The 144,179-nt window shown below is 43.4% G+C and overlaps 1 protein-coding gene across 1 annotated transcript; it reads right to left on the bottom strand.

Annotated features, from left to right (window-relative positions):
- Positions 1 to 23,957: 23,957 nt before the first annotated feature.
- Positions 23,958 to 141,722, bottom strand: CCDC92B (coiled-coil domain containing 92B). The gene is made up of 3 exons (XM_044287962.1): positions 141,593 to 141,722; positions 56,734 to 56,781; positions 23,958 to 24,700 (listed from the first exon to the last, which is right to left on the bottom strand). Exons 1-3 carry the CDS (start codon positions 141,720 to 141,722, stop codon positions 23,958 to 23,960), a joined length of 921 nt encoding a protein of 306 aa, XP_044143897.1.
- Between the last annotated feature and the right edge of the window lie 2,457 nt (positions 141,723 to 144,179).

Raw genomic sequence — 144,179 nt, 5'->3', positions numbered from 1 at the left:
ATAAATAAACTGCTTTCAATCAGCTCATATGTCAGTGAGCGCCCAGCTGTAACATTTTGTATAACGACAAACTTATATGTATTTTATTGGGACTTTAAATCATAGACCAACACAAAGTGATACATGGTTTTCAAAATCATTTATATTTATATTCAGTCCCCTGTACTCTAATACCCCTAAATAAAATTCAGTGTGGCTAATTGCCTTTAGAAGTCACCTAACTAGTAAATAGTGTCCTCAAATTAAAGCTGCCAGTCTGCAGTTAAAGCACATCTTGTAGGTTTCATTTCAAATCCATTGAGGTGGTGTATAGAGCCAAAAATGTTAGAATTGTGTCGATGTCCCAATATTTATGGACCTGACTGTACTTTCCACTTTGTGTTGGTCTATCATATAAAATCCCAATAAAATACAATTTAGTTTCTAGGCGTAATGTGACAAAATGTGGAAATATTTAAGGGGTATGAATACTTTTTCAAGACACTGTAGTAAGCCTCATACACTGCTTTGGAGTTAACCACAAATATTTTTCCTGTGAAGCATACTTTAAATATACAACATATATTGCAAGTAGTGAATTCAGCACATTACTAGATCTAACACAGCTATTGACTATAATGGGGTCTGCTCAAGATACTGCTTCTTTACTAGTCAAAAATGTCCTGCACGCTGGACTTTTTTGCCCGGTGTTTTTGACAGGCTCTGTGACAGAGGCCCTGACAACACAGATGTGAATGGATAGTGATCAGATCAAGCCTAGCATCAGATGCACATGTAACACTCAAATGCGATGCTAGAATTACATAATTACAACTCTGGAACTAAGCATAGCACATAAATGCAGCACCAGAACCATGCTCATAACACTAATACAGCACCACAACCATGTTCACTACATAAATACAGCTCCAGAACCAAGCTCATAACACTAATACAGCACCACAACCATGTTCACTACATAAATGCAGCACCAAAACCAAGCTCATAACACTAATACAGCACCACAACCATGTTCACTACATACATGCAGCACCAGAACCAAGCTCATAACACTAATACAGCACCACAACCATGTTCACTACATAAATGCAGCACCAGAACCAAGCTCATAACACTAATACAGCACCACAACCATGTTCACTACATAAATGCAGCACCAGAACCAAGCTCATAACACTAATACAGCACCACAGCCATGTTCACTACATAAATGCAGCACCAGAACCAAGCTCATAACACTAATACAGCACCACAACCATGTTCACTACATAAATGCAGCACCAGAACCAAGCTCATAACACTAATACAGCACCACAGCCATGTTCACTACATAAATGCAGCACCAGAACCAAGCTCATAACACTAATACAGCACCACAACCATGTTCACTACATACATGCAGCACCAGAACCAAGCTCATAACACTAATACAGCACCACAACCATGTTCACTACATAAATGCAGCACCAGAACCAAGCTCATAACACTAATACAGCACCACAGCCATGTTCACTACATAAATGCAGCACCAGAACCAAGCTCATAACACTAATACAGCACCACAACCATGTTCACTACATAAATACAGCACCAGAACCAAGCTCATAACACTAATACAGCACCACAACCATGTTCACTACATAAATGCAGCACCAGAACCAAGCTCATAACACTAATACAGCACCACAACCATGTTCACTACATAAATGCAGCACCAGAACCAAGCCCAAAGTCAAATACAGCACCAGAACCAAGCTCATAACACTAATACAGCACCAGAACCATGTTCACTACATAAATGCAGCACCAGAACCAAGCTCATAACACTAATACAGCACCACAACCATGTTCACTACATACATGCAGCACCAGAACCAAGCTCATAACACTAATACAGCACCACAACCATGTTCACTACATAAATGCAGCACCAGAACCAAGCTCATAACACTAATACAGCACCACAACCATGTTCACTACATACATGCAGCACCAGAACCAAGCCCAAAAGTCAAATACAGCACCAGAACCAAGCTCATAACACTAATACAGCACCACAACTATGTTCACTACATAAATACAGCACCAGAACCAAGCTCATAACACTAATAAAGCACCACAACCATGTTCACTACATAAATGCAGCACCAGAACCAAGCCCAAAAGTCAAATACAGCACCAGAACCAAGCTCATAACACTAATACAGCACCACAACCATGTTCACTACATAAATGCAGCACCAGAACCAAGCCCAAAAGTCAAATACAGCACCAGAACCAAGCTCATAACACTAATACAGCACCAGAACCATGTTCACTACATAAATGCAGCACCAGAACCAAGCTCATAACACTAATACAGCACCACAACCATGTTCACTACATACATGCAGCACCAGAACCAAGCCCAAAAGTCAAATACAGCACCAGAACCAAGCTCATAACACTAATACAGCACCACAACCATGTTCACTACATAAATGCAGCACCAGAACCAAGCCCAAAAGTCAAATACAGTGCCAGAACCAAGTTTACTACATAAATACAGCACCAGAATTAACATCTGTACATAAGAACAGCATCAGAACAAAGTTCATCACAGATAACATTTGAACAGTCAGGTCAGCACTTGTCATATAAGCTTGTACAGTGTGAAACTACAGCTCCCAGTATGGTCTGAACAGTAGTAAAGGGATGCTGGGAGTTGTTATTTCACAAAACAGCATGCTACCACCCATCATCAGCTATAGATCATCCAGGTGACTACAGCACTCATCATACACAGTCAGTGGCAGAGTAAACATTTAAACTTAGTGACTTACAGGTGACGTCTCCTCCAAAGTTTTTCTCCATCCATTTCAGACCACCATGATGCAACTTCGACTCAACTTCTTGAAGATTTTGCCAAGAAGATCTTTTCAGCTTCTCGGTTTACCGACACATCAACATCCTGTATTATACCAACACAAAATCCTCTTGGTGCCATGGGCATAGCCATAAATATGATAGCAGCATACTCTGTGCCTCTGAATACACTCATGTCTACTACTATGCCCCCTGAAAATAAAGGGCCACATTCAGTGTCCCTAATGTATAGTGCCACAAACTCTGCATATAGTGCCAAACACATTGTGCCCTCTTTATATAGTTTGACACACAGTGCTCCCTGTTTATAGAGCCACATGTTTGCCCACCCTTATAAATAGATTTACACACTCTGCGAAACCATATATAGTGCCTCATGCTCTGTATCTTCTTCTCGGTGCATCCTGTATATAGTGCCTCTTATACAGGGGATATATAAAGTCTACACACCCCTGTTAAAATGTCAGATTTCTGTGAAAATTAGACAAAGATAAATCATTTCAGAACTTTTTCCACCTTTAATATGACATTTAAACTGTACAACTCAATTGAAATCAAACTGAAATCTTTTAGGTAGAGGGAAGAAAAAATATAAAAATAAAATAATATGGTTGCATAAGTGTGCACATCCTTAAACTAATACTTTGTTGAAGCACCTTTTGATTTTATTACAGCACTCAGACTTTTTGGGTATGAGTCTATCAGCATGGCACATTTTGACTTGGCAAGATTTGCCCACTCTTTTTTGCAAAAAACACTCCAAATCTGTCGGATTGCGAGGGCATCTCCTGTGCACAGCCCTCTTCAGATCACCCCACAGATTTTTAATCAGATTCAGGTCTGGGCTCTGGCTGTTGTCTTGCTGAAAGATGAAGTTCCTCTTCATGTTCAGCTTTCTAGCAGAAGCCTGAAGGTTTTGTGTAAATATTGACTGGTATTTGGAAATGTTCATAATTCCCTCTAGCTTAACTAAGGCCCCAGTTCCAGCTGAAGAAAAACAGCCCCTTGGCATGATGCTGCCACCACCATGCTTCACTGTGGGTATGGTGTTCTTTTGGTTATGTGCAGTGTTGTTTTTGCACCAAAAATATCTTTTGGAATTATGGCCAAAAGTTCAACCTTAGTTTCATCAGACCATAACACGCACATGCTTTTGGGAGATGTATTTTTGCAAAATGTAGCCTGGCTTGGATGTTTTTCTTTGTAAGAAAAGGCTTTTGTCTTGCCACTCTACCCCATAGCCCAGACATATGAAGAATACGGGAGATTGTTGTCACATGTACCACACAGCCAGTACTTGCCAGATATTCCTGCAGCTCCTTTAATGTTGCTGTAGGCCTCTTGGTAGCCTCCCAGATCTTCTCCTGACTGATAACTTTTAACAATGAGATCCCTCTTATATATGTCCCTTAATGTATAGTGCCTTTTATATGTGCCACTTTATATAGAGCAACTCATATGTGCCCCCTTTTTGCATATGTAACATCCCAGAGTTATGTTACTACACTCTTTTACCCCGCTACAACCTGTTAAGTGTATTTGTACTGTCATCTTGTGTAATTTAATATCATATCCTCAATAATGTGAATTTTCTAAACCTGTTACATGTAATTGCTGTAATTTCCATGTGGCAACAATGTTACCAGGGCCTTAGTGTCAGTTTAGTGTTTATTCCAGTTTAGTTTCCCCCTTTTTGAGGAGGTGTGGAATGTTCCCACATCCTGCCTCATAGAGAGGAAAGGAAGTTAGTGTGAGTGTGCCAGCTACCCCTGCTTGGGAAAGGCTGTGCTGGTAGGAGCTCCCAGAAATAGGGATCCCAAGCCAGGACCTTGTCTCGGTTGAGACCAGAGAGCATTCCCAGTCTGAGCCCTTCAGCCTCAGCTGGTTGACAAGCAAGCAGCCACCTCCAGATCTCCAGGAAGAGCCATTCCCTGTGAGCTAACTGTGAGTAACTATCCAGAGACCAAGAGAAGCCAAATTCCTCCCCAGCTAGTCAGTCCCATACACAGCAGAAGATAGACAGAGCAGAATATAGATTCCTGCCATATTCTCCAGGCATATGATATAAGCAGAAGAGATATTGATCCCTGCCATACATTGCCAATACCTGCTGGGACCCAAGACTATTGCTGTATCTCATATGGATTAATGCTGCCTCCAGTAAAGACAAGTTGCATTATAGTCCAAGTCTGGATCTCATTCATTACTATCAAGTTCCTCAATTACTCCTACTAGCAACACACTCATTTATTGCAAGTGAGCCAGGATCCACGGTTGACACTATACCTACTACTACACAGAGACATTATACCACTCTGGCATTCCTCACCTGGTACGTGAGTTGCAACACCTTAAAGGGCCCTGAGACTGTACCCTGCGCACGCTGCAATTGGCGTCACGAACAAAAACTATTAACTATCATTTACACCTGACCCAGTCAGTACATATTATTGCGCCAGTGTGCATTAGTCCAATCCGGCTTACTGCACATAGCACCTTATATTTTCCCCATTTATGTATAGTGCCTCTTATATGTTCACTCTTTATGTGTAGTCCCTCTTATAAGCATCCTTTCTGTATAGCGCCTCTTATATGTGCCCCCTTTATATATCATGGCAGTTATATTTTTCCCCTTTATGTATAATGCCTGTTATTTTTTCTCCCTTTCTGTATAGTGCCTCTTATATGTAACCCCATTATGTATATTGCCTCTTAAACTGTACACCTGAATTGGATTGGGCTGCTGGGAGCTGCAGTACCAGGCACAGCCACATCCAAATGTATGGAGCTGTGCTTGTTAAACAATGAAGGGGTTCCACCAGTGCCATAGACCCTTCATTCACCTGATCTGTGTATTGATGGATTTTCTAAAAGAAAGTTATCAACATTTTTTGTCATGGAAAACCTTATGTTGATGTAGCCTAAATCTGGTTGTACATATTAGAAAAATGGTGGACAAACCTGATTATCTTGTTTGGAATGGTTGAGCAAAGTCTCAGGACACCTCCAGGGACATTTTTTAAAATTATTCATATACATGTCTTCGGGGCCAAAACATATTTCTAGTTTGCTTTTATTAAAAAATATTGCACAATTTGGCTGCTGCAGCATCTGGGTTTTACACTACATGGCAGCTGCAGAAAGCAGTTCAGTAGCAAAATAGTCAGACTGGCTGTCTGATGGTTTGTTAATCTTTCCTTTTCTGTCCTCTCCTGAATAATCTTGTCTGAGATGATTAATGACCAAATCAAAGTTGATCAAATTTGAAGATTGTTCAGGAGTGGTCAAAGTGGATCTAGGGAACTATTTGCCAGGGGTGTTGGGGGCTGGACCCGACGGCCATTTTATCTCTGACCAGACAACCATCTTTTTATAGAAAACCCTTGTAAAAATAATAATGATCAACTCATTTAACTTACACAGTTTAAGTAAGACTCAGAGGCATATCCAGTCATTCAAAGGTGTCAAGGCGTAAGTTTATTTAGCAGAAAAATAGCAAAAGGAGCAAAACACATCTTCTAAAAAAAGTCCATCTACTAACAATATACAGTATATTTACTGAAATGTACATGTCCATTTACATTAATGACTAGTCCATATACATTAATATTTAGATCGTTTTGACAGCGGTTCACGTCCATTGAATGGATAGGTGACAATGAGAACGAGAATCCTCTGGATTTCATGTAGCATATATGAGCAGCAGATAGGCATCACCACTTGTTGGTTTCTATGTACGTTTGCTAGCTATGTACAGCACTTCCAACAAACACTAAGGCACTCATGATGACATCATTATTACACATGTAGCAGTGAAAAACTTTCAGGGGCTCATTTACCAGTAGTAAACTCACTCATATGGTAATGGTTTTGTGTTGTGCCATGAACGATTGTGATTCAGTTTACAAATGTGATCACAAATTCCATACAGAACTTCCCTTTTATACTTTTCCATAAAAGACCTCAGAAATCTTGGCAAATCTAATCCTGGATATGTTTTAATTCTAAGACAGAAACTTTAAATAGCCAATCCAGTCACTATTGCTCTCATAGTACGTTAAACCAGTCAAAGGGATATTCCCAGTATGACCATTGATGGCATATTACTGGCTTATGCCATCAATGTGTGAATGGTGGGAGTGGATAGCTGTGACTTCTGCCAAATGCTAGGACGAAGTAGCAGTGCTGCAAGGAAAGCGTCTCATCAGTTCAACTTCTGTCAGCGCAGCTTGGGTTTTCTAGAGGCTGCAGATGTAGTAAACATGAACTTGACACTTAGGGCGGATTCGCATTTGCGTTATGGAATTTCGTTATAGGTTCTGTTATAAAAGAGTTATAACAGAATATAACTGAATTCTAGGACGGAGTTCAAAATGGAAGCCTTTAAAAAAGAGTCCCGCAAGAAATGTCAACAGGACTATTTTTTCCATCATGCATAACGGAACCCATTAGACATGTATTAGGACTGAGCAAAACAGCTCCCTGTTTTTACAAAAAAATGGGCAGGGTTGGCTATAGCCGGACAGGTACATTTATTATACTGTACGCCAGGAACCTAGTGTAGATTATAGCAGAAATCTACAGCAGTTTCCTTGCTGGTGTTCATTTCTGTTTTGGCGCACAGAACTGCACATAATGTGCCATAACTATTAAGAGTTTGTGTCTATTAATAATCATGTGGTACATCTGACACCAGTGAGGGACAGATTAAGAGTAGACCCATGTATAATACACCACTCTTAATAGATGTCCCCCTCAATGTGTTGAATACATACTTCTAGCACACTTTTGCAATGGATTTTATTGCCTTAAACGGGTTATGCCTAACTGATGTGAAAACGAAAATCAGACCTATATAGAACACGACAAACTCTTTCTAATCAAGTTAGAACCAGCGCTGTACTTCTCATGGATTGAGAGCTCCCCCCATTCATTGATTCTTCTTAGACTGGAAGCTGAGGGGTGTGTTCTTTCTCAGAGGACATGTCCTTTCTGCTGCAGCTCTCTCCCTGTCAACGATCGGAGCTTCTAACCACTTGTAATCAGTCGGCACTCTGGAAGAAGGTGGTGCTCATATCCTGGGTTACAGGGCCATACATCCAAGTAGAAGAAGTGGATCAGCACTTACTTTTTGATGCTAATAAATCTTCACTTTATTGCCATAAGCAGAATACAGGCGGTTGTGACACGTTTCGGCAAAATAGCCTTTTTCAAAGAAGCAAAAGAGGCTGTTTAGCCGAAACGTGTCAAATCTGCCTGTATTTTGTTTATGGCAATAACGTGAAGATTCATTAGCATCAAAAAGTGAGTGCTGATCCATTTCTTCTACTTCGAGCTTCTAACAGTAAATTCTGCTGATGGCGGTTGAAGGATGGGACTGAGCATGTGCGTCCACCTTAGTAGGTGGATCTGCACACTACTATACAGATTAAACACCAGGAGGCGCCATTATAATCAAGTAAAGAGAATCTCTCACAACTGGAGCAGAAAGTGAAATACAAAGCGAAGTTTTTCATGCTGAATTATATTAAAATAACATTTAATGTTGGCACAACCCTTTTAGGTGTTAAAGTTTGCTACAACTGAATATTTAAACACATTGTCTGTACCTTGTTGCCCATTGACTCCCGCTGATCAGACATTGCTAGCATGTCCTAGGGATATGCCATTAATATATGTGCTGAGAAAACCCCCTTTAAAAGATAAAACAGGGATCAGCAACGTTCGACATTCCAGCTGTTGTGAAACTACAACTCCCAGAATGCTCCTTTCACTTCTGTGAGAGTTCAGAGAACAGCCAAGCAAGTGTGCATGATGGGAGATGTAGTTTCACAACACCTGGAGTGCCGGAGGTTGCTGACCCTTGTGATAAAACATAAAATGACATAGTCTATCATACACCAGGATGGACTGCAGATTTATAATCATCTTTTTCCTTTGCGGTACATTTCCCTGTCGCCCCCTATGAGAAATGCATTTCATATGATCTGTGCACGTCATCTGCTCTGAATATATATCTGGTTTAGAAAATTGGATCTTTTAATAGGAATATAATGAACATAAATGAAAAGAGTTTCTTTTTCTGGTCAAAATAAATAGATTGAAAAACTTTGAATTTTTGACATAGCCACTTGCAGTTAAAGAACAAATGCAAGGACCACAAAAGGTACAACCTGCCATTATATCAGCTAAGCAATGTATTCTTATCTGTGCAGTGAACATGGATATGTGTTCTCTTTACAATGACACTTTATGATCTTGTAAAACAAAGCAGAAAAAGCAGTTGGCTGAAAATGGCCATTGGAATATACTCATACCATCTATAGCACGTTGCTGCTGATATAATAAAATCTAGTTTTTGCAACAGCCCATTGATTTAAATGTATATCAAGGGACACAATATACGATAAATCAAATCTAGAAACCTGAAATTACAATCAGACCAGTGCACCACTGACCTAGGTGCCGCATTGTTTTATTGCCATCAATCACAAACATGGAAAACAATGGAAAATGACAAGGATAATTGATTTATTGAATTGGATGAATTGAAATGTGAAGATATTATACCCAGCACTGTATACAGTTGATATCCAAGGTCAAATGATATGTATGGTAGACATGTGGAACTCTTTTATACAAGTGGTCTCTAAAATGCAATGTTTTAAACATTCAGTGGTTTTTCCTAAGGTATCCTAACGTGAAATAATATTCAACATACAATGTCACCCGTAAGTCGGGATCTGGGGCACATGTGATCGGCTGGAAGATCCAATCAATCAGCATGGGTATTTCACCGATTGACTGTCTAGTAGTGTCTCTCTGCTATACAGTGCGGTATTACATTCTCTGTACTGCTTTTTACCAGTGCCAGGGTGAGCAGCTCTAGTGGACCCCAGGTGATGTGGGTTCCATTTTATTTTTCTGGTGTGGACCCGAAGAATCTCTCGTCCTCAACATGCAAATTGATTGACTTAAATGTAAGACCTTGCTTTATTTTTTTCTTCTTTTTTTATAATCTTTATAATTTCCTTGTTTAGGAAGACTTTGGGGAAGTTACTAGTTTTTCATAGAGTTATGGTCAAAAGTTACAACAGTTTTAGCTTACAATGGTCATTCCAAAACAATATTGCAACTTGAGGGACCCCTTGTATAGCAAAAACTTGCCCTTTCTGGTGCTTTGTCATGCTAGCCAGTGTTGGACTGGAGTTCCTTGGGCCCACCAGAGGAGATTATTTTTGGGGTCCAACCCCTCTATCATCAATAAAGTCTAACAGGTTTCGATTCAAGTAAATAGACCCTAGTAGAAAGTGATTGGTTCCATTGGTCCGCTATAAGATCCTCTGGAACCCTATTGGCCCAGTTTAATGCTGATGCCAGTACGTTCTTTCATCACAGGATGTGTATAGGGCAACCCACACTTGTTCAACCCATGTTCGGTGCTTGTTTAACTTTGCCCTTGTGGAGAATATTGGTGGTAACAGCAGTCTGCTGCCTGTAATAATTTACTAGAAATCAGTAGGTAAGTACTCAGCGTCTTTGTGAATGAATGTGCTCTTTTATACGACAAACAAATTAGGCCATTATGTTAATTTAAAGGAGCTTTAATGTACAACTGAGCTGGACAGCTGTACCCTGGCAAACAGCCCAGAAAGAGTTCTAGGTCATTATATCAGTCTAAATGTCTAACAAGACGGTGGGACAGCCGGAATGTCTTAAAATACCTTACAATTATCTGTCAGAATGTTACTGTACCCAAGCATCTCAACTGACAATAATTCAGCGACTACAAATTGCATAGATATTCTTGTAACTACCAGACAAAACACTATTATATACAATGTTTTGGAAGAATAAATACAGGATTCTGGGGAATAAAGGGTTTTTCCTGGGGTACAATATTGATGACTATCCTCACGATAGGTAATCAATATCAGATCGATGAGGTCCGGCTATCAGCACCGATATTGTATAGTACCTGTGCTTGGTATTGCTACGCAGGCTCATTTGTCCAATGAATGTGACATCACCAGCCTATCCAAAGCACACAGCAGCCTCTTTAGACAGCTCAATAGTGGGAGTGCCAGGAGTTGGACCTTCACTGATCTGATATTGTAGACCTATCCTGGATAGGACATGAATATTTGACTTACAGGAAACCGCTTTAATCTCCATTAGGTTTAGAAACTATTTTTGTTCCCTTGAACGCTCTACAGACATCCCATTTCATATTCTCTGGTAAATGAGATATGCATATTAGAAATTCATTGAATGGCCAGCTCTTCCCAGATTGAAGGTCTTGATAGTATCAATAAAAAACTCCAGGATATATTGGGAGTGGTCAACGCTACTAGCACTTCGGTGGCAGAGTTGACTTCTTCCCTGTCAGTAGTTCAAGGCGATGTTACTATAATAAGAGACGAAATGTCAAAGCTGAGATTAAAGGTGAAGGAATTGGAGTCTGCAGTCAACTCTGCCACCGTTGAGAATGGTCTATTAAAGAACAGACTAGAGGAGGTAGACGAAGATCGCTCTTGGTTAAGAAGAAAAGTGGTAGAGTTGGAGGATAGGTCTCGTAGATATAACCTGCGATTAGTAGGGTTTCCAGAAGGGGTAGAGCACGATAACCCGTCGATTTTCATACAGAAGTGGATGGTAGAAAGTCTGGGACCTGATTATGATGTATCTACCTTTTGTGTGGAGAGAGCCCACAGAATCCCTTTTAAAAAACCACCTCCAGGGGCCCCTCCCAGGGCAATCCTGGCAAAATTTGTCTGTTCAAAGGATCGGGATTGGGTCCTTAGACGTAAAAGAGAAGTAGAAAATATACAATTTAATGGTAATCTGATATCAATTTTCCCCGATTTCTCGCGTGAGACACAAAATAAGAGAAGATCTTTTTCTGAAGTGAAAAAAAGATTGATTGCAGCAAAGATTACCTATTCAATGCTATATCCCGCTAAATTGAGAGTGGTACACAATGATTCTGTGCGTTTTTTTTTCCACACAGTCGGAAGTGGTGCAATGGTTGGACCTAAAGGGTCTATGAAAAATATAGAAGGTGGGTGAGGAGGGAGGCTATTGAGGGGAGGTGGCAGGGGGGAGGTTTGGTGGTAGGAGTGAGAGGTTGATGGGTATTGTAAAATGCTCTGTCAACCATGTAGGGGGTCGGTTGGGGGTGGGTTTTAGGGAGGGATTGGCTGCTGTTCTCTGGTACCTGGCCTCGCGTGCTTTACGTGCCTCTTCGGTGGGATTAGCGATACCCCTACTCATATGATATGCCGTGTAATATCTTATGCTGGAATGTGAGAGGGCTGGGAGACAGAGTAAAGAGGACAGTGGTCTTTGACCGTGTGGTCCGCCATTTGCCCGCAATTGTGGCACTAATAGAGACCCATGTAACAGTTGATAGGATTTATACATTGAAAAGGAAATGGGCCTCTTTGGAGTACCATGCTTGTTATTCCTCTTATGCAAGAGGTGTTAGTGTGTATATTCATCGAGGGATGGAATTCCAGCCATTAGATAGCTCCATTGATAAAGAAGGTCGATATGTATTTTTACATGGGTATTTGAAAAGACAGGAGGTGATATTGGCGTTTATTTATATCCCCCCCCCCATTTAAAGCAACGGTCCTTTCCCATTTAGGCCAATATATCTCTACCAAAAATCATTGTTCTTTACTGGTGATGGGGGATTTTAATGCAGTTCTGGACCCGGAGTTGGATCGGTTTTCTGCATTCTCTGGGCACGGTCGCAGTGGGTCCCCGTTAATTGCTGTGTGCCAGGAGTTGGCGCTGGTAGATATCTGGCGCTACCTATATGGTAATAAGAAAATTTTCTCATGTTTTAGCCAGTCATACGGATCTATGTCCCGTATTGATTTGGCTTTTGCAAGTTGGGACCTGTGTGGTCGGATCCAGAGGATGAGGTATGAACCCCATGGAATTTCGGATCATTCCCCAGTCTTGATTGTGTTTGTGGAGGCTACATCCGTAGGAAGAACTTTTAAATTGAATTCGCATTGGCTTGAGGTGATTGGAGAGCAGTCCCGAATAGACCAGGATATTCAGGAATTTTGGGGCTTCAACGTAGGCTCTACGCATATTCATTATGTATGGGATGCGTTGAAGGCCCATATTAGAGGTTTATATTTTAATAAAATCCATAGGTTTAGAAAGGAATCACGACAGAGGGAAAATCAATTGACAGATTCAATAAGGAGGTTACGGGGCGCACTGATTGACACTCACAATGAACATTCCATCACTCAATTAAAGGAAGCTAATTCTCAGCTTAAGACACTTTTATATAAGAAAGCACACCATAAGCTCTTATTTCAGGGCCAGAATCGTTTTTGCGAGGCCGGTAAAACGGGTAGATTTTTGGCCCGTTTGGTGGCTAACCAGAGAGAGGATGGTAGTATAAAAGAAATCAGGAACCTACAGGGAGTTGGAGTGAGATCTGTAGAAGAGATTAGAGAAGTATTTGTGAAATACTATTCTACCCTTTATGAATCTGAGTCTTCTCTTAGTCGTACCGATATGGATCAATATCTTCAACAACTAGCGCTCCCCCAATTAACTATTCAGGATAGAGAAATACTGGACTCCCCCATCCTTTTGGAAGAACTTCAAGCGGTTATTCCAACTTTAAAGTATAGTTCCTCTCCCGGACTAGATGGATTGCCCTTCGAAATATATAGGTACCACGCCAGGTCTCTCCTTCCAATTCTCCTTCGGGTCTTTAATGAATCTTGCGCACTTGGCTCTCTACCGTCATCATTCAGAGAGGCAGTGATGGTATTGGTCCTAAAGAAGGATAAGGATCCATGCGATGTAGGCTCATATAGACCTATATCACTTTTAAATACGGACTATAAGATCTTTGCTAAAATTCTGGCTTGTCGATTAAAGAGGGTTATAGCTGATCTGGTCCACCCTGATCAGACGGGCTTTATCCCGGGCCGCCATATCCAGTCCAGTATATATAGGGTGTTTTTGAATTTGTCGGTGGGGGGTAGTGTGGACCACTCCGTCCTGTCATTAGACGCCGCAAAGGCGTTTGACAGGATGGAGTGGTCCTTTTTGTGGGCTACAATGTCTCATTTTGGTCTTGGGAAATTATTTTTGGGAATGACTCAAATGTTATATGAACAGCCGGTTGCATATATTAATATCAACGGTACTATTACCTCTCCTGTCATGATGCGGAGAGGGATGAGACAGGGTTGTCCCCTGTCTCCTCTCCTCTTCGCTCTCTTTATAGAACCGTTGGCTTGTCAGATCCGTTTAGAGAGGGGGATAGACGGCTTTGGGGTGGCGGGAGTCAGCGATAAAATAAGCCTTTATGCAGATGACGTGATCCTGTTTTTAGATCAGGGTTGGAAAATCCTTCCGTATGTCATAGAGGTAATAGAATATTATGGTAAATTATCAGGATATATGATTAACTGGGCAAAGTCATCGCTCCTCCCGCTGAATCGGAAAGCCGTAGATGTAGGGAGCCGAGTTCGTGTTTTAGCTCCTAATGATACCTTAGATTATTTGGGGATTAAGATAGGGGCCCCTATAAGTAGATACTCTGAGCTTAATCTGACCCCAGTGTTGGATAAGGTGAGGACTAAGGTTGGTGCCTGGCGGAAATTGACATTGGCACAGATAGATCGAATCGCATTGATCAGGATGGTTATCTTGCCTATGGTTTTGTTTCCGATGTGTGCTTCCCCCATTTGGATAGAGGATATTTTCTTTTATAAACTGGAGACACTGATTAATGACCTAATTTGGGGCAGGAAGAGGGTGCGTATAAAGCAGAGATATCTATGGTTGTCGGAGGCAGATGGTGGGCTGTCACTCCCTTTTTTTCGTGGTTATTATTTTTGTGCACAGATTCAGCGGTGTTGTAACTGGAAACAGAGTTTACTTTCACGGTATTTGAATAAAGTCATAGATAAACCAATAGAAAATATTTTTTCATGTTTAGAAACGGGGGTTATGGGACTGAGAAAAACCTTGTTGATCCCTTTCTCAATACAGAGGGTGTGGAATGGGCTGAAGGAGCTTCTTAAAGTTCCCGGCCCATTTGTTTTCACCCCTCTGTGGGGGAATGGGGAGCTGGAGGAATTTGCTAAAATTACAGAGTTTGGTTACTGGACACGTAATGGCATCAATAGGGTGTCTCATTTATTTTATTTAGGTCGATTTAAATCACCTTTGGAATTTGGGTTAACTGATACTTCACCACTAGATTTATTCATGTATGCACGTTTAAAGCATGTATTTGAAGCCTCTAGGAATAGGGGCCGTATATTTCCACAAGAGAATATTTTTTTTGATTATTGTGACGCTCAGAAGGACCAGAAGGTGAAACTATCCCGATTATATGCTAAACTCCGAATGGCACTGGCTATTGTAACACCTTTTAAGGCCCCAGGTAAATGGGAGCAAGAGTTAAATTGCCCCCCTTTACAGTGGCCTATTATTTATAGGAACGTGAGAAAGGTGTCGGTTTCCAGGGCTCATAGATTGATCCAATTTAAGATTCTCCATAGACTGTATTATACGCCCAAAATCCAGGGAAAGTTCCCTCAAAATAGGGATCGGGATTGCTGTTGCCCTAAATGTGGATATGTGAACGCTGATTTTCTACATATGCTTTGGAGTTGTAGTAAAATAAGAAAATATTGGGAAGAGGTTTTTTTTGCTTTACAAAAGGAATCCTCTATGAACTATAATCCGGGGATCCCGATAGTGATTTTTGGAGACTACACTTCGGAAACTGAAGTTCCCCCTCAGGTTAGGCGGATCTGGATGAGGGGATTGATGGTAGCGAAAGCTATAGTGGTCAGATATTGGGGCTCTGCTTCCCAGCCCTCGTCAAGGGAGTGGGGCTCATACCTCCAACAAATTAAAATTTACGAGGATAGTGATAGGAACCGGAGAGTTGCACGCAGAGCCACGTAGGAATATATAATGTAAGTGTTGTACGCTGTATTTTACGGAACTGAGGGGAACAGCAGCCAAGGGGGGGGGGGGGGGGGGAGGATATTTATGATTCATAGATTATATACATAGATGCGATGGATATGATGTTTATTGTTATAACTTATATACTAGTGTGATGGATATTTGTCTATGTATTAACTTTATGTTTTTTGTAAAATAAAATAAAGATTTAAATAAAAAAAAGAAATTCATTGAATGCCTTTAGGTAAGAATGTAAAAATGTACATTTCCAGGTACCATATTGCTGAAGGCTTCATCTTCTTCTGGAGTGAATGGCCACTAACAAGCATGATGATGACACAACCAGTTTTTGGATGGTTTTATTTAAAATATGGAAATTGAATTGGTGAGACTTATTTATCTAGACCTTGGTGGTCTTTCTCTAAACCCAGATCTAAACATTACATAAAATAAAAAATAAAATAAAAGTTAAGTGAAGGTGAGGATTAAAAGAAAGAAACGGAACACCCCTTATAACTTAATTATTATATTGCTCTATACTGTACATCATGGAGGACTGCTGTTTGGCCAGCATCCAATGACCATGTCATGAAGATAAACCTTTTGCATATATCCTGCTAGGGTGTGTGGAAGTCCCCAGCTTAATCCCTCCTTTAACAAAAAGTCTTGTTTCTTTGGTAAACCCTTCCTGGCCATGTTTTATCATGGTTGGCATATAATACTATATTTTAGGGACTGCTCCATCTAAAATGTATAGCCAGCGAAACCTTCCACTGGCTATATCTGCTGTACTAAAAGCCCATGGTAGTCACTTAATTGATGTTTGTCTTGATGAGAAGCCAACAAGCTGTCTAATCTGAAGCATTACAGGAACAATTTATGAAAGTTCAACGATTATTGATATTATGTATAAAATGCAATGGCTTTTCCCTTTCTTATATGGCTTTACCCTTTCTATCAATACGTTTATTGCTTTAACGGTTGTGTATCTTTCGCTTAAGGAAACATGAGAACATAAAGGTCAACATGTTCCAGGATTTCCTCGACAAGTTCTCGTCGAAGTCCTGAGTTTAATCAGTTACGAGTTGATAAGCATTGTGGACCCACATAATCTTTTTTAATGTCTGGACCGTAAAAAGGGCTACTTTTTTAAAGATCCTATTCCATATTTTTAAATGGAGGCTTATTGCAGCTGTAACTATATATTGTTGGGATGCTACACCGTTTATTAGATTCTTGGGTCCAGTTTGGAATTTTTAATTGCTCTTTAATACCGCCTGTTGTTTGCCATCTTCCACTGCACAGAACAATTGTGTTCTTTACTATATTAACCAATGAAAAGTGTGCTTCCATTTTTTCTGATTAATGTCAACAATTAAATTGGTGACATTACAGATTTTCTATCGCTCTAAAACAAATAACTGTACTCAAAACTCCATGCCAAAAACACCAACGCCACCTAGGAGTCTAAATGTAATGCTAACCAAAACATAAACTTAAATGGGGCCTTTCACTTCTCCTGATATATCTATTTTAATAACTACTTGAATTTCCCATGTAATAATTCTGGAACATTAATTTGTATGACTCTATGCTGTGTTATTTCTTTTTTATTCTCGCTAGAACTTTATGAATGAATTGCGAGCAGTCTGCAAGAAAGGTCCACAAGGTATTACCAGTTAGGTGTAGGTCCCTGCGCAATTTCACACCATGCAATGTGTTGCCAGTAGCAGGCTGTTCAGGGACATCCCCTTCCCTAACTGGTAACACCCAGTTGGACCTGTATTGCTGACTTTATTCATAAACATTTAGTGGGAATAATAGAATAATGGAACAACATAGAGTCATAAGAATAGATGCTCCAGAGTTGTCTCTACATGGGGAATGCATTAGTTACTAAAACAGACTTGTCAGGAGGCATAACACGTTCCGTCACATTGAACATGGTGTCTGGTCTGCAGGCAGCATGTTATAGAGCAGGATGAGCTAAGCAGATTGATATGTAGTTGTTATACTTAGTTATTGATACATATCACTTGTATTTCATCCACTTAAATATTGCTTTTAGTGTGCACTATTGAATTTCTTGTGGACGAGAGATATTACTCAAATTCTCACCTATTGCATGGACACACTGACTGCAGGGACCTAAAGAACTGATTATACAGTTTTTTCATCTTTGTTAACACAACATACCACCACAGACCACATCTGCTCCAGGTATCAGAAGATTTATCCATCATTTTACAAGTGCATTTTTGAGTGGTTGCTACCTGGACATGTTTTCTCTGAGACTGATTTTATATAATAGGGATATCATGTCTCATTCTTTTAGAATATCATAGCTATTGGTGTTTTTACTACAGTATATCTAAAGACAAGTCCAAAAACTTGCGTATACTTATGAGTATGATATGTAGATTTTGGAAACTGATTTCCTTTTTACTGTATACTAATTTAGTGTTTTACCTGCTAGCGATTAATAATTTATTATCAGTTTTTGCATAGTTTCATTAAAAATATACAAAATTATGTCTTGTGTTATCTCTTCTGTGCTTTTTTAGGGAAAATAAATTTAAATGGGTTGTGTAGCCTTTTCTAAGTGATAGTCTTTCCTTAGGACTGACACCTAGGATAGTCAGCGGGCGTCCGACAACCCGCACCCTTGCCAATCATCTGTTCTGTGTAGCTCCAGTGCCAGAACTACCCTACAGCGTCTACATTAAAGGGAACATTACTTGTTACTACAACACTGCTCCAATTGAAGTCGATGGGAACAGTGCTACAGTGACGAGCGCTGTCCACTACAAAGATGACAGTGCTCTGTAGCTCTGGTGCTGACTTCTGGTGACTGAAATACCTAGAATAGCTGATAGGCTGGTGTTTATTGATGATCTACCCATTGGAATAGGTCATCAGTATTAGATCTGTAGGGGTTTGACAACTAGCAACCCAACCAGTAAATGGTACATGGAGCTGGATCACCACAGCTCCATAGCTCCGTACACTGTGTAGTGGCCATTCGTGGGTACTGCAGCTGATGGTCCTATTCATATAAACTCCAATTCATTATGGAGAAATACAGATGTCCATGCTAACCGATAACACGAATATGGTTTATAATAAAACTATTTCCCAAAAACTGGTAACCAAAACGATATGCACTTCTGACCTGAATCCATATTTGTAACAGACTTTAATGAATGTAAGTTATAAAAATAATTGGTGAATCATTTCGGCTACTAAGGATGGCTAAAATAACAGTAGACAAACTCGATGGGTCCATTCACTCCAACATTCTGTGCTGATTCATTTTCTAATATATCATTATTGCAGTTAAAGAACTTCAAACCCTCAGTATAGATACACATTTAAATGATAAAATTAGGGCTGACTGCAGCCCCTCTAGGTGGAGCTTTGGAGCTTACTGCGTACTGTTTATACATTAAACTTAATATTAAATTATACACTATACATCAAGCTCCTAAGCACCCCTGGTAATTTAAAGAGGCCCTGTCAACACATCTAATGCCTGTTTTTAGTAAATGCATGTTCCCCATGAAATAACAATCAGCATCTTTTCTCATACCTCTGCATTGCGTGTTCCATCTGTTATTTCTAGAGATGAGCGAATTATTTAAAAAATTCAATTCGGCTGCTTTGCCGAATTTTAAAAAACAAATTCGCTTTGTGACGAGTGTAAAACTATAACAAATAAACATACTTACCTGATCCATTTGCTCACGTCGGGCCGGCCACCGCCATCGCCATCTTGCTTGAAGATCGGGTATAAAATCTCACGTGGCCTGTGGTGACGTCATACGTCACTGCGCACTGGATTTCGTGAGAGATCTTCCAGCAAGATGTCAGCGGCCGGCCCGTCACAAGCAAATTGATCAGGTAAGTATGATTTTAGTTTTTTACACTATTGCAGGTTAAATTGATTTGCTACCAGGAAGCATGAGGAAATTCTGCTTCGTAGCGAATCGAATTTATCCTCGAATTCGCTCAAGACTAGTTATTTCTCCTGCAAAATTATGAATACATTAACAACTGAGCTTTACTATTCTCTTAGTACAGGGGCACATCCCTACATTGGACAGTGTCAGACTGTGTAGGGACACATTCCCAACTGGTTACACCCAGTTGTAAATTTACTATTGGAAATCTACGAGGAGTAACAGAGGAAAGGCGCAATAGAAAGCTATAAGAATAGTGCTCCAGAATTTTTATTTGTTGGGGAATACAATTATGTGTGGACAGATCCTCTTTTGCAGTCACGGCTATGTAGGGAGTTTGACGCTCTTTATGAGTAAAAATCTAAATATTCACATTATAAAAAAAAAAAAACACTGTAAAGTCACTGTAACAAACAAGAAAAAGGTAAAAATCTGTAAATACAAATACTTCAAGGCAAGCGGTGCAGTTACGTTATCATGGTACGTACATTGTATCATCAATATACAATATAAAAGCTCATGTGACTGCACAAAGACTTAAAGGGGTTGTCCCACAAATAATATTCTACAGTTTTCAAACCAGCACCTGGATCTAAATAATTTTGTAATTGCATGTAATTAAAAATGTATTATAGCTACTAAGTTATTCAATGTAAACTATCGGCATAACGCCACCTGCTGTTTGTACTTTTTCTAATTTCTATGTCCTGCTTATTGAGATGGAAGCACATGCTCAGTTCCATCCTACAACTGCCACTAGGTGCAGCAGAACAGACACACCCCTGAGAAAGGACATGCCCTCTAAGCTGACAACTTGAAATAAATCTAGCTGAACAATTGGAGCAATGAATGGGGAGACCTCTGGATCCATGTGACGTAGAGGGCTGGTTTTCGCTTTAGTTGTCATGCACTAGATGATGTATGATATTCATGTTTTACATTATTCATGGGATAGCCCCTTTAAATATCGGCAGCAAGAAATAGTTAGGATCTCACGGAAAACTGTATATTGTGAAATATTAACTCACAGGGTCACAGCTTCATGATTAATGATTAGATGGAAGTGTGCAACAGCGTGACCGCTTCAGTGATTGTGTATGCGGGTAAAGGAGGCAAGCTTAATTATTCATACCCCTGGCAAATTTTGACTTAAAGTTACTTTTATTCAACAGCAAAAAAAATTCTGACGGGAAATGACATAGGTGTCTCCCAAAAGATAATAAGACGATGTACAAGAGGCGTTATTGTGGAAAAAAAAACATTTCTCAGCTTTTATTTACATTTGAGCAAAAAATACAAGATGTTCCGCACTGTGGAAAATCTCAGAGGACGTGGTCGGAAGCCAAAAGTAATACCTGTGCTGGCCAGGAGGATGGTTAGAGAGGTGAAAAAGAATCCAAGGATCACCACCAAGGCCATCCTGGTGAATCTGGGCTCTGCTGGTGGCAATGTCTCAAGGCAGACAATCCAACGGACACTGCACAATGCAAACCAAGGAGGACGCCACTTCTCCAGATAAGGCACACAAAAGCTCGCTTGGCCTTTGCAAAAGCTCATCTGGACAAAGAAGAAGACTTCTGGTCTTCTGTGTTATGGTCAGATGAAACAAAAATTTAATTGTTTGGTCACAATGATGTTTCCTTCATTTGGCGTAAAAAAGGAGAAGCCTTCAACCCAAAGAACACCATCTCCACTGTCAAACATTGTGGTGGGAACCTAATGCTTTGGGGGTGTTTTTCAGCCAATGGACCAGGGAACCTAATCACAGTAAATGACACCATGAAAAAAGAGCAATACATGAGGATTCTCAACGACAACATCAGGCAGTCTGCAGAGAAACTTGGCCTTGGGCACCAGTGGACATTTCCGCATGACAATGACCCAAAACACACAGCAAAAGTGGTGAAGAAATGGTTAGCAGACAACAACATTAACGTTTTGGAGTGGCCCAGCCAGAGACCAGACTTGAATTCAATTGAGAATCTGTGGAGGGAGCTAAAGATCAGGGTGATGGCAAGAAGACCCTCCAACCTGAAAGATTTGGAGCTCATTGCTAAAGATGAATGGGCAAAAATACCTGTGGAGACATGCAAAAAGCTGGTCTGCAATTATCGGAAGCGTTTGATTGCTGTAAAAGCCAATAAAGGCTTTTCTATTGATTATTGAGAAGGATATGAATAATTTTGGACTGGACACTTTTTGCTCAAATGTAAATAAAAGCTGAGAAATGTTTTTTTTTTTTTCCACAATAATGCCTCTTGTACATCGTCTTATTATCTTTTGGGAGACAACTATGTCATTTCCTGTCAAAAAATTACTTGCTGGTTGAATAAAAGTAACTTTAAGTCAAAATTTGTATGAATAATTATGGGCAGCACTATATAACCCGTCTGTAATTGTGCTAAACTAGGTCCATGTGTGGATGATGATTGCAAGGAAATCTCTTTCTCTTGGCTCACTCCCAACATTCCCATAGCATTCATGGACATATTAACCCTTCTTGCTCCCACCATTCCTGCCCTCTATCCAGTATACAGTTGACTTCCAATGACAACCTCCAATTGAAGCATGGTCCAGCAATGTGGCTTCTGGCCATGCATATTAAATGACAAGAGTATCTTTTTAAATGCAGATATTTATGCTGGCGGGTAGAAATTGGCATGTAAATGCGGGTAGAAATTGGCATGTAAATGCATAATTCCCTTATGTTTTTACAATCCTTCATTGAAAACATCTCAAAGGATATATCAGAATCTAAAGTATCAAGTAGAACATTTTCCTATGCAAAAACCCATCATTGATTTCTTTTATATATATATATATATATATATATATATATATATATATATGCAAATTGCAGAGCTATAAAAATCATATATTCATAAAGCAGCTCTAAATGTAATAGCTTAATGCATCCATATTGCCTGGGGATAAATCAGTGGATGAGAAAAATCACTTTAAAAACTATTTAGAGAGAGGCCATGTCTTATCATGTGCATTTTGGGCATTTCCTCTAAGAATTTCATGAGTAAGGTAAAAGCAAGGACTGGATAAAAATTTAATGAAGATTGAAAGGGAAGGATGGAGGAAGGAAAGTCATTATATTCCTCAGATTAGATTAAGTCTTTACACACCACACTGATGAATAAGTAAAGTGTCTTCTCGTCTAGCCATCGTGACATCATCATGTAAATCTACACATAATAATACTGTCTATACGGCATAAAGCTCTACCGGAAATATTACTTTAGCTTGTTGTGATGTAATTATTACTTTGGTATGTACTAAAAAATGTAATTAATGCAAATCAGATTTTGAGAAACCAGCTCATTCTTGTTCAGTTGTGCAAACCGGAGGCCGATGGCCGATGCAAAAATAAATAGGACTTCTTTTTTCCTTGTAGAAAAATCATGCTGTAGTTCATTCACCTGATTCCTGAATTCCTTGAGCACATATTACGACTTTGAAGTGACATCGGTTCTAATAAAAATTAGAAATTTTGTACGTGAAATTCCTTAAATGGAAAAGAACATTCAGTACTTATATATGTATTTACTATGTTCAGGTTATTCTGAACCAGCGGTCCGTGAAACCTTTGTCTCCTATGGTCGATAGCAAGGCCAAGCAGCAAAGAGACCTACTGGATGTGAGTCCTAGGAATAAGCAAATACTGTATTGGGAAAAGCAGTAATCTCCTCCTAGGGTAGCGCATAGTCTTTCTTTTGCTTTTGTGAGGTTAAGAATTTGTAGGATTTATGAACTCTTCTTTTTGGAGAATTATGGTTATTGTTGCTTGCAGTATATGTTATAATTCAACAGTTCCTTCAGAACAGAAATGAATGATATAAAAATAGAATTATAAAAAAAAAAGAAGGTCACGAGAACTATTAAAAGAAGGGCATTGTGACAAAAATGTTGTCCAATATACACGAGCAGCAGGGAATTCTCTGCAATTAGGCATTGGGAGAGAACTGCAGCCAAACACAGGAAGACAATAACAAAAACAGTATGATCCATTAAATCCAAAATGTCAGTGGACAGACACATAACTACAGCACCCGCTATTTCCCTTTTTAAACCCGCTATTTCCCTTTTTAAACCAATTAGGTTCTGCTACAGATCTTTCCAATAGGGTGCATGGGAGTTCAGAATATGCGTACTTCTTTATTCTAAATCCCTTGAGTCTTGCCTGGCCAATGCCCGCCTTTTTCCTCTCTCACTTTTTGGATGTTTTGCTTTGACAACAGGAATAGAAGGAGGTATGTCCTCATTATCTGATGAGAGTTTCTCTGACCATTGAGGACCAATTGGCAGACCCCCACCACCAGCAGGCCCTGAAGCACTTTTATCAAAGTGGGATTTTGTCTCTGATCTCTGCCGACGAGGCTGAGCAGACTTCTGAGGGTATAAAAATAGAGCAGGGTCTGGCATAGCTTCCAACTCATCGTAGTTGATCATTTCCTCTCTCTGAAAATAGTCTTTTGACATATCTATACCCAAGGAACAGTCAGGTCGCCAGACACTGTGGTTTTTTTGTACTCTCCTTTTTACTCTTCCTTCATGGTGAGGTTGCTTGACTCCAACAATATCCAGTGGCCGCGATGTCTTCTGGCAGCTGTTTTGCAAGCTTTGCTTCTTTTGCTTGGAGGCATGTAACTGGAAAGATAAGTACGCTGCTGCTTCAGTTTGTTTGTGCAGCTCCGTATTCAATATGGTTACTCTGTGACTTCTTCTCTTTAGCTCCTCTAGGAACCGTCTCTCTTTGTCTCTTAGCTTAGATCTCAAGGCTGCAACTCGATTCTCCCGAAGATAGAGATCTTTTTTCAACTGGAGGGTCAAATGTTCTTTTTCAGTGTACCTGGCTTCCAGAATTCTGCACTTTTCCTCCATTTCAAACTCAAGCTGATCTGGAAAAGCAAATAGAGTTGTTAGGAGCGCATAAACGATCATGCCTTTCCTACTTAATTGAATTTACATAACCTTCAACTGACTTGGGTTGGAATGGTAATTTTTCTGTCATGAAGTGACCAGTTGGTCACATTTTTTAAAACCTTGTCTCAAGAATGAAGTGTTAGTTGCCAAAACCTCTAACTACATTAAAAAAAGTATGTCATATTATTTTTGTGTTGATAAAAGACTTGGATTGGAAACCTATCCAAAGGTGATCTGTTGATAGATCAAAGAAACAAATGAAAAGATCTCAGCGGTGAAGCTTGGACCTTACAAACTAAATGAGTTGTCCAGGAATACATAGGGGCACATATATTAAGACCAGCGTGTTAGACGCCGATCTTAATAAAGCCCTACATTGGCGGTAGACCCACCAAAGTTATGAAGAAGTGACGGCTTCTACATAACTTTGGCGGATCCACCGCTGCTTCTAAATGTAAGACAGCTTCCTAGCTGCCCTCTACCTGGCCACCAAGGTGTTATCATGCTTGGGTCTCTCCTGACTGTCACTGCTGCCTGCCTGCTAGTACCAGTTCCTTAGGGCATGGGCAACATTGTGCTGTAGTGTAGCATTAAAAATCCTAATGCTGGCTAGACAACACAGATACTTTTCCTACTCCCCATGCATACTCCGTTTTTAAATATCTCCAAACTCAAATTTCCCTAATCCATAAAAATAAACAATTGGTATCAGCGTATGTAAAAGTCTGAACTATTAAAATATTGTGATTTATTACCCATGGTAAAATAAAACACAATGACCTAAGAAAAGGAATAAAAATTGATCAAAAACAAAATGCACCCCAAAGTGATAACATTAGAAACTACAGTTTGCGGCTAGAAAACAAGCCCTAACACAGCTCTATCAACAGGAAAATAAGATTTATGAGTGTCAGGGTATGGCAACACAAAGCAATTTTTGTACTTTAAACGTGAAACTATAAATATAAATTTGGCATCAACATAATCATACCCACAGAATAAGGCCCCATTCACATGCCCGTGTTTTTGGTCCGCTTCTGATCCACACTTTTTGCGGATCGGATGCGGACCCATTCGTTTCTATCCGCATCCGTATGTCAGTTCTGCCATCCCGCTAAAAAGATAGAACATGTCCTATTCTTGTCCATTACATGGACAAGTATAAGCATTATTAACATAGGGTAAGACGTGAGGAACGGGAAAATGTGGGATGCACACAGCTGGTATCCCTGTTTTGTGAATCTGCTATTTGCAGTCCGCAAGACGGATACGATCTTGTGCATGAGGCCTAAATGAGGCCATATTTACCACAGAGAGGATACAAAAAAACTAACAAATGAACCCCAAAACAATAGTATTTGAGATATATTTTTTTTTCAACCCCATAAAAACCTGAAAATTATTTAGGACATTTGATGGGAATTATATGGTGCCATTAAAAAAAATACAACTCTTCCTTTTAAACAAATTAGTCCTCGGATCCCCCTTTTGGTGATTATATACAAGACATACAGTCAACAGCACATCTGCTGCAGCAATTCACTGTCCTCAGCGGTCCTGTGCAACCAGCCAGGTGTAGGATCCCTGTGAGTCCAGTAAGCACATAGAGAAGCAGATGAGCTTTTAATATAAATTAAAACTTATCAAACTTTTTGTACTTTTGTTATCAACAAGAGAGACTTGAATATGCGATGACTTAAAACTTGGCTTGCCTGCAGTATCATTCTATTAACCCTGTGAGATGCAGAGTAAACTTAGATTTTGAGCCCTTGGGGGCAAGAAATGATGGGAGTGGTTGCATACTGTTAACAATACTATAGCAACATGTGGATATTGAATCAACTTTTGTGTGTCTTAAGATTGCTCAGTAAGAGCTTCCAGGATTCAAAGGGATTGTTTCACTTCAGCAAGTGGCATTCATCATGTAGAGAAAGTTAGTACAAGGGACTTACTAATGTATTGTGATTCTCCATATTTTAAAACGTAACTTTTATATAGCGATATTAGTAAAATTATTCCCACAAAAACAAATGTTATTTTAGATAGCTGCAAATAAATCTAGCGAAGTATAGATAGGGTATACAGTACTCCGGATACACATATACTACACGTTAGGTCATATGTGGCCACTTATGATTAATACATATTAGGTCATATCCGACCACTCACGATTCAGACGTTCGGTGTTTGTTGACGGATATTCGCAAGATTACCAGATTCCCGGTCGTCTGATGTCTTGTTCGTGCTGGAGATATGGTCCTTCTGGCTGTAGGTATTCCAGGGTTCAAAAGAAGGGATAAATTAGGGTGCAAAAAAAATGGGAGATCTAGCCCTATACAGATAGCTATCCCTGCCTAAAAGTGGAGATGGCCCCCGCCTAAATGCAGAAGTATCACTCCCTATTGGAGCGACCCCACTTATCGACGGCTGTACCCTGGATACTAACCCTAAAAAATTACTCCCAATTGGCAGTCCCAAATCCCGACGCGTTTCCTCTGTCACGATAGTGTGACAGGTTCATCAGGGGATGAAAAAGATGTATAATGGCTTAATAGCCTAGCTAGATGCTGTTGCTGGTCATGCTAGATAAAGCAGACAGTCCAGAGTGGTGCTGGATACTGCTGCCCTTAAATACCCCATAGTTGGTTAAAAATTGCTTACCGGTGTGTATAATTGTTGCACACATCGCGGCGTGCGTTCCACATGGCGCCGGTTTCCTCGTGGGTACATGAGACGCATCAGCGTCATTGGATAGTATACAGGAAGTGTTTCGCCAACTGGCGACGTCACTTCCTGTATGTGAACCGCATCGTGGAACACATCTTCAGTGGCGATTTAGAGTACCGGAAGTGATGATGCTTCCTGTATATGAGACGCACATGGAACGCATCTCCGTCTATTTGAATCCACGAGATACTACACATCCTATGTTTAATACATAAATATAGCACACTTTTGATTTATATATATAAAAGGTACGCTACCAGGCACAGGCACAGTGAAGTATTCTCTCTGGATGTATAATTTGATATGGAACGCCACAATTAAAGATATCAACAACTTATTTTGAGACATATTTGATAGATCTCAATAAGTATATTGATGTTTAGTTATCAAAGGTATTTAACCAACTATCGTCATTCCTGGGGATCAGTATAACAAGGTTGACCATATCTAAAATTATAGGCGGGCAAGGTGATTCAAGGGAATGCTGTCTGTGTATCAATTTGGCAGTCATCATTCAAAGATACCCTATATCACCCTATGATGAATTGTGTTAGACCTCTTGCCTGTGCCTGGTAGCGTACCTTTTATATATATAAATCAAAAGTGCGCTATATTTATGTATTAAACATAGGATGTGTAGTATCTCGTGGATTCAAATAGACGGAGATGCAAAAAACACCGAACGTCTGAATCGTGAGTGGTCGGATATGACCTAATATGTATTAATCATAAGTGGCCACATATGACCTAACGTGTAGTATATGTGTATCCGGAGTACTGTATACCCTATCTATACTTCGCTAGATTTATTTGCAGCTATCTAAAATAACATTTGTTTTTGTGGGAATTATTTTACTAATATCGCTATATAAAAGTTACGTTTTAAAGTAGGTTTAATACTTCAGTGATTTTTTCAGTTTAGATACCTACTCAAATATGCATTTTACATTACTGTGAATTGTTTAACTATGGCTAGCTTTCTAACGGGCCCCATTAACACAGATCAATGGTTGGCAGAAGCATCACAGGTCTTTTCTGAGACAGGCAGTGTCATTGATGAAGCACCAGGCAATTTAAAAACACTATTTAGGGATCTCAATACTTGCTATAGAGAAAATATCAAATCCTGGTGGGAAACCCAGTCCCTGGAGAACTATATCAAGGCAGAGATAGTCCCCAGGGGACTGCGGATTTTTATTACACCAGCCCATAGGTCCCAAACACCAGATTTATTGGGCAAGTGGGAGCAGACACTCACCGAAAGCTCATTGAATCTGATGAGACTGCTATTGGCTGAGGAGAAGGTCACTCTAGAACGTACTTCACTTAAATTGAACGAATTAATCGAACAAACATTAAAATTTAAAAACGATCCTGATTTCCCCCGGAAAGAGAGCAATCTCCAAACATCAATAGAGAACTACCACATCTCCATTAAAGAAAGGAAACATAAGCAATACAAAAAAGATCTCTTAGAATTTAAAGAAAAACGTGCCTATAACCGTGTAGGGGACAAAAGTAAACTCAACACAATAGAAGTATCTTCATCAGAAGTTGAAACCTCTGATACTGACAGATCTACTGACTTCTCGTACAGAGGAAAGCCTAGATTCAGGGGAAACAGAGGACAGAGAGGCCCCAGGGGTAGAAGATGGGGAACCAAAACAGAAACGACCGACAAAATACAGAGGAATTACCTTCCTCTGGATCTTCTGCTTTGTCCTCCAATTTTTTAGAACAAGGGGGAATCCCATACGATCTGAGGGACCGCCCCAAACAAACAAAATAGATGGCAATACCAATGGGAGTAATGGTAGCCAGATTATTAACCTGACTAAAAAACATCTGACTAATATAGAGCTGTCCGTTCTTGCCAGGGGGACGTCCTTCATACCCACCACTAGATATAATTCCTTCTCATGGATCAAAGATATTAATCTTTTTTGTCGTAAACTAAAATGGAAAAAATATTTTAAATCTAACGACGAGGGAGAAAGTCGGAGGTTGGGTATCAATGTGGAGGATGTCCCTCTGGTGAGAACGATGACGGAACTCCTGAGGGAGAGTGACAAAAAACCAGGAGAAGGCCCCCATACAGATTTAAAATTAAAGAGCACAAGACTCCCTCCCCCAATGGAAACAAACAGCATTGATCTGTTTCAAAACATTGTTACCCAGGAATTGGATAAACTGGAAGAAAGACAAGAGAAAAATACTCATATATCCAACCTGGAGCGTAAGGAAATAGAGGCAATGCTTAAAATAGAGAGGGACAAGGACATTATAATCAAGTCCTCCGATAAAGGGGGTAACTTGGTTATAATGGAACATCATGAATATACACATATGTGCTATGCAATTCTTAATGACAAAAAAGGTTATAACATATTGAAAACCGATCCAACATTTAATTTCTCTACCGATCTGGAACTACTACTCCTGGAGGCCCTAGAAGCCAAATTAATATCTAATGATGAGATGAAATTTATGCTCAAATTACACCCACAAATCCCCACCTTTTACACTATACCAAAAGTTCATAAGGGCTTGGTTCCTCTAAAGGGCCGCCCGATAGTGGCCGGCATAAATTCCCTTACACAAAATGTAGGTACTTATATCGACCACATTTTAAGACCCTTTGTTACATCTCTCCCTTCCTATATAAGAGACACATCTGACCTTTTGACAAAAATAGATGGTTTACATCTGGAAGAGGATACCCTACTAGCATCTATCGATGTCGAGGCTTTGTACAGCAACATACCCCATGAATTGGGTTTGATAGCTGTAGAGCACTTTCTAAAAAGTAGGGGGACTCATTATAAAGCGCATAACCAGTTCATACTCGATCTTATGAGTTTTGTCCTACGACATAATTATTTTTTATTTGACTCGAAGTTCTTCCACCAGCTCAGGGGCACAGCTATGGGGAGCGCTTGCGCCCCCACTTATGCTAATTTGTTCCTGGGCTGGTGGGAGGACACGGTGGTATTCACCGAAGGGAGCGTTTGGACACCCAGGATAGCCTTCTGGGGCCGCTATATCGATGACATCCTCGTTTTGTGGAGCGGCCCCAGAGGGCTATTCTCGGATTTTGTAACCGATCTGAATAAAAATCAGATCGGTATGCATTTCACATCGGAGATAAATGAGAAGGGCCTCGCCTTCCTGGATCTGTACATCTCATTGGATAATGGCAATATTAATACAAAAACTTATAGAAAACCTACGGCCACAAATAGCCTACTGAGATGGGAGAGCCACCACCCCTACAACCTAAAGTGTGGTATACCGAAAGGTCAATATTTGAGGATCCGGAGAAACTGTAGCTCTAAAAAAGACTTTTACCATCAAGCTAAGGATCTAAAAAACTGATTCAATGAAAGAGGGTACCCAGATGAACCATTACATAAAGCTTTTAGGTCAGCGGAGAAGGCCACTAGAATAGATTTACTTAATCCCAGGAAAGGCCAAAAAGGAAAAGAGACAGAATCGTTTTTTCGTATAATCGGAACGTATGATGATTGCAACAAAGAGGTCAGGGAAATCCTAAAAAGATACTGGGAAATGCTTCGTTTGGACACTGACATAAGAGACATGCTCCCTTGTTACCCAGCCATTACATATAGAAAAGGAAGATCTCTCGGGGATAGATTCATTCACAGCCATTATACCCCTATCCCTAAACCAGGTACCTGGCTGGATAGAAGACCCCTTGGTACATTTCGTTGCGGTACATGCGTAGCTTGTCCATTTATACATCAAACAAAAAACTTTAAAAGTAACATCACTAACAAGATGTACACAATTAGGGACTTCGCAAACTGCAAAACCTCAGGACTGGTTTACTTGATCAACTGTACCTGCGGATTACAGTACGTAGGAAAAACTAAAAGAGAACTGAGGAGAAGGGTTGGGGACCATTTGGGGGACATTAGGAACAAAAAAGACACAGCCATTGCCCGACACGTCAGAAATTTTCATGAGAATGTAGACAAGGTTATTAATTTCTGCGTGGTAGAGGTGGTACGCCCTTCCCCTCGAGGTGGAGACCTGGATAGGAGGATCCTGCAAAAGGAGGCGGAGTGGACCCACAGATTAAAAACTGTGAGCCCGCTGGGCCTCAATGAGATCCTCTCCTTTGGTTGTTTCATTTAACTATATATATTGCTACTGCCTGTCATAAAAAGAGACTTGTAAGACCTCTGTGTATATGAAAACCTATCCGTTAGAAAATAAGTGATATCTGATCGCAAGAGGTCTAACACAATTCATCATAGGGTGATATAGGGTATATTTGAATGATGACTGCCAAATTGATACACAGACAGCATTCCCTTGAATCACCTTGCCCGCCTATAATTTTAGATATGGTCAACCTTGTTATACTGATCCCCAGGAATGACGATAGTTGGTTAAATACCTTTGATAACTAAACATCAATATACTTATTGAGATCTATCAAATATGTCTCAAAATAAGTTGTTGATATCTTTAATTGTGGCGTTCCATATCAAATTATACATCCAGAGAGAATACTTCACTGTGCCTGTGCCTGGTAGCGTACCTTTATATATATAAATCAAAAGTGCGCTATATTTATGTATTAAACATAGAATGTGTAGTATCTCGTGGATTCAAATAGACGGAGATGCGTTCCATGTGCGTCTCATATACAGGAAGCATCATCACTTCCGGTACTCTAAATCGCCACTGAAGATGCGTTCCACGATGCGGTTCACATACAGGAAGTGACGTCGCCAGTTGGCGAAACACTTCCTGTATACTATCCAATGACGCTGATGCGTCTCATGTACCCACGAGGAAACCGGCGCCATGTGGAACGCACGCCGCGATGTGTGCAACAATTATACACACCGGTAAGCAATTTTTAACCAACTATGGGGTATTTAAGGGCAGCAGTATCCAGCACCACTCTGGACTGTCTGCTTTATCTAGCATGACCAGCAACAGCATCTAGCTAGGCTATTAAGCCATTATACATCTTTTTCATCCCCTGATGAACCTGTCACACTATCGTGACAGAGGAAACGCGTCGGGATTTGGGACTGCCAATTGGGAGTAATTTTTTAGGGTTAGTATCCAGGGTACAGCCGTCGATAAGTGGGGTCGCTCCAATAGGGAGTGATACTTCTGCATTTAGGCGGGGGCCATCTCCACTTTTAGGCAGGGATAGCTATCTGTATAGGGCTAGATCTCCCATTTTTTTGCACCCTAATTTATCCCTTCTTTTGAACCCTGGAATACCTACAGCCGGAAGGACCATATCTCCAGCATGAACAAGACATCAGACGACCGGGAATCTGGTAATCTTGCGAATATCCGTCAACAAACACCGAACGTCTGAATCGTGAGTGGTCGGATATGACCTAATATGTATTAATCATAAGTGGCCACATATGACCTAACGTGTAGTATATGTGTATCCGGAGTACTGTATACCCTATCTATACTTCACTAGATTTATTTGCAGCTATCTAAAATAACATTTGTTTTTGTGGGAATTATTTTACTAATATCGCTATATAAAAGTTACGTTTTAAAGTAGGTTTAATACTTCAGTGATTTTTTCAGTTTAGATACCTACTCAAATATGCATTTTACATTACTGTGAATTGATTCTCCATATTACCTCCTTTGCTGGCTGGATTAATTTTTCCATCCCATTATACACTGCTCGTTTCCATGGTTACGACCACCTGCAATCCAGCAGTGGTGGTCGTGCTTGCACATTATAGGAAAAGACACTGGCCTATCCACACTCCCACGGTCCTGGCCACCAGAGAGGACGGCACTTTTTCCTGTAGTGCGCAAGCACGGCCACCACTGATGGATTGCAGGGTGGTCGTAACCATGGAAATTAGCAGTGCATAATGTGATGAAAAAATGAACCTAGCCAGCAAAAACAGTACATGTCACTACCAGAGCTTTGAGAAGTTCTCACAGCTCTGTGTCTCCACCCCTGCGATGATGTCACTTAGAGCTTGGAGGTGTTCTCACTGTTCTGTTTCTCCGCCCCTGTGATGAGGTCTTTACTCTCAGCTGTTTCTCCTGCAGTTGATTTTCCTGCCTTTAAATCACCCCTCCTCCTGTTGCAGGGCGTGGGTTATATTTCTCATTTCAGTTGTAGCTCTGGCTTGAGTAACTTCACTTGTAAGCTATCAGTTCACTGGACCTGGTTTCTGCTGCAGCAAGCACTCCGGATATTGCCAGCTGTCCTTGGATCCGTCTTCTCTGCGGCTGCATCTCCTTCAGCTAAGTGTGCAGATATTGTTGTTTACCTGATTATTTTCTGACTGGATCTGAGGTGGCCACGGTTCCCTCCATATACTGAGTAGGGCACCGGTGGCCGTGCCCCTTCCACTATTGTAGGGGTTACAGTGGCCATCAGTCTGAGGTACGCGGGCATGCCTCCTTCCACCATTTGGATCCAGGCATGTGCTTTAGCAGCATAGGGAGAGCTTTGAGGGTCTGACAGGGGTCACCCCTTATCTTCCCTAGTTTGGGTCCGGTCAGTAGCTCTTTTCACTGTGTTTGCTCTTGTTACCCTCAAACAGCCGTGACATTATAATCCACCAAAACCGTCCTTTTTTGACATGGATCCGCTTTCTGGCCTGGTTGACCGCATGCAGGGTCTTTCTTTGGAAGTAGCGGATCTCCGTCAATCTATGACTCAGTTACAAGCATTAGGCTCTGCTCCGGCTCATGGAGTCTGTTGCGAGCCAAAGGTCTCACTTCCGGAGACGTTCTCCGGGGGCAGTGAGAATTTTGTTCGCTTCAGAGAGGCATGCAAACTCCATTTTTGCTTGTGTCCCCTTTCCTCTGGTAATGAGGAACAGAGGGTGAGGATTGTCATCTCCCTGCTCAGGGGCAATGCTCAGACTTGGGCTTTTTCGCTGCCATCAGGGGATCCCTCCCTTCGATCCGTGGAAAGATTTTTTGTGGCCCTGGGGCAAATATATGATGACCCGGATCGTGTTGCTCTGGCCGAATCGAACTTACGTGCTTTATGCCAGAACAAACTGTCTGCGGAGCTTTATTGTTCTGAATTTCGGAGATGGGCAGCTGATTCAGGTTGGAATGATGCTGCACTCCGGAGTCAGTTCTGTCATGGTCTCTCAGAGAGATTGAAAGATGCGTTTGCTTTCCATGAGAGACCAACGTCCTTAGAGTCTGCCATGTCATTGGCGGTACGCCTTGACAGACGTCTAAGAGAAAGAAACAAGACCTCTCTGTCCAGCCATTGTCAGTCTTGGGGCAATGGTGCGGACTCATTCAGTGTGCAGGGGCCTCATCCTGTCTCGCTCCCCTCTGAGGAGGAGCCCATGCAGCTAGGCCGACTTGCCCCTGATAAAAGAGGATTTAGTCCTCAGAATATGGTGTGTTTTTGTTGTGGGGGCATAGGTCATTTGGCAAATGTTTGTCCGTCTAGGAGATTCCTGAACTGTACTAAGAGCGATAATAAGAGAAAAACCTCAAGAGGTAGATCATCAAGTTCTACTTCATCTGCTACTTTGGGCAAACTTGATGTGGGAATTGATGCTTTTCCTCTGACCTGCAGTTCCCGTTTTCTCCTGTCTGCCAGGGTGGCGCTAGAGAGCAAAGTCATTTCTTGTGAGATTTTTGTCGATAGTGGAGCGGCCGTCAATCTTATTGACACTCAATTTGTAGCCATGCATGGTTTTCAGGTTTGCACATTGGAAAAGGATATACCTGTTTTTGCCATTGACTCTGCTCCACTCTCGCAGAGATCTCTGAAAGGCATTGTTCACAATATCCGGCTAGCTGTAGGTGACACTCATGTGGAGGAGATATCTTGTTTTGTCCTTAACGGATTGCCTTCTCCTCTAGTTTTGGGGTTACCCTGGCTCACTAGACATAACCCCACCATTGATTGGCAAGGAAGGCAAATAAATGAGTGGAGTGACTTTTGTAGAGAGAATTGTCTCACAGCGACTTTTGCAGAGGTGTCTACTAAAACTGTGCCATCATTTCTCTCTGATTTCTCGGACGTGTTTTCCGAGAGCGGTGTTCAGGAGCTACCTCCTCACCGGGAGTTTGACTGTCCCATTAACCTCATTCCCGGCGCCAAGCTGCCAAAAGCACGCCTCTACAATCTCTCACAACCGGAAAGAATCGCAATGCGAACCTATATCTCCGAGAGTCTCGAGAAGGGGCATATTCGTCCCTCAAAGTCACCTGTTGCCGCGGGTTTTTTTTTTGTTAAAAAAAAAGATGGCTCTCTGAGACCTTGCTTAGATTTTAGGGAGCTGAACCGTATCACGATTCGCGATCCCTATCCCCTTCCTCTGATCCCGGACCTCTTCAACCAAATTGTTGGAGCCAAGGTGTTTTCCAAATTGGATCTGAGAGGCGCGTACAACCTGGTCAGGGTCAGAGAGGGGGATGAATGGAAAACGGCTTTTAATACCCCTAACGGGCATTTCGAGAATCTCGTTATGCCTTTCGGCCTGATGAATGCTCCGGCCGTCTTTCAGCATTTTGTTAATAGTATTTTCTACCACTTAATGGGGAAATTTGTTTTGGTGTATCTTGACGATATTTTGATTTTTTCCCCTGATGTTCAGACCCATCAGGATCATCTTTTTCAGGTTCTGCAGATACTGCGGGAGAATAAACTGTATGCCAAGCTAGAGAAATGTCTTTTTATGGTATCGGAGATTCAATTTCTTGGTTTTCTCCTCTCTGCTTCTGGTTTTCGCATGGATCCTGAGAAGGTCCGTGCTGTACTTGAGTGGGAGCTTCCTGAGAATCAGAAGGCATTGATGCGCTTTCTGGGTTTTGCTAACTACTACAGAAAGTTCATTTTGAATTATTCCTCTGTTGTCAAACCCCTTACTGACATGACAAAAAAGGGGGCGGATTTTTCCTCTTGGTCGGAGGAGGCGCTTGCAGCCTTTTCTAAGATTAAAGAGAGTTTTGCGTCTGCTCCCATCTTGGTGCATCCCGATGTTTCCTTACCTTTTATTGTTGAGGTGGATGCTTCCGAGGTGGGTGTGGGTGCAGTTTTGTCCCAGGGCCCTTCTCCTGCCAAATGGCGACCCTGTGCCTTTTTCTCTAAAAAACTCTCCCCGGCAGAGAGAAACTATGATGTGGGAGATAGGGAGTTGTTGGCCATCAAGTTGGCTTTCGAGGAATGGCGTCATTGGTTGGAGGGGGCCAGGCACCCTGTCACCGTTTTTACCGACCATAAGAATCTGGCATACTTGGAGTCGGCCAGGCGTATGAATCCGAGACAGGCCAGATGGTCTCTGTTCTTCTCCAGATTCAATTTTGTCGTTACATTCCGCCCTGGGATCAAAAATGTGAAGGCTGATGCTCTCTCTCGCTGTTTTCCGGGAGGAGGAAACTCCGAGGACCCGGGTCCCATTTTGGCGGAGGGGGTAGTTGTTTCTGCTCTTTATTCCGATTTGGAGGCCGAGGTCCAGGCTGCCCAGACTGAGGCACCTGCCCGTTGTCCTTCCGGGAAGTTGTTTGTGCCTCCTGAGCTACGTCACAAACTCTTTAAGGAGCATCATGATACGGTTCTTGCTGGTCACCCCGGGAGTAGAGCCACGGTTGATCTCATTGCTCGGAGATTTTGGTGGCCGGCTCTTCGTAAGTCGGTGGAGGGTTTTGTGGCTGCTTGTGAGACGTGCGCTCGCGCTAAGGTCCCTCGTTCACGACCTTCAGGTTCCCTTCTCCCGTTACCCATACCTTCCCGTCCTTGGACACACCTGTCCATGGACTTTATCACGGATCTTCCTCGTTCCTCGGGGAAGTCGGTGATCCTGGTGGTCGTGGACCGTTTTAGCAAGATGGCTCATTTCGTTCCTTTCCCTGGTTTACCCAATGCTAAAACGTTGGCGCAAGCTTTTATCGACCATATTGTTAAATTGCATGGCATTCCCTCTGATATTGTTTCCGATAGAGGCTCGCAGTTTGTGTCCAGGTTCTGGAAGGCTTTCTGTTCTCGCCTGGGGGTTCGGCTGTCCTTCTCTTCTGCTTTTCACCCGCAGTCGAATGGTCAGACTGAGCGCCTCAATCAGAATCTGGAGACATATTTGCGCTGTTTTGTGGCAGAGAACCAGGAGGATTGGTGTTCTTTTCTCCCTCTTGCTGAGTTTGCTTTGAACAACCGTCGTCAGGAATCTTCTGATAAGTCACCATTCTTTGGTGCATATGGGTTCCATCCGCAGTTTGGGACATTCTCGGGAGGGGCTCTTTCGGGTTTACCTGAGGAGGAGAGATTTTCCTCGTCTTTGTCTACCATTTGGCAAAAGATTCAGAGTAATCTTAGAAAGATGAGTGAGAAGTATAAGCGTGTGGCTGATAAGAGACGTGTGCCTGGTCCGGACCTGAATGTGGGTGATCTGGTGTGGTTGTCTACTAAAAATATTAAACTGAAGGTTCCCTCCTGGAAATTGGGTCCCAAGTTTATTGGGCCTTATAAAATTTTGTCAGTCATCAATCCGGTTGCCTTCCGTCTTGATCTTCCACGGGTTTGGAAGATACATAATGTATTTCACAGATCTCTCTTAAAACCATATGTCCAGCCCCCGGTACCCTCCTCTTTGCCTCCTCCTCCGATTTTGGTTGATGGCAATCTGGAGTTTGAGGTTTCCAGAATTGTGGACTCTCGCATTGTCCGCGGTTCTCTTCAGTACCTCGTTCATTGGAAGGGTTATGGTCCTGAGGAGAGGATGTGGGTTCCGGTGTCGGACATTAAAGCCACTCGCCTCATCAGGGCATTTCATAGGGCTCATCCTGGGAAGGTGAGTCCTGGGTGTCCGGAGTCCACCCGTAGAGGGGGGGGTACTGTCACTACCAGAGCTTTGAGAAGTTCTCACAGCTCTGTGTCTCCACCCCTGCGATGATGTCACTTAGAGCTTGGAGGTGTTCTCACTGTTCTGTTTCTCCGCCCCTGTGATGAGGTCTTTACTCTCAGCTGTTTCTCCTGCAGTTGATTTTCCTGCCTTTAAATCACCCCTCCTCCTGTTGCAGGGCGTGGATTATATTTCTCATTTCAGTTGTAGCTCTGGCTTGAGTAACTTCACTTGTAAGCTATCAGTTCACTGGACCTGGTTTCTGCTGCAGCAAGCACTCCGGATATTGCCAGCTGTCCTTGGATCCGTCTTCTCTGCGGCTGCATCTCCTTCAGCTAAGTGTGCAGATATTGTTGTTTTCCTGATTATTTTCTGACTGGATCTGAGGTGGCCACGGTTCCCTCCATATACTGAGTAGGGCACCGGTGGCCGTGCCCCTTCCACTATTGTAGGGGTTACAGTGGCCATCAGTCTGAGGTACGCGGGCATGCCTCCTTCCACCATTTGGATCCAGGCATGTGCTTTAGCAGCATAGGGAGAGCTTTGAGGGTCTGACAGGGGTCACCCCTTATCTTCCCTAGTTTGGGTCCGGTCAGTAGCTCTTTTCACTGTGTTTGCTCTTGTTACCCTCAAACAGCCGTGACAGTACATTAGTAAGTGGCTTGTATTCCTCTAAATAATAAATGCCATTTTCTGAAGTCACACAACCCCTTTAATCTGCTGACATAAATCTTCTCATACAGCTGGCACAACACTAAGTGGCAGCAAAGCACAGCACATTAGAGAACTTCCTAGTGTGCAGACCAAGAACCTGGTGCACATAGTAAACCACCCGAGAACTCGGACACTCACATGTAATGTACATCTTTAACTATGCATGATGTGCATTAAAGTGCTGCTCCACTTTTCAGACACATTAATTGAAACATTAGGGAGCTGTATTATCAGAAATTCTAAAAAAAGGTAGCCACATAAAGACAGACAGTATGCAGTACCCCAGAAGGAATAGTGCAATGGTTTAATAGTTAGTGCAATGTTTTAGAGTTAAGTGTTGTGATTTATTATGTTTATGTACTGTAAGGGATCGCCTCTTATTTGGGGGTCATTCTCACAGATACGCCTTTAGGACACCAAGTTTCAGGTCCAAACAGTGTATTTATTGTTCAACACCAGGCTCTAACTAAACATAAAGTTTCCTGACTCACCTAGGTCCCAGTTAACACCCTGTGAACTCGTGCGGCTTTGTCAGCCAATGTCCCACAGCCTCCTGGCTGTACAGAGCACAGTACGCCCACTGTCTCCAGTTCAGTATTTCTTGTGGGGGATTGGGGCTCAGTAGTCTGCCTGACTATGGCCCTGCGACCCTCCCAGGCGTCGCTGCGTCCCCCAACTCCAGGCTATCGCCCAGCTTTGTGGTCCCTCAGCCTTGCCCAGCTGAGACCACACAGACAGAGCCTCTAGGCCTCTGTCCACAGGTACCACACTCCCCCCTTTCTGACACTCTGGGAGGTGCTTTGTGCTAGGCTGATTACCTCCAGCTTCTCTCACCTGTGGTGGAACAGGGGTGTGGACCGAACTATCCACCCCTTCCTTGCCTCTAACCTGAGTGAGACCTGTCACTGTCTCACATATCCCCCCCTTTGTTCAAGCCCGTGAGGGTGAACACCTGCATAACCACGGGAGGCTGGTGAGAGGGTATCGACCTGGCCTGGACGTGGGGAACAGCCACCCACCCTGCTCTTTGGCTGCTCCCAATAAGAACCGGCCCAGATTGGCTTTAAAGCCACACTAAGTAACCCAGTGTCAGCGAGCACTAGCTGCCGCTGACACAGAAAATTACCGGTTCTTATTTCACCGAGGCCAGGAACCTCGGTGACACATACCTTCCCTTTGTTCTGCCAGACCCACGCCATCAGAGCTTGGTTTATCACCAAAACCAACATCTTGCCTAACCGAAACTGCCTAAGGGCCTCATGTGCCCATCTCATGGCCAGATACTCTTTTTTTACTCTTTCCCGAGTGATGATGCGCTGTCGTATATTTGGATCTCTCTCTCTTTTTAGATCCTCTGGCTCCTGTACATGCGCCTCACGTCCTTTCTGGGACTGCTGCAGCTCTTGCCTGAACTGTTCCCAGTCATGGTCATATCCCGAGACTTTCTCCTTTGCTTTGCAGGGCTCCTTCAGCAGAGCATGCTTGCCCCTACTCGCTTCTTTTAAGTGCATCTGGGTCACTTCTTCCTTCTTTCCAACAGTAGTTACCCCAGCTACTATGGCAGTTTTAGAGACCTCTGCTTCTTTAGCGGCTTTTTCCACTTCGGCCGCGGCTCCCTTTGGCTTAACTTTGGCCTCTGTAGAACCTGGGGCCTTCATGTCAACCAACATATCGGCCTTGACTTTTTCAGTCTTTGTCTTCTTGAAGTCTCCAGTGTCTTTGACCGCCTTCTCATCCTTCTCGGACATGGCACCATACACTTGCCCTGTTAACCCCTCCCCCTCTTTCTCATTGAGGCAGGAGGCACCAGGGTCTTCAGCAGACTCCTTGTCTTCTTTTATTTTCTCCAGAGGCTCACCCAGGACCCTGTTCTCATTTTGTGGAGGAGTCAGGAGATACAGGCCATTGTAATAGCCCGGATCCGAAAACTGATCGTTCACCTCCTTGTACTTCTTCCCCAGCAGCCTGCTGGCTATTTGGAAGGTCTTGTATGCAGAGGGGACATCTTCCAGGCCTAGGCTACACGCTACCACGGGTCTGTGGTCTTCGGCATCCACATCAGCCCCATCAACTGGTTAAGCAGAAGCATCTTCCATCTTCTCTGCCACAGCCAGCACCACAGTGCCACCCTCTCCAGTCCCATTTTTAACAGGCTCTGGCTTCTTGACGTCTTCCAGAGAACTCACCTCTTCAGGTTTCTCACCTTCTACCTGCTGCTCGAGAGCACACTTAGATTTCTCCAACTCATCTTTTAAGCTCATGAGATTTTCAGTCTCTGCTCTGAGTTGCTTGTTCAGCCTCTCCAATTCAGCATGCTCCTCAAGCGCTTCTTCCAGGGCTTTAGCCAAGGAGAGGGCCTTGGTCTCCTTTTCCCAAGCATCAGTCTCTGTTTGGTCACTTTTTTCACCATATCGAGCAGAGATGCATTTCTCTTCAGCTAGGAGCCAGTCACACTTCTCCTGTTTCTTCGCTGGATTAGACATAACTTGCTTCTGGTGGTCCAGGTCCACCATCAGATCATCCAATCCTCGCTGAAGTTTGTTCTTTGTTTTCTCCACATTTTTGTAAGTCACACCCTGTTTCTCCAGGCGCTGAACCACCAACTCCATGTTTTTCAGCAGTTTCTTTTCAGCTTTTTGCACAAGCTTGTGGGAAGTGCCCCGCTTTTTGGCCTCCGGTTCCAGCTGCTCCTTGCTCGGCTCTGCTGCAGCAGATGTAGGAGTATCACCGTTCTCTTTCTTTGCCCTTTCTGAAATTTTCTTCAGTTGCTCTGTGAAGACAGCTAGTCCCGTCTCTAACGTTTCTAGGGAGCGTGAGGAGAGAGAGAGATCATCCTCCTGTTTGCAGCTGTACTGTCGTGTCAGGTCACCTACAACTGTCTGGATATGGGCTTCAGAACCTAGGCTGATGTCACCCGACTTAATTCCCATCTCGTCAGATATAACTGTCTGGTCGCTACTAGTAACCACCTTTGTTTCGCAGGACCTTGACATGGTAGCTTCACTCTCTGAGTCGGTCACAGCACATACGTCACCTATACCGCTGGTGTCATTATTAATTCTGACCTCTAGGGGCACCGATGAGCTAATCCCCACCTGGGACACTTCCTTAGTAACCGACCAACATTGTGGAGACTGCATTTCCACCTCTGGTACGTGCGGTACACCCTCTAACCCGATCATATTTTCCTGCACCTTCAAACACTGAGCTGGAGCTGGGCTTTGCTCCACACTACTATTATGCATGTCTTCAAACCTTTTGATTACGTCATATCGCGCTTCATGAAACATAGCAGATGCAGAAAATAAAGTTTCATCATCATTTACATTTTTACCACCAGGGGGCGCTTCTCCCCTGACCACAACCTGCAACGGAAAAGTTATATCACTGTCACCACATATTTCATATGACATCATATTTTCCTTATGCATTTCCGCACTTTTGTCTCTAGGACTCCGGACACAGTCGCAGGGAAGATATGCACTCCTGAGAACCGCACCGCTCTCCACCTCTTTGTCTTCCTGACGGTTGCCCTTGGCAACGGCATATCTTTGCCTCTTATCAGGAACTCCGCTCCACAACAGCCCAAACAACGGAAAGTCCTTGCCCAGTACAAATTCCACTTCCAGTGTCTCACATTTTAACAGCTCCCATTGCACAGAGCCATAGTCCGTCACAAAGGTCAGTGACACCGTAGTTTTTGTCTCTGGCCCCCTTGTTACAAAGTCCAGAATTTCAGGCAGGACCCGAGACACTTGCTGGCGGGAGTCTAGAATGACCCCCAGCGGGATTCCCCCAATCACCAACTTGCAGGATCTTTCTGTACAGGGTCCATACAATGTTGAGAACCCATTTCTCAAGGCCAGCTGCAACTGTGACTCCAAAGCCTCTCGCTCTGAATTCGCCAATTCATTTTTAGTGTAGCCAATTGCTACGGCCATGTCTTCTGCCTGCTGTATGCGCCAGCGCTGCCGGATGTACTCTTCCCCGAGACCCATGGTAGCAGGAAAAGCTTTCAGCCACAAGTCCACTTTTGCTGGGCTACTGGCCCTTTAATTCACTGCAGTTTTACTTGCACCACAGCAAAATAGTTCACACTCTTATGAGCAGCACCTGCTCCACTGGACAAAAAAAAACTTCCGTTCCTTTAACGCCATACACGGCAAAAAACTGCTTTTAGCAGCACCTGCAGTCTCCGCGTTGCCCCTAGCAACCGACCGTTGCCCTTCTCTCATGGACAACTTGCCCGCATCCGACACCAATTGTAAGGGATCGCCTCTTATTTGGGGGTCATTCTCACAGATACGCCTTTAGGACACCAAGTTTCAGGTCCAAACAGTGTATTTATTGTTCAACACAAGCAACAATAAAATGACAAAATAATAAACACTCGTCCGTCCAGGCTCTAACTAAACATAAAGTTTCCTGACTCACCTAGGTCCCAGTTCACACCCTGTGAACTCGTGCGGCTTTGTCAGCCAATGTCCCACAGCCTCCTGGCTGTACAGAGCACAGTACGCCCACTGTCTCCAGTTCAGTATTTCTTGTGGGGGATTGGGGCTCAGTAGTCTGCCTGACTATGGCCCTGCGACCCTCCCAGGCGTCGCTGCGTCCCCCAACTCCAGGCTATCGCCCAGCTTTGTGGTCCCTCAGCCTTGCCCAGCTGAGACCACACAGACAGAGCCTCTAGGCCTCTGTCCACAGGTACCACACTCCCCCCTTTCTGACACTCTGGGAGGTGCTTTGTGCTAGGCTGATTACCTCCAGCTTCTCTCACCTGTGGTGGAACAGGGGTGTGGACCGAACTATCCACCCCTTCCTTGCCTCTAACCTGAGTGAGACCTGTCACTGTCTCACAGTACTCAATAGCAATGTATAAGGCACCCAGTTATCATATTGGCAGACTGTTTAGGTTACCAGGGTGATGGACCTGGTCCACCCCCTGGTTACTGAGTGTAATCTGAGCTGAACAAAAGACAAGACCTACATGTCCTAGCTCCAGAGACCTAGGTTCAGAGAATCTTTGTCTCGGAGACTTCGACTGCCACAGAAGCAACTCTACAAGTATTCTTGAAAGGAGATAAGAAGGTCCAAAGCCTACCAGAAGTGCATTCAAACAGCAAGGTATTATGCTTGTTTCTGGCAAAGAGACTTTTCTGCTGTTGTAGTACCATTTCACTGCAACACCTGTTAAAAAGGCCCCACCATTTATGCTGTTGTTGCCTATGGCAACCAACAATCAGAATTTACCACTGATCCCAGCTTGTACCACTGGAAAAACATGGGTGGAAATCTGTGTGGTGTGCTGTTTTGTCAGTCTCATGTGGATGCTGACGAAGATGTATACAAGTGTAGATACTGTGCGGGGTTGGACAGTCAATGCCTACAGGAAGTCTTTCATTAGGGGATTATCATGCAGGCGAAGAACCTGCTGGGTCCGCAACAAACGGGCATCAGGCACTCTGCATCATTAAACCCCACTACTATTATGGAAATGATTATGACCCAACTCTGGCTATGTGGTAAACCTACACCACAAGTGCCCCTGACTACTTCAGTAGTGGGACTGAGAAGAGCCGACCCATGGTCATTATCATCATTGCCATTATCAGAACTCCCGGGGCCTACTTCTATTATTGCAGTACAGCCAGTGGCATAGCTAGAAATGACTGGGCCCCACAGCAAATTTTTGAATGGGGCCCCCCTCCCCCAGTAATTTTTTTGCAACCCCTTCCTTTCATGCCGCTCCTATTCCTGTGGATAGTAAAGATCGCTCTCTCAGACCAGGCCCGGCAGCTGTTCCATCCATTTTCTACACTGTCTATACTGTCACTGTATATAATTTCATTGTGTAATACTGTTGAGGGGGCCCTGACAAAATCTTTTAGTCCTCCTCCTCCTGGATGGGCCCCTTCTGGGTCAGGACCCCTGAGTACAGCCTGAACCTGCCAAAAGAGAGCACTGCCCTGATGTGAGTGGGGAAAAAGGAGGACTGTCCTATGGGAGCTCATAGTGCTGGGATATTGTTATTTATGGATTGGGCATACCCAGCATTACTACACTTGAATTTTTTAGGACAATTGATCAGCAACAATTTGCTATACAACCCGCCCTAGGACCCGGCACACAAGTACAGATTCTGCTTCCCGATCACGTGGGACGCCACGTGGGACGCCATCTGAATCCGGCCGGCAGAGACAGTGGGGAAACTGAGTCATCGCAGCACCGATCCTACAAGTGGTAAAGTAACGCCAACAAATATCTATGTGATTACAATATAGCATGGCACATTTGTCCTAACAAGCTGATTATGCCGAAATAAGGACCATTGAGAGCATATTGGCCAATTAGAGCTCTATGTATTTGTCTGCTTAATAACACTGGAATCGCTTACTAACAGTCAGTGTTTGGTCAGTGATTTCCATCAGTGATTTTGAGCCAAAACCAGGTGCAGCTCTAAACATAGAACAGATCTTTTCCTTTCCTATGTCTGTGGAGGCTCCAATCCTGGTTTCGTCTCATAGTCACTGATGGAAAACACTGACCAAAACACTAACGTGTGAATCAGGCCTTAAAGTGGAGGTTCTTGACACACTCGTCTGTGGCCTGAATGAAACACTGAATGCAAGATGCCATAGAATATGTTGTCCGCCTGACTACAGTTGTAGTCATGTGCCCGAATCTGCTTTGCCAAAAAACTGTTATCTAATCACTGGCATTCCATTCCAGCGACAAGGGTCTTTTGGGGTTCAGAAGTAGGACTTCCCATCTGTCATCATGTGAACTACTTCAGCAATTCACTGGCTTTAGCAGCAGGGCCGGTTCCAGGTTCATGTAGGCCCTTGAGCGATAAATCTCAATGGGCCCCCTTGTGGCATTTGTCAAATGTCACCACGGCATCTGAGGGCGTTAAAAAATGGAAGCGCAGTCTTCCTGCTCAGACGCGACTTCCCCCAGCAGAGATTAGGGAAAGCACCCTGTTCTAATAATGAGCAGCAGCCTGTACTAGGCTTCCCGTCTCATTGTTAGTATATCCCAGTTCAGGCCACTAGGTTGCAGCATTAAACTGTGATATAGGGATTTCTACAGAGAATAATGGAGCAAGTTCCATTATTATGTATAAGTTGCAATCTGATGAAAAGTAATTTAAAAAAAGTTTTGAAAATATAAAAAAAAGTAAAACTTAAAATCACCCAACTTTCCCCAAAATAAAAATGAACAAAAAAAAGACTAACATTATGGACATCGTCGCATGCGAAAACACCCATACTATTAAAATATGAAAAAAAAGTTAGCCCATATGGTGAAGGATATGTAACAGAAAAAAATAAAAAAGGCTGATTTGACATTTTTTCATCACTTTATCTCCCAAGAGTCATACACACCGCAAAATGGTATTGTCAAAAAAGACAGATTTCCCTCAAATGAGCCCCCACACATCTCCATAGACATAACTATAAAAAAAAGTTATGGGGGTCACCGGGGAGCAGGGGTTCTGTTAGGGTTGACACCTTTCCCAGCAAAAAATAATAGTTACACAAAATAAAAAGGTTGGTGTGTCTATTTAGCCTCTATTTTTGAAATGATTCTGCTGGGATTCAAATTCACAGCCTTCTACATTAAAGTCAAGAACCTCAACCACTGGGCTATAGAGCTTCATGTTAACATGCTGTTCATATATTTTGGCTAAAAACCTAAGTAGTAGTTTCCCACATATTATGCATTAATATATAACAGAAGCATGATTATAAATATCTATATTATCTATTAATTATATATATATGTAAGTATATATATATATATATATATATATATATATATATGTATTTTAGTAATTACACATTTATTTAGTGCCATAAATTTTTTTACAATTACAAAAAAATAAAAAATAAATTGACTTCTGCTGTATAGGAAAACCTAATACATGAGAAACTACTGTGAGGTTTTTCTAGCACAGTTTAGAATTGAGCTCCATAGCTCAGTGGTTAGGGCTCTTGTATCTAATGTAGAAGATTAGAGGCTAAATTAGACCTAAATACACTCGGTGTCTTCAAGCATACTGACAATGCTTGGGGATACCCCCTTCATGTTAATAGCACTGACTCCATATATGGACATAGCCATATACTGGGGGATTCCCCGTACAGCCATCTTCAGTAGGACTGGGGGATTCCCTGTACAGCCATCTTCCACATAGACCTGAGTGGGCCCCCTAGGAGCAGTGGGCCCAGGTTCGCCAGGTGCTGACGCTGGCCCTGTTTAGTAGTCATGTACCACTTGGGAACACGTCACCACTGAATCAAGTGAATGGCTGCAGTGGTTCATATAATGACGGGTAGGACTTCACACTTTTGGTCCACAGGAAATCAGTGTCAATGACTAGGTAAGGCTGTGTTCACATCACATTTTTGTCCTACATTTACAGTATGCACATGCTGTCATTAACACCATAGGGTTCTAGTGTAAAAAAAATTACTAAAGTGTACATGTATGATGTGACGGAAAAATGAATCCAGTCAGCAAAAGAAAGCAATATGGACAATCACAATACATTAGTAAGTGCCTTGTATTAACTTTCTCTATATGATAATTGCCATTTGCTGAAGTGAGACAACCCCTTTAAGGCTAGGTTTTCATAGTGACCGTTGGTCGCACAACATTAATATCAGTATGACAGGTTACTGTGAACATTGTGCATACTCAAAATTTCCCCATAGGGAAACACTGGGATCACATGATGGATGCAGTTAGTGTTGAGCAACTAAAAATGATGACTTCCAATGAATTTCTAGTTCCTTCCCCCCCACCCATGCCAGGCTCTCATTTTGTAATGTTTAGGATTACCAATCGAGGCGTTCCCCAGATCCCTATCAGCTTATGAAACCTTGTATGTAATACAGTAATTGGAGGTCATTTACCAAAGCTTAACACCAGGTTTTAAGCCAAGTGAGTGTTCTGAATAAAGGACCATCTTTTTGCCCCACCACCTCTTTGAATTGGTTTGAGTTAGATGCTGATTTATGTGCATTTTTTCGCAGAATTAAACTAAAGGTCTGGTTTAACAACAAGGCACGGATTGCGACGCCCCAGGCTAGCGAGTTCTCCCTGGGATGTCTCGATCTTTCCTTAAAAAGCAATTTTTCTCTGTGTGTTAATGAACCTGCTGTTGATGCATACATTATGGCTGTGAGGTCTGAAATAGCTGCTTACAAATCTAGGTGTGACAATAGTGCATTCAAGCATCCAAACCTATCTAGGTTGGAGGTTGAGGCACTAGACCAATTGAGGAATGACCCCCTTTTGACAGTGAAACCCGCTGACAAAGGGGGTGCAGTAGTTATCATGGATACCACTAAATATGTAGCAGAGGTCCAACGTCAACTTGATGATGCGGAGGTGTACTCTGTTCTTCAAGCTGATCCCAAGTTTGATATCGCAAGCAGTGTTTGATGGACGCAGTCATGGCGGGCATTATTGACGAAGATTTGTGCGAATTTCTCACAGTTGACCATCCGGTCACACCTGTCATATGTATACTTCCTAAAGTGCACAAATCTTTGATTGACCCTCCTGGTCGCCCGATTGTGTCCAGTTTAGACTCTGTCTTTAGCAGAATTGTGGTTTTTCTAGACAAAGTTTTGTGCAACTTTGCAACTGGAGCTGAGTCGTATATACAGGATACGACTGGCATTCTAGGCAAGTTGGAAATGATTGATTTTACTGATATACAGAGTATATGTCTTGCATTGTTCGATGTGACATCTTTGTATACTTCCATTGACCAAGACTTGGGCATTTTGGCCATCAAACGTATGCTAGATATGTCTTCCCTCACTGCACCTGAAAATGCATTTATTATTGATTTATTGGAAATCATTTTGAGATATAACTACTTCGTCTTCCAGGATGTCTTCTACAAACAAAAAAAGAGGTGTGGCCATGGGGTTGAACGTAGCACTGACCTACGCCAATATTTTTATGAGGTGTTTTGAGGAGGATGTCGTCTATCTATCCAACCACCGCAGCCATGTGCTGCGGTGGTGGAGATACATTGACGACATCTTCCTCATATGGACAGGTTGTGTTGTTCAATTGTCCGAGTTCCATGCATTTTTGAATAGTGTGAACAAAGATTTACAGTTTACTCTGGTATACTCAGAAACTGAGATGCAGTTTCTGGATACCACAGTCAGATATAGCGAAGGGAAGTTACACACACAGTCGTTTACCAAACCCACAGACAAGAACACCCTCCTATGTTTTGACAGTGGACATCCACACAATATGGTTTGATATAACTGCTTCCACAAAATTCAGATTGAGGGGTGCGATATACCTGCTTCTAGCAAATATTGATTAAGGGGTTCTATATACCTTTTTACAAAAAGTACTAATTGAGGGGTGTGATATACCTGCTTCCACAAAATACTGATTAAGAGGATTGATATACCTGCTTCCACCAAATATTGATTGAGGCCTGCGATACACCTGCTTCCACAAAATACTGATTAAGGGGTTTGATATAACTGCTTTCACAAAATACTGATTGAGGGGTGCGATATACCTGCTTCCACTAAATATTTATTAAGGGGTTCTATATACCCGCTTCCACAAAGTACTGATTAAGGGTATTGATATACTTGCTTCCACCAAACATTGAGCGAGTCCTGCGATACACCTGCTTCCACAAAATACTTATTAATGGGTTTGATATACCTGCTTCCACAAAATAGTGATTGAGGGGTGCGATATACCTGCTTCCACAAAATACTGATTGAGGGGTTCGATATACCTGCTTCCCCAAAATACAGATTAAGGGGTTTGCTATACCTGCTTCCACCAAATATTGATTGAGGCCTGCGATACACCTGCTTTCACAAAAAATTGATTAAGGGGATTGATATACCTGTTTCCACCAAATACTGATTGAGGTCTGTGATATACCTGCTTCCATAAATACTGCTCTTCTCTAGGGACTTTGGCACAGGGTCATTTTGAAAATGTTAAGCAGAGGAAGAGGTATGCTGTTCCGCAGGGGTGGTAGGGGTCGGGCAGGTGCACCAGGCCGAAGCCTATGTGGGAAGTTGGAAAAGGTGCGTCCGATTACGTCAAAGGACGCACCAGAGTTTGTTGAGTGGCTCACTCAGCCTTCCACTCCTGCAACCTCCTTATCCTCTGTGTCTGCACCATCCTCACTTTCTGCTGTGTGCACCCCAAAAGACACTACCACCACCACCATAGCGCCTCCACTCGAGTCAGAGGAATTATTTTCCCATCCATTCCCAGACCTTACCGATGCGCAGCCATTCTTGGCATCTGATGAGGAAGAGGAGGTAGCAACTGCCGCCACCCAGCGGTCTAATGACAGTACCCAGATCAGCCCAAAGAGGGTGGTCCCCACTGTTGCTGCCTACCCCAAGGTCTCTAATTTCAGTGGTGGTGAATGTGACGATGATGACGTGTCGATGGATGTCACGTGGGTGGAAGAGGAGGGGATTTCTAAGGGAAACACGGAGCAGCAGATAGGGAGGAGAAGCAGTCAGAACTCGCAGTGCACAGGAGGCAAAAAGCAGACTGGAAATGTATCTGGAGCGAGCTATGCACCATGTATGGTCACATCTTGCGCTCCCAGGACGCCGGCACATGGCTCCGTAGTGTGGGCTTTTTTTAACGTGTCAGCTGCTGACAATAGTGTTGCCATCTGCAGCCTGTGCTGTCAACGCATAAGTCGCGGTAAGCCCAACACTCAGCTAGGGACAACCACCTTAATAAGGCACCTGGCCTCCCATCATCGAGCCCAGTGGGAGCAACACCGTCGGAACCCACAAATCCACACTCCCGGCACTCCACGTTCTGCCTCTTCTCCTTCTTCTCTCTCTTCCCATTTGTCCTCCACTCCACCTTCCACCGTGCCGTAGTTGCATTAATCTGGCAGAAGGCAGGCTTCCGTGGCCCAAATGTTTTGAGCGTAAAAAGTTGATGACGCCGGATAACCCTCTTGCCCAACGTCTGACCGCCGGCTTGTTTTAATGGCTAGCCTGCCAACTACTGCCATATAAACTGGTGGACTTGTGGCCATTGGCACACCACAATGAAAGGTCCCCGGAAGGAAATATTTCTACCAGAAGGGCATCCCAGAGCTATATGGCCACGTTCAGCAGCAAGTGAATATATCTCTGGCACACAGTGTCGGTGCCAAGATACATCTGACTGCAGACACTTTTACTGCCCAGTGGGTGAACCTTCTGACGGCCGTCAAGCATGTAACCCGTGGCACCCGTGTGGATTTGGTGTTACCCCCACGCAGTGCAATCAGGCCTGCCTCTTCTTCTCCTCCTCCTACTCTATCCTCCGTCTCCTCCTTGGCTGACTCCTCCTTTTCCACTGCTACTGCCTCTTCCGCTTCCCCCCCCGAGCTCCCTAAAACCTATTTGATGTGCCAAGTGAGACATTGCCATGATGTGCTGCGGCTATTGTGCCTGGAAGACAAGAGCCACACCGGTCTTGCTCGGCTTTCAGCTCTGCGGTTACAGGCCGATCAGTTCGTAAAATGGTGTGCGACAACGGTGCCAATCTGCTTAGCATGCTGAAACAGGGCAAAATGACACACATGCCATGTATTGCACACGTCCTGAACTTAGTCCTGCAGCTATTTGTTTCCAAATTCCCCGGGGTCCAGGACGTCTTGTGGCAGGCCAGGAAAATCTCTGGCCATTTTAGAAGATCTTACAACGCCATGGCTCAGTGGCGACACTACCTGCCCGTCAGACGTCTGATTTGTGACAGCCCAACATGCTGGAACTCCACCTTGTATATGCTTGATAGGCTGCTCCAGCAGCAACGGGCAGTTAACGACTACCTGTACAAATTCTGCAGCAGGACAGGTTCTGGGGTGCTTGGTTTCTTTTCACCGCGCCACTCCATCTGAGACAAGTCAGCAGGAGTCTGAAGAGGAGTCAGAGGAGGATGGTGGTTGGGGGAAGGAGGAGTAATAAGAGCAGAGTTTGAGGGGGACTTAAAACTTTTCGGGGATCCCTGGTGTTGTCCGTGTCTGGGGGGAGGAGACCGAGGACAACATTCTCCTAGGCAATGAGTAGGAGCCAGGGCGCTCCACCGCATCCAATTTAGTGCAAATGGGGGTGTTCATGCCACAGTGTTTGAAGAGAGACCCCGTATAAAAAGCATACAGGGCAAGAACCAGTACTGGGTGGCAATGTACTTAGACCCCCGGTACAAATACAAAATGGCGGACATGTTACCAGCATCACAGAGGGCTGGCAGAATGCAGCATTTCCAGGCCTTGCTGTGAAAGATGCTGCATTCTTCTGTTGTGGGCGCTAGCAGAGGAATTTCCATCCACAGCGAAACAGGTGTGAGTACCAATCCTACTGCGCTGCAAGAAGAGGGTGGTTTGAAGATGTGTTGGTCACTTCGGATATGAGATCATTCTTGCAGACAACCCATTGAAATCCGCCCTGCGTATCCAGCCTCAGGGAATGCCTAGACCGAAAGGGGTCCGACTACATCAGGTTAATGGCCGATGTGGACGCTCTGAGAAGCGAGGAACCCCTGGACTACTGGGTGTGCAGGCTTGACCTGTGGTTAGAGCTGGCACAATTTGCCATGGAACTCTTGGCTTTCCCTTCGTCGAGTGACCTGTCCGAAAGGACGTTCAGCGCAGCAGGGGGGATCATGACCGACAAGCGCACTCTCCTAGCTCTTGACAGGGTGGACTACCTCACATTTCTTAAAATGAATGAGGCATGGATCTCGGAGGAATTCAACACCTGTGACGACCACGTGTAATTGAATTTCCTCCTGCCAGCCCACACATATCCGCCACAACCCAGAACAAAGAATGGTCCTTGTCTTATGAATATACAGCGGCATAAAAGGCCTTTTCTGTCAGGTGAATGCCTAATTTTTGGGGCCTGTACTGGCCTACACTAAAAATTTTATCCAGTGACCGCCTAATGTACCTCCAGCCACATAATCAATTCACAAATTGTTTTCTGTCAGGATAATGTCAAATTTTTGGGGCATGTATTGGTCTACAGTAAAATGTTTATCCAGTGACCGACTATTGTACCTCCAGCCACATAATCACTTGTTCTTTTCTGTCAGGTGAATGCCTAATTTTTGGGGCCTGTACTCAAGTGGCCTACAGTAAAATTGTTATCCTGTGACCTTCTAATGTACCTCTAGCCACATAATCACAAGTTTTTTCCTGTCAGGTGAATGCCTAATGTTTGGGGCCTGTACTCCAGTGGCCTACAGTAACATTTTTATCCAGTGACTGCCTAATGTACCTCAAGCTACATAATCACAAGTTCTTTTCTGCCAAGTGAATGCCTAATTTTTGGGGCCTGTACTTCCGTGGGCCAAAATAATTTTTTTCTAGGCTCCAGCAGGGCACACTTTTGAGAATTTCCCTTTAAGAGGCATACAAATGGCCCCTGATTAAAATACATATTTTTTGTGGGAATTTTCGCCATTGATCCCTCTCTGGTATGTCACTGTCCATGTTGTGGGACTATTTGTGCACTTCTAGTAAGTATCTGGTGGCTGCAAATATGACCTGAAGTTTTTTCAGGTTCGCCTGCCATTAAAGTGAATGGGGCCTGCCGCGAACGAGTGGTTTGCAAACATTTGATCGCGAACGCTCGTTCTCTAAACGTCCCGGTCGATGTTCGTCCATCACTAGCACCTGCGCACTGGGATGTACTGACTGACCCCCAATTTTCTTTGCAGTTTGTATTGGATGTATGGCTTTGTTGGTCGTGCACTTCTGATTAACCTGTCTGCCCCATAGGCTGATTTTAATTAGAGCAGCTATAAAGCTGTAGCCTGCTCTCCCCGTATGCATTGAAGGCCATTTAGCACCAGGAGAGGTGGAATACAGAGTGGGCTCAGCATGCTAGTGGAACCTACATTCCCTGAATAAAATGGAGGCCAGTGAGGCACATTATAGTGTGGGTTTGGCATGCATGTGGAGCCTGCATTCCCTGAACATAATGGAGGCCATTGTGGCAACATGAGAGGTATAATATAATGTGGGTTCCGCATGCATGTGGAACTTGTATTGCTTGAATGTAATGGAGGCCAGTGTGGCACCAGTAAATTGTAGCATTTAGTATTAGGTTCCTGTCTTAATGAGATCACCTTTACACCAGCAGACGGGCACAAATAATTTTGTACAAAATGTATTTGCCAAGAATATAACATTTATAACGCAGCATTAGCATTTTACATTTTCTATAATGAGTATGGCACGATAGTATTTACTTTGTTAGGGTAATTCCACACTAGCGTTTTTCTTTTCTGGTGTTCAGTTCCGTCACAGGAGCTCAATACCGGAAAAAAACTGATCAGCATCCTGAATGGAGAGAAATCCGTTCAGTATGCATCAGGATGCATCAGTTTAGTTCCTCTCACGTATTTTGGCAGGAGAAAATACCGCAGCATGCTGCAGTTTTCTCTCTTGACAAAAATCCTGAAAACTTGCTGGAAAGCCGGATCCGGCATTAATTTCCATTGAAATGTATTAGTGCTGGCATTAAGTGTTCCAGCAAAACGAATCCGGCATGCCTCTAAAAATGCAAAAAATAAATAAATACTGAATTTGTTTTTCTGGATGACACCGGAGAGACGGATCCGTTATTTCAATGCATTTGTCAGACAGATTCGCATCTGGATCCTCCTGACAAATGCCATCCGTTTGCGTCAGGATTGTTGGAATCCTCTGCCGCAAGGATTGTACCCTTATTTTTGAAAGTACCCTTATTTCTAAAAAGAATTAACCCTTGACTAACTTTTAATCATTGAGCAGGTTTCAAGTTCAATTAACCCCTGCAAGTGCTCTGGGGAGGCTAACTAATCTTATTAAATATACTGACGCATTTCATGTGTTTATTACAGTTATGTCAGATTAAGAAAGATGATACCAAATGCATATTATATATAGTGGTTTAAGGAGGGTATAATACCCCATTGCATGTTGATAACCTCTCATATGGGGATACATATACCCAATGGTGTGGATTTAGCAACTAAGGAATTGGCTTATATATGCTGAATACTTCTATGTAGGTGGATATATGCAGATGTTGGTGTGAACGGCGTGGATGTCAGCCACCTTATTGGTTCCAGTGACCTGTGTATGCTATCCACACTTTACACACCGCACTGTATGGTAACCAGTCAAGATTTTATATATATATATATATATATATATATATAATATTTTTATATGTACAATTTCATTTTTTTTGTATTTTTATTTTTCTTCTGGATTTTTGGTTTTGCTATAATAAGGTGCTAATAAATACTAACCTTTTACATAGATATCTCTGGGTGGTCTCAGATGGTGAGTGCCTGTCGTTTCTGTATATTGACTTTATTATTTGTGTTTGCAGAGTGCTGTTGCATTGTTTGTTTTTGTGTTTTCAGCCATGGCGACGTGCAGCTGCGCACTGGGATGTTCTGACTGACCCCCAATTTTATTTTCTTTGCAAAAGTCCATGTTCCCTCTCCCCCTGCAGTTATCTACAGGGCATCTATACCTCTTCTCTTCTCCCTGCAACCTGTCAGCACATCACCCACTGCCCCCCTCTTCCACGCTGGCTAAATTTGGTATATTTCAGACTGCATAGTAGTTAGAGATACTAGATACGAGTCTTGTTTAAAATCTTTTATTACCTGTAGATTTCCTTCTTGACCTGGTTTCTAAAGGTTCTATCTCTGCCTGTCTGGCAGCTAGAACTGCTTAGATTTCCAGTATTAAAACAAGACCAAGATCATAGCTCTCAGTCAATTCTAGCCTAAGAAAGACCCCTCAGAAATAGCTCTTCTCTGCAGCCACACATTGCCTAAACAGGGTTCAAAACAGTATTTTTTTCCCTGTTGTATGTGTACTGTATGTATGCGTGTATGTATCTGTGTATGAGGGGGAGGTGTTAAGCTAACATTTAATGTTGGTACATATAATGTTGGCTGTGTAAGATCCCTTTCACACGAGCGAGTTTTCCGAGCGGGTGCAATGCGTGACGTGAACGCATAGCACCCGCACTGAATCCTGACCCATTCATTTCAATGGGTCTGTGTACATGAGCGTTGTTTTTCACGCATCAGTTCTGCGTTGCGTGAAAATCGCAGCATGTTCTATATTCTGCGTTTTTCACGCAGCCTTGGCCCCATAGAAGTGAATGGGGCTGCGTGAAAAACGCATTGCATCCGCAAGCAAGTGCAGGTGCGATTCCTTTTTTCACTGATGGTTGCTAAGAGATGTTGTTTTGTAAACATCCCGTTTTTTATCACGCGCGTGAAAAACGCATCAAAACGCATTGCACCCGCGTGGAAAAAAAATGAACAACTAAACGCAATCGCAGACAAAACTGACTGAACTTGCTTGCAAAATAGTGCGAGTTTCACTGAACGCACTCTGAACGCGTCCGGCCCTATACCCTCACAGGGAATTACATTATCTCTGTTGATATCCAGTGCCACTGAAATTATGTATTCACCCTAAACCACTCCAGACCACTGGGAATAATTATTAGTAATACGATCATGAACCCCTAACACACCTTATGTTTATGTGTTGTAGTACATATATAACACGGGCAAAGTGAGATTATTATGGATGGCGGCATTTTCAGTTTTTGCCATGTTGCCACTAACAAGGGGGAAAAGAAAGGAAAGAGAGAGAGAGATTTGCATACCTTGATGAAAGTTTTCCACTTGCTTTACTTCAAGATCCTGAGTTAGTTCTACAAAAAAACATATAAAAGATATTAGTTCAGTTAGCAACAAGCATAAAAACGTTTTCTATTTTTCTTAATATGATCTCCACCGGCATCCGTTGAGCCACAATTATTACGAGCGCACGCCTTTTAACAATTGTTGCTCGTCTGTTTCGACCCATGAGCCTAAATGGAGATCAACACCAGCAAGGGAGCGCAGCCGATGCAGATTTCTGCTATAATCTATGCCGGTTTCCTGACATAGATCATAGAAAATGTGACAGGCTGCCTAAGTTGGCCCCATACTTCTGAGTACTTTGAAAAGTGGGGAGTATTAAGTGAAACCCCCAAAAGTTTGCGCAAATACGACGTGCGCCAAACCATGCAACTTTTTGGCCGCAGTTTTCTGGTGCAGAGGGCATAATTTGTAACTATCATGCACACAGTACAGATGGCACAGTGCAAATAACTAATGTGTCACCAAAATTTGTATCTGCCAGTTAAAATCAGATAGCAGCCCATCTTTTTTTATAATCAGTTTTTATTTTCTGATTGCAGATTTATTACTTCTATATGCAGAACATGATTATGGGGGCGGCCATCTAGCCTGAGCTGTTCTTAAAGGGAATCTGTCACCTGCTTTTAGCATTTTAAGCTGGCACCATCGCTATGTTGACTAAAGTACCTGATTTCCAGCAGTCTTCTTTGTACTTATTTTCGTTTGGTAGTTTTGATATAAAAGCGATTTTTATGTTATGCTAATTAGGTTCACTCTCCGGTGCCCAGTGACGCCCCCCTGCAGTGCCCAAGACAGCCTCCTGATCATCAAAACACCTCCCACAGCCCGGCAAACGGTTCCGCCCCCTCCCCACGTCATAATCTACCTTATAGATATGCCCCGGCCTTCTTCCTGTCTGCGGCCAGAAAACTTGCGCTGGCACAGTACCGCCTGCGGTCTGCGCGATCATCAACCTCCTGAGGGCAACAGCCTCAAAAGTCTCACTGAGCATGCGCCGAGCCCAGTGATGTGACCTGAGCGCTGTTGCCCTCAGGACGTTGATGATCGCGCAGGCCGTAGGCGGTACTGCGCCTGCGCGAGTTGTCTGGCCGCAGACAGGAAGGAGGACGGGGCATTTCTATAAGGTAGATTATGACGTGGGGAGGGGGCGGAACCGTTTGCCGGGCTGTGGGAGGTGTTTTGATGATCAGGAGGCTGTCTTGGGCACTGCAGGGGGGCGTCACTGGGCACCGGAGAGTGAAAAAAACACCCCTCTGGGCACCTTGGACTCTAATTAGCATAACATAAAAATCGCTTTTATATCAAAACTACCAAACGAAAATAAGTAAAAAGAAGACTGCTGGAAATAAGGTACTTAGTCAACATAGCGATGGTGCCAGCTTAAAATGCTAAAAGCAGGTGACAGATTCCCTTTAACAGCATTTAGAAAGCGTTAAGAAAATTGTGGCAGCCCCATGGTCAGGTGAGGACCTCATTGACTTCTATGGGAGAGTTTTCAAGGCATGCTCTGTGTCCTGTGCAGAGGTCATTGTACAAGGAAAGACTAGATAAGTTCTGACAATCGCCTATTGTGAATGGTGGATCCTGTCTTATCTATACACAGGAGTGAATTCATTACAGAGTTAATATCATTACAGTCAGGAATAAAATGAGTTAACTGTAGTAAAGTGATCTGTATAAACAAAGAAGTGGCGCCAATTATTAGACATGGTGGCCAGTGCAAAAACTGCAGGATTTTTGGATTTTAGTTTAAATCTAAAAAGTGACATGGAAAATTAAAAATAACATCATCAAAAATAACGATATCTCAGGATAGGTTAACGGTATGTGATCAGTAGTGTTGGGCGTGAATATTTAAATCGGGAATTTTAATTGCAAATATCGGCACTTCAAGAATTCGCGAAGATTTGGAATATAGTGCTATATATTCGTATTCGTGAATATTCTAGATTTTTTTTCATTAGTAACCTCCCTTCTTGCTTGTTGGCCAATGAGAAGGCTGCAATGTCTTTCTCTGAGCTTAGCAACATCCCTAGCAACCAATAGGAAAGTTGCCTACCCCTTACTATATAAGAACCTCCCCAGCAGCCCTTGTACGCAGTATTTTGCAGAGAGAGAGAGCAGTGTTATTGCTGTGCTCTCTGCTTTGGTGTGTCAAACTCATTACATTAGTTAGTTAGTTAGCTTATATATATAATACAGATAGTTAGTGGGAGATAGTCAGTGTAGGTTAGATTGATCTATGGTGTAGCTGGTAGGTTCCAGTGCAGGGTGTTAGGTAGTGTGATAAGTTCTGCTGTCCATACATACATGCTACAGACATAGTGATGTCAGTAATATGTAGTCAGACCTGCTAAAATCTGACGTTGCACGTATTGTGCAAAAATATGCGCATCATTAATTGCGGATTTGCGCAATCGCGAATATATTGGAGCACTCTACCTGCCTATAAAGCTATTGTAATGTTCTGCCGTGCCAACCATTTTCTCCAGTCTCAGGAAACTTCTAGCAGCTTGAAAAATGTAGCAACAGTGACCCACGCCTGTATTGCGCACGCAATACGCGCATATTACATTGCCGATTTTCGCAATCAAGAAAATAATTGCAAGTTCTCGAATATATGACAAATATTCGCCCAAATATTTGCGAAAAATCGTGAATTCGAATATTGCCCCTGCCGATCATCACTAGTGATCAGTGGGTGTCCAACTCCCAGCCTCCTCACAGCATGCCAAGCACAGCACCATCCATTCTATAACTGCTATGCTTGGTATTGCACCCCAGGCTCATTCTCTTGAATGGGACTGAGCTGCAACTAGGCCATGTGACCGATGAATGTGATGTCACTGACCTTGGAAGAGGCCGGGGAGCTCAAACTGCTGATTGCCGGGTGTGCCAAGAGTCAGACCCCTACTGTTCACATATTGGAGTTATTCTATGAACGTAAATGCATTTTCCAGGCTTCTGATATTGATGATCATTAATATCCAATTGATGAAAGTCTGACACCCAATGGAACAGAAAGTACAGCTCAACAGTTCAACATTATTATTATTGTTATAAGGCACTGACGCATACTAGCGCAGTGAGGTCAGAGGCCAGACGAAGCGCAAATCCGTGCGAAACGGCCGTCGCCGCTATTCTGTCCGTGCACATGCAGACTTGCTCCTGCCTATCGCTTTTATATGAAGAATAAAGAATAAAGGATTTGACTACAGCAGTGGTGAGTGCCGTCCTTCTTTTTACTTTTCTTCTCCATGTCATACATATTATGGGACTAACATTATAGGTAAGAGCATCACGTTCACTGGCTGTATATGTCGACAGAGTCGCCTTGGATCCCGTGCACTCCCACGCCATACACAGCAGTGCCGCCCTGCTTTTTTCTTTCTTGTTGATACATGAACTTTGGACTTATCCATCGGGCGGAGCGTGCTATTTTGTGTTTTGGTTCATCTTGTGGGATTTTTTAGTGCAAATATGGCTACCGAGGAAGGCGCACCCTGTCTGAATTCAGGCAGAGAAGAAGCAAGTGCATTCTGTGACTGTAACCATCAAGACACGTTGCAGTCTATGAGTATAAAAACTCTGGAATACAAAGTTGCATCTTTGGCAGACAAGGAGGTTCGCCTCTTTTGGACTATCAACTCACTCAAGGCCTATGAAGAGAGTCATAGAGTCCCTAGAGGGCTCAGAATCTACAAAGAGTTAATGCAGTATGAGGAAGACGCCGCATTTGCCAAGGAATGGAAAGAGTTACACGCTGGCTTTTCTATGCAAACTGAATTGTATTGTGAATAGGAATTTTTTAAAACATAACATTTACTAGATCATTTAAAATAAATGCCACTTGGTGAGAAACATAAAGGACAAACACCTCCGCTGTAGCATAAACAAATAAAGGGTGGATCTTACCCCGTTTGATGAATTCCACAGCCTGTGGAGGACGGTTCAGGTAGTGGGTGGACCACCGGAACCTGTGTGATCAAGGTGCTGATGTCTATAGGCAATATAACACTCCTATATAGCCCTGGTATGTCTTTCCTACCTACATATAGGTGGGGGGGCTACTTGAGCAGCTGCCTAGCACACATGGAGCACCCGCCCCGACAGGGGCGACCCCATACCGATCCTGTCCCTCAGTATGGGCCTTGTGCTATTTTTCCCTAATACAAAACCCTACATGCCATGTTTCGGTCCTAGACTCCAGACCTCCTCAGGGGTTTCATAGACGTATTCAGGGGTAACTAGAAATAAATTAACAAACACACACTAAGTATAAGTCACATATAAAACTGAGTTGCCAATGTTCATAAATTGGGTTCACACTCAGATTACTTACTGAAAGAAGATCGTTTGTAGCCTCCTACTTTCAATCCGGATCTATGGTGTATAGTATCCGAGCCTTGACATGAGAGGTGTCCCAAGCAAGTGTCTCACCTCAAATAGTGGCGATTTGGGTGAGCAATTTGTGGTTGTTGCTCACCTCCTTATATTACCCCCCTTCCTAGTGGGTGTACACCCCCCTGTAAATCCGACTCACCTGTCCATAGCGATCACAACCTGTGTGATTGCCTGTGGAACGCACGCCGCTCGCGTGCGTTCCACCGGACCGGAAGTTGTCATCACATGGTACTGGCGAAACCGGAAGTGAGGTAAGGACCTGCTTCCAAGCGTCGCCGGTTGCATGGCAACACCTGAAACACGGCCCTGAATGCCGCAAATGATGACTTGCAAGCGATTCTCATCTCTGCTGGATCGCAGTATGGATACTGGCTGGCAGGACATTTAAACACATACCCCGGCTCCACTGCAATTATAGCAGCAGGCCAAAGAGGAAATACTATTCTGCTAATGGTAGCAGTATTTTGTTTGGGTGACATCTACCTGTTCATTAACCCCAAAATGCCCAACGCGCTCAAATTCTAAAGCACGTGCGCACATGGGTGAGAATGAACAACCAGATATCACCACATTAGATACAACCCTCATTCTTGCGCATAATCTGTGAGTATGTTGCACCATATGTATGTATTGCACATATTCACAAAAAGCAGCTATAGTGTTGTTGCTCGTTTAAACCCGCAGGATGGACAGTCTTTAGGTAGAAAATCCATTTTGCTTCGCATTGGAGAATTCTCCTATCGAAGTCCCCTCGTCTGATGCCCGGTTTAATTTTTTCAATACCGATGAAGGAGAGACATTCAATTCTTCCATCATGTTTGGTATTCACGTGTCTCGCCACGGGTGTATCTCTGGCATTTTTTATGTCGCCGACATGTTCTCCTATTCTCCTCCTAAACTCTCTGATTGTCTTTCCGACGTACTCTTTCCCACAAATGCAAGTGATTTTATAAATTATTCCCCTGCTTTTGCAGTTAATAAAATCACCTACATTGTATATTTTTCCGGTGTTATTGCTCTTAAAGATTTTCGTCTTGGTCACAAGGGGGCACGCCACGCACCCTCCGCATTTGTGATTACCACTGATCCCTCTCTCAAGCCAAGTTTTTCCGGGGGCTGCTGGTGTATAGTGGCTATGTACCACAAGGTCACGGATACTTCTGCCGCGCCTGTAGGTAATGCTGGGGTGCTCCCTTGTGACCTTGCAGATATCACGGTCCATTCGCAGTACGTGCCAATGTCTCGAGATAATGTCTCTAACTGCAGATGACCAGCCATTATATGTGCTAATGAGACGGATCTCTCTGTCTTCCTTACTTCCTTCAAAATCTTTAAGAGCAATAACACCGGAAAAATATACAATGTAGGTGATTTTATTAACTGCAAAAGCAGGGGAATAATTTATAAAATCACTTGCATTTGTGGGAAAGAGTACGTCGGAAAGACAATCAGAGAGTTTAGGAGGAGAATAGGAGAACATGTCGGCGACATAAAAAATGCCAGAGATACACCCGTGGCGAGACACGTGAATACCAAACATGATGGAAGAATTGAATGTCTCTCCTTCATCGGTATTGAAAAAATTAAACCGGGCATCAGACGAGGGGACTTCGATAGGAGAATTCTCCAATGCGAAGCAAAATGGATTTTCTACCTAAAGACTGTCCATCCTGCGGGTTTAAACGAGCAACAACACTATAGCTGCTTTTTGTGAATATGTGCAATACATACATATGGTGCAACATACTCACAGATTATGCGCAAGAATGAGGGTTGTATCTAATGTGGTGATATCTGGTTGTTCATTCTCACCCATGTGCGCACGTGCTTTAGAATTTGAGCGCGTTGGGCATTTTGGGGTTAATGAACAGGTAGATGTCACCCAAACAAAATACTGCTACCATTAGCAGAATAGTATTTCCTCTTTGGCCTGCTGCTATAATTGCAGTGGAGCCGGGGTATGTGTTTAAATGTCCTGCCAGCCAGTATCCATACTGCGATCCAGCAGAGATGAGAATCGCTTGCAAGTCATCATTTGCGGCATTCAGGGCCGTGTTTCAGGTGTTGCCATGCAACCGGCGACGCTTGGAAGCAGGTCCTTACCTCACTTCCGGTTTCGCCAGTACCATGTGATGACAACTTCCGGTCCGGTGGAACGCACGCGAGCGGCGTGCGTTCCACAGGCAATCACACAGGTTGTGATCGCTATGGACAGGTGAGTCGGATTTACAGGGGGGTGTACACCCACTAGGAAGGGGGGTAATATAAGGAGGTGAGCAACAACCACAAATTGCTCACCCAAATCGCCACTATTTGAGGTGAGACACTTGCTTGGGACACCTCTCATGTCAAGGCTCGGATACTATACACCATAGATCCGGATTGAAAGTAGGAGGCTACAAACGATCTTCTTTCAGTAAGTAATCTGAGTGTGAACCCAATTTATGAACATTGGCAACTCAGTTTTATATGTGACTTATACTTAGTGTGTGTTTGTTAATTTATTTCTAGTTACCCCTGAATACGTCTATGAAACCCCTGAGGAGGTCTGGAGTCTAGGACCGAAACATGGCATGTAGGGTTTTGTATTAGGGAAAAATAGCACAAGGCCCATACTGAGGGACAGGATCGGTATGGGGTCGCCCCTGTCGGGGCGGGTGCTCCATGTGTGCTAGGCAGCTGCTCAAGTAGCCCCCCCACCTATATGTAGGTAGGAAAGACATACCAGGGCTATATAGGAGTGTTATATTGCCTATAGACATCAGCACCTTGATCACACAGGTTCCGGTGGTCCACCCACTACCTGAACCGTCCTCCACAGGCTGTGGAATTCATCAAATGGGGTAAGATCCACCCTTTATTTGTTTATGCTACAGCGGAGGTGTTTGTCCTTTATGTTTCTCACCAAGTGGCATTTATTTTAAATGATCTAGTAAATGTTATGTTTTAAAAATTCCTATTCACAATACAATTCAGTTATATTTGGGTGTGAACATATACCGCAAACGCATCTTCACAGTGTGTTGGTATAATAATACCGTCTTTTCTATGCAAATCCTTCAGCTGATTCTCAAGAGACATGAGACGGAGTATACAGCTGTGAGTGAAGAGCTGCAAAAAGCCAAGGATGAGTTAAAAGCAAGGCTAACAGAAGCGCAGTTCTCGAACTTCGATAAGAGACTGAATAATACATTTATCCTCATACAAGCAGGGATAAAGGAAAGGAAAAAAGATAAATTCCTTAGAGACAAGTGCGATTACGACAATGGAAATATTTTTGAGTGGAATAAACGTAAACAAAATAAAACACGTCCTCAACGTAAGACCAGAAATGATTATTGGACCACAGATTCTTATTCCAGGGTTTCGGAAGGAAGTTATGACAATGACACCACCATACAAGACCCTTTAGAAGGTATACAAGAAGAGGGAGGAAGAAAAGAAGAAACCAAATACATAAGGAAATCCACCCGCAGAAGGAGACAAGTCACTTGGACACAATAAACTCCTTTGTGTTTCAGGACTTAGTCACCCCCTCACCCGATGCAGTCATCAATCTCACAGATTTTGAGCTTTCGCCAGACTGTATCTCAGTCCTTAATAAAGGGCTGGGATACAGTCTGGTTGAACAGTTCAATCCGGTTGATTTTGAAATAGACCTGTACAAGACTATTTGCAAAATTCACCTGCACAAAATGTATAAAGATGCACTTTCACACCCGCGGGTTTACTAAACCAGGTGAAATACCAGCAGTAACTAATCCTATGGGGTTTAGTTTAGATAACCAGTTTGATGATAATGAAGTCTCTTGCTTGGAGTTTCTTACCGATACTGACCTTCAAGGTGAAGCAGAAGGGTACACTGTAGGTGATGGATTCCGAGGAGGTATCAGATCCACTTTTTGTCCCCCTATGCCTCCCGGTGGTGGCATCGACATCTTCCATAAACGGGTCCTAAGGGACATTAAGGCCCTCATGGGCCCTCCAGGTGAGAGAGCTGCCTTAAAATAGATTGGCAGTATGGAGGATGTCGTTGTCAAGCCAGCGGACAAGGGGGGCAATTTTGTGTTACTTACCCGTACTTATTATATGCAGGAAGCAGATAGACAATTGGGAGACAGTGTTACTTATGAGAAGTTAGGGCAAGATCCCTTGGCTGCCACATTGTTTGAATTGAAAACATTCCTGCACAGGTACGTAGTGGCCGGTTTCATTTCTGAAGCCATGTTGGATAAGTTAATACCTCGATACCCCAGGAAACCCACCTGGTACTTTGTCCTTAAGGTACATAAATCCCTCACATCACCACCTGGCCGCCCCGATTGTGGCGGGCATTGGGTCAGTAACGGAGCCCCTTTCAAAATATCTTAACTGGCTACTTAGACCCCTACTCTCTAGTGCTCTTACATATCTGGGGGACACCAGTGACTTCCTTCATGCCATTAAAGGTTTTCATTGGCGGGAGGGACTCAGTCTGGTGTCCTTAGATGTGGAGAGCCTTTATACACGCATACCTCATAGCGCTGGTGTGGAGGCTGTAGGCAAGGTGCTCAATAAGACTGATAAAAGTGTCACTTACATTGAATTTGTCAGGGAGGCACTTATGTTTGTCCTCAATAATAACACCTTCAAGTTTGGCGAACAATGGTATATGCAAAAAGTGGGTACGACGATGGGTACCCCTGTATCATGTACGTATGTCAATTTATTCTTAGCGGTGTTTGAGAATAAGTATGTGTTCTACCTGAACAACCCTTTTACACAGTACATGCAACTTTTTCTAAGATACAGTATGTCGATGACATTTTCATAATCTGGTCTGGTACAGAAAATCAATGTAAGGACTTTGTGGCTTACCTAGATAGCAACAGTATGAATTTCGGGAATATTTCCCTGGAATTTTTAGATGTTTTGGTATCCGTACAAGGAGATAATCTGCATACAGCTTGCTATCGTAAACCGTCAGCCACCAACTCTCTCTTACATTTCAATAGCTTCCATCATAAAAATGTCAAGAAGTTGGTTCAATATGGCCAATTTATCCCGCTCAGACGAACCAATATCAGACAATCGCAGGAACTAAAAAATAGGTTGCTGTGTCGAGGTTATGTCGAGAAGGAGATAGAGAATGCCAGGATAAAAGCAGGGTCATTCTCACAGGAGGAACTTCTGTACAGAGAAAAACGCAATGCGCTTAGAAATGAAGGCAGCTTCGTGTTCACATTTAAATATAATTTTGACCAGGCTTTGTGGCCACCTGCCTCCTTAGATGCTGTGGATAGGGTCCCCACCTGTAATAGTACTACTACTACTACTACTACTACTACTACTACTACTACTACATTTAAATATAGTCATGTGGCTGAATTGTTTAAACGCATCATAAATGAAAATTGGGACATATTGAAAGATGAGACTGGTCTGTCGAACCTCACTGAGAGCAGACCCATAATAGCTTTTAGAAGATGCCACACTATTAAAGACGAGTTAGTCAGAAGCAGAATACGGGCAAAGCCAGCCAGCAATTGGTTAACCAGCAGTAAGCCTATTGGCAATTATAAGTGTGGGTTCTGCTCTTTTTGTGGTTTCAATAGCCAGCTGAAATACTTGACGTTTGGAGGGGTCTCGCATACTGCTACACAATTTATGACATGTAGAAGTACTTATGTCGTTTTTTTGATCAAATGTAAGTGTGGGGCCTTCTATATTGGGAAGACGATACGCCCCCTTTTTGAGAGTTTTAGGGAACATCTTAACTCCTTGAGGACCCGGAAAGGCTGCACCAGGCTCATTGAACACGTCCGTGATGTACATGGAGGCGATCCGCGCTGCCTAACCTTCTCAGGTATAGAACTGGAGCCTGTCATGCCCTGCGGAGGTGATAGACACCGGGCACTCCTGAGGAGAGAAGCCAGGTGGATCATGAAGACAGCCGCACTCGGTCCCCTTGGACTTAATGATAAAAAAGACTTGGGTGTATTTATTTTATTTATTTTAGTCTTGTTATACTGTCACTATTTAGTTCGATTGTGCACTTTGCATGCCTGCAATTATTAATTTAAATAATGAGTGTTTAACTTGTAAGCGTCAGTGTCGTCTTGACAACCAGACGCAGTGTTAAAAGGCACTGACGCATACTAGCGCAGTTAGGTCAGAGGCCAGACGAAGCGCAAATCCATCGCCGCTATTCTGTCCGTGCACATGCAGACTTGCTCCTGCCTATCGCTTATATATGAAGAATAAAGGATTTGACTACAGCAGTGGTGAGTGACGCCCTTCTTTTTACTTTTCTTCTCCATGTCATACAGTTCAACATTACTGATTGTGTCAGGTTATGCACCTTAGCTCTTATTGAAGTGAATGGGAGCTGAGCTGCAGTACCCCAGCATGGCCACTAAACTTTGAATGGAGCTGTGCTTCCTGTTCCATTTCCAGTGCTAGTTCCAGCACCAGAGGCGGCAGGGAACAGCTGATCAGTGAAGGTGTGGGGAGTCAGGCCCTCACCTATTGGATATTAATGACCTATTCTATATCATGAGCCTGTAAAATCCTTTAAAACTAAAAAATTAAAATAATGCACGCCACTGTTCTAACTATATCAACTCTAAAAATACCGCCCTCCTCTGTAATGTTACCCTTTTTTTTCTCTGTTTAGTCACATAGCTGGAGGACTTGATACTTGCCTTTCTGTGGGTGGGCAGCAGCTTATCCATTGTGACACTCCAGCACCTCCATCGACCAAGAGTTCTAGCTCTAGAAAATAGTCCCTAACACAACCTTAGCAATTCCACTAATAAATAGCAATATAGTATGAAATTACCTTTTCCACTGTCTAGAGAAAGATATGGGTACATACTTCTATGAATTTAGTAGAAATGAATATAAGGTGTCTAGGCCGATTCACTTACTTCTGTTTAAGATCACTACACCAAGGAGGAAGGGAGCAGGGAAGTTACTGAGCATCTAATAATCATGGCATAGGACAGTGGTGGCGAACCTATGGCACAGGTGCCATAGGTGGCACTCCGAGCCCTCTCTGTGAGCACCCACGCCCTGGAAAACATCTAAAGGCGTACCAATATGCCTTAGACTTTTCCTGCCATTTATAGCGTTTCAATGCGCACAGACGGATACGTTTTTTGCAGACCGCAAACTACATACGGTCGTGTGCATGAGGCCTTAAAGTTACTGAGCATGTCAGTCTACTAATGAATGCAGGAGAAGGTGGTCCAGAATTTCAGCAAGAGGAGAAACCGGGGGCGCTACCAGAGCAAGTAATGTATATGAAAAACATAAGAATGTTTTATTGCATGAATATTGCAATAATAGTTCATTTAAAATGCCCTATTCATTGCATAGTAATACTTTCCATGGAATAACCCCTTTAACAAATGCTATGTGACATTAGATACATGAAAACTGACACAAAAAAAAAGTTTTTCAAATAGATATAGTGGTTGTCATGTTACCATCATTTCTTGGTTTACTGCATCATTTCAATTAAACCTCGTAGCAATTGGAGTACTGTATGGAAATGAGTTAGTCAGCAGTGGAAGACACTTTAAAATATAGGCAATCAATAAAGAGACTGTAATAGCTATTTTCCTTAACCGTCGGGAAGTCCTCTTAGAATAACATTTCAGGGAAGACAGATTGCATTTTGACAAAATTCCCTCAGTACAGCAGAATGCTGGCAATTTAACATATTGCGCGGCTTAGACATTAGTCACGTCCAGCTGGAACGGGTAGATTTCATTAGGGTGGTTCTCGCAATTGGTTTCATGATAAAGACTTTAGCCTGAATTCCATGATTCAGCGTGGTCGTTTCTAAGTGACTGAGACTACTCTGAAGGCATGAACATATCATAATGTGATTAGCGCTTAACCCCTTAGTGACCAGCCTGTTTTGGGCCTTATCTACCAAGCGTTTTTCTTTTTTTCATCGTCGCGTTTCAAGAGCTATAACTTTTTTTTATTTTCCCGTCTATATAGCTTTATGAGGGCTTGTTTTTTGCGGGAAAAGTTGTAGTTGTTACGACCAGAGGATGTGGATCCTCTGTGTCAGCTGATAGAGGACTGGAATTAGTCCAATATTGCTGACTGCTGACTCTCAGAGACAGGACCCTGGTGTCTGCACCTGTTACCTTGAATGCAGCTACCTGCAGTAGTGTGAACAGAGTCCAACAAAGGCAGAATAAAGTAACAGATGGTCTTTACTGGCAGACAGTATTCAAAAGTCACTTGACAGATACAGGCAACACAAAGTTCAGAGCAATATAGCATGCAGATATAAGCAGTCTCAGAGGCAGCGCAGGGTCTGGATCCAGGCAGACTTTACATGGGCAGATGCATAATCAGGCAGTGCAGATATAAGCAGTCTCATAGGCAGCACAGGGTCTGGATCCAGGCAGACTTACAGGAAGAGATGGACAGATGCGTTGTCAGGCAGTGCAGAGGTCTATAATCCAGGAGGTCCAATAAACAGACAGCAGGCAGATGTGTAGTCAAATGAAGCGGAGGTCAGAATCCAGGAAATCCAATAAACGGACACAGTTGAATGCTTCAGCAGGAGTCAAGAGGTACAACAACCACGCTTGGGCACTTCATGATGAGTGAAGCTGCCTTAAATACAAAATAGTCCCGCCTCCGGGTGGGGATGGTAATCAGGAACCAGCTGCCTACTCCTATAAGAAAGGGAGAGGTGCGCGCGCGCGTGCTATAGCTCATCAGATGACACCTGGCAAAGAGGACGGATGCGGCGGTATGCTGGCGGGCACCTGCGTCTCCTACAAGGTAAGCCAGTACTGGGACCCATAGTGCTGCAATGTGTAGACAGCGATCTGCCACCCTGCCGTGGAGATGCAGATCCCATACTGACAGTACCCCCCCTCTTACGCCCCCTCCTCCACACGGCTGACCTGGAGAGAAATTTCTTCAGCAACAGAGGGGCATGAATATTCTCAGCAGATTCCCATGACCTTTCTTCAGGCCCGTAGCCCTTCCAGTCCACCAAATAGAAGGTCTTACCTCTGATAATCCTCCTGTCTAGAATGTCCTTAACTTCAAACTCATCATCCATAGTGACAGGAGGAGGGTTCTGTGAAGTGCCTTTGCAAAACCTGTTAAAGACAGCTGGCTTAAGTAATGAAACATGAAATGAGTTGGGAATCCGCAAGGTAGCAGGTAGTTTGAGCTTGTAGGCAACAGGATTAATTTTCTTGATCACAGAAAAAGGTCCCAAGAATCGCGGAGCCAGTTTGTAAGAGGGAAGTCTGAGACGGATATTCTTAGAAGAAAGCCATACCTTGTCTCCAATGGCAAACTGAGGAGGAGGTCTGCGCCTCTTATCCGCAGACCTTTTCATCTGGTCCGCTGTTTTCCGAAGCGATACTTTAGTGTCAGACCAGACCCGAGATAGCTGCTCCACACAGGAATCTGCCGCAGGAACTCCAGAAGAAGGCCGCACGGGAAGAGGAACACTTGGATGTCGTCCATAGACCACAAAAAATGGAGATTTACCTGTGGCTTGGTTGACTCTATTGTTATGAGCAAATTCCGCCCAGGGAAGATGCTTCACCCAGTCATCCTGATGGGCATTGGTGAAATGTCGCAGGAAGCTGACCAATATTTGGTTCATGCGTTCCACCTGGCCATTAGACTGTGGATGATAGGCAGAAGAAAAGTCCAAAGAGACATTCAGAGACTTACATAAAGATCTCCAGAACTGGGAGGTGAATTGTACTCCTCTATCCGAGACGATATGGAGGGGAAATCCATGAAGGCGGAAGATATGTAAAATGAATAGCTCAGCAAGACGAGGAGCAGATGGCAGGCCTGGAAGCGGAATAAAGTGCGACATTTTAGAAAAACGGTCAACGACAACCCAAATGACTGTACAGCCCTCAGAGACAGGTAAATTGGTTATGAAGTCCATACCAATATGCTGCCAGGGGACCTCAGGCACCGGAAGAGGCAATAATAAACCTGCAGGTTTCAGTCTGGGAGACTTATTCTGTGCACACAAGGTACAGGAAGCCACAAAGTCTACAATATCCGTGGTTATGGATGGCCACCAGTAATGTCTGGAGATGAGATTCAAGGTCCCCCGTTGACCTGGATGGCCGGCAATCTTGGATGCATGCCCCCACCGTAAAACCTTCCTTCGTTTAGATTCCGGAACAAAGATCTTACCTGGGGGAACCTTGGACAGGTTAACTGGAGCCACTGGGACTACTTTAGTTGGTTCAATGATAAACTGGGGTTCGTCTTCTGAATCTGTGGTTTCAAAGGACCTGGAGAGAGCGTCCGCTTTGATGTTTTTGTCAGCAGACCGAAAATGCAATTGAAAATTAAATCGGGCAAAGAAGAGAGACCAACGGGCCTGACGAGGATTGAGTCGTTGAGCTGTCTGCAAATAGGTGAGGTTCTTATGATCGGTGTAAATTATGACCGGTAGGCTAGAACCTTCCAGAAGATATCTCCATTCCTCTAGAGCCAACTTTATTGCTAGGAGTTCCCTGTCCCCAATAGAATAGTTTTTTTCGGCAGCGGAAAATAACTTAGAAAAAAAACCACAAGGAGACATACGACCTGAGGCATTCTTCTGTGACAGGACGGCCCCGGCTCCCACGGAGGATGCGTCCACCTCCAAGAAGAACTGTTTGTTGGGTTCTGGGCGTCTAAGGACTGGAGCTGAAGAAAAGGCTTGCTTGAGGGAGGAAAATATGGTCTCTGCTTCAGGGGACCATAGTTTGGGATTGGCACCCTTCTTGGTCAGGCCAGAAATAGGAGCTGTCAGGGTAGAAAAATTACGGATGAATTGACGATAATAATTGGCAAAACCCAGGAACCTTTGTATTGCCTTCAGGCCGGAGGGACGGGGCCAGTCGAGCACTGCTGCCACCTTTCCAGGATCCATTTTGAGACCTTGATCCGAGATGATGTACCCCAGGAAGGGCAGGGACGACTTTTCAAAGACACACTTTTCCAATTTAGCGTACAGACGATTCTCTCGTAAGCGTTGTAAGACCATCTGCACATGCCTGCGATGAGTTCTGATGTCTCTGGAAAAAATAAGAATATCATCCAAATAGACAACAACACAAGAATAGAGCAGATCTCGAAAAATGTCATTGACAAACTCCTGGAAGACAGCAGGGGCATTACTGAGCCCGAAGGGCATCACAAGGTATTCATAGTGGCCATCCCTGGTATTAAAGGCTGTCTTCCATTCGTCACCCTCACGAATACGTATTAAATTATATGCCCCCCGCAAGTCCAGCTTAGAGAAGATCCGAGCCCCACGGAGTCTATCAAATAATTCAGAAATTAACGGTAAAGGGTATTTATTCTTGATGGTGATCTTATTCAGACCACGGTAGTCTATACAGGGGCGAAGAGACCCATCTTTCTTTTTCACAAAAAAGAATCCTGCCCCTGCAGGTGAGGAAGACTTCCTGATGAAACCCCTCTCAAGGTTCTCCTTAATGTAATCTGCTGTTGCCTGCGATTCAGCAGGAGACAGAGGATAAACACGACCCCGAGGAGGAGAAGTCCCAGATAGTAAATCAATTGGGCAGTCATAGGTGCGATGGGGAGGTAGTGTCTCAGCCTCTTTTTTATCGAACACATCCGCAAAGGAATGATAGACCACCGGCAAGGCCTCCAGGTTTTTAGGGAGGGATATAGGGACCCTTCGTTGAATAGAACATAAGCACTTGCCTTGGCACAGCTGACCCCATTGAAGAACCTCTCCAGAGCTCCACTCGATTACTGGATTGTGCATCCTAAGCCAGGGCAACCCCAGCAAAAGGGAATGGGACAGTTCAGGGAGCACATATAGAGAAATCTTTTCAACATGTAACCACCCTACCTGCAGTTTCAACGGCTCAGTGATGAACCGGACTGGATCAGTCAGTACTTGTCCACTGACGGCAGTCACCAGCAGGGGATTTTTAAGCAGGCGTACAGGAATGTGGTATTGACTCACCATAGCTTGGTGTATGAAGTTCCCCGCAGACCCAGAATCCAAGGAAGCATATATGGAGACCTTGATGCCCCCCAAGAACCAGAGTCACAGGAATTTGGAGAGTGGAACAGTTTTCGCCTAGGGCCGCCTCTCCCAAAGACCCTAAGCATTGGAGTTTCCCGACTTCTGGGGACAGTTGCGGACACGGTGACCCGGACCACCACAGTAGAGGCAGAGTCCAGAAGACATGCGAAGACGACGTTCCTCATCCGAGAGCCGAGTGGAATTCACCTGCATGGGTTCAGGATCCGAAAAGGAGGTGCGTAATGGAGGTTGAGACATATTAGACTTAAACAGTTGTTGTGGAAGTCTTTTTTCTCGACGGGCCTCCTGAGCTCGCTCCGAAAACCGTATGTCGATTTTAATAGCCAGAGAGATTAGAGCCTCAAGGGAGGTAGGCACATCACGACCTGCAAGTTCATCCTTAATACGTCCTGACAAACCTTCCCAAAAGGCCGCCACCAAAGCCTCCTCATTCCACGAAACTTCAGACGCTAAGGTGCGGAACTGAATCGCATATTGGCCCACCAACCAGCTCCCTTGACGGACGTGCAGCAGAGAGGAGGCCGCAGAAGAAGCTCGACCTGGCTCCTCGAACACCCTCTTAAAAGAGCCCATAAATAGTGCCACATTATTGGTGATAGGACCAGATCTCTCCCATATTGGATTCGCCCAGGCCAGAGCCTCACCCTCGAGATGAGAGATAATGAACGCCACTTTAGCGCGGTCTGATTGAAAGTGATGAGGAAGCAGTTCAAAGTGAATTGTACACTGGTTAAGAAATCCACGACAGGCTTTTGGGTTGCCGCTGTAACGGGGCGGAGCAGATAATTGTGGTCCGGAAACGCTTGGCAGTGCTGCAGCCGCAACAGGGACAGCAGGAGCAGTAGCAGCCTGTGCAGACTGTGCTGTAGCAAGGGAGTCCAGGCGAGCAGCTACATGCTGCAAGTAATTTATCACTTGTTCCTGGGTGGTACGCTGTTGTTCAAGTTCATGTAGTACTTCAGACATTCCTGGTTTAGAGCCAGCGGGATCCATGGCCCAAGCGTACTGTTACGACCAGAGGATGTGGATCCTCTGTGTCAGCTGATAGAGGACTGGAATTAGTCCAATATGCTGACTGCTGACTCTCAGAGACAGGACCCTGGTGTCTGCACCTGTTACCTTGAATGCAGCTACCTGCAGTAGTGTGAACAGAGTCCAACAAAGGCAGAATAAAGTAACAGATGGTCTTTACTGGCAGACAGTATTCAAAAGGTCACTTGACAGATACAGGCAACACAAAGTTCAGAGCAATATAGCATGCAGATATAAGCAGTCTCAGAGGCAGCGCAGGGTCTGGATCCAGGCAGACTTTACATGGGCAGATGCATAATCAGGCAGTGCAGATATAAGCAGTCTCATAGGCAGCGCAGGGTCTGGATCCAGGCAGACTTACAGGAAGAGATGGACAGATGCGTTGTCAGGCAGTGCAGAGGTCTATAATCCAGGAGGTCCAATAAACAGACAGCAGGCAGATGTGTAGTCAAATGAAGCGGAGGTCAGAATCCAGGAAATCCAATAAACGGACACAGTTGAATGCTTCAGCGGGAGTCAAGAGGTACAACAACCACGCTTGGGCACTTCATGATGAGTGAAGCTGCCTTAAATACAAAATAGTCCCGCCTCCGGGTGGGGATGGTAATCAGGAACCAGCTGCCTACTCCTATAAGAAAGGGAGAGGTGCGCGCGCGTGTGCTATAGCTCATCAGATGACACCTGGCAAAGAGGACGGATGCGGCGGTATGCTGGCGGGCACCTGCGTCTCCTACAAGGTAAGCCAGTACTGGGACCCATAGTGCTGCAATGTGTAGACAGCGATCTGCCACCCTGCCGTGGAGATGCAGATCCCATACTGACAGTAGTGTTTAGGTACACATACCTTTCTGATTAACTTTTATGAACTCTTTCTGGGAGGGGGATGGGAAAAACAGCAATACTGCCACTGCGTTTTTACGTTATAAATTTCACAGCGTTCATTTTTCGGTATAAAGAACATAATATATTTATTCTCTGGGTCAGTACGATTACAGTGATACCAAATACATATAGTTTTGTTTTACATTTTACTACTGTTTTGCAATAAAAAAAACTTTTAGTTTTTTAAAGAAATTTTTTTTTTGCATTGCCACTTCCCAAGACCCATAGCTTTTTTCTTTTTCTTTATATGGAGTTGTGTGGGGGCTTGATTTTTGGGGGCAACTTGTATTTTTCATTGGTATAATTTTGGAGTAAATGGCGCTTTTTGATTGCTTGTTATTAAGTATTTTCGGTGGCAACTAAGTTTATTCTTAGCAATTCTGTCTTTTTTTTTTTTTTTTTACAGCGTTCACCGTAGCGGATAATTTACATGGTAATTATGTAGTCCGGGTCGTTACGGACGCGGCAATACCAAACATATGGGGAAGGATTTTTTGCAATTTTTTTCATTGAAAAGCGTATTTTCAATGGAAAAAAAGCTTAATTTTTTAATGGGATTTTTTTGTTGAATAAATGAGTTTATTTTTACTTTTTTTTACCACTTAATAGTTCCACAAGTGGACTATAGCAGACAGCTTTTTGATTGCTTTTAAAATGCAATGCACTATCCCTATTTAAATGGAAATGCTATTCTGACATTGACCAGCAGGCTGCGCCAGAGAGGCGCAGCCTGCTGGAAATTACTCAAGGCTGGTCTGGGGCATACATCATACCCCAGGCAGCCTTCACACACATTGGCACCCCGTGATCGCATTTGGGGGGGTTGCCGATGGGAGACAGAGGGAGTCCGCTACCTCTGTCAGCACTTTACATGCGGCAGGTGCCATTGCCCATGACATGAAAAGTGTCAAACAGCCCAGATCGGCACTCCTGCCAATCCGGGCTGTTAGAGCAGGGCTGCGGCTCTCATGTGAGAGCTGGGTCCCCGCTTCCTGCTGAAGCCTAAGGCCCCTTAGTGACCGCCGTAAAAAGGCGTATGGGTGGTCACTAAGGGGTTAATCATAAACTTTGCTTCCCCTAATTCTTACTGCAAAACTGAAGAAGCTTTTGGCAGTTAAAGACACCGCAGGGGATCCGCACAGATCTCCTCGTATAGCATCTGAAGATAAGATCTGGTGACCTCGTTCTGTGAGTACTGCAGACTGGAAAATCAAAATGAAAAATCCCATTGATTTAAGTCATGAGTCTTAGAGCTCTATGCTGATGTAGAATTGATTGTTCTCTTCAAGTATTATGCTGCAAAACCTGGGATATCCTAAGTGCAAGGCATTTATAGGCAAATCTTCATAGAATATTATGTATCTCGCTTGCTTTTATAGCGCCAACATAGTCCACAGCACTTTACAGACATTGATTGCCATCACTCACTCTCTGCAATCATTCTCACAATTAGAGATGACCAACTTTTGGAAAATTTGATTTGGCTGCATTGCCGAATTTTGCAAAAAAATTTACTTTGTGCCGAATTTCTTCATCACAAAGTGCATTTTTTTTTTTGTAGCAGGTACAATGACAGGGAGCTGCGATAGCGTCGCTCCCCATCATTTTACCCCTCAGCGGCAGCATCTGAGAGTAATAATACAGTTTAAAATTAACAGAAAAAATAAAAATGATCATACTTACCGAGTCCATTTGCTCGTGACGGGCCAGCTGCAGCCATCTTGATTGAGGATCTTGTGTGAAATCTCGCGCGGCCCGAGATGACATCGTCGCCACGTACGGGATTTCGGCCAATATCATCAATCAAGAGGGCGGCAGCCAGCACATTGTGAGCAAATGTTTTTTTACACTATTTCAGGTTAAATCGATTCGATACCACGAAGCACGTGGAAATTTGTCTTTGCGGCGAATCGAATTTATCCTGAAATTCGGATCGAATTCCACTTATTTGGATTTGATTCGCTCATCTCTACTCACAATCTAGACTATATCTTTGGTCTGTGGGAAGAAACCAATGCAAACACAGGCAGAACATATAAACTCCATGAAGATGTTGACCCTGATTGAATTTGATCCCAGGACCCCAATGCCAAAAAGCATCTTTGGTAGCCAGTGTGCTGCTAGAACATTTTAAATGGCTGTGCATTTTCAGATATCTTCAATATAGGTCATCAATATCAGATCGGCTTTGACTCCCAGGCCCCCCAATCAGCCTGTTGAAGTGGTGCTCGGGGGAGCATTGCATCCTCTTCCATGTTTACCTGCATGCTGTCTCCCTTGTTGTATTGGTACAGAAGCTTTCTTATTAGCACCTTTACAGAGGGCAGTTTTCGGGAATGAACGTTTGTACAAATGCTTATAGACCATAGCTGTCCTGACTATTACAAATAGTTAGTTACAATTCTTTTTAATATTATCCCCATTGTCCTTGTTTGGGCATCACTACTACTGGCGGTCCCAAAGTTGCTGAATACTGTAGGGGCGCACCATCACACCATCAATTTAGTAGTTATCTAGGCAACAAGCAAAGTTTGTCAATCAGTGCAGGGCAGGAGACAGAGCGGACTGCCTTGTTGTCGTTTAAAAGGACACTTACATGAATTATTATTTTTTTATCATGTATAAACCTATATGTGAATATTCTATGTCCTTTTTAAAAAAACAAAACAAAAAAAAAAAACAGGTGGATGTATTTCAATTCCTGTCCTGGCTCTTTAGCATCCTCCTTGTTTGAATTTTAGCACAGCAAAACGTCTCGCTTAAAGGGAGTCTGTCACTTAATCTGAGCCTTTAAGACCGCTCAGATCAGGTTATAGATAGACTCCTTTGCCCACATTACAATGGTACCTTTATTTGTGCTGTCCCTCAACAAGATTTTCCAAAAAAGACTTTTAAAACTTAGGCAAGTGCCCAGGGGCGGCGTTACTGTAGCAAGTGCCCAGGCCACCCGGCGATGTGCCCATAAAACCACACCTATTTCACTCCTCTGGCCCGCCCTCATTTCCTATTATTACCTCCACCTCTCCCTCACAAATCTCACGCCTGTAGGGGGCATTCTTACAAATGGGGGCATTCTTGGGGAGCATTATTACTGGTTGGGGCACTGTAGGGGGCAGTATTACTAATTAGGGCATTCTAGAAGGGAATTACTATTGGTGAGACTGTGAGGAGCACTATTACTATGAAGGCACTTATGTTTCTTCAGCATAGTATTTGGGGGTATTGGGGGGCACAGCAAGCAGCAAGATAACCCTGTGGGGGCTCCAGGTTGGGGGGATGATGATAGAAATGTGAGGAAGCTAAGATGTCTGTGTGTTACACTCTGGAGACACGAGGCACGGCTGAAAAATGTTGTACGGACCAAGATGATGACAGAGAAGATCTACATCGGAGGAGATGTCACCTGGGAGGCACTGGATGTGACAGGTATGTGCTGCTGTATGGCAAGTACAGCAAAATGCGGTGTGTGGGGGGAGGGGGGGATCGACTTAGAGAACTGGGCCATACTCATTGGGGCTTGGGCCCCGGATCTTTTGAGACCCTAGCAATGCCCCTGGTCGACTGCATGAATTTAACCCCTCATATGTCGTGGTCAAATGTGTTCACTGGCTCCCCCTAGCGAGGATCAGGGGAGCTGGATGGAGTTGATTGTTTTGCTCATATGCATTAGCATTGGAGTCTATGAGAATTACACTTAGTTCCTATGGCTCTCCCGAATGAACTGAGGCTGCCACACATTAGTTCCTTTGGAGCCCCTAACTGTGGCAAGGTTCCATAGGAACTAAGTGTAATTTTTATAGACTCCAATGCTAAAACATTGGGGTCTATGAGAAAAAAACATCTAATCATTGCTTGTTATAGGAACTAATAAAAAGTGTAAAAAAAAGTTTTAAAAAATATTTAAAAAAGTAAAAAAAAATTATAACATTCAAATCACCCACTTTTCCCCAAAATAAAAATACATAAGCAAAAAAATTAACATCATGGGCATCACTGCATGTAAAAACGCCCCGTACTATTAAAATATATATTTATCCCATACGGCAAATCGAAAAATGTCAAAATGGGTGATTTGCTATTTTTTGGTTGCTTCATCTGCCACAAAAAATGTAATAAAAAGTGATAAAAAAATCATACACACCACCAATACTATCAATGAAAAGTAAACATTGCCCCACAAAAAAAATTAGCCCTCACACAGCTCCATACACATAACATTTAAAAAGGTATGGGGGTCAGAATATGGTGATGCAGAGAAAAATAGTTTTTTCCAAAGTTCATCTTTGAGGGGCCTTTCTGCCCCTGAAGACTCATGCTATGTTGAAGAATTATACTGAACTGGTGACATCACAGTTAGGGCTCATGCACACGACTGTATGTATTTTGCGGTCCGCAAAAAATACGGATGACGTCCGTGTGCATTCCGTATTTTGCGGAACGGAACAGCTGGCCCCTAATAGAACAGTCCTATCCTTCTCCGTGATGCGGACAATAATACCAGCTTGCCTGTGCAGAGTGTGACATACCAACTGTGCTAGAAGAGACAGTATTGAGTGCAGTCAGCTGAGAGCATGGAGTGTGTCCTGAGGAAAGGTACTGCAACCTGGTGAAATGCCTGTGCAGAGTGTGCCAAGTGGGCAGGATCCACGGCCTGTAGAAAATCCAGGACTGAGAGTACAGTAATGAGCTACAAGGAACGTTGATGTGGCCTGGAGCAGTCAACAAAAAGCCAACCTTATTACTGTCACACAAGTAGGTCTGTTGCTATTGATGGAGACTTTGGGGGAGATTTATCAAAACTGGTGTAAGGAAAACCTGGCTTAGTTGCCCATAGCAACCAATCAGATTCTACCTTTTATTTTCAAAAGAAACTCTGAAAAATGAAAGGTGGAATCAGATTGGTTTCCAAACCTTTTGGTTCTAGCTAAGCCTGTGTCCTCTAAGAGAGAATGCTGTAACCATTAAAGGGGTTGTCTCACTTCAGCAAATGGTATTTATTATGTAGAGAAAGTTAATACGAGGCACTAATGTATTTGTATTATAACATATTGCTTTCTTTGCTGGCTGGATTCATTTTCCCATCACATTATACACTGCTTGTTTCCATGGTTATGACCACCTTACAATCCAGCAGCGGTGGTCGTGCTTGCACACCACAGGAGAAAGCAATAGCCACTACAGAGGCCGGCACTTTTTCCTATAGTGTGCTAGCGCGACCACGACTAATGGGATGCAGGGTGAAAACAAAGGATCTAATGCAATAACCAATAAAGATGCCAAACAATGAAAAATATGTTGACTTAAAACATAAATGGAACATGGATATTAACCACCTCCAGACCGCCTAACGCAGATGTGCGGTCCGGAGGCGGCAGCCCTGCGCACGACGACGCATATACGCGTCATCTCGCGAGGGCCGGGATTTCCTGTGAACGCGCGCACACAGGCGCGCGCGCTCACAGGAACGGAAGGTAAGCGAGTGGATCTCCAGCCTGCCAGCGGCGATCGCTCGCTGGCAGGCTGGAGATCCGAATTTTCTAACCCCTAACAGGTATATTAGACGCTGTTTTCATAACAGCGTCTAATATACCTCCTACCTGGTCCTCTGGTGGTCCCTTTTGTTAGGATCGACCACCAGAGGACTCAGGTAGCTCAGTACAGTCGCACCAAACACCACACTACACTACACCCCCCCGTCACTTATTAACCCCTTATAAACCCCTGATCACCCATGATCACCCCATATAAACTCCCTGATCACCCCCCTGTCATTGATCACCGCCCTGTCATTGATCACCCCCCTGTCAGGCTCCGTTCAGACGTCCGTATGATTTTTACGGATCCACGGATACATGGATCGGATCCGCAAAAAGCATACGGACGTCTGAATGGAGCCTTACAGGGGGGTGATCAATGACAGGCGGGTGATCACCCATATACACTCCCTGATCACCCCCTGTCATTGATCACCCCCCTGTCATTGATCACCCCCCTGTAAGGCTCCATTCAGACGTCCGCATGATTTTTACGGATCCATGGATACATGGATCGGATCCGCAAAACACATGCGGACGTCTGAATGGAGCCTTACAGGGGGTGATCAATGACAGGCGGGTGATCACCCATATACACTCCCTGATCACCCCCCTGTCATTGATAACCCCCCTGTAAGGCTCCATTCAGACGTCCGCATGTGTTTTGTGGATCCGATCCATGTATCCATGGATCCGTGAAAATCATGCGGACGTCTGAATGGAGCCTTACAGGGGGGTGATCAATGACAGGCGGGTGATCACCCATATACACTCCCTGATCACCCCCTGTCATTGATCACCCCCCTGTCATTGATCACCCCCCTGTAAGGCTCCATTCAGACGTCCGCATGATTTTTACGGATCTATGGATACATGGATCGGATCCGCAAAACACATGCGGACGTCTGAATGGAGCCTTACAGGGGGTGATCAATGACAGGTGGGTGATCACCCATATACACTCCCTGATCACCCCCCTGTCATTGATCACCCCCCTGTAAGGCTCCATTCAGACGTCCGCATGTGTTTTGTGGATCCGATCCATGTATCCATGGATCCGTAAAAATCATGCGGACGTCTGAATGGAGCCTTACAGGGGGGGTGATCAGTGACAGGGGGGTGATCACCCTGATCACCCCCTGTCATTGATAACCCCCCTGTAAGGCTCCATTCAGACGTCCGCATGTGTTTTGTGGATCCGATCCATGTATCCATGGATCTGTAAAAATCATGCGGACGTCTGAATGGAGCCTTACAGGGGGGGTGATCAGTGACAGGGGGGTGATCACCCTGATCACCCCCTGTCATTGATAACCCCCCTGTAAGGCTCCATTCAGACGTCCGCATGTGTTTTGTGGATCCGATCCATGTATCCATGGATCCGTAAAAATCATGCGGACGTCTGAATGGAGCCTTACAGGGGGGTGATCAGTGACAGGGGGGTGATCACCCTGATCACCCCCTGTCATTGATAACCCCCCTGTTACACATTTGGGCCCTTAAATTGCCAGGGCAGTATAACTACGCCACAAGTGACCCCATTTTGGAAAGAAGACACCCCAAGGTATTCCGTGAGGGGCACGGCGAGTTCCTAGAATTTTTTATTTTTTGTCACAAGTTAGCGGAAAATGATGATTTTTCATTTTTTTTCTTTTTTCCTTATAAAGTCTCATATTCCACTAACTTGCGACAAAAAATAAAAAATTCTAGGAACTCGCCATGCCCCTCACAGAATACCTTGGGGTGTCTTCTTTCCAAAATGGGGTCACTTGTGGGGTAGTTATACTGCCCTGGCAATTTAGGGGCCCAAATGTGTGAGAAGAACTTTGCAATCAAAATGTGTAAAAAATGCCCTGCAAAATCCGAAAGGTGCACTTTGGAATATGTGCCCCTTTGCCCACCTTGGCAGCAAAAAAGTGTGACACATCTGGTATCGCCGTACTCAGGAGAAGTTGGGCAATGTGTTTTGGGGTGTCATTTTACATATACCCATGCTGGGTGAGAAAAATATCTTGGTCAAATGCCAACTTTGTATAAAAAAAATGGGAAAAGTTGTCTTTTGCCAAGATATTTCTCTCACCCAGCATGGGTATATGTAAAATGACACCCCAAAACACATTCCCCAACTTCTCCTGAGTACGGCGATACCAGATGTGTGACACTTTTTTGATGCCAAGGTGGGCAAAGGGGCACATATTCCAAAGTGCACCTTTCGGATTTCAGCGGTCATTTTTTACAGATTTTTATTGCAAAGTACTTCTCACACATATGGGCCCCTAAATTGCCAGGGCAGTATAACTACCCCACAAGTGACCCCATTTTGGAAAGAAGACACCCCAAGGTATTCCGTGAGGGGCATGGCGAGTTCCTAGAATTTTTTATTTTTTGTCGCAAGTTAGTGGAATATGAGACTTTGTAAGGAAAAAAGAGAAAAAAAAAAATCATCATTTTCCGCTAACTTGTGACAAAAAATTAAAAATTCTAGGAACTCGCCATGCCCCTCACGGAATACCTTGGGGTGTCTTCTTTCCAAAATGGGGTCACTTGTGGCGTAGTTATACTGCCCTGGCAATTCAGGGGCCCAAATGTGTGAGAAGTACCTTGCAATCAAAATGTGTAAAAAATGGCCTGCGAAATCCGAAAGGTGCACTTTGGAATATGTGCCCCTTTGCCCACCTTGGCAGCAAAAAAGTGTGACACATCTGGTATCGCCGTACTCAGGAGAAGTTGGGGAAGGTGTTTTGGGGTGTCATTTTACATATACCCATGCTGGGTGAGAGAAATATCTTGGCAAAAGACAACTTTTCCCATTTTTTTATACAAAGTTGGCATTTGACCAAGATATTTTTCTCACCCAGCATGGGTATATGTAAAATGACACCCCAAAACACATTCCCCAACTTCTCCTGAGTACGGCGATACCAGATGTGTCACACTTTTTTGCTGCCAAGGTGGGCAAAGGGGCACATATTCCAAAGTGCACCTTTTGGATTTCACCAGTCATTTTTTACACATTTTGATTGCAAAGTTCTTCTCACACATTTGGGCCCCTAAATTGCCAGGGCAGTATAACTACCCCACAAGTGACCCCATTTTGGAAAGAAGACACCCCAAGGTATTCTGTGAGGGGCATGGTGAGTTCCTAGAATTTTTTATTTTTTGTCGCAAGTTAGTGGAATATGAGACTTTGTAAGAAAAAATAAAAAATATAAAATCATCATCATTTTCCGCTAACTTGTGACAAAAAATAAAAAGTTCTATGAACTCACTATGCCCATCAGCGAATACCTTAGGGTGTCTACTTTCCGAAATGGGGTCATTTGTGGGTTTTTTCTACTGTTTGGGCATTGTAGAACCTCAGGAATCATGACAGGTGCTCAGAAAGTCAGAGCTGTTTCAAAAAGCGGAAATTCACATTTTTGTACCATAGTTTGTAAATGCTATAACTTTTACCCAAACCATTTTTTTTTTTGCCCAAACATTTTTTTTTTTATCAAAGACATGTAGAACAATAAATTTGGTGAAAAATTTATATATGGATGTCGTTTTTTTTGCAAAATTTTACAGCTGAAAGTGAAAAATGTCATTTTTTGCAAAAAAATCGTTACATTTTGATTAATATCAAAAAAAGTAAAAATGTCAGCAGCAATAAAATACCACCAAATGAAAGCTCCATTAGTGAGAAGAAAAGGAGGTAAAATTCATTTGGGTGGTAAGTTGCATGACCGAGCGATAAACGGTGAAAGGAGTGTAGTGCCGAAGTGTAAAAAGTGCTCTGGTCATGAAGGGGGTTTCACCTAGCGGGGCTGAAGTGGTTAAGAGACTGAATGAATCAGGAGTCAATGAAAGGACAAAAATGAACAAAGCAAAATTGTAAATGAGATAATAGTTCAGTCTGGTCGCTATAGAAACTCATGCTCTGGGGGGTAGATTATAAAAATGACGGTGACTCTCCTGTGTCCCTCACTAATTTAATTACACGTGAAGAACTCAACTATTTCACCAATATCTCAGGATTGTGCAGGATGTAAAAAATACAAAGCAAATTACCAATACCAGAAAATTAATTATGACGTACTGTATTATATACAGGGGCAGACGCATCAACAGAAGGCACATACTAGAACAATATATGGGCTTTTGGATTTCCAACTGCTAATTTAATGATAGTTATGATGTATCCTGAACATACAGCCGCACATTGCTACAGCATGTTACCTGTCTCACACTGGACTGTGAGGTCACTTGAATAGGATCTGTCATTAGATTTCACAATACAACTCGCATATAGCATTAAATAAATCTCTTATGCCTGATGAGGCCGGTGTACTCACTTTGAAATTCCATGTCAAAATAACAGCGTAAACCGTTTTGAAGGTTTACTCATCAGCTTTCAAAAAGGATGATACAGTCCTTCAAACATCAGATCTAAGAGATCTATTTAATAATGTAAGTAGTTTGTCTTGCGAAATCTGGTGACAACTGACAGCTATTTACTAGACCTAAATACATTAACTACTTAAACAACGACTTACATAAAATACAGTTGTGAATTGTGATGTCACTGCAGCATACCTGATTAATGTCAAATCAGTGGAGGTCTGATGCATGGCACCCCCACCAGTCAGCTGTATTGGTCAGCCGCCGGCTCCGAAAGTTATATAGTGGATGGAGGCAGAAACAGAAGGCTCCATCTGCGGTGTAGTGGCATGCCAAGGAACTGGAGCTCAGCTCCCATTCAAGTGATCGTAAGCTGATGTGCAGTATAATGCCACCAGAAACTACACAGTGGACTAAGCCTTCTGTCCACTGTATATAAGGGTAAGTCAAAAAATATTCGCACTCTGAATATAGAATTTATTTTAATAAACTTTTAGAAATGAAAAATATCTCCCTAGTCACTGCTGTGCAGGTTAGAAGGTGTTACGTCACTTCATTCCTGACTGTGGTTCAAGAAATGGCTGCCCACTTGTGAGCACAAAAGGAGAGCAGCGTGCAGTGATTTTGTGGTCTGAGGGTTTGTCTGGTGCTGATATGAAGACTTTGTGCAAAGTATGGAAAAAGTGTTTTGTCTTGAAGAAGTGTATCTGAATGGATAGAGAAGTTCAAGGGAGGTTGCTCAAGTGTCGGCCATGGAGAAGGATGACAACATTAAGGGGTAATTTATTAAAACTGCCATTTATTAAGACCCCCTAAGTGTGCACATAAACTAATTCTGTTGGATGTCACCTGTTTGGTTCCTAAGAGGACGAAGATTCATGTCTTATGAAGAGGTGAAGACAACTGTGCATTTGTGGCTTGCAGCTCAGCCTAAAACACTTTTTATGAGGAAATATGAAAGCTTGTTGACAAATGAAAACCATTTTTGGAAAAGCGGGGAGATAATGTTAAAATTGATGTGTTTGTCTTTTCAGGAAGTTGATTAAAATAAATTCTACAGTGCTGATAATTTTTAACTCACCGTCACAGTTTCTTGTGCCGGTGGCTGCCCTCAAAAGTTTAGCAGGGTGTGGGGTATCATACTCCCACCAATCTGATACTGATAGTATCTGAAGGGTATGACATTAATATCTGAGTACTGAAAAACTCTTTCAACTGAAATCCACTTAAGATATTGCAATATTTTACTCTGGAGTACATACCAACTAAGGGCCCCTGTGCATGAACACTACATGGGCTCCTTCATTTCTAGCTGTGATGAGTAGCAGTGAGGGACTATCCTCCAGAAGATCCCTCACTACTTCACCAATCCACAGTTATAGTAAAAAGTGAATAGACCTTTCATGTAATCTAATAGACAGCATGAGCCAACTTTATTAAACAGGTTGGCTCATAATGGTTTCTATTAATAAAATAAGTAATACCTACTTGCATCTTGATCTGATCTAATAGACTATAGAGCTATGATACTTACTCACTTGTTCTGTAGCGTGATAAACCACACAATATATTTAAGGTTATGTATACCTTCGAGGGAAATTTTTATGATTAAATTTTACTCATTTTGGGCTAAAAATCATTTTTTCAATTAGTCTTTATAAAAAATATTCAGCCGTTCTGTGACAAAGGGTTAACAGTCTAGCTGTGAGAATCATACTTCTCACTAAATTACTAAAAAGTCATAAACACTTATCTTTTAAGAGGTCAGAGATCACAAATAAGGAGCCATCAACTGAACTGCCTGATGCAACAGAGTTAAAACAGACAGCAGGCTACTAGAGAATCTCAAGGCTGTAAAGAGAAAGGGTTCAATATTTCTAAAGACCAATTAAAAAAAAAGATTTTTAGCTTAAAATACCTGTAACTACAATGAAATAATAAACTTGCTCCCAAAGGTGTCCATAGCCTTTAAGTCTACAATTCACATTCTGCAATATAAAAGATCTTTGTGTGCTGGTAATGCCTGGAAGCAATGCCGTATTTGGAGTACAGTCTAGAGTAATACAATGCAAATAATTGAACAGCATTAGAATTTGAGTTTTCCAAGTACATAATACTGAACAATACTGTCTCTTTTTGCTCCTGTTTAATCACTTAGATAAAGCAAGTAATTCATAATGGCTGCTTCACAGAAAAATCAATGGTCTACACAAAGTGCACAGTACAGGGAAACACGACCCTCATTACCGCAGCTTAAATGTTTGATTTTGTTCCAGCTATAGTTAGTGAAAAATAAATGAATATACAGCAAAAGGGCAGTTGAAGACATTGCATAGTAGATTCTGTACAAAAGCCTTACAGTTTCTGCTATTCATGTCATAGTGTTTCTCAGGTCTTTGAGTCTATGCTAAAGCTAAGCTCCTATGCAGATCTATTTGTCTTTATAGTTACAGACTATAAACGAGCCCTGCATAGTATTATTGTCACGGCTGAGGATGGGGGAAACCCTCAGCCGTGAGATGCCAGGTGGTGTAAAGGCTACTCGGCCATGAGCACAGGATAGGGAGCAGGTCACCTCCTCACGCGTCCCTAACCTGACCCTAACTCCTAACCAGCATGGGCCGACCTTTAAGGTAGGAGGACCCATGCGCAGGAACCTCGGAGCCCTATCTTACCCTCCACAGATCCCTGCGCTAGGAGCTGGGTAAGACGACCTACTCCTACAGGAGCAGGAGTCTCAATGGCCAAGCTGTTGGGAAAAGGGGAACACTAAAAGACTAATGGAAATGGCAGGCGAACTAAGTAGTTCCACCAACCTGCCAAAGCCTTGCTGACTGGATCCCTCAAGAGACAGGAATCCAGAACCATTAGCTGCACCAAAACATAGAAAGCTCCCAACAGAACAACATACAACCTCACCAACAAAAAGACATCAACAAGAACTATAATTTTATGACCACAGGGGTGGCTCTCACAGGCAGGTCAAATACACAGGAGGCTGCTCCAGCTAGCAGGGCTGAAGCAACCTACTAAACCATGCAAGACACTCAGGCTTTATAGGCCAAGAAGCCACACCCACAGTCAGACACACCCAGTGACATCACTCACACACTGGGAAGGGGGTTAACCCTTCCAGCACCACAGAAGGGAAAGTCACAGACAGGGGAAGTGTCCAACAGATCACACTGTGGCTGTTGCCGCTGGCAACGACATGGGTGGCAGCCATCCAGAAAGACAGCCCGAAGGCCAGGACACTGCCACCACATGTACAACATACCAGACGCTGCCACGGGCAGCCACAGTGAAAGGAAGATGTCCGTGCGCACCAATCAGCAACAAGTGCACACCAGACATACAAACAAAGTGCATAAGGAAGATGTCCGTGCGTACCAATCAACAACAAGTGCACACCAGACATACAAACAAAGTGCATCCACACACGCACACAACTCCCCGGGAACCGCACACATAGCTGTTGTCCGTGGCAACCGCACTGAGGCCAACTACATTATGCCTCAGCTGCGGTTGACACAACAACCACAACCGCGGGCAACTGTATGCGGCTCCCAAGGAGTCACGACCATAACCGTGGCCGTGACAATTATCCCGTGTTGACAAATCATAAAGTGCCCAATTTACAAATCCATGCAGCTTTGGCTATTGTTAAAACACATGGCCCAAGTTTTAACATTATCCTCTATCCACAGGATAGGCTTGAGGATAGGGAATAAACATATGATCAGTGGGGGCCAGACTGCTATATACAGTGGTGCTTGAAAGTTTGTGAACGCTTCAGAATTTCAGACAAGTCCTAAAAGTAGATAAAGATAATAAGATCAAATGAGTCAAAAATATTGGATTTGGCTATTATTCGTTGAAGAAAGTCATCAATGCCACATCTATGAGTGACAAAAGTATGACAACTTTAAGGACTAACAAATCATTTGAAGGTGATTTTAGAGTCTGGTGTTTTCAAGCTATGGGATGGCAATCAGATATCAGTGAGTGACCTATTTAAAGAACAGGGACCTGCTAAAATCTCATCTTCACAGCACAAAGAAGATTTCTGAAGAGGAGTTATTGATGCTCAGCAGGCTGGTAAAGATTAAAGAACCATCTCTAAAAAGTCTGGACTCCATTAATCCACAGTCAAGGAAATTTAAGCCCATTCTTACCCTTCCCAAGAGTAGTCCACCAACAAAGATTAGGTCAAGATCGAAGCCACCAGGAAGGCACTGAGCAAAGGTAGTGTTTATGGCAAGATTGCTCTCCAAAAGGAATATTGCTGCACATCTGCAGTTTGCTAAAAATCACCTGGACAGGCCAAAAGGGTATTTTGGAACAATTTTTTGTGGGTGGATGAACCCAAATAGAACATTTTGGTTTAAATGAGAAGTGTTACGTTTGGAGAAAGGAAAACACTGCATTTCCACATAAAAACCTCACCCCATCTGTAAAATGTGGTGGCAGTACTATGGTTTGGCCCTGCTTTGCTGCATTTGGGCAAGGATGGCTTGCCATTATTGATGGAACAATAAATTCTTAATTATAACAGCAAATTCTAAAGGAAATGTCAGGACATCTGTCCATGAGCTGAATCTCAAGAGAACATAGGCCATGCAGTGACCTTAATCCAATAGAAATATTGTGGAAGGAACTGAGTGGGCAGTTCATGGGAGGAAAGTCCCCAACATAACAGAGCTAAAGATATTTATCTTAAATTCTACCCAGCCACTGTTAAGGACTAATCAATAATTACCAGGCAGAAATATTTAGTTGACACCAGTGCTAGTTACTAACTCTCAGCAGTCAGCAGGCCCTGCCCAACGAGCGCTCACTCAAATGTTATGCTTGGTGAATTCTGCTACAATATTTGTAGGGGACTCTCTGCTGGCTATAATGGCACTTTAATGGAAGCATTCTGATGGCACAGTCATCAAAGGCACTCTGGCTGCTGTTTAATGGGTGCCTTATTTGCACACTGTATAGCAGTATTATTTAAGTAAAGTACAGTATATGGTGGTAATATTCTTTTTAGAATAAGAGCACTGGCTGTGTTGTTTTATATACATTTATGTCCCTGTGCACTGTATAGTTGTGATCATACCCGTGAACTCCCCCTTGACAAAATATTAGTCTGCTAACTGTTGTTTAGGGGCTTTTCACACAAATGTACTATAAGCATAACCCACCCAAGTTCGGGTCAGTTAACCCAGAGTTGGACCATGACACATAAAAGTCACGCTGAATACAGATGTATAATACATCTAGAATGAGTTTGTGTGAATAGCTCCTTAAAGGGGATGATGCTAGGGAGGCTCATACTCTTCCCACTTGCCATAGGCTGCTCCCCCCGACACCAGATGTTTTCATCCGTGTACAGGGAGAAGCAGCAGCCACAGTGCGGGGACCAGGAGCGGCGCGGGGAGTGGGGTAAATATATTTCCTCTGAGGGGCCCGGCACATCGGGGTGCTGTTGTATGACATTGGATAACCCCTTTAATTTTTACTTTAAATACATGAAACTTCTTCCATTCAGTATTATTCAATGTTATATTTAACCCCTTAAGGACTCGGCCCTATTTCACCTTCTGGACTTGGCCCTTTTTTGCAAATCTGACCAGTGTCACTTTAAGTGCTGATAACTTTAAAACGCTTTGACTTATCCAGGCCATTCTGAGATTGTTTTTTCGTCACATATTGTACTTCATGACACTGGTAAAATGAAGTAAAAAAAAAAATTATTTATATTTATAAAAAAAATACCAAATTTACCAAAAATTTGTAAAAAATTGCAAATTTCCAAGTTTCAATTTCTCTACTTCTATAATACATAGTAATACCTCCAAAAATAGTTTTTACTTTACATTCCCCATATGTCTACTTCATGTTTGGATCATTTTGGGAATGCTATTTTTTTTTTTGAGGATGTTGCAAGGCTTAGAAGTTGAGAAGCAAATCTTGAAATTTTTCAGAAATTTAAAAAAAAACATTTTTAGGGACCAGTTCAGGTCAGAAGTCACTTTGCGAGGCTTACATAATAGAAACCACCCAAAAATGACCCCATTCTAGAAACTACACCCCTCAAGGTATTCAAAACTGATTTTACAAACTTTGTTAACCCTTTAGTTGTTCCACAAGAATTAATGGAAAATAGAGATACAATTTCAAAATTTTACTTTTTGGCAGATTTTCCATTTTAATAATTTTTTTCCAGTTACAAAGCAAGGGTTAACAGCCAAACCAAACCCAATATTTATGGCCCCGATTCTGTAGTTTACAGAAACACCCCATATGTGGTTGTAAAATACTGTACGGGCACATGGCAGGGCGCATAAGGAAAGGAATGCCATACGACTTTTAGAAGGTAGATTTTGCTGGACTGTTTTTTTTTTACACCATGTCCCATTTGAAGCCCCCCTGATGCACCCCTAAAATAGAAACTCCATAATAGTGACCCCATCTAAGAAACTACACCTCTCAAGGTATTCAAAAATGATTTTACAAATGTCGTTAACCCTTTAGGTGTTCCACAAGAATTAATGGAAAATAGAGATACAATTTCAAAATTTCACTTTTTTGGCGGATTTTCCATTTTAATATTTTTTTTACTTTTACAAAGCAAGGGTTAACAGCCAAACAAAACTCAATATTTATGGACCTGATTCAGTAGTTTACAGAAACACACCATATGTGGTCATAAACAGCTGTACGGGCACACGGCAGGGCGCAGAAGGAAAGGAATGCCATACGGTTTTTGGAAGGCAGATTTTGCTGGACAGTTTTTTTTGACACCATGTCCCATTTAAAGCCCCCCTGATGCACCCTTAGAGTAGAAACTCCAAAAAAGTGGCCCTATTTTAGAAACTATGGGATAGAGTGGCAGTATTGTTGGTACTAGTTTAGAGTACATATGATTTTTGGTTGCTCTATATTACAGTTTTTGTGAGGCAAGATAACAAGAAATAGCTGTTTTGGCACAGTTTTTTTTTATTTATTTACAACATTCATCTGACAGGTTAGATCATGTGATATTTTATAGACCAGGTTGTCACGGATGCGGCGATACCTAATATGTATACTTTTTTTTTATGTATGCAAGTTTTACACAATAATATCATTTTTGAAACAAAAAGAAATCAGGTTTTAGTGTCTTCATATTCTGAGAGCCATAGTTTTTTCAGTTTTTGGGCGATTATCTTAGCTAGGTTCTCATTTTTTGCGAGATGAGATGACGGTTTGATTGACACTATTTTGGGGTGCATATGACTTTTTGATCGCTTGCTATTACACTTTTTGTGATGTAAGGTGACAAAAAATGGTTTATTTAGCACAGTTCTTATTTTAAATTTTTTACGGTGTTCATCTGAGGGGTTAGGTCATGTGATATTTTTATAGAGCCGGTCGATAAGGACGCAGCGATACCTAATATGTATACTTTTTTATTTATTTATGTAAGTTTTACACAATAATATCATTTTTGAAACAAAAAAAAATCATGTTTTAGTGTCTCCATATTCTGAGAGCCATAGTTTTTTCAGTTTTTGGGCGATTATCTTAGGTTGGGGCTCATTTTTTTGAGGGATGAGGTGACGGTTAGATTGGTACTATTTTAGTGGGCAAACGTCTTTTTCATAGCTTGCTGTTGTACTTTTTGTGATGTAAGGTGACAAAAAATTGTTTATTTAGCACAGTTTCTTTTATTTTTACGGTGTTCATCTGAGGGGTTAGGTCATGTGATATGTTTATAGAGCCAGTCGATACAGACGCGGCGATAACTAATATGTATACTCCCCCCCCTATTTTTTACCAATTTTTTTTAACTTTATTTGGGGAAAATGACGTTTTTGTTTATTTTTACTTGAAACTTTTAATTTTTTTGTGGGAAAACTTTATTTTTGCAACTTTTTTTCACTTTGTTTTTTGTCCCACTATGGGACTTGAACTTTTGGGTGTCTAATCCTTTACAATGCATTCCAATACTTCTGTATTGGAATGCATTGGCTGTATTGTTGATGCAACCTCCCGTATATCCTTGCAGCTTGATAATCATAAGGTAACTCGTGTAGGTGTGATATATAGACCACCTAGCCAAGTCAAAGAATTAGATAATCTACTAGTTGAGGAAATAGCTAAAATGACATTGAAGGGGGAAGTTATCATTATGGGAGACTTCAATCTTCCAGATGTAAACTGGAAAACCAAAATAGCTAGTTCTGCCAGGGGTACAGATATTATAAATTCCCTACTGGGATTATCTCTACAGCAAGTAGTGGAGGAGCCAACCCGAAAGGAGGCCATTTTAGATTTAGTATTCACAAATGGGAATTTGGTATCTGATATTACTGTAGGGGAAAGCTTGGGATCTAGTGATCACCTGTCAGTGTGGTTTACTATAAGTACAGTGACTGAGTCACACCACACAAAAACAAAAGTTTTAGATTTTAGAAAAACTGACTTTTCTAAAATTAGATTAGTGGTATACGAGTCCCTATCAGACTGGAACAGTTTCATTGGAGTCCAGGAGAAATGGGACTACTTAAAAGTGGCACTATTGAAGGCAACAGAAAATTGCATTAGGCTTGTCAGTAAAAGCTAAAAAACCACTGTGGTACTCAGCAGAAGTGGCCCAAATCATTAAAAACAAAAAGATAGCATTTAGGAATTTAAAAAAAACAAACAAAAAAAACGAGGATGACAGGCCAATTTATAAGATTAGGCAGAGAGAGGCCAAACAAGTTATAAGAGCTTCTAAACCACAGGCAGAAGAGAAATTAGCTCAGTCGGGGAACAAAGGCGATAAGGCATTCTTCAGATACATAAATGAAAAAAGGAAACTAAAACAAGGAATTACCAAATTAAAAACAAAAGAAGGAAGGTATATGGAAGAAGATAAAGAACTAGCTGACTGCCTCAATGAATACTTATGTTCAGTTTTTACAAAGGAAAATGAAGGAGAAGGACCTCAGTTAGGAAAGAAGACTAATCAATCTTTTGATGCATGTGTCTTTACAGAGGAAGAGGTTCTAAGTCAACTGTCTAAAATTAATACAAATAAGTCACAGGGGCCTGATGGGATACACCCAAAGCTATTAAAAGAGCTCAGCGGTGAACTAGCAAAACCATTAACAGATTTGTTTAACCAATTACTGGCAACAGGAGTCGTCCCAGAAGATTGGAAATTAGCAAATGTTGTGCCCATTCACAAGAAAGGTAGTAAGGAGGAATCGGGCAACTATAGGCCAGTAAGCCTGACATCAATAGTGGGGAAATTAATGGAAACCATACTTAAGGAGAGGATTGTGGAACATCTAAAATCCCATGGATTGAAAGATGAAAAACAGCATGGGTTTACTTCAGGGAGATCATGTCAAACTAATCTTATAGATTTTTTTTGATTGGGTGACTAAAATAATAGATGGAGGAGGTGCAGTAGACATTGCTTATCTAGACTTTAGTAAGGCTTTTGATACTGTCCCACATAGAAGGCTTATCAATAAAGTGCAGTCTTTGGGCTTGGACTCCCATATTGTTGAATGGATTAGGCAGTGGCTGAGGGACAGGCAACAGAGGGATGTAGTCAATGGAGTATATTCAGACCAAGGTCTTGTTACCAGTGGGGTACCTCAGGGATCTGTTCTGGGATTCATATTGTTTAATATCTTTATCAGCGAAATTGCAGAAGGCCTCAATAGTAAGGTGTGTCTTTTTGCTGATGACACAAAGATTTGTAACAGGGTTGATGTTCCTGGAGGGATACACCAAATGGAAAAGGACTTAGGAAAACTAGAGGAATGGTCAAAAATCTGGCAACTAAAATGTAATGTTGATAAGTGCAAGATAATGCACCTGGGGCGTAAAAACCCAGGAGCAGAATATAAAATCAGTGATACAGTCCTAACCTCAGTATCTGAGGAAAGGGATCATTATCTCAGAAGACTTAAAGGTAGGCAGACAATGTCATAGAGCAGCAGGAAATGCTAGCAGAATGCTTGGGTGTATAGGGAGAGGCATTACCAGTAGAAAGAGGGAGGTGCTCATGCCGCTCTACAGAGCACTAGTGAGACCTCATTTGGAGTATTGTGCTCAGTACTGGAGACCATATCTCCAGAAGGATATTGATACTTTGGAGAGAGTTCAGAGAAGAGCTACTAAACTGGTACATGGATTGCAGGATAAAACTTACCAGGAAAGATTAAAGGACCTTAACATGTATAGCTTGGAAGAAAAACGAAACAGAGGGGTCATCTTGCTCGAAAATCCTGCGCAAAATCTCGTGCGCGGTGACGTATCACCTCACCATGCACCGCGCTGAAATGGAGAACGTGAGTATTATTATTATTACTTTTTTAACAGATTAACCCCTGAAAGCCCTCACTATTATTCTTAGATGAACGTGGCATCTGAGGGATTCAATGACGGGGGAGGCGCAATTGCCATTCCACATCATTGCGGCCGCTACTTATTTTCCATTGCAGTGTTTTTACATGGTAAGGTGGTTTCACTCTATGGGTCCATTCACACGTCAGTATTTTTACCTTTCCAGATAAACGTTCCTTTTTTTGCGGATCCGTTTTTCCGTACAACCTTCCGTTTTTTTACTAAAGTGCTTCCGAATCCCTTCCGTGTTTCCCTTATTCCGTTTTTTTTGTTTGTTTTTTCATCCATTTTCCTGTCAACGGATCCGCAAAATCGGATGACATTTGGATGGTTTTGTGCATGTCATCCGCATTTATGCAGATCCATTGGCTTAAATGGACAACGGACCCGAAAAACGGACAGAAAGTAGGACAAGCTTAATTTTTTTTCAGGATCCGCATACTCGAAAATAGGAAAACGGAACGGATTCTGTGTTTCGGACAGCACTATGATTGGTGTCCGCATTTTTGCAGAGGCAATTGAAATTAATGGATCCGAAGAAACGTTCCGATTTAAATCGGAACGTAAACGGAGTGTTATAACGGACGTGTGAATGGACTCTTAGTTTGGTGGATTCTTCCATTTGAATATACTGTATGTATTTTCTTTTCAGAGTGTATCTATTTTATTATGTTTTATTTTTTCACAGGATAGGGGCTAAAAGTCTGTTTGGTGTGAGTACGGCTGGTGGAACCTCCTCTGATCATGAGAACAGTGGTCCCTGGAGTGGCCATCAGACATGTGTGCTGCTGCTCCATTCATCTCTATTGTACTGCCAATGACTGCTGAACATAGTGGTGCACCTGCTCAACAGATGTGGTTAGGGGTGGACCTAGAACTTAAAGCGGCCCTGGAAAAAAATAACTAAAAGTGGCCCCATGTTGTAGGTAGGTCCAAATTGACAGAAGACAGTACAACAGAAACAGGCGGGGTCAGCAATACCATATTGCAGAATAAAACACTGCCAATACTGCAGAACAAATTCCACAGTGCAGCACGAAATACTGCTGCCTGCTCCACAGTATGAAACTGTACCATTGTCCTGAGGAAGGCGATACAGCTGAATTCAGGAGAGCAGCTGTGGCTGCTGGCCGGATACAGAAGTGCCTGATGCTTCTACATTAATTAGTGCTGAAAGCATCAGATCATTAGGTACCTGGCTGGTGGCCAAGAGGAGGGCTTGGGCAGCCCTCTGGGCATCAGCCCACCTGGAAATTTCCCTGTAGGGTGTATGGCCCATGGGTGTGGTTAAATTTTTTGTAGAAAGTAGCCTGGACTAACTACATTCGGTGGAAACGTCTTCCAGGGTATGCTCTCATATTGGATTAATATCCATCATGTACACTCAGATTTCTGTTGCGGATTTGCTGCAGCTATGGTGCCTATGGGCAGCAGATTCACATGCAGAGCTGGAAATCTGTGCAGAAATTCCCTAAGGCCTCATGCACACGACCATTGTTTTGGCGTCTCAGATGCGGACCCATTCACTTCAATAGGGCCACAAAAGATGCGGACAGCACTCCGTGTTCTGTCCACATCCGTGGCTACGTTCCACTGCCCCGCTAAAAAAATATAACATGTCCTATTCTTGTCTGTGCTTTGCGGACAAGAATAGGCATTTATATTGCCGGCGCCCGTTCCGCAAATTGCGGAAGGCAACACGGGTGGCTTCTGTTTTTTGCAGATCCGCGGTTTGCGGACCGCAAAAAACGGAACGATCGTGTGCATGAGGCCTAATGTATATGAATGGGGTTGCAAAAATCCGTTCACATTTATGTGATGTGGACTGTTAGTGGATTTTACATGAAAATCTGTGTGGAACCCAACATGTGTGAACAGTCTGCATTTCTGCCTGAATTTCTAAATAATATTTTCTTAAACTGATGTTACGACTTAGGCTACTTTCACACTAGCGTTTTTTGCAGATCCGCCATGGATCTGCTAAAAAGCTTCCGTTACAATAATACAACCGCATGCATCCATCATGAATGGATCCGGTTGTATTATGTCTTCTATAGCCATGACGGATCCGTCTTGAACACCATTGAAAGTCAAGGAGGACGGATCCGTTTTCTATTGTGAAAGATTGTGTCAGAGAAAACGGTTCCGTCCCCATTGACGGATCCGTTTGGCTCTGCTCCGTCAGACGGACAGCAAAGTGCTGCAGGCAGTGTTTTGCTGTCCGCCTCCAGAGCGGAATGGTGACTGAACGGAGGCAAACGGATGCATTCTGAGCGGATTCTTTTCCATACAGAATGCATTAGGGCAAAATTGATCCGTTTTGGACCGCTTCTGAGATCCCTGAACGGATCTCACAAACAGGGAGCCAAAACGCGAGTGTGAAAGTAGCCTTAAAAATATTATTATATTCATATCTTGCTATTTTTATTCCTGTCCCCGGAAACATACGGTATAAGCCCTATTCGTTCTATTCTGCTTCCACAGTACATCTCTGGAAAGTGAATTATTAAAGGCTTCCCCTTGTAGGTAGAATTCTTCCGTTAGTCAAGTGAAATCTTTCATTATCTGCAGTGAACCGTAAACCCTCCCACTACTGTGTCGCTAAGGCTACTTTAACACTAGCGTTTTTACTGGATCCGGCAGGGTTCAGCAAAAAACGCTTCCGTTACTGATAATACAACCATCTGCATCCGTTATGAACAGATCCGGTTGTATAATCTTTAACATACCCAAGACGGATTTGTCATGAACTCCATTGAAAGTCAATAGAGGACGGATCCGTTTTCTATTGTGCCAGATTGTGTCAGAGAAAACGGATCCGTCCCCATTGACTTGCATTGTGGGTCATGACGGATCCGTCTTGCTCCGCATCCCATCACGGTATAGGAATTCAACCAAACCGAACGGAATGCATTTCGGAGCATTCTGTTCTGTTACGTTTTGTCCCCATTGACAATGAATGGGGACAAAACTGAAGCGTTTTCTTCCAGTATTGAGACCCTATGACGGATCTCAACACCGGAAAATAGAAACGCTAAGGCTACTTTCACACTGGCGTTTCTGGGTCTGCCTGTGAGATCCATTTCAAGGCTCTCACAAGCGGCCCAAAACAGATCAGCTCATCCCCAATGCATTCTGAATGGATAAGGATCCGTTCAGAATGCACCAGTTTGCCTCCGTTCAGCCTCCATGCCGCTCTGGAGGCGAACACCAAAACGCAGCGTTTTGATGTCCGCCTGACGATGCTGAGCCAAACGGATCCGTCCTGACACAATATGGTGCAATTGATAACGGAACCGCCTCCCATTGACTTTCAATGTAAGTCAAAACGGATCCGTTTGCATTATCATGAACAAAAAAATAAAAAATAAAAAATATATATTTATTATATTCATATCTTGCTATTTTTATTCTATATTATTTTATTATAAAAAAAGTGAAAAAAAAAAAGTTTAAAAAATAAAGTGAAAAAAATAATAATATTTTTCCCAATATAAAGTAAAAAAAAAAAAGTAAAAAATAGGGAACAAAAGAAAAGTAGACATATTAGGGATCGCTGTATTCATATCGACCGTCTCTGTAAAAATATGACATGACCTAACCCCGTAGGTTACTTTCACACTGCCGTTTCTGGGTCCGCTTGTGAGATCCATTTCAGGGCTCTCACAAGCGGCCCAAAACGGATCAGTTTAGCCCCAATGCATTCTGAATGGATAAGGATCCGCTCAGAATGCATCAGTTTGCCTCCGTTCAGCCTCCATGCCGCTCTGGAGGCGAACACCAAAACGCCGCTTGCAGCATTTTGATGTCCGTCTGACAAAACTGAGCCAAACGGATCCGTCCTGACTTACAATGTAAGTCAATGGGGACAGATCCGTTATCAGTGACACAATATGGTGCAATCGAAAAACGGATCCGCCTCCCATTGACTTTCAGTGTAAGTCAAAACGGATCAGTTTGCGTTATCATGGTAATGCAGACGGATCCGTTCTGAACAGACAGATCCGCACCTAACGCAGGTGTGAAAGTAGCCTTATGTGAAAGTAACCTAATACAAGTCTGCAGTGCAGTAGTTGACCAGCGTGCGTGCATTTGTATGGTTAAAAGTAAGCAGTATCTTTATGCAATAATACCCCTTCGCTTCCTGGTAACAGATCAATTTTCCCTGAAATGGCGCATAAAACCAAAAAAACAAAACATACTCACCTCATCCACCTGAGAATGAAGAGGCCGCCGCGGACATCTTGATTGAAGATCCCGTGCAAAATCTTGTGTGCGGTGATGTATGACATCGTCACGCCAGCCAGTGTGATGATGTCATCACGCACCATGCGAGATTTCGCGCTGGATCTTCAATCAAGATGGCCGCAGCATCCTCTTCGTACTCAAACAAATGTGGTGAGTATTATTTATATACCGGTATTTTTGCCCTTGAAAGGCCTCCATTTCTACATCAGATGCTGCAATCAGCGATGAACGCGGCCTCTGAGGGGTTCAATGACGGGGGGAGTGGTATGAGGCAATCACTGGTCCAAAAAACGCAGATCCGCAACAAGTACCATCCGCATTTTTTTTTGAGGACCCCTTGACTTCAATGGGTCTGTGCTCTGCATTTTGTGGACATATTCTCTCTTTTTGCGCAATGGACATATCGATGCAAAAGGTACACAGATGATCATCCGTGCATCCATTCTGCAAAAAGAACAGGTTCTATACTTGGCCACAAAATGCGGTCCATGGACCCACTAAAGTAAAAGGATCTGCAAAAAATGCGTATGCAACGCCAACCGTATCCGTATTTTGCAGATCTGCAATTTGTTGACCGCAAAATACATACGATGGTGTGCATGAGGCCTTAGGCCTCTTTCACACTACCGTTTTTTTTTTCATTTTGCGGTCCGTTTTTTGCGTTCCGTATACGGTCCGTATACGGAACCATTAATTTCAATGGTTCCGCAAAAAAACGGAATGTGTTCTGTATGCATTCCGTTTCCGTATTTCCGTTTTTCCGTTCCGTTGAAAGATAGAACATGTTCTATTATTGCCCGCAAATCACGGTCCGTGGCTCCATTCAAGTCAATGGGTCCGCAAAAAAAACGGAACACATACGGAAATGCATCCGTATGTCTTCCGTATCCGTTACGTTTTTTGCGGAACCATCTATTGAAAATGTTATGCCCAGCCCAATTTTTTCTATGTAATTACTGTATACTGTATATGCCATATGGAAAAACGGAACGGAACAACGGAACGGAAACAGAACCACAACGGAAGCAAAAAAACGGAACAACGGATCCGTGAAAAACAGACCGCAAAACACTGAAATGGACATACTGTAGTGTGAAAGAGGCCTTAGGCATAGATGTGACAAAAAGGTGAGAATTCTGTTTCTTATAGCTATCGTATATCCATCATTACTGAACTGAAATGTTCAGATTTTAGTAGGTGATTGCCACCAGCAGCCTCTTCTTACGGGATGGTATGATACAAGCTTCCGTTATTTTCTTCTGGTCCATAGACCCTACAGGGAAACTTCCTAGTGGGCCGATGCCTAGGGGGCTGCCGAAGCCCTCCTCATAGCCACAGGCCAGGTACATAACAATCTGATGTTCTCAGCATCAATTATTGCTAGGAGCATCAGGTACTTTGTCACCTGGCCGAGAGGCTGCTGGTGCCCTCCTGAATTCAACTGTATCACCATCCTCAGAACGGTGATACAGTTGAATGCTGTGGCAGCGTTGGCAGCATTTTGTGCTGCACTGTGGTATTTGGTTCAGCTGGGGCAGCATCTTGTGCTGCACTGTGGTATTTGGTTCAGCTGGGGCGGTATCTTGTGCTGCACTGTGGTATTTGGTTCAGCTGGGGCGGTATCTTGTGCTGCACTGTGGTATTTGGTTCAGCTGGGGCGGTATTTTGTGCTACACTACAGTACTGCGGACCCCACCTACTTCTGTTGTCTCTGCCTACTTGTGTTACCCTGACTCCTGTCAATCTGGACCCACCTACAACATGGGGCCACTTTTAGTTTCTTTTTCCAGGGCCACTTTAAGTTCCCAGTCTGCCCCTGATGGTGCCTGCAGATTGCACTGCATTTCATGGTGACAGGTCCTCTTTATATTCCACAGATGTATCCGTCTAAAGACTCTAAAGCATTCAACCACTAAAACCTCTGCCGTAATAACAATGAGGGACATAACTATTACTAATGCATGAGCCCTGTACACACAAGCAAGGTCACATCTTCACTGTGCGCTGTCAGACAGCACTGCACAGCATTTTCTGTGCTAACAGACATTGTGTAGGAAATAACAGCTAGCCGCCATGTTCTTCTTCATAACCTATGGAGGAGGCCATTATTACATTTCGAGATTTATGAGAACCGTGTGCCCATAGCAACCATAGCAATAGCTTGTGGACCATGTGCCCATAGCAACCAATCACAGACCAGCTTTCATTTGATATTCTGCTCTGGAAACATGAAAGCCGGGCTGTGATTAGTTGCTATGAGGAGCCAAGATTGTTTTTCCTAAAGTGCAAGAAATAATGCTGGTCATAAGTTAGGCTACGTTAGATGCGGATCCGTCTGGTATCTGCACAGACGGATCCGAACCTATAAATGCAAACGCTGGTATCCGTTCAGTACGGATCAGTCTGCATAACTTAGTAAAAAGAAAATCTACGTCTAAGTGTAAGTTAAACTGATCCGTCCTGACTTTACATTGAAAGTCAATGGGGGACGTATCCGTTTACAATTGCACCATATTACATTATAAGTCAGGACGGATCCGTTTGGCTCCACACTGCCAGACGGACACCAAAACACTGCAAGCAGCGTTTTGGTGTCCACCTCCAGAGCGGAACGGAGCCAAACTGATGCATTCTGAATAGATCCGCGTCCATTCAGAATGCATTGGGGCTAAACTGATCCGTTTGGGGCCGCTTGTGAGAGCCTTGAAACGGATCTCACAGGCGGACCCAAAAACGGCAGTGTGAAAGTAGCCTTATCTGTTCACGAATATAATAATATGTATTGATTAAAATCACATAATTCACTGTATCATGTAATATCTCTTTTTTTGGGAACAGAAAGTTGGGTCACAAAAAACATCCTCCCCATGTTCCAGTAGAAATGATTTACTCTATGGTTGAAACTCTTGGGGATTTGCACATGGCAGCTGTTCCTTGACCTAACAGCAGTGTGCTCAGGTGGTAAATGGGAGCAGAAGGCATCTTGTGTGATTTCTAATTTCCAGAACATGATCTCCTATTACAGGATGTGACCACTGAGCTATCAATCCAGTGTATAAAGCTGCTCTTTTGTCATAGATGAACTGTAGACGAGGTAGTCAGACAGCAAGGATAATAAGCCTTTTTTCTGCAAACCTCATTGACTGTAGAGCAGAGGTGGGCTATTGTCAGCTGGGGGTCCCATATGTTCCTCTTGTCCTAGATGCTATCTCTGTAATGTGTGGGCACATTATTAAAGGGAATGTGTCATCAGATAATGACCTATTGTTTAAATCACCTTTTATGTCTAATTTTCCGTGCCACTTAGACCTCTTGCACACGACCTTTTGGCTTTTTCTGTATTTTGCAGTCCGCAAAAAATGGATCCGCAAAAAATCCGGATGACATCTGTGTGCACTCCGTCTTTTGCTGGAACGGAACAGCTGGCCCCTATCCTTGTCCGTTATGCGGACAATAATAGGACATGTTCTATCTTTGAACGCAACTAAAATACGGAAATATGGAAACGGAAGGCATGCGGAGTACCTTCCATTTTTTTTGCGGATCCATTGAAATGAATGGTTCCATATACGGTCTGTATATGGAACGCAAAAAAAACGGAACGTAAACGGGGAAAAAAAACGTTTGTGTGCAAGAGTCCTTAGCCTAATAATAGTCACCACTTCAGATCACTTTGCTGAAGTTATATAATGATAAGGAAATGCAGCGGTCTTCTCCACCAGCGAGCAGCAGTTTGTAAATCTGCTGTAATATCGTCTCGTGTAAAGAGACTTTAAGACCTCATGCACACGACCATATGTATTTTGCAATCTGCAAAATACAGATCTGCAAAAAATATGAATGACGTCCGTGTGAATTCCTATTTTGCAGAACGGGACAGCAATGCAGACAATAATAGGACATGATCTATTTATTTGCGGAACGAAAATACGGACATACAGAAACGGAATGCACATGGAGTAACCTCCGTTTTTTTTGCGGGCCCATTGAAATAAATGGTTCCTGATACGGTGCACAAAAAAACTGAACGGACACGGAAAGAAAATACGTTTGTGTGCATGAGCCCTAAGTTGGGATCCACCATTCACAATAGGCGATTGTCAGAACTTATCTATTCTTCCCTTGTACAATGACCTCTGCACAGGTCACAGAGCATGCCCAGAAAACTCTCCCATAGATGTCAATGAGGTCCCCTCCTGACCATTGTGTCTATGGACCATGGAGCTGCTGTAAAGCAATACTTTAAATGCTTTCTAAATGCTGTTAAGAACAGCTCAGGCAAGATGGCCGCCCCCATAATCCTATTCAGGAAATAATATTGAAAAATCTGTAATCAGAAAATAAAATAAAAAATATTAGAAAAAAGGAGATATGTTACTATCTGGTTTTAACTGGCAGATAACATTTTTGGTGGCACGTTTCCTTTAAATCCTCTCAACATCCCGTTTTTGGATGTTAATCTGTCACATGAAGGTGAAAATGTCATCAGTTCCCCATATAGAAAACCCACAGCTGGCAACTCTCTCCTGCTTGCCAAGTCTTGCCATCCTAAACATACTGAGAACATCCCATATGGAGGATTGGTGCATCTGAGATGCAATTGTACTAAAATTTACATCTTTGAACAAGAGAAAAAGGAAGACATTGTTTGTTTCAAGAATCGAGGAAACACTGAATACGGCAGTGCTAACAATAGCTAATGTCCCACAAAATACATTACTACAGGAACATCAAAATACCACATACAACCGAAAAATACACAACAAAAAATCCCATAACTTTTGTCACAATATATAGTAGACAATTCCAACAAATCACTGCAATCAATTGAAAATATTTACCAGTTGTAGAACAGTCCGTTTAGTGTCCAGAAGGCGTACATTGGCTAACATTTTATCTCCAAGTGTGTTTACTTCCACAGAAGTTCCCAAAAAGGCCTGGCTATCTTATCTTATCCCGGCTTTTATAATTGTGGACATAAAAAGTGCAAAGTATGTGAGTATGTGAGAGTAAGGCTACTTTCACACTGGCGTTTTGGTTTCCATTTGTGAGATCCGTTCAGGGCTCTCACAAGCGGTCCAAAACTGATCAGTTTTGCGCTAATGCATTCTGAATTGAAAAGGATCCGCTCAGAATGCATCAGTTCGCCTCCGTTCCGTCTCCTTTCCGCTTTGGAAGCGGACACCAAAACACCGCTTGCAGCATTTTAGTGTCCGTCTGACGAAACTGAGCCAAACGGATCCGTCCTGGAACACAATGCAAGTCAATAGGGACGGATCTATTTTCTATGACACAACCTGGCACAATAGAAAACGGATCCGTCCTCCATTGACTTTCAATGGTGTTCAAGACGGATCCGTCTTGGCTATGTTACAGATAATACAAATGGATCCGTTCTGAACGGATGCAGACGGCTGTATTATCTGAACTGACCCATCTGTGCAGATGCATGACGGAACCGCACCAAACGCAAGTGTGAAAGTAGCCTAAGTCAACTTTCACACAGGCGTTTTAGCTTTCCATTTGTGAGATCCGTTCAGGGCTCTCAGAAGCGGTCCAAAACGGATCAGTTTGCATTCTAATGTATTCTGAATGGAAAACGATCCACTCAGAATGCATCAGTTCGCCTCCGTTCCGTCTCTATTCCGCTCTCGAGGCGGACACCAAAACACTGCTTGCATCATTTTGGTGTCCGTCTGATGAAACTGAGCCAAACGAATCCCGCCTGGCACACGATGTAAGTCAATAGGGACGGATCTATTTTCTATGACACAACCTGGCACAATAGAAAACGGATCCGTCCCCCATTGACTTTCAATGGTGTTCAAGACTGATCCGTCTTGGCTATGTTAAAGATAATACAAACGGATCGGTTCTGAACGGATGCAGACGGTTGTATTATCTGAACGGATCCGTCTGTGCAGATCCATGACGGATCCGCACCAAACGCGAGTGTGAAAGTAGCCTAAGTCGGTCTTCTTTTTCTTGTACCATGTCAGAAGAATACAATAAAAAACATACAAAAACTGTAACACTGCATATGTCACATACCTTGCATCATGTTCTGCATGTGGAATAAATATAAAGTAAAAGTGGGGCACTCTCTTAAGTAAAGGGATCTTTATTGTAATAATATATAATTAAAATTGCAGTAGGGTTAATATAACAATAGATGAGCAATAAAATTGATATTCAATAAAAATAGTACAAGTAGCAAGTGAAATTACAGTCCTATTAAAATTGTATTAAATAACAACATAAATTGATCCCAAAAATGAATCAATTAATGAATAAATTAATCCATTGTTTTCCACTCTGGTAGTAGTTTATGCATATGACAAGTCAATTGATATTTGTAATTTGTTTGAATATCAAAGTTTCCAGATATATCAGTCTCTTCATATACTTCAGTCTATGACTGAATGCAAAGTTCTCCTAATAGGAAATAGTCACCTGCACTTCAATGAATCTGCAACGTTGTGTGCATAAGGTAACAAAAGTTCAAGATGATGTAGCTGTTCGCTTGTTGCGAATGATGTTAAGAAGCTACTGATGCGTACAGCGGCGTCCCGCTGTAATGTTTCAACAAGCGATCGCTAAAATTCAGTATAATCTTACCCGGAGGTTTGCTGGACAGTGAGCCCTCGACTCGGCACGTTTGGTTGATATAGTCCCGGTCTCAAGGGTTACTGCTTGGATTCAAAACTTGGCGCCACTTGGATTTGTTTGGTCCACGTGTTTCTGGCGTCTCTGATGTCGCAGTTAATAAGTTTTGAAGAAAATCTTTTTCACAAAGCAGTGTCCAAATCTCCGGAGTTATACAAGCCTTGTTTCCTTTAAGGGGGAACTTGTACCCCCTTAAAGGAAACAAGGCTTGTATAACTCCGGAGATTTGGACACTGCTTTGTGAAAAAGATTTTCTTCAAAACTTATTAACTGCGACATCAGAGACGCCAGAAACACGTGGACCAAACAAATCCAAGTGGCGCCAAGTTTTGAATCCAAGCAGTAACCCTTGAGACCGGGACTATATCAACCAAACGTGCCGAGTCGAGGGCTCACTGTCCAGCAAACCTCCGGGTAAGATTATACTGAATTTTAGCGATCGCTTGTTGAAACATTACAGCGGGACGCCGCTGTACGCATCAGTAGCTTCTTAACATCATTCGCAACAAGCGAACAGCTACATCATCTTGAACTTTTGTTACCTTATGCACACAACGTTGCAGATTCATTGAAGTGCAGGTGACTATTTCCTATTAGGAGAACTTTGCATTCAGTCATAGACTGAAGTATATGAAGAGACTGATATATCTGGAAACTTTGATATTCAAACAAATTACAAATATCAATTGACTTGTCATATGCATAAACTACTACCAGAGTGGAAAACAATGGATTAATTTATTCATTTTTGGGATCAATTTATGTTGTTATTTAATACAATTTTAATAGGACTGTAATTTCACTTGCTACTTGTACTATTTTTATTGAATATCAATTTTATTGCTCATCTATTGTTATATTAACCCTACTGCAATTTTAATTATATATTATTACAATAAAGATCCCTTTACTTAAGAGAGTGCCCCACTTTTACTTTATATTTATTCCACTTTTTCAGACTGGGTGCTGTCTGTTAGTGGGAGCACCTCTGGTGGTTCCCCCCTCATTCTAGTGCGACATTACTTTATTTTATTATGTTCTGCATGTAATGTACAAAATGTCAGACAAACATCGGGTCCTTTGAAATTACGCATCAGGCGACACATTTCTGATGCAGAAACAAATAAACTGAATATCTGTGCACTGACTAGACATTTCAGAGATATCCACGGACACGATTTTTCTAGTTTTTCATCCCAAGAGATAGAGAGAGTATTCAGGCCTCAGGCCTCATTCACACGTCCGTGCTTAAATCCGTGAAAAGGTGGTCAGTGATGCCTCCGTGAAGCTGTCCGTGAGTGATCCATGTGTCCATTTTTTGCTGTCCGTGTGCCATCCTGCACAGCTGAAAAATAACTTTCAAAGCATCTCTTCCTAATGATCTGTGATACACGGATGTCATCCGTGTTGCATCTGTGGTTTTCACGGATCCATAGACTATAATGGGCGTGATGAATCTGTAAACATGGACAAAATAGAGCATGCATCTGGGCCAAAAAAATGGACCCTCGGATCGTGGTAAAACACTGATGTGTGAATACAAACATTAAAATGAATAGGGACGTGTGCTGTCCGTGGAACACTCACGTGTGAATGAGGCTTTATAGAGGAGGGGATCACATTAAAAAACTTCTCAATACAGAAACATATTACATTTCTTTTTTTGCTACAAAGCCGATACCCACATAGTCTGAACAGGCGTCAGGATGTGATGCATTTTTAACGGATTATTACTAGGGTGTCAGTTTATGTTACATAGGTGTAGCAGTCACATATTTTTGTCTTTTTATTCTTATCAGCATACCAGCTTATGTTATTTAGATATAGCAGTTTGTCTGCAAGCATTCCTGTTTTACAATATTTTTTCCTGGATCAGCAAGGGTTAATACCCTGATCGCACGCTTCGCTTCCATTCAACACTCTACTCCCCTATCTTTAGTGGATCATGTGACATTTGCACCTGTGTTATTAGTGATTATTATTTTTTTTTTTTATAAACACGGAAGTAGGGATGAGCGAACTCGAACTGTATAGTTCGGGTTCGTACCGAATTTTGGGGTGTCCGTGACACGGACCCGAACCCGGACATTTTCGTAAAAGTCCGGGTTCGGGTTCGGTGTTCGTCGCTTTCTTCGCGCTTTTGTGACGCTTTCTTGGCGCTTTTTGAAAGGCTGCAAAGCAGCCAATCAACAAGCGTCATACTACTTGCCCCAAGAGGCCATCACAGCCATGCCTACTATTGGCATGGCTGTGATTGGCCAGAGCACCATGTGACCCAGCCTCTATTTAAGCTGGAGTCACATAGCGCCGCCCGTCACTCTGCTCTGATTAGCGTAGGGAGAGGTTGCGGCTGCGACAGTAGGGCGAGATTAGGCAGATTAACTCCTCCAAAGGACTTGATTAACTGATCGATCTGCAGCTGTGGATCATTGAGCTGCTGATCCTCAATTGCTCACTGTTTTTAGGCTGCACAGACCGTTTGTCAGTCTCATTTTTCTGGGGTGATCGGCGGCCATTTTGTGTCTTGTGGTGCGCCAGCACAAGCTGCGACCAAGTGCATTTAACCCTCAATGGTGTGGTTGTTTTTTGGCTAAAGCCTACATCAGGGTGAAGCTGTCACACCAAGTGCATTTAACCAGCAATAGTCTGTTCATTTTTTGGCCATATACAAAATCAGGGGCAAGCTGCGCCTGTCACCAAGTGCATTTAACCCTCAATGGTGTGGTTGTTTTTTGGCTAAAGCCTACATCAGGGTGAAGCTGTCACACCAAGTGCATTTAACCAGCAATAGTCTGTTCATTTTTTGGCCATATACAAAATCAGGGGCAAGCTGCGCCTGTCACCAAGTGCATTTAACCCTCAATGGTGTGGTTGTTTTTTGGCTAAAGCCTACATCAGGGTGAAGCTGTCACACCAAGTGCATTTAACCAGCAATAGTCTGTTCATTTTTTGGCCATATACAAAATCAGGGGCAAGCTGCGCCTGTCACCAAGTGCATTTAACCCTCAATGGTGTGGTTGTTTTTTGGCTAAAGCCTACATCAGGGTGAAGCTGTCACACCAAGTGCATTTAACCAGCAATAGTCTGTTCATTTTTTGGCCATATCCCAGTCTAATTCTGTCACTAAATCCATACCGGTCACCCAGCGCCTAAATACTAGGCCTCAAATTTATATCCAGCTAAATCTGTCCCTAGTGCTGTAGCTGGGCGAGTTATTTAGTGTCCGTTCAAGCACATTTCTTGTTCTGGGTTGAAATACAATTCTCAATTTAGCAATTTCATAATTTAGTGGTTCCTGCTATATCAGAGCTCTTTGAAATCTATCCCAAAAAGGGTATATAATATTGAAGGTGCACATAGGGTCATTCAGAGTAACTTCACACACACCCGCTACTGTGTATTTCCAAGTCTAATTCTGTCACTAAATCCATACCGGTGACCCAGCGCCTAAATACTAGGCCTCAAATTTAATTCCCTCTAAATCTCTCGTTACCCACCGCTGTACTGTTGTTGCTGGGCAAGATATTTAGTGTCCGTCAAAGCACATTTTTTGTTCTGGGTTGAAGTACAATTCCCAATTTAGCAATTTCATAATTTAGTGGTTTCTGCTATATCAGAGCTATTTGAAATCTATCCCAAAAAGGGTATATAATATTGAAGGTGCACATAGGGTCATTCAGAATAACTTCACACACACCCGCTACTGTGTATTTCCAAGTCTAATTCTGTCACTAAACCCATACCTGTCACCCAGCGCCTAAATACTAGGCCTCAAATTTAAATCCCTCTAAATCTCTCGTTACCGTTGTCCTGTTGTAGCTGGGAAAGTTATTTAGTGCCCGTCAAAGCACATTTTTTGTTCTGGGTTGAAGTACAATTCCCAATTTAGCAATTTCATAATTTAGTGGTTCCTGCTATATCAGAGCTATTTGAAATCTATCCCAAAAAGGGTATATAATATTGAAGGTGCACATAGGGTCATTCAGAATAACTTCACACACACCCGCTACTGTGTATTTCCAAGTCTAATTCTGTCACTAAATCCATACCGGTGACCCAGCGCCTAAATACTAGGCCTCAAATTTAATTCCCTCTAAATCTCTCGTTACCCACCGCTGTACTGTTGTTGCTGGGCAAGATATTTAGTGTCCGTCAAAGCACATTTTTTGTTCTGGGTTGAAGTACAATTCCCAATTTAGCAATTTCATAATTTAGTGGTTTCTGCTATATCAGAGCTATTTGAAATCTATCCCTAAAAGGGTATATAATATTGAAGGTGCACATAGGGTCATTCAGAATAACTTCACACACACCCGCTACTGTGTATTTCCAAGTCTAATTCTGTCACTAAATCCATACCGGTGACCCAGCGCCTAAATACTAGGCCTCAAATTTAATTCCCTCTAAATCTCTCGTTACCCACCGGTGTACTGTTGTTGCTGGGCAAGATATTTAGTGTCCGTCAAAGCACATTTTTTGTTCTGGGTTGAAGTACAATTCCCAATTTAGCAATTTCATAATTTAGTGGTTTCTGCTATATCAGAGCTATTTGAAATCTATCCCTAAAAGGGTATATAATATTGAAGGTGCACATAGGGTCATTCAGAATAACTTCACACACACGCTTCTGTGCATTTCCAAGTCTAATTCTGTCACTAAATCCATACCGGTGACCCAGCGCCTAAATACTAGGCCTCAAATTTAAATCCCTCTAAATCTCTCGTTACCCACCACTGTACTGTTGTTGCTGGGCAAGATATTTAGTGTCCGTCAAAGCACATTTTTTGTTCTGGGTTGAAGTACAATTCCCAATTTAGCAATTTCATAATTTAGTGGTTTCTGCTATATCAGAGCTATTTGAAATCTATCCCTAAAAGGGTATATAATATTGAAGGTGCACATAGGGTCATTCAGAATAACTTCACACACACCCGCTACTGTGTATTTCCAAGTCTAATTCTGTCACTAAATCCATACCGGTGACCCAGCGCCTAAATACTAGGCCTCAAATTTAATTCCCTCTAAATCTCTCGTTACCCACCGGTGTACTGTTGTTGCTGGGCAAGATATTTAGTGTCCGTCAAAGCACATTTTTTGTTCTGGGTTGAAGTACAATTCCCAATTTAGCAATTTCATAATTTAGTGGTTTCTGCTATATCAGAGCTATTTGAAATCTATCCCTAAAAGGGTATATAATATTGAAGGTGCACATAGGGTCATTCAGAATAACTTCACACACACGCTTCTGTGCATTTCCAAGTCTAATTCTGTCACTAAATCCATACCGGTGACCCAGCGCCTAAATACTAGGCCTCAAATTTAAATCCCTCTAAATCTCTCGTTACCCACCACTGTACTGTTGTTGCTGGGCAAGATATTTAGTGTCCGTCAAAGCACATTTTTGTTCTGGGTTGAAGTACAATTCCCAATTTAGCAATTTCATAATTTAGTGGTTTCTGCTATATCAGAGCTATTTGAAATCTATCCCTAAAAGGGTATATAATATTGAAGGTGCACATAGGGTCATTCAGAATAACTTCACACACACGCTTCTGTGCATTTCCAAGTCTAATTCTGTCACTAAATCCATACCGGTGACCCAGCGCCTAAATACTAGGCCTCAAATTTAAATCCCTCTAAATCTCTCGTTACCCACCGCTGTACTGTTGTTGCTGGGCAAGATATTTAGTGTCCGTCAAAGCACATTTTTTGTTCTGGGTTGAAGTACAATTCCCAATTTAGCAATTTCATAATTTAGTGGTTTCTGCTATATCAGAGCTATTTGAAATCTATCCCTAAAAGGGTATATAATATTGAAGGTGCACATAGGGTCATTCAGAATAACTTCACACACACGCTTCTGTGCATTTCCAAGTCTAATTCTGTCACTAAATCCATACCGGTGACCCAGCGCCTAAATACTAGGCCTCAAATTTAATTCCCTCTAAATCTCTCGTTACCGTTGTCCTGTTGTAGCTGGGAAAGTTATTTAGTGCCCGTCAAAGCACATTTTTTGTTCTGGGTTGAAGTACAATTCCCAATTTAGCAATTTCATAATTTAGTGGTTCCTGCTATATCAGAGCTATTTGAAATCTATCCCAAAAAGGGTATATAATATTGAAGGTGCACATAGGGTCATTCAGAATAACTTCACACACACCCGCTACTGTGTATTTCCAAGTCTAATTCTGTCACTAAATCCATACCGGTGACCCAGCGCCTAAATACTAGGCCTCAAATTTAATTCCCTCTAAATCTCTCGTTACCCACCGGTGTACTGTTGTTGCTGGGCAAGATATTTAGTGTCCGTCAAAGCACATTTTTTGTTCTGGGTTGAAGTACAATTCCCAATTTAGCAATTTCATAATTTAGTGGTTTCTGCTATATCAGAGCTATTTGAAATCTATCCCTAAAAGGGTATATAATATTGAAGGTGCACATAGGGTCATTCAGAATAACTTCACACACACGCTTCTGTGCATTTCCAAGTCTAATTCTGTCACTAAATCCATACCGGTGACCCAGCGCCTAAATACTAGGCCTCAAATTTAAATCCCTCTAAATCTCTCGTTACCCACCACTGTACTGTTGTTGCTGGGCAAGATATTTAGTGTCCGTCAAAGCACATTTTTTGTTCTGGGTTGAAGTACAATTCCCAATTTAGCAATTTCATAATTTAGTGGTTTCTGCTATATCAGAGCTATTTGAAATCTATCCCTAAAAGGGTATATAATATTGAAGGTGCACATAGGGTCATTCAGAATAACTTCACACACACGCTTCTGTGCATTTCCAAGTCTAATTCTGTCACTAAATCCATACCGGTGACCCAGCGCCTAAATACTAGGCCTCAAATTTAAATCCCTCTAAATCTCTCGTTACCCACCGCTGTACTGTTGTTGCTGGGCAAGATATTTAGTGTCCGTCAAAGCACATTTTTTGTTCTGGGTTGAAGTACAATTCCCAATTTAGCAATTTCATAATTTAGTGGTTTCTGCTATATCAGAGCTATTTGAAATCTATCCCTAAAAGGGTATATAATATTGAAGGTGCACATAGGGTCATTCAGAATAACTTCACACACACGCTTCTGTGCATTTCCAAGTCTAATTCTGTCACTAAATCCATACCGGTCACCCAGCGCCTAAATACTAGGCCTCAAATTTATATCCCGCTGAATTTGAATACAATACATTGGGCCAAATAATATATTTGTTGTTGTGGTGAACCATAACAATGAGAAAAACATCTAGTAAGGGACGCGGACGTGGACATGGTCGTGGTGGTGTTAGTGGACCCTCTGGTGCTGGGAGAGGACGTGGCCGTTCTGCCACATCCACACGTCCTAGTGTACCAACTACCTCAGGTCCCAGTAGCCGCCAGAATTTACAGCGATATATGGTGGGGCCCAATGCCGTTCTAAGGATGGTAAGGCCTGAGCAGGTACAGGCATTAGTCAATTGGGTGGCCGACAGTGGATCCAGCACGTTCACATTATCTCCCACCCAGTCTTCTGCAGAAAGCGCACAGATGGCGCCTGAAAACCAACCCCATCAGTCTGTCACATCACCCCCATGCATACCAGGGAAACTGTCTCAGCCTCAAGTTATGCAGCAGTCTCTTATGCTGTTTGAAGACTCCGCTGGCAGGGTTTCCCAAGGGCATCCACCTAGCCCTTCCCCAGCGGTGAAAGACATAGAATGCACTGACGCACAACCACTTATGTTTCCTGATGATGAGGACATGGGAATACCACCTCAGCATGTCTCTGATGATGACGAAACACAGGTGCCAACTGCTGCGTCTTTCTGCAGTGTGCAGACTGAACAGGAGGTCAGGGATCAAGACTGGGTGGAAGACGATGCAGGGGACGATGAGGTCCTAGACCCCACATGGAATGAAGGTCGTGCCACTGACTTTCACAGTTCGGAGGAAGAGGCAGTGGTGAGACCGAGCCAACAGCGTAGCAAAAGAGGGAGCAGTGGGCAAAAGCAGAACACCCGCCGCCAAGAGACTCCGCCTGCTACTGACCGCCGCCATCTGGGACCGAGCACCCCAAAGGCAGCTTCAAGGAGTTCCCTGGCATGGCACTTCTTCAAACAATGTGCTGACGACAAGACCCGAGTGGTTTGCACGCTGTGCCATCAGAGCCTGAAGCGAGGCATTAACGTTCTGAACCTGAGCACAACCTGCATGACCAGGCACCTGCATGCAAAGCATGAACTGCAGTGGAGTAAACACCTTAAAACCAAGGAAGTCACTCAGGCTCCCCCTGCTACCTCTTCTGCTGCTGCCGCCTCGGCCTATTCTGCTGCTGCCGCCTCGGCCTCTTCCTCCGCCTCTGGAGGAACGTTGGCACCTGCCGCCCAGCAAACAGGGGATGTACCACCAACACCACCACCACCACCTCCGTCACCAAGCGTCTCAACCATGTCACACGCCAGCGTTCAGCTCTCCATCTCACAAACATTTGATAGAAAGCGTAAATTCCCACCTAGCCACCCTCGATCCCTGGCCCTGAATGCCAGCATTTCTAAACTACTGGCCTATGAAATGCTGTCATTTAGGCTGGTGGACACAGACAGCTTCAAACAGCTCATGTCGCTTGCTGTCCCACAGTATGTTGTTCCCAGCCGGCACTACTTCTCCAAGAGAGCCGTGCCTTCCCTGCACAACCAAGTATCCGATAAAATCAAGTGTGCACTGCGCAACGCCATCTGTAGCAAGGTCCACCTAACCACAGATACGTGGACCAGTAAGCACGGCCAGGGACGCTATATCTCCCTAACTGCACACTGGGTAAATGTAGTGGCAGCTGGGCCCCAGGCGGAGAGCTGTTTGGCGCACGTCCTGCCGCCGCCAAGGATCGCAGGGCAACATTCTTTGCCTCCTGTTGCCACCTCCTCCTTCTCGGCTTCCTCCTCCTCTTCTTCCACCTGCTCATCCAGTCAGCCACACACCTTCACCACCAACTTCAGCACAGCCCGGGGTAAACGTCAGCAGGCCATTCTGAAACTCATATGTTTGGGGGACAGGCCCCACACCGCACAGGAGTTGTGGCGGGGTATTGAACAACAGACCGACGAGTGGTTGCTGCCGGTGAGCCTCAAGCCCGGCCTGGTGGTGTGTGATAATGGGCGAAATCTCGTTGCAGCTCTGGGACTAGCCAATTTGACGCACATCCCTTGCTTGGCGCATGTGCTGAATTTGGTGGTGCAGAAGTTCATTCACAACTACCCCGACATGTCAGAGCTGCTGCATAAAGTGCGGGCCGTCTGTTCGCGCTTCCGGCGTTCACATCCTGCCGCTGCTCGCCTGTCTGCGCTACAGCGTAACTTCGGCCTTCCCGCTCACCGCCTCATATGCGACGTGCCCACCAGGTGGAACTCCACCTTGCACATGCTGGACAGACTGTGCGAGCAGCAGCAGGCCATAGTGGAGTTTCAGCTGCAGCACGCACGGGTCAGTCGCACTACAGAACAGCACCACTTCACCACCAATGACTGGGCCTCCATGCGAGACCTGTGTGCCCTGTTGCGCTGTTTCGAGTACTCCACCAACATGGCCAGTGGCGATGACACCGTTATCAGCGTTACAATACCACTTCTATGTCTCCTTGAGAAAACACTTAGGGCGATGATGGAACAGGAGGTGGCCCAGGAGGAGGAGGAGGAGGATGAGGAAGAGGGGTCATTTTTAGCACTTTCAGGCCAGTCTCTTCGAAGTGACTCAGAGGGAGGTTTTTTGCAACAGCAGAGGCCAGGTACAAATGTGGCCAGCCAGGGCCCACTACTGGAGGACGAGGAGGACGAGGATGAGGAGGAGGTGGAGGAGGATGAGGATGAAGCATGGTCACAGCGGGGTGGCACCCAACGCAGCTCGGGTCCATCACTGGTGCGTGGCTGGGGGGAAAGGCAGGACGATGACGATACGCCTCCCACAGAGGACAGCTTGTCCTTACCCCTGGGCAGCCTGGCACACATGAGCGACTACATGCTGCAGTGCCTGCGCAACGACAGCAGAGTTGCCCACATTTTAACCTGTGCGGACTACTGGGTTGCCACCCTGCTGGATCCACGCTACAAAGACAATGTGCCCACCTTACTTCCTGCACTGGAGCGTGATAGGAAGATGCGCGAGTACAAGCGCACGTTGGTAGACGCGCTACTGAGAGCATTCCCAAATGTCACAGGGGAACAAGTGGAAGCCCAAGGCCAAGGCAGAGGAGGAGCAAGAGGTCGCCAAGGCAGCTGTGTCACGGCCAGCTCCTCTGAGGGCAGGGTTAGCATGGCAGAGATGTGGAAAACTTTTGTCAACACGCCACAGCTAACTGCACCACCACCTGATACGCAACGTGTTAGCAGGAGGCAACATTTCACTAACATGGTGGAACAGTACGTGTGCACACCCCTCCACGTACTGACTGATGGTTCGGCCCCATTCAACTTCTGGGTCTCTAAATTGTCCACGTGGCCAGAGCTAGCCTTTTATGCCTTGGAGGTGCTGGCCTGCCCGGCAGCCAGCGTTTTGTCTGAACGTGTATTCAGCACGGCAGGGGGCGTCATTACAGACAAACGCAGCCGCCTGTCTACAGCCAATGTGGACAAGCTGACGTTCATAAAAATGAACCAGGCATGGATCCCACAGGACCTGTCCGTCCCTTGTCCAGATTAGACATTAACTACCTCCCCATAACCATATATTATTGGACTCCAGGGCACTTCCTCATTCAATCCTATTTTTATTTTCATTTTACCATTATATTGCGATGCTACCCAAAGTTGAATGAACCTCTCCTCTGCCTGTGTGCTAGGCCTAAATATATGCCAATGGACTGTTGCAGTGGTGGCTGACATGAAGCCTGATTCTCTGCTATGACATGCAGACTAATTCTCTGCTGACATGAAGCCAGATTGTCTGTTACGGGACCTCTCTCCTCTGCCTGGGTGCTGGGCCTAAATTTATGACCATGGACTGTTGCAGTGGTGGCTGACGTGAAGCCTGATTCTCTGCTATGACATGCAGACTGATTCTCTGCTGACATGAAGCCAGATCGTCTGTTACGGGACCTCTCTGCTCTGCCTGTGTGCTAGGCCTAAATATATGCCAATGGACTGTTGCAGTGGTGGGTGACGTGAAGCCTCATTCTCTGCTATGACATGCAGACTGATTCTCTGCTGACATGAAGCCAGATTGTCTGTTACGGGACCTCTCTGCTCTGCCTGTGTGCTAGGCCTAAATATATGCCAATGGACTGTTGCAGTGGTGGGTGACGTGAAGCCTCATTCTCTGCTATGACATGCAGACTGATTCTCTGCTGACATGAAGCCAGATCCTCTGTTACGGGAGCTCTCTCCTCTGCCTGGGTGCTGGGCCTAAATTTATGACAATTGACTGTTGCAGTGGTGGGTGACGTGAAGCCTGATTCTCTGCTATGATATGAAGACTGATTCTCTGCTGACATGAAGCCAGATTGTCTGTTACGGGACCTTTCTCCTCTGCCTGGGTTCTGGGCCTAAATTTATGAAAATTGACTCTTACAGTGGTGGGTGACGTGAAGCCTGATTCTCTGCTATGATATGAAGACTGATTCTCTGCTGACATGAAGCCAGATTCTCTGTTACGGGACCTCTCTCCTCTGCCTGGGTGCTGGGCCTAAATTTATGACAATGGACTGTTGCAGTGGTGGCTGACGTGAAGCCTGATTCTCTGCTATGACATGCAGACTGATTCTCTGCTGTCATGAAGCCAGATTGTCTGTTACGGGACCTCTCTGCTCTGCCTGTGTGCTAGGCCTAAATATATGCCAATGGACTGTTGCAGTGGTGGCTGACGTGAAGCCTCATTCTCTGCTATGACATGCAGACTGATTCTCTGCTGTCATGAAGCCAGATTGTCTGTTACGGGACCTCTCTGCTCTGCCTGTGTGCTAGGCCTAAATATATGCCAATGGACTGTTGCAGTGGTGGGTGACGTGAAGCCTCATTCTCTGCTATGACATGCAGACTGATTCTCTGCTGACATGAAGCCAGATTGTCTGTTACGGGACCTCTCTGCTCTGCCTGTGTGCTAGGCCTAAATATATGCCAATGGACTGTTGCAGTGGTGGGTGACGTGAAGCCTCATTCTCTGCTATGACATGCAGACTGATTCTCTGCTGACATGAAGCCAGATTGTCTGTTACGGGACCTCTCTGCTCTGCCTGTGTGCTAGGCCTAAATATATGCCAATGGACTGTTGCAGTGGTGGGTGACGTGAAGCCTCATTCTCTGCTATGACATGCAGACTGATTCTCTGCTGACATGAAGCCAGATTGTCTGTTACGGGACCTCTCTGCTCTGCCTGTGTGCTAGGCCTAAATATATGCCAATGGACTGTTGCAGTGGTGGGTGACGTGAAGCCTCATTCTCTGCTATGACATGCAGACTGATTCTCTGCTGACATGAAGCCAGATTGTCTGTTACGGGACCTCTCTGCTCTGCCTGTGTGCTAGGCCTAAATATATGCCAATGGACTGTTGCAGTGGTGGGTGACGTGAAGCCTCATTCTCTGCTATGACATGCAGACTGATTCTCTGCTGACATGAAGCCAGATCCTCTGTTACGGGAGCTCTCTCCTCTGCCTGGGTGCTGGGCCTAAATTTATGACAATTGACTGTTGCAGTGGTGGGTGACGTGAAGCCTGATTCTCTGCTATGATATGAAGACTGATTCTCTGCTGACATGAAGCCAGATTGTCTGTTACGGGACCTTTCTCCTCTGCCTGGGTTCTGGGCCTAAATTTATGAAAATTGACTCTTACAGTGGTGGGTGACGTGAAGCCTGATTCTCTGCTATGATATGAAGACTGATTCTCTGCTGACATGAAGCCAGATTCTCTGTTACGGGACCTCTCTCCTCTGCCTGGGTGCTGGGTAGTGTTGAGCGCGAATATTCGAAAAGCAAATTTTTTTCGCGAATATCGCAACTTCGCGATTTCGCGAATATTTCGAATATAGTGCTATATATTCGTAAAAACGAATATTCGTTTTTTGTTCCCCCCCCCCCCACAAAATTACAGTACACATATAATTGATTGTTTCCCAAAGGTCCAACAGCTCAGATCTTACTCACATTGCCTAGAAAGTGATTGAGGCGCGAATCTTCGTAAGGCGATTTTATTAGCGCACATGCGAATATCGGCACGTCCCAGAACAGAGGCAAAGGGCTTTGCATTCATACATTAGTGAATTGAGTTGCGAATCTTCGTAAGGCGATTTTATTAGCGCACATGCGAATATCTACACTTGTCCCAGAACAGAGGCAAAGGGCTTTGCATTCATACATTAGTGATTGAATTGAGCTGCGAATCTTCGTAAGGCGATTTTATTAACGCAAATGCAAATATCTACACTTGTCCCCAGAACAGAGAGGCAAAGGCCTGTGCATTCATATAGTATAGCACCATATTCGCGAATACGTAGAACTTCGTAAAAGTCGATTTACGAATATTCGTATTTTTTATTTTACTTTCCACCTTACAGATTACATTGATCTGTACTCTGTCAACTACTGTCATCACCCCCCACTGTATCTCGATTGATTCCCAAAAGTCTCACATTCCCTAGAAAGTGATTGAGGTGCGAATCTTCGTAAGGCGATTTTATTAGCGCACATGCGAATATCTACACTTGTCCCAGAACAGAGGCAAAGGGCATTGCATTCATACATTAGTGATTGAATTGAGTTGCGAATCTTCGTAAGGCGATTTCATTAGCGCACATGTGAATTTTGCATAGCATATGTATTATGCGATAATTCGAATTATCGCATATGCGAAATAATAACGAATTTGAATAATCGCGAATATTTTACGAATATTCTTTCGAATATTCACAAAATTTCGCGAATTCGAATATGGGACATGCCGCTCAACACTAGTGCTGGGCCTAAATTTATGACAATGGACTGTTGCAGTGGTGGGTGACGTGAAGCCTGATTCTCTGCTATGACATGCAGACTGATTCTCTGCTGACATGAAGCCAGATTGTCTGTTACGGGACCTCTCTCCTCTGCCTGGGTGCTGGGCCTAAATATATGCCAATGGACTGTTGCAGTGGTGGCTGACGTGAAGCCTCATTCTCTGCTATGACATGCAGACTAATTCTCTGCTGACATGAAGACAGATTCTCTGTTACGGGACCTCTCTCCTCTGCCTGGGTGCCGGGGCCTAAATATCTGAGAATGGACTGTTCCAGTGGTGGCTGACGTGAAGCCTCATTCTCTGCTATGACATGCAGACTAATTCTCTGCTGACATGAAGACAGATTCTCTGTTACGGGACCTCCCTCCTCTGCCTGGGTGCTGGGCCTAAATATATGCCAATGGACTGTTGCAGTGGTGGCTGACGTGAAGCCTCATTCTCTGCTATGACATGCAGACTGATTCTCTGCTGACATGAAGCCAGATTCTCTGTTACGGGACCTCTCTCCTCTGCCTGTGTGTGTGCTGGGCCTAAATATATGCCAATGGACTGTTGCAGTGGTGGCTGACGTGAAGCCTCATTCTCTGCTATGACATGCAGACTGATTCTCTGCTGACATGAAGCCAGATTCTCTGTTACGGGACCTCTCTCCTCTGCCTGTGTGTGTGCTGGGCCTAAATATATGCCAATGGACTGTTGCAGTGGTGGCTGACGTGAAGCCTCATTCTCTGCTATGACATGCAGACTAATTCTCTGCTGACATGAAGACAGATTCTCTGTTACGGGACCTCCCTCCTCTGCCTGGGTGCTGGGCCTAAATATATGCCAATGGACTGTTGCAGTGGTGGCTGACGTGAAGCCTCATTCTCTGCTATGACATGCAGACTAATTCTCTGCTGACATGAAGACAGATTCTCTGTTACGGGACCTCTCTCCTCTGCCTGGGTGCCGGGGCCTAAATATCTGAGAATGGACTGTTCCAGTGGTGGGTGACGGGAAGCCAGATTCTCTGCTATGGAACCTCTCTCCAATTGATTTTGGTTAATTTTTATTTATTTAATTTTTATTTTAATTCATTTCCCTATCCACATTTGTTTGCAGGGGATTTACCTACATGTTGCTGCCTTTTGCAGCCCTCTAGCTCTTTCCTGGGCTGTTTTACAGCCTTTTTAGTGCCGAAAAGTTCGGGTCCCCATTGACTTCAATGGGGTTCGGGTTCGGGACGAAGTTCGGATCGGGTTCGGATCCCGAACCCGAACATTTCCGGGATGTTCGGCCGAACTTCTCGAACCCGAACATCCAGGTGTTCGCTCAACTCTACACGGAAGGCATTCATTTGCTTTATATCATCAATAATGACAGAGCACATTAAAATATTTTGGGTACTGTTAAATGTTGCATCTGAGGCTAACAGGTCCCACTGTGTGGCAAGTTGGCCAACACTGGTCCAGAGAGAATATGCTTAAAGGGTTTACCCAACTCCTATAATGCCCCCCAAAATGCCTGGGTACCTCATACAGGTTATACTTACCATGCTCCCCTGCACCCGTGTTGCTTCTGATCCCCGCACGGTCGCCGCTGCATCTCCCCGTCACACGGATCAAAACATCTGGCAACCCGTTTTGGGGGAGCTTGCGCAGCCAATAGCAAACCACGATGGGAACGAGAGGCTTTTTGCTGTCACGGTCTGCTATTGGCTGTTCCCCACGTCGCCGACCGTTTTGATCCGCGCGACAGGGAGATGCAGCAGCCGCCGTGCGGGGATCAGGAGCGACACGGGTGCCGAGAGCGGGGTAAGTATAACCTACATGAGGGGCCGGGGCATTATAGGGGTTGGATAACCCCTTTAATCTTTGAGTACTTCCCCTAGAATCAAAAATCCTTAAAACTGTTGGATTCTTCTCTTTGAAGTTTTTACAGTATTTAGCAGTTTCTATTAAATTGATGCCATATCATATATTCCACAAAAGAAGAAAAAAGGCGCACTTGATTGTCACGGTGTAGAGGAGAGTTTGAATCCATCAGAGTGAGATCCAGTGATACAATGTTACAGCTGAACATAAGCTTCCTTCTTCTGAGTATCAAATCAATCGCATTGTCAGCCAGGTTTCTACAGTACATGAATAGCTATAAATCTGTACTCTAAAGCAATGTTACAGTCATGTCTGCTCCCTCTCCCCAGTGCTCTATATGCATGAGCCGCCTTCGCTATAGAGATGGCATTTTAATTATATAGAACATGCACAAATCTGTGCTGCAGAGCATGAAATTGTGGGTGGATACCTAAAGATACATCATTTAAATGGTAAAATAAATACAGTTTTAAAACAGTTTTTTTTTTTGTATCTGTGGTTGCTTTCTATGGGGGCTTTCTAGAATAGCAAACATTTTCTAAAAATACTTTTAAGGGAAGTTGTCACCAGGACTAACAGTTGTCCTAAAAATGCAAGCTAGGTAACCACTTCACGTTCAATTGCTGTTATGTGTACTATGCATTCTGATTCGGACAGTCTGACTGTTTACCTTTGCCTGTCTACCTTATTGACCCATTGCTGCTGCCCTGAACTCAGACTAGTTTCTCAGATACGCACAAACTTCCTGCTCTGACCTCCGGCTTTTTTTTGGAGTCTCTGACCCCTGTGGGTCAGCTGCCAACCACACCAGGACTATTCAAAGAGGTAGCAGCCTGGTGGTTTCCCTGCAGCGAACGCCAGATCCTTGTATAAGAGTTAAAGGGTGAAAACCAGAGGACTGTCAGAATAATGTCCTTAGGTCTAACCCTAACTCAAACCAGTTAGTTTGCCCTATGGGTTCGCCCTACTGCCCGTGACACTGTGGAAGTGTCCAGTTGATCCCACTCCTATGATTAGATGCTTTAAATTAATCTATCCTTTGCAGATTATAAACATTATATCCTGTAATTAAATCATTGACTTTCTGGTAAACTGGTGCTTATAAACAGAAGTTGATCTAAAAAATTAAAATAAAAAAGCAGCCAAGCAACCAATAATGAAGAAAATAATTAGCAGGTAACCATTAACCCTTTCACTACCACTAGAGAGTTCTGAATGATATAATTCTACTTCTCTTTATATGCTTTGCAGCACAAGCAAGGAGGATGCAGCTGATCCATCTAATTAGATCTCTCGTACCTAAAAAAGGGACACTTCTTTCAGTTTAAAAACTGAGTATTCATAGAAAAAGATTTTTAAAGATTTTGCAATGAGGAATGCTCAGAACTGTATATCGGCGAAACAAAACAACAACTACATCAGCGTATGGCCCAGCATAGAAGAGCCAAAACCTCTGGTCAAGATTCAGCAGTGTACTTACATCTAAAAGAAACAAGTCACACCTTTGAAGACAGTCAAGTACATGTTTTGGATAAGGAGGCCGATTGGTACAAACGAGGTGTGAAGGAGGCCATCTACGTAAAAATGGAGAAGCCAAGCTTGAATAGAGGCGGGGGGGTTAGACATCTATTGTATGCCACATACAATGCTGTCTTGACACCTTTTTCTGGGAAGTCTTTATCACCTACTGACTCCAATTAGGATAATGGAATCAACACCTTTGACCCCATGCTGGGTATAATGACCTCTGACCCCATGCTGGGTATAATGACCTCTGACCCCATGCTGGGTATAATTACCAGATGATGATTCAGTTGCATATTTATTCCCAGAATTCTTGTACAGTCACTCAGAATTGAGAAAGCTCGTTGGAAGAACGAGTGAAACGTTTTCAAGAAATCTACAGTACGTCCAGTTGCCTTGATTTATTCTTTACAGATATACCATGACCTGGATAAATGAGAACCTTCACAGACATTTTTCATTTTAAGCAGTACTGCACCATTGAAAATTATGTGCAAAGTGGTGTCCTTCTGCAGCACAAAGAAATAAAACTCCTGTACAGATAAGTAAGCCATTATTTAGTCTGCTGCTGCTTAGACGGGAAGATGTTATCTGCTAGTATAATAGTAGGTGTAAAATTGGGATATCAGCAAGACAACTCTATTCTTCTCACAATATGCCTAGATAAAGATGCTCACAGAAGAGCACTGCACTTATCAGTGTAATGTGTGATGCTCTGAGTAATTCACCCCCTTCCTTCTCTGGTCTGAGGGAATGGTCTGACTGGAAAAGTCAAGTGAAGCTGTTTGCCATGCTAAAAGACTAAACAAAGGAGGAAAGTAAGAGTCAGGAAAGGAAGTAGAATACATAGAGTGATTTCAAAAAATTATATTCAGAAAGCCATTTAACTATTTTCTGTAAAAATAAATAAAAAATGTCCCTTTAACCCCTTAAGGACACAGGGCGTACAGGTACGCCCTTGTGCCCTGGTACTTAAGGACACAGGGCGTACATGTACGCCCTGTGCATTTTCAATCACCGCCGCGCGGCCGGCGGCGATCGGAACCCCGTGCCTGCTCAAATCATTGAGCAGGCACTTGGGGCAAATGCGTCGGGGGGTCCGGTGACCCCCCCATGTATGCGATCGCAAAAAACCGCAGGTCAATTCAGACCTGCGGTTTTCTGCGTTTCCGGGTTATTCGGGTCTCTGAAGACCCGATAACCCGGAACAGGATGGTGATGGTGGTGTGATTTCACTCCACCAATCACCATCCAGCGATCCTGAGTGGTGATGGTGACATCACCACTCAGGATCGCTTTCTGATTGGTCAGGGGGCGGTGCGGCGGCAGATTCAAAAGAGGCAGGCGCCCCTCTCCTCCTCCTTTTGTGTTCCAGCGCCGGAGGAGAGAGGAGCTGCCTGCTTGTGTCCACCATCGCTGCCAGCACCCCTGATCTGTGCCCCCAGGACCCGATCTGTGCCCCAGCACCCCATCAGGTACATAGGGACAGCTAGGGAAAGTTTGGGATAGGCAGGGAAAAAAAAGGGAAAGTTAGTTTTTTTTTACTTTTTATTGCATCACCCTAGTTAGGGTGTCTGGGGTCCACAGCACAGCTGTGTGACCCTAGACCCCCCAGGGGTGCTGCCACTTGCCCCCCTCCCCCTGCCACTTGCCCCCCCCCCCCACCTTTTTTGGGGTGCTTTTTTTTTTTTTTTTTTTTTTTTGAGTTCGCTGACTGTGACCGGCACTTAGCGTCCGGCCACTGTAAGCGCATCGCACACCCCACCGCTGATCAACTTCGGACGGTTGATCAGCAGTTTTGAATTTTTTTTCCTCACTTTTTTGCCCTTTTTTTTAGTTAGTTTTATTTATTTTTTTCTGTTAGTTTTAGGGTGAGTTCGTGAACACCCGTGCCCCCTCACACACGCACACCAAATAAAGAGTTACACACACGCACATATACACGCAGACACACACTCCCCTATGGCCCGCCGGACGTTCTCGGCCGAGGAGGCATACGCCCAGCTTGCCTCCGAGTCCGAGAGTCCCAGTGAGGATGAGGATGACCCCACATTCCTGTTGTCATCCGCATCCTCCTCATCATCTAGCGATGATGATGAGCCCCCAAGGCGGCGGAGACGCCGCCAGGCGGAGCAAGGGGACCGCCATGTTAGGGACCCTGTGGCCCACACTAGTACGAGCAGCTCTGGGGCTCGTACTGGTTTCCCGGCCCACCAGTTAAATCCACCGGAGCACCCTGCCGGTGAACTTGTCTGGTGTAGCCCAGAGCGATACGAGCCCGTGATTCCTGATTTTGTAGGCCAATCAGGAATCCAGATTTCCACAGTGGGCTACACTGAATATGACTTTTTTTGTCATTTTTTCAGTGACTCACTGGTAAATCTGATGGTGGAGCAGACGAATCTGTACGCCCAACAGTTCGTCGCTCAACACCCGGGCTCCTTTTTGGCCAGGCCCGGTGGCTGGACGCCGGTCAGTGCAGCCGAAATGAGGACATTTTGGGGCCTCGTGCTGCATATGGGCCTGGTCAAGAAACCCAGTGCCAGGCTGTACTGGAGTGGGGACGTCCTATATCAGACCCCACTTTACAGTACGGTTATGACACGCTCCCGGTTTGAGGCCATCAGGAAATGTCTGCATTATTCCGATAATGCAGCATGTCCACCCCGAGGTGATCCTGCCCATGACCGTCTGTACAAGATACGGCCGGTCATCGATCACTTTGGGGCCAAATTCATGGAGGCCTATGTACCTGGAAGGGAGGTCGTGGTTGATGAGTCTCTCATTGCGTTCAAGGGGAGACTCATTTTCCGCCAGTATGTGCCTTCCAAGCGGGCGAGGTATGGCGTGAAGCTATACAAAATTTGTGAGAGTACCTCAGGGTACACTTACAAATTTCGTGTGTACGAGGGGCGAGATTCCCGGATTCAACCACCAGAATGTCCCCCCACTCTGGGTGTTACCGGGAAACTCGTGTGGGACCTTATGTACCCACTGCTGGATAAGGGTTACCACTTGTACGTGGATAACTTTTATACCAGTATCCCCTTGTTCCAGTCCCTTGCCGCCAGATCCACGTCCGCTTGTGGGACCGTGCGGAAAAATCAACGCGGCCTCCCTGCCCACCCCCTCCAGGTACCCATCCCCAGGGGTGAGACCCGTGCCCTTACCACTGGAAACCTGTTGCTGGTCAGGTATAAGGACAAGAGGGATGTCCTTATGCTGTCCACAATTCATGGTAACGGCATCACCCCTGTCCCTGTGCGAGGTACCGCGGCAACGGTCCTCAAGCCCGATTGTATCGTCGCCTACAATCGGTATATGGGAGGAGTTGATCTCTCGGATCAAGTCCTCAAGCCATATAACGCCATGCGCAAAACCCGGGCATGGTACAAAAAAGTTGCGGTCTACTTGGTGCAGGTTGCCATGTACAACTCTTTTGTACTATCCCGAAGCGCTGGCAGCACAGGGACATTCCTCCAGTTCTATGAGGCAGTCCTCAAGGCCCTGATCTTTTCGGACCGGGAAAGAGCAGGCCGGAGTACCTCGGGAACTGTAGGCGCCCGGATCGTCCCTGGCCAACACTTTCCAGATGTGGTCCCCCATACTGGAAAGAAGGGACGAACCCAAAAAAAGTGCAGAGTGTGTCGCAGGAGGGGGATACGGAAGGACACGACTACTCAGTGCGACACATGCCCCGATCATCCGGGCCTCTGCATTGACGGTTGCTTCAGGGAGTATCACACTTCCATGGAGTACTAAATTTATATCCCAATTTAGGACTGACATGGGATAAAAAAAAAAAATGGTTCTCAGACTTGAGACACCCAAAAAACTAAAATAATTTATTAAAAGTAGACATAGGTATTGCCGCGTCTGTAATAATCTCCTCTATAAAAATGCCCCATGACCTAACCCCCCAGATTAAGGCTGCTTTCACACTAGCGTTCGGTATTCCGTTCGTGAGCTCCGTTTGAAGGAGCTCACGAGCGGACCCGAACGCAGCCGTCCAGCCCTGATGCAGTCTGAATGGAGGCGGATCCGCTCAGACTGCATCAGTCTGGCGGCGTTCAGCCTCCGCTCCGCTCGCCTCCGCACGGACAGGCGGACAGCTGAACGCTGCTTGCAGCGTTCGGGTGTCCGCCTGGCCGTGCGGAGGCGTGCGGATCCGTACGGATCCGTCCAGACTTTCAATGTAAGTCAATGGGGACGGATCCGTTTGAAGATGCCACAATGTGGCTCAATCTTCAAGCGGATCCGTCCCCCATTGACTTTACATTGAAAGTCTGGACGGATCCGTACTAGGCTATTTTCACACTTAGCTTTTTTTTGCTAAAATAATGCAGACGGATCCGTACTGAACGGAGCCTCCGTCTGCATTATTATGGGCGGATCCGTTCTGAACGGATCCGCCCGAACGCTAGTGTGAAAGTAGCCTAACACGGTCCAGAAAAAAAAAAAAGGTGCAAAAAAAGTTTTTTTTTGTCACCTTACATAATAAAAAGCAAGCGATCAAAAAGTCATATAGCCCCCAAATTAGTGCCAATACAACCGTCATCTCATCCCGCAAAAAATGAGCCCCCACATAAGATAATCAGATAAAAAAAAAAATTGAAAATGACTCTTAGACTTTAGAGATACAAATTTTTTTTTAGGGAATCAAAAAGGATAATATAGTCTAAAACCTAAATTATTGTAAAAAAAAAGTTGACTTATTAGGTATCGCCACGTCCGTAAGAATCTCCTCTATAAAAATACCCCATGACCCAACCCCCCAGATTAACACAGTAAAAAAAAAAAAAAAAAAATAGGTGCAAAAAATTTTTTTTTGTCACCTTACATAACAAAAAGTTTCATAGCAAGCGATCAAAAAGTCATATAGCCCCCAAAATAGTGCCAATAAAACCGTCCGCTCATCCCGCAAAAAATGAGCCCCCACATAAGATAATTGGCTAAAAGAAAATTAAAAAAATTACACTTAGACTTTAGAGATACCCAAAAAAAAAAGTTGTATCAAAAAAGATAATATAGTCAAAAACCTAAATAATTGTAAAAAAAAGTAGACTTATTAGATATTGCCGCGTCCGTAAGAATCTCCTCTATAACAATATCCCATGACCTAACTACCCAGATTAACACGGTTAAAAAAAAAACAAAAAAACGGTGCCAAAACCGCTATTTTTGGCACTTTTCCATTTCAGTCCGTTTTTTCCGGTAAGAAAACAAGGGTTAACAACCAAACAAAAGTTAAAATTTATTACCCTGATACTGCAGTTTACAGAAACGCCACATTTGTGGTCGTAAACTGCTGTATCCGTAAAAGGGAGGCTGCAAAAGGAAAGGACCGACATGGTTTCTGGAAGGCCGATTTTGATGGCCTTTTTTATTGACACCATATCCCTTTTGAAGCCCCCCTGATGCCCCCCTAGAGTAAAAACTCCCTAAAATTGACCCCATCTAAGAAACTACACCCCTCAAGGTATTCAAAAATGATTATACAAACTTTATTAACCCTTTAGGTGTTCCTCAACAGTTAATGGCAAATGGAGATGAAATATCAGAATTTCAATTTTTGGTAACCTTACCTCACAAAAATGTAATATAGAGCAACCAAAAATTATATTTACCCTAAAAATACTCCCCCAAAAAATGCCACCTTATCCCGTAGTTTCCAAAATGGGGTCACTTTTAGGGAGTTTCGACTCCAGGGGTGCATCAGGGGGGTTGAAACAGGACACGGTGTAAATAAACCGGTCCATAAAAATCAGCCCTCCAAAAACCAAACGGCGCACCTTTCACTCTACGCCCCGCTGTGTGGCCGTACAGTAGTGTACGGCCACATATTGGGTATTTCTGTAAACGGCAGAGTCAGGGTAATAAAGATACAGTCTTGTTTGGCTGTTAACCCTTGCTTTGTTAGTAGAAAACATGGGTTAAAATGGAAAATAAGGCAAAAAAATGACATTTTCCAATTTCATCCCCATTTGCCAATAACTCTTGCGCAACACCTAAAGGGTTAACGACGAATGTAAAATCAGTTTTGAATACCTTGAGGGGTGTAGTTTCTTAGATGGGGTCACTTTTAGGGAGTTTCTACTCTAGGGGTGCATCAGGGGTCTTCAAATGGGACATGGTGTAAATAAACCAGTCCATAAAAATCAGCCCTCCAAAAACCAAACGGCGCACCTTTCACTCTATGCCCCGCTGTGTGGCCGTACAGTAGTTTACGGCCACATATTGGGTGTTTCTGTAAACGGCAGAGTCAGGGTAATAAAGATACAGTCTTGTTTGGCTGTTAACCCTTGATTTGTTAGTGGAAAAAATGGGTTAAAATGGAAAATTAGACAAAAAAATGAAATTTGCAAATTTCATCCCCATTTGCCAATAACTCTTGCGCAACACCTAAAGGGTTAACGACGAATGTAAAATCAGTTTTGAATACCTTGAGGGGTGTAGTTTCTTAGATGGGGTCACTTTTAGGGAGTTTCTACTCTAGGGGTGCATCAGGGGTCTTCAAATGGGACATGGTGTAAATAAACCAGTCCATAAAAATCAGCCCTCCAAAAACCAAACGGCGCACCTTTCACTCTACGCCCCGCTGTGTGGCCGTACAGTAGTGTACGGCCACATATTGGGTATTTCTGTAAACGGCAGAGTCAGGGTAATAAAGATACAGTCTTGTTTGGCTGTTAACCCTTGCTTTGTTAGTAGAAAACATGGGTTAAAATGGAAAATAAGGCAAAAAAATGAAATTTTCCAATTTCATCCCCATTTGCCAATAACTCTTGCGCAACACCTAAAGGGTTAACGACGAATGTAAAATCAGTTTTGAATACCTTGAGGGGTGTAGTTTCTTAGATGGGGTCACTTTTAGGGAGTTTCTACTCTAGGGGTGCATCAGGGGTCTTCAAATGGGACATGGTGTAAATAAACCAGTCCATAAAAATCAGCCCTCCAAAAACCAAACGGCGCACCTTTCACTCTATGCCCCGCTGTGTGGCCGTACAGTAGTTTACGGCCACATATTGGGTGTTTCTGTAAACGGCAGAGTCAGGGTAATAAAGATACAGTCTTGTTTGGCTGTTAACCCTTGATTTGTTAGTGGAAAAAATGGGTTAAAATGGAAAATTAGACAAAAAAATGAAATTTTCCAATTTCATCCCCATTTGCCAATAACTCTTGCGCAACACCTAAAAGGTTAACGACGAATGTAAAATCAGTTTTGAATACCTTGAGGGGTGTAGTTTCTTAGATGGGGTCACTTTTAGGGAGTTTCTACTCTAGGGGTGCATCAGGGGTCTTCAAATGGGACATGGTGTAAATAAACCAGTCCATAAAAATCAGCCCTCCAAAAACCAAACGGCGCACCTTTCACTCTACGCCCCGCTGTGTGGCCGTACAGTAGTTTACGGCCACATATTGGGTGTTTCTGTAAACGGCAGAGTCAGGGTAATAAAGATACAGTCTTGTTTGGCTGTTAACCCTTGCTTTGTTAGTGGAAAAAATGGGTTAAAATAAAAAATTTGACAAAAAAAAGAAATTCTCAAATTTCATCCCCATTTGCCAATAACTCTTGTGCAACACCTAAAGGGTTAACAACGTATGTAAAATCAGTTTTGAATACCTTGAGGGGTGTAGTTTCTTAGATGGGGTCATTTTTGGGTGGTTTCTATTATGTAAGCCTCGCAAAGTGACTTCAGACCTGAACTGGTCCCTAAAAATGTCGTTTTTGTAAATTGCTGAAAAATTTCAAGATTTGCTTCTAAACTTCTAAGCCTTATAACATCCCCAAAAAATAAAATATCATTCCCAAAACAATTCAAACATAAAGTAGACATATGGGGAATGTAAAGTCATCACAATTTTTGGGGGTATTACTATGTATTACAGAAGTAGAGAAACTGAAACTTTGAAATTTGCTAATTTTTCCAAAAATTTGTTAAATTAGGTATTTTTTGGTGCAAAAAAAAATATTTTTTTGACTTCATTTCACCAGTGTCATGAAGTACAATATGTGACGAAAAAACAATCTCAGAACGGCCTGGATAAGTCAAAGCGTTTTAAAGTTATGAGCACTTAAAGTGACACTGGTCAGATTTGCAAAAAATGGCCTGGTCCTAAGGTGTAAAAAGGCTGTGTCCCTAAGGGGTTAAGAATGAGATTCTATGGTGATGTTTGCCATGGTAATGGATTGTGAATGCTATATTACAGAAAACTGAATGCAAAATATTTTATTAAATTTTACATACGATTTTCTTTGATTTCAGTAAGAACCAATGCATTTGTGCAATACATTGGCTAATCATCACTTCTGTTCAGTTGTCGAAATAACATATGCTATAAACAAAAACCATAAATAATCCGTAAAGTGCCAATGCAGCAGTGGCACACAATGCCACTATGAAGTGCTCAAATGATACCAATATACAGTTACCAAATATAGTATAAACTCATCTCAAAACAGCACAATACCTAAATAAAAGTTTTATTAACCACATGTTTCACACCTTTAAGGGCTCATGCACACAAACGTGTGCAGGCCATGCCGTGCTGGGGACTGCAAATTGCAGTCCGCAATGCAGGGGCACAGACTGTAGGGCCGCCGTATGCAGATGCAGGACCCATTTACTTGATCCGCATCAGACCTCAAAAAAGTAGTGCATGCATTTCCTTTTTGCAGTACGGAGGCACGGACAGAAAACCCACAGAGGCACTCCATAGTGCTTCCATGGGCTTCCGATCCATACCTTTGTTCTGCACCGCACTCAGTACAGTATTACAATGTAGTTTTTTGCAAATCAAATTTGGATGTACCAAAGTCGATTCGCGCATCCCTACTTGTGATGTTAAATGTTTGTATGGGTGCAAAGATTAGCGTGTAGAGTGCAATGGCGTTTGGTGCAGGAGTCAGTAAGTAGGCCAGATGTAGCAGAATAAACGTCTCTCTTTACTGAAGTGCAAAATAGGAGTTGTAGTACATCCAACAACAGCAACTGTACAGTACTCCCAGATAATGATGCATGGATTTAGGCTAGGATGGGAGTTATGGCCCTCTTCTCTCTCAATTCTCTTCCAGTAGAATCTATGACGGGAAATAGTACTCTTTTAATGGTGGCTATAATGTCCACTGAGGGATACAGGGTTTTAGTGATATGGCTGCCCAGGTCTTATCCAGGTGTGAACGGTATCTGAAAGTGAACCTGTCACCATGAAAATGCAATGTAAGCTGCACGCTTATGGGAAGTCAGTAAAACGTGTAATCTATTCATTTAAACTCCTGCTAATTCAGAGCTTTGAAGTCAAGAAGAAAGTCCAATTAGTGATTGACAACCTTCCCTATATGTCTGTGTATACAGAGCTAGCTGTCAATCACTGATAGGACTGTCTCCTTGAAATTCAAAGCCAAGAATTAATAGGAATTTAAATAAATAAATTGCAAGTTATACTGAATCTTTTGCCATAAAGCTACATATCAGTCTGCACAGCTCCTCCTGCTCTTTAACATGCTGCCTGCAGCTTACAATTCATTTTCAAGATGACAGGTTCCCTTTAACAGTATCCCTCACTGCAGTAAAGTCTTAACAGCTTTTGGTTGCAGGTTACCTGTCTGAGGTTACCTGTGTGTGTGTGTGTGTGTGTGTGTGTATATATATATATATATATATTTGATTTCCCTAGTTCTGTTCTGCCCCTTTGTTTACATGCAGTAACAACAATCTCTGAGGTTTTCCTAACAAATATTTGTGGGCCTCAACAAAGACTGCCTTTCCCGTCCTCCTGCTCAGCACATGTGGTGCATAAAATTGTTGCCCTGAGTGAAATGTTTTACTGATGGGATACTCATTTTGTATGTGTAGGAACACAAGTCCCAACTGTGCAGTAAAATGACATTGCTGTTACACACAGGATCTTCCTCCTACCTGTTCTTGTGTGATGCTCTTCAGAACTCCTCCAGTTTGTCAGCTCTGTGGTTGCAGGGTAAGGAGGGAAGATCCTGTGCACAGCATTTGTCTATTCACTGCCTGGAGAAGGGGGAGCCCTGCAGCTGCTTAGCAAAGCATCCAACCCTGAGTCTTTGCTGCTGTTGGTAGAAGGGGTTAAACTTTGCTAAAGAATCCAGTGGGAAGCGAGACACAGGGCAGACAGCAGCAGATGGCAGATCTGCTCCCCAGGCTTGTGCTCGAAACATCATCAGAGCAGGAAGACAAACTGACATTACAGATCATGTGACACTATAGGAATAGCGTATTGTATTTTCGAAGCAATCAAAAGATTGCCTTTTGTAGTCCCTTTGTGGGATTATTAAATGCTTAAAAAAAGTTTTAAAAACCCCCATTTATTAAAGTAAAAAGATTGAAATAAAAAAAATCAGTTTTTCAATTGAAAAAAAAAAAAACGCTTTTCAATGGAAAAAATTGGAAAAATAAAATGTCCCCTACATGTTTGGTATCACCACATCCATAACAACCCGCAAAAATGGGATGCAGCGATGCAAAAATAATTTTTTTTATTTAAAAAAAGGATTTTGATTGAGAAATAGTAGCAAAATGTAAAAATAAAATGTAAAAAAAAACTATATCTATTTGGTATCACTGTAATCGTACTGACCCAGAGAATAAAGTTATTGTGTTATTTATGATGAAAGCCGCAAAATTTATAACATAAAAACTCAGTGGCCGTATTGCTGTTTTTTCCCATCTCCCTCCCGGAAAGAGTAAGGGTAACTTCACACTTGCGGCAGAGGATTCCGGCAGGCAATTCCGTCACCGGAACTGCCTACCGGATCCGGCAATCCGGACGCAAACGGATGGCATTTGTCAGATGGATCCGGATGCGGATCCATCTGACAAATGCATTGAAATACTAGATCCGTCTCTCCGGTGTCATCCGGAAAAACTGATCAAGTATTTATTTTTTTCACAGATTTAAAGGTCTGCGCATGAGCAGACTGGAAGAATGGATCCGTCAATGCAGCACTTTTAATGCCGGATCCGACACTAATACATTTCAATGGAAATTAATGTCGGATCCGGCATTCCGGAAAGTGTTCAGAATTTTTGGCCGAAGAGAAAATGCAGCATGCTGCAGTATTTTCTCCGGCCAAAAAATGTAAGAGGGACTGAACTGATGCATCCTGATGCATACTGAATGGAATGCTCTCTATTCGGAATGAATTAGGATAAAACTGAGCCCCTGTGACGAACTCAATACCGGAAAAGAAAAACGCTAGTGTGAAATTACTCTTAATAAAAGTTAATCAATAAGTTATGTGTTTCCCAAAATGGCATCATTATAAAGTACAACTTGTCCTGCAAAAAACAAGCCCTCGTACAGCTACATAGACAAAAGTGGAAGGAAACAATGAAAAAGGAAAAATAATACATAAATAAATAAAGCACTTGGTCAATAAGGCACAAAACAGGCTGGTCACTAGGGAGTTAAGTTGGGTTATGTAACCTACAAATACAACTCTTGCAAAATGAATCATTTTAATAGCTTTGTGTCATGGTAGGTGAGGGAAGGGAAGCAAACCAAATACAACAAAAGCAACAAAACACCAGGCTAGGCCCCAAAGCTAGGGAATAGGAAAAGGTCACCACCTGACAATCCCTCAATCTTTCCCTGACTGCTGACAACATGAGCAAATCCTAAAGGTGTAAGTGCTCATGCGCCGGAGCCTAAGCCTAGCTGAAACTGAAACAAACCCTCAGCTAAGGAGCTAGAGATAAGACAACTGGTTCCTAGCGCTTGGTGCAGGAACCAGCGTCTTCCTGAGGCCTAGACAAAACACACAACAAAAGGGAAGGAATAGGACTTAGCTTAAGACGGACGGGGAGCAGGAGATCCACCAAACACCAGCAGAGAACTCCAGAAGCAAATATAAACCGCATGGGCTATAGTGAGAGGTGGGTATAAATAGCACCACTAAATAGCTAATGAGCAGAACCTGTGGGGAGATGGGATCCTGCCCAAAACCAAAACAAAGAGAAACAGAACGATCTGTCAGGTAGACTCATGTGTAGCAAGTCTGTCAGATCTTCTCAGGCCTCTCAAAGGGCAGGGCGTGACAATACCCCCCCTTCTCCAGGTGACCTCCAGGCACCCAGGACCAACCTTATCCGGGTGTGCCCTGTGAAAGGCCTTTACAATGCGACTAGCATTGACATCAGTAGCCGGAACCCACATTCTTTCCTCAGGGCCATATCACCTCCAATTCACAAGGTACTGAAGGGAGCCACGAAGAAAATGCAAGTTGAGTATTTTGGAGATTTGAAACTCCAGATTACCATGTATCAAGACAGGAGGAGGTGGCAAAGGAGATGGTTCAGCAGGTTCAACAAAGACCTGTGAAACACATTATGGATCTTCCAGGCTTGCAGAAGTTCTATATGAAACGCAACCGGATTAACAATAGCCGAGATTTTGTAACAACCAATAAATCTTGAGCCCAACTTCCAAAAAGGTACTTTCAACTTAATGTTCTTAGTGGACAACCACATCAAATCACCTACACACAGGTCCAGACTAGTCATACGTCTTTTGTCAGCCATCCGTTTAAATCTTTCACCCATTTTTTTTTTCAAATTAGTTTGAATCTTCCGCCAGATAGAAGACAACGAAGAAGATAATCTCTCCTCTTCAGGTATACCAGAAGATTCAGTCCCAGAAAAAGTACCAAACTTTGGGTGAAAACCATATGCGCCAAAAAATTGTGACTTATCAGTGGACTCCTGTCTACGGTTATTCAAGGCAAACTCAGCCAAGGACAAAAACAAAGACCACTCTTCCTGATTCTCGGTGACAAAACACCTCAAATAAGTCTCCAGGTTCTGGTTAGTGCGCTCAGTTTGTCCATTCGACTGAGGATGGAAAGCCGAAGAGAAAGACAACTGAATTTCCAGACGAGACCAAAACGCCTTCCAAAACCTGGAAACAAATTGCGTCCCCCTAGAGGGGATGCTGTGTAATTTCACGATGTTATCAACAAACACCTGAGCGAGAGTTTTAGCATTGGGCAGACCTGACAATGGTACAAAGTGAGCCATCTTACTGAAGCAGTCCACCACCACCAAAATCACAGTTATCCCAAAGGAACTCGGTAAATCAGTGATGAAGTCCATGGACAAATGCATCCACGGACGGGATAGACAAAGGTAGAAGAGATCCTGAAGGCCGAGTGTGAGCCACCTTAGCACGTGCACAGGTCTCACAAGCTGCTACATATCCCTCCACACTTTTACGTAACCCTGGCCACCAGAATCTCCAGGAAATAAGATCCACTGTGGATCTACTCCCAGGGTGTCCCGCAAGGACAGTATCATGATGTTCCTTAAAAACCTTGTGTCGAAGTTCAGAAGGAACAAACCACTTCCCTGATGGACAGGAATCAGTTGCCTCACCTTGAGCCCCCAACACTTCCGCCTCCAGTTCGGGATAAAGAGCGGATACCACCACCCCATCAGCCAAAATCGGAGCGGGATCCTCCGATTTCCCCCCCGCCCGGAAAGCTACGTGACAAAGCATTCGCTTTGACTTTTTTGACCCCAGGGCGATAGGTGACCACAAAATTAAATCTGGTAAAAAACAATGACCATCTGGCCTGCCTAGGGTTCAGACGCTTAGCTGATTGCAGGTAAGCCAGATTCTTATGGTCAGTAATTACCGTAATCAGATGAATTGCTCCTTCTAGCCAATGACGCCATTCCTCAAAGGCCAATTTAATGGCCAGCAACTCTATATTTCCAACATCATAATTTCTTTTGGCAGCAGAGAGTTTCTTTGAAAAAAAAAAAAGCACACAGGCGCCATTTGCTAGGAGAGAGACCCTGCGACAAAACTGCTCCGACTCCCACTTCTGATGCGTCAACCTCCACAATGAAGGGTTGAGACACCTCGGGTTGCATCAGAATGGGAGATAAAGCAAAACATTCCTTTATAGCAGAAAAAGCCTGTAATGCTTCTTCCGACCAGACTGAGAAGTCCACACCCTTCCTAGTCATATCAGTCAAAGGCATGACAACAGTGGAATAACTCAGGATACTTTTTCTGTAGTAATTAGTAAAACCCCAAAACCGCATCAGAGCTTTCTGATTCTCCGGCCGATCCCATTCCAGTACCGCACGGACCTTTTCAGGATCCATGCGAAAACCCGAGGCAGAAAGTAAGTAACCCAGAAACTGCAGCTCCTGGGCAGCAAACACACATTTCTCCAACTTTGCATACAATTTATTCTCCCGAAGGATCGATAATGCTTGTCTTAAATGATCCTGATGAGTCTCCATATCGGGTGAGTAAATTAGTATGTCATCGAGGTAAATAACAACAAACCTCCCCATCAAATGATGAAAAATGTCATTGATAAAGTGCTGGAAGACTGCCGGGGCATAAGTCAAACCAAAGGGCATGACCAGGTTCTCGAAATGGCCCTCCGGGGTATTGAAGGCAGTCTTCCATTCATACCCTTCCCTGATTCTTATCAGATTATAAGTCCCTCTTAAATCCAACTTAGAAAACACCTTGGCTCCGACAATCTGATCAAATAAATCCGGGATCAAGGGAAGAGGATAAGGATCACGGACAGTAATGAGATTCAGTTCCTGGAAATCTAGACATGGTTCTAAGGGTCCCGTCTTTTTTTTTAACAAAAAAGAAGCCAGCTGCCATAGGTGACTTAGATGGTCTAATATGACTTTTTGTCAAACTCTCGGCAATATACTCCCGCATAGCTACTCTTTCGGGTTGGGAAAGATTATATAGCCGAGATTTTGGCAATTTAGCTCCGGGAATAAGATTGATCGGACAATCATACTCTTGGTGAGGGAGCAACTCCTGATCTCCACCCTCAGAGAATGCGTCAACAAAATCAGAAAGAGACAAAGGTAACACCTTAGTGGATACCACAGAAATAGATGCGCCGAGATAGTTGTCCATACAAAAATCACACCAATTACTGATTTGTCTAGTTTGCCAATCAATGGTAGGATTATGTTTGATCAACCATGGTAAACCCAGTACCAGAGGAGCAGACAAACCTTTTAGTACAAAACAAGAAATGGACTCAACATGAGAATCACTCACCCTCAAATGAATATCCTGCACAATATGAGTTAGATACTTTTGTGAGAGAGGAGTGGAATCAATAGCAAACACTGATATCCCTTTGCTTAATGCGCTTGTTATAAAACCATGACTTAACAAATTGATAATCAACAAGGTTAACCCCTGCACCACTGTCAACAAATACTTCTAACTCAATATTTTCAGAGTCTAGCGCCACCATGGCAGGCAGGAGAAATCGGGTACTGCAGGTAGAATACAAATATACCTTTTCTGACTCCCCATTCATGCTACCAAGGTTTTTTTTTCTTTTCCACTTTGAGACTTCCTGAAAGGACACAAATTAATGAAATGTCCTCCTTTACCACAGAAGAAACAGAATCTTCTCTGACCTCTAGAGTTCCTATTACCAGGACAAGAAGAGACCTGACCTAACTGCATAGGCTCATCCCCAGGCACAGGTTCAAGTTTCACTGTGCCCCGAGGGACAGGAGGGACAGTTTCCCCACATGATAGCACATCCTGGTTGAGGGGAACCTTGCACCTCTCCCTCAGGCGTCTATCAATCCGTACGGCTAGGGACATGGCCGTCTCCAAAGAATCAAGGTTTTCAATAAATGTAAGGGCATCTTTTAGTCTCTCAGACAGCCCCTGACAGAACTGACTACGGAGTGCTGGGTCATTCCACTCCGAGTCAGTTGCCCATCTTCTAAATTTAGCACAATATGACTCAGCAGAACGTTCTCCCTGACTCAAGCTACGCAGCTTAGATTCGGCCAGAGAGACCCGGTCTGGATCATCATAAATCAGGCCCAGGACTCTGAAAAATTCATCCACCGATCGGAGGGACTCAAAACCGATCAGCAGAGAAAAGGCCCAAGACTGAGAATCACCTTTTAGCAGAGAAATGATAATCCCCACTTTTTGATTTTCATCTCTCGGACGTAGACGAAAATACAATTTACAAGATTCCCTGAACCGAACAAAGTTATCACTTCCCCCAGAAAACCCTATATGGGAGAGCGACCTTAGGTTCAAGACTGACCTGGTTCCCACCAGCGGCGCCAGACGCCAGGGATCTCTGACACAGTGCAACCGAATTGCGGAGGTCAGCAACCTCCAAAGACAATCCATGCATGCGATCCACCAGTGCATCAACAGCTTCTATTTTGCACAGAGCAAAGAAAAAAAATGACGGTATGGGCGGTTTATAATGTCACGGTAGGTGAGGGAAGGGAAGCAAACCAAATACAACAAAAGCAACAAAACACCAGGCTAGGCCCCAAATCTAGGGAACAGGGAAAGGTCACCACCTGACAATCCCTGAGTCTTTTCCTGACTGCTGACAACATGAGCAAATCCTAAAGGTGGAAGTGCTCATGCCTGGAACCTAAGCCTAGCTGAAACTGAAACAAACCCTCAGCTAGGAAGCTGGCGATAAGACAACCGGTTCCTATCGCTTGGTGCAGGAACCAGCGTCTTCCTGAGACCTAGACAAAACACACAACAAAAGGGAAGGAATAGGACTTAGCTTAAGACGGATGGGGAGCAGGAGAACCACCAAATACCAGCAGAGAACGCCAGAAGCAAATATAAACCGCAAGGGCTATAGTGAGAGGCGGGTATAAATAGCACCACTAAATAGCTAATGAGCAGAACCTGTGGGGAGGTAGGATCCTGCCCAAAACCACAACAAAGAGAAACAGAACAATCTGTCAGATAGACTCATGTGTAGCAAGTCTGTCAGATCTTCTCAGGCCTCTCACAGGGCAGGGCGTGACACTGTTTCTCTAAAAGGAAATCTCCTTTATCCATTTTTGCACATATTTCAGAAAAGCACTCTTCTGTATTTAGCAGGACCCTTGCTCTAGCCAAACAAAGAGCGCACATTTCATTTCCATGCTCTGGTGTATAGCTTTATGTAGTCATTTCATGGTCTATGTGACCAGGTCATTGGCCAGGTACCTTCAGGTGGTGGATCCTGTAGCAGCTGCTATATATCGGCATAATGCAAATAACAATGTAAGGGATCCAGCAGGCGTCATACCATCAGAAGTGCCACATCACTGCCAGACAAGGTAGAAGAGTAATGACCACACTGACCTATTAACCCTTTGTGGGATACTGTGTGAACCTTCAGGACCTTAATGCCCAGAGATGGCTTTTGTGAATACAAAGGGGGTTGTCTGAGTTTTTGAAATGAATGGCCTATCCTCAGGATAGGTCATCAGTATCTGATTGGTGGGGGTCGGACACATGACCTAGGCACAGATCGCTCAGTTCCATTAAAGTGAATGGGGCTGAGCTGCAATACCGAGCACAGCAAGTATCTAATGAACAGTGGTGCACCTAGCTCTTCTGTTGCCTTAAGCGAAGATTGAAACAGCACCTCCCTTCTCAATGACAATTTCTTAATCTAACCCCTTCCCTTCAGCCCATGGATCTTCAGCCCATGGCCCTTTGGATGCCTCCTCTTCCCCCTACCTGGGGCTGCCTGAGGCGATCGCCTCACCTGGCCTCATTGGTGGTGCACCCCTGCTAATGAATGGCACTGTGCTTGGTAAGCTGCAAGGAGGACGCGGTGCTCACCAGACTGCCAAGGTCTCTTCAAACAGCTGATCATCAGAACAGGGAGTCGGATTCCTGTTGATCTGATATTGATGACCTATCTTGAGAATAGGTACAGTGATCAATGTTAAAAAAAATAAAAAAAAACTTTAATGTCCTGGTTCTGCTGGGAGTTGTGCAACAGCTGAAGTGATACGGGTTGCAGAGGAATGAGTAAAAACTGCTTGGAAAAAAATAATAATCTGCATCAGCTTACCTTTACAGCGCTTCTGCAAACAAAGAATCTCCTGGTGAAGATCATGCAACATATCTAGTTGTTCCTTTTTTAGGAAAGTGATGTTGCGCTCCACACTTTGGATTTGCTGCTCCAAAGACTGAGTCTCCATTATGAGAGTCAACTCCTATGAGAGAGGTAAAACATAAAGGAAGATAGAGGCATCAGCTAAGTAATCAATATAGGAAGACTACAGAACTCAACAGTGGCTTCTCAAATAAACCTGTCCACTAAGGTTCCTTCACACACACTGATTTTTCCTGCATTTTTGAACGCTTGTGAAAAGTGCCATGAATGTCACCCTGGGTTCACACCTGAGCGTTCTGAAAGGAGCGCTCTGTATGCGCGATTGTACCGGCATTTACAATCGCGCATACAGAGACAAGCGAACGCCCATTGTCGCGCGTTCCCGAAAGTCTATGTACGGGAACGCGCTCCAAAACGCCCCAAAGAAGCTCAAGAGCTTTTTTGAGCATAGGGCATTTTTCAGCGCGTTCAAACGCACTGTAAAATGCTCAAGTGTGAACCAGGGCCATAGGGAAGCATTGGTTTTCATGCGCTGAGCGTTTTACAGCGCGTTTGAACGCGCTGTAAAACGCTCAGGTGTCAACCCAGCGTCAAGCATTTTTCATTTTTTTTTTTTTACAACCACAATTTGTGGCATTTTTTTTCTTATGTTTGTAACATGTTTTCATGGTATTGTTCAAGTCCCTTAGAAGGGTAAACACCGTGGAAAGACCAGAAAAAACACCATGCCTAGAGTGTTTAAAAAAAAGGCCACAGACCACATTATATGAGGAATTAAAGCTGTTTGGCCCCTCCACCGATCCCCACTCTTCTTTATTTCCTGGTCTCAGGCTTGACACACTGGAAGTGAATTGGACTGCTAACTCAGCCAATTCATGACTTAGTAGCAGACTTAACCCCTTCAACCGCCGTGACGTACCAGTATGTCACGGTGGTTGAGGTAATGTATGGAGCGAGCTGCTGAGGTGAGCCTGCTCCATATGAGGCGGGTGCTGGCTGTATCATACAGCAGTCAGCAGTCAAAAGAGCTCAGCGGTGAACTAGCAAAACCATTAACAGATTTATTTAACCAATCAATGGCAGCAGGAGTCGTCCCAGAAGATTGGAAATTAGCAAATGTTGTGCCCATTCACAAGAAAGGTAGTAAGGAGGAATCGGGCAACTATAGGCCAGTAAGCCTGACATCAATAGTGGGGAAATTAATGGAAACCATACTTAAGGAGAGGATTGTGGACCATCTAAAATCCCATGGATTGAAAGATGAAAAACAGCATGGGTTTACTTCAGGGAGATCATGTCAAACTAAACTTATTGATTTTTTTGATTGGGTGACTAAAATAATAGATGGAGGAGGTGCAGTAGACATCGCTTATCTAGACTTTAGTAAGGCTTTTGATACTGTCCCACACAGAAGGCTTATCAATAAAGTGCAGTCATTGGGCTTGGACTCCCATATTGTTGAATGGATTAGGCAGTGGCTGAGGGACAGGCAACAGAGGGTTGTAGTCAATGGAGTATATTCAGACCAAGGTCTTGTTACCAGTGGGGTACCTCAGGGATCTGTTCTGGGACCCATATTGTTTAATATCTTTATCAGCGAAATTGCAGAAGGCCTCAATGGTGTGTCTTTTTGCTGATGATACAAAGATTTGTAACAGGGTTGATGTTCCTGGAGGAATACACCAAATGGAAAAGGCTTTAGGAAAACTAGAGGAATGGTCAAAAATCTGGCAACTAAAATGTAATGTTGATAAGTGCAAGATAATGCACCTGGGACGTAAAAACTCAAGAGCAGAATATAAAATCTGTGATACAGTCCTAACCTCAGTATCTGAGGAAAGGGATTTAGGGATCATTATCTCAGAAGACTTAAAGGTAGGCAGACAATGTCATAGAGCAGCAGGAAATGCTAGCAGAATGCTTTGGTGTATAGGGAGAGGCATTACCAGTAGAAAGAGGGAGGTGCTCATGCCGCTCTACAGAGCACTAGTGAGACCTCATTTGGAGTATTGTGCTCAGTACTGGAGACCATATCTCCAGAAGGATATTGATACTTTGGAGAGAGTTCAGAGAAGAGCTACTAAACTGGTACATGGATTGCAGGATAAAACTTACCAGGAAAGATTAAAGGAACTTAACATGTATAGCTTGGAAGAAAGACGAGACAGAGGGGATATGATAGAAACTTTTAAATACATAAAGGGAATCAACAAGGTAAAAGAGGAAAGAATATTTAAAAGAAGAAAAACTGCTACAAGAGGGCATAGTTTTAAATTAGAGGGGCAAAGGTTTAAAAGTAATATCAGGAAGTATTACTTTACTGAGAGAGTAGTGGATGCATGGAATAGCCTTCCTGCAGAAGTGGCAGCTGCAAATACAGTGAAGGAGTTTAAGCATGCATGGGATAGGCATAAGGCCATCCTTCATATAAGATGGGGCCGGGGCTATTCATAGTATTCAGTATATTGGGCAGACTAGATGGGCCAAATGGTTCTTATCTGCCGACACATTCTAGGTTTCTATGTTTATAGCAGTCACCTGG

This window comes from Bufo gargarizans, chromosome 3 (genome assembly GCF_014858855.1).
Source record: "Bufo gargarizans isolate SCDJY-AF-19 chromosome 3, ASM1485885v1, whole genome shotgun sequence".
NCBI classification, from domain to species: Eukaryota; Metazoa; Chordata; class Amphibia; order Anura; family Bufonidae; genus Bufo; species Bufo gargarizans.
Note: the sequence above shows the minus strand (reverse complement) of the source record. Positions and strands in the feature narration are given on the sequence as shown.

What these genes read in the sequence shown, in the direction of transcription:
- CCDC92B (XM_044287962.1), bottom strand. Translation starts at nt 141,722, where the DNA reads ATGGAGACTCAGTCTTTGGAGCAGCAAATCCAAAGTGTGGAGCGCAAC. An exon ending in TTTGCAGAAGCGCTGTAAAG is followed by an intron (nt 56,782 to 141,592) that starts GTAAGCTGATGC and finishes GTTTTTTTGTAG; the next exon opens with AACTAACTCAGGATCTTGAA. An exon ending in AGTGGAAAACTTTCATCAAG is followed by an intron (nt 24,701 to 56,733) that starts GTATGCAAATCT and finishes TTGCTTTTCCAG; the next exon opens with ATCAGCTTGAGTTTGAAATG.